Raw genomic sequence first — 144,179 nt, 5'->3', positions numbered from 1 at the left:
TTCCAAAACAATGTGGATGTGGTTGGGCAGCATGCCGCCCCCCCTAAAATCCTGCCGCTCTAGGCCTGGGCCTTGGTGGCTTTTCCACAAATCCGGGCCTGCACATGTTGGCACATCCATATTTTCCTATTTTCTGGGTATGGTAAAGCAGTTAGGAATGTGAAATGAGTAAAGTTTCTGGACCTGTTGCAAGACCTGTGTGTTGCCAGGCACCACTTTTTTTCTGTCCTCACTTTGTACTTTTTCCTGCCTGAAGTTCATAAAAATACATGCCTTGCTGTGGTTGGACAAGAAGATAAGTCCCTGTGACACAGCATCCCAACCTATGCTTTAAAAGTGTAGTGGTGCACACAGGCCTGGATTTGTGGAAAGGCCACCAAGGCCATTGTAGTATTGGGGCATTGTAAATGGTCTCTAAAATGTACTTATAAAGCTTGTGTGTGTCTATTGCCTTAAATATATAGATTCTCACCAAAATCACCATTATTAGTAAATATGCAACTGTGAGAGAAAGGTATTGCACACTACAACACACAAAGAACATTGGAAATTTGGAATGGTTAACAGCACGATACTGCTATTAATATTAAAGATGAAAACCAATAAGCTTGTCCCCAGCCTTACACCCATTTTTGGTAGGGTGTAAATAAAGAGTATTGTTAGCAATTTGAGGGGATCTACTCACCACTTGACCTTCTCTCTACTCCACTGCCATGTACAGCACTACACTGTACAAAATTCTCCCAGACTGCCTCACTGCAGTACCCATGTAGGTCCTCATTATCCTACACCTAAAAGCTTTAGTCCCTAACAAGCCCATCATCACCCAGGCTCTTTCCCCAAAAAAAAGTCCTCGCCAAGGCCACAGACCAGGGGCGATCCTGGCCCCTCCGCCCCCTGAGGCAGCAGCAGTTGCATGGCATTTATTCATTCCTGAATTATTATATGCAAATTTGGAGAATTGCTCATAAATCTACTTAGCTGATGGTTAATAAATACTAAATATTGTTTAAAATAACATTTTAAAGAAAATTGAATCATTTTAAAAAATAGTTGTCCTGGTCAACATAATACTGGCCATCTTTGCAGATCTACATTTGCTTTTATATTTTTATTGAAATCTAAGTTATGAGAATGGGACATTCTTTTCTGAAAATGGGTTATGATATACTGCCACCTGGTGGCATGCCAAAATCTGCTCATCTCTGAGGAGCTAGAGATTTTTCCATAAATATCGATTGAACTGTATTACACCTTGTGCTAAGCACTGATCAGTGGGCCACATACCAATTGCAAAAAAATCCAGTCATTAGGGTCATGGCACAGGGGATGTTTGTTTTCCGTGTGAAAATTGTATTTTTTTCGACAGCCATTCCAGTTATCTTCATCAGTGTCGGACTGGCCCACTGGGATACCAGGAAAAGTCCCGGTGGGCCCAGGTGTCAGTGGACCCTCATGCATTTTGCCTATTTCATGGCCATTCCCTATTTCTATGAGAAAACTAGGCTAAATAGATGGAATAATAGATTATAGTATGTGAAGAAAAGAGACTAGGAGAATAGAGTTTGAGTGAGGAGAAGAATAATAGTACTGAGAGTGGGCCCCTGGTCTAATGTTTTTGGGTGGGCCCCTGGTGTCCCAGTCCGACACTGCTCTTCATTGCATGTGTGTTGTTGCTTCTCAGGTTTAAAGTTGATCTGCATGAATTTATTGAGATATTTATGCATTAAATAATCCTGAATCTAGAATCCTATCTTAGCAAAACAAGCTGTTGTTTCTTTGCAAAAAAGACACAAGTACAAGGGACCTAAACAAGTCTGCATTCTAGTAAAGCTTCAAAATTCTTGTCAGCCCAATATTCCCAAAGTATGTAGGTGCACGTTCTGCTGTGGTCACCATTCACTGCAGAACAACCTTTATCGATAACGAACAGCACCTTTTTGTAATGATCAAAGTCTTTATTATCACATGGCTCAGGCCAAGTTCAGCCAACGAAATGCAGATGCACACCTGATCCCTTTTCAACGTCCACGGTGCATGGGGCATAGGAGGACGGCACCTCCAACAAGTAATACGAAACAAAGTACTCCAGCACATGTAATCTGCTCAAGGGTTACTACCCGTGTTTAATGTCAAGCCAAAAGGTTACAACGTTTTGGGGGCGTACCCCTTCGTCAGGTAAAACCTTTTGGCTTGACATTAAACACGGGTAGTAACCCTTGAGCAGATTATGTGTGCTGGAGTACTTTGTTTCAGGGCAAGTTCAGCTAACTTGGTCTGAGCCATGTGATAATAAAGACTTTTTATCATTACGAAAAAGGTGCTGTTCATTATTGATAAAGTCTGTTCTGCATTCTAATAAAGGCCTGGGCATTGCCACTTTTTCTTGCCATTATGATCAAGCTCACTATGCTTGGAAGATACAGGTCCCAGCAACTAGCCCTGGTATACAGAGCTACCCCCCAGGCTGCTGACATACTTCAAATCTGTATATTATGGCACACCCAAACCTGGTAACATTTTTCCATGATACTGAGACAGCTTAGAAAGGACCATGGAGACAACAAGGGTCATTTATGACTTGCAAGTGCAGCTACAATTGAACACATTTAGGGCAACTTCATAGGTATTAACATCTAAAGACACTTCTTGCTTTTACATATTAGTTGCAAACTACCCTGCCTCCTTTTGCAAATTGTGCACAATGAGGACCTTGGTGGAGGGGAACCCTGGAGTTACTACCATCATTGATATTGGTACCAGCTTCACGGCTCCTACATGCATCACACAGGGTTTCAACAACAAATTTGCAACAAAAGATTCAGGCACAGATGCCATTTTGGATCTCCCCCATGGAATCATGTGTCAGGGTGCTCCTAAAGATTTGCTCTGCCTTGCTGCCCAATATAGCACTTATAGCAGCTCTGGAGGGTCCCAGGACAAGATGTGGGTAGTTATACCACTGGCACTGCCTGTGTTGCAAAAATTAATCAAAAATGACAATAAAAACTTTGAGAGAAATTTAAATTGTCTAAATAGACTGGATTTTAGAGGAATCTGAGGTCATCCCAGCATACTTAGGTGCAACCTGGGGCTAACAAGATCATCGTCCAAATCTTAATTCAACCATTAGTCTCTGTAATACATTTCTTTTATCCCTTTTTGTATTCAATGGTTTCAAATCTCGACTCTAAATATTGGGGTTTTTGGAGGTTCTCTGGTCACAAATAAAGGAAAAATAAAAGTTAGATTCTTGGAATCTGAGGCATCTGCCCATCAAATAGTGATTAAGCATAAATTCAATTATCACAGTGGTCAAATATTTTACATCAGGACCGTCTAGTCTTCGTCCGGGTAAGTTACTGTATGGGACAGTATTTTCCATAGTGATATAGACATGTACTGCTAAACTGCTTACATTTTAATGTTTCATTAGCGTATTTTACCCATATGCGAAAAAACATAGCAAGGAATGAAAGGGACTGTACATCTTTCTGAGATATTTTAACTAACAGGCAAAAGCTGATCCTGATGCATCACACCTTTATAAATAAAGTACTAATTTACCCTAACTGGAGAGTGCCTAGGCGGTCTCCACACTAAAGCTCTCTGTGCATTTATCTTATGTATAATTTAGATTCATTTAATTACACCAACAACAATAAGAGAGGTAATTTATTTGTTGGGTAATAATGTTATTGCATTTATCACTCATTAGCGGTCTAACAAAGTGTCATTTTACTTAGCTTTACTTACTTTGTACATCAAGCTCCTCATCTGTCTCTATATGAAATTGCAATAATGCATCTTCAATTTTTGTCACTGCACCATTACTGGATATGTAAATGTCCTTAAAAGCCAACTTTAATTTGTGAATACTTTATGTTAAAAGTGTAAGTGCATCTAAAAGCCTTTTGTGGTGGTTAGCACGGTGCCTACTTTAACATGCAGATTGAATGTTTATGCAAAGTCCCTGATGCAGAATGGGAAGAGCAATCGGGTAACTCTCTGTAGTCTCAGCGGACAGTGTTACAGTGAAACAAGGGAAATATCAGACAGGGCTGAAAGTATCATAGTGGCTGGAGATACTGGGCACTAGGAAGATGGGGTACATGGTGGGGGGACATGCAAACAAAATATTTCGATATCCATTCTCGCTGTGCATTGGGAGAACTTTTTGACTGAGGTTATGGTTTTGATCTTATTAATTCTAGATGCTAGGCAGCATAGTTTTAGATGCTAGGCAGCATTAAGTGTGGCAGTTTCTCGTGGTGGCTTCTATGGAGGTGGGTAAACAGGAGAGGAAGGGTATGTGTAGGTATTGGTTTGGTTGGCAAGTACAGAATAGTTCATAGGAATAGTAGACTCACCGCACTACCGTTGTTTCAGATACTGCACTGGTTGTGTTGGCTGACCTTTGACCTGGCTTGGTCCCTAGACGTCTTTTAGTATATGGAGCCGCACACACTCAATTTATGCAGTTGGGGAGTTTCACCCCATTTATCGATTAACCACAGTGATCAACGTTTCGGGGTTTACACCCATCCTGACAAAGGGGAGGTGTCACCCACCTGAACGTTGATGACTGTGGCGATGCAATAAATGGGGTGAAACGCCCCAACTGCATAAATTGAGAGTTTGCGGCTCCGTATACTAATAGAAGTACAGAATAGTGACAGTGTCTGGTAGGTACAGCGTACAGTATATAACAGATGAGATCCAAGTAACTGGGATAATGCTTTGAGTAGTGATGGGCGAATAAATTCGCCAGGCACGAATTCTCTGTGAATTCCCGCGCTTTGCCACGGGCGAATAAATTCGTGAATCTCTCTTGAAAATTCGACGGTGAAAATTCGCCTGCGGCAATTTCCAATTTTCACGATTTTTACGGGAAAACTTTCAAAATGCTCAATTTTGCGTGAAAACGTTAGAATTTCACAAATTTTTCATGAAAACGGCCAAATTTCTAAATTTTTCGTGAACTTTCCGTTTCAATGATTTTTCAAGAATTTTTCACTGTTCCGCAAATTTTGCGGGAAATTCGCAAATTTTTCGGCAAATCGAAACGGGAGAGATTTGCCCATCACTAGCTTTGAGTTCTTTATGGGAAACACCCCTCTGTTGTCACTACTGGGACTGATATGGTAGAAAATAGATATAAGAAAACATTTTATGATGTATAGTATACATTCTGTGATACCAGTGAAATGATTCAGAACAGATTTAGAAATTCCATCCATTCGTAATTACGGAAAAAGCTCCAAATTACAGAAAGGCCATCTCCCATAGACTCAATTTTATCCAAATAATCCAAATTTTTAAAAATAATTTCCTTTTTCTGTAAAAATAAAACAGTTCCTTGTACTTGATTGACACTAAGATATAATTAATCCGTATTGGAAGTAAAACCAGCCTATTGGGTTTATTTAATGTTTACATGATTTCTAGTAGACTTACGGTATGAAGATCCAAATTATGGAAAGATCCATTATCCGGAAAACCCCAGGTCCCGAGCATTCTGGATAACAGGTCCCATACCTGTAACTACAGAGGACCCTGCTGTTGCTCAATGAGACCCAAATAATGAGCAATTTCAATATCTATTGGTAGAAGAGGACAAACTCTGTACACACACACCGTATATAGTTTTCCTTTTCTTTCCTTTCCTTTATCCTCATGTTTTCTCCTCTGTTCTCTTCCATTTACTTTCCCTTATGTCTCTCAGCTTTCCCTACCCCCGTTCCCTCTCTTCCTTTATCCGCAAACAATATTCTCTTTATTATTCGGCACCCTTTTTAATATATTACCATGTCTAAAACTCAGCAAAAAATAGAACAGACAGGTGGCAAAAAGGTGATACCTTTATTGGCTAACTAAGATAATCATATCAAGCTTTCAGAACATTTTAGTTCCTTTTTCAAGCTATAATGTTCTGAAAGCTTGCTATGATTATTTTAGTTAGCCAATAAAGGTTTATTTATACCACCTTATTTATACCTTTATACCACCTGTTTGTTATTTTTTTTTTTTTTGCCCTGTGATTGGCTTACACAGTACAACAACTTTACCTGGAATAATACTCAGCAAGTAATCCACTGGTAGAGAAGGTGACTTGGAGGTGAGATGACCCAGGGTTGGAAGGTAACTGCAGGTTTGGAGGGGTATATATTGTTGTAAGGGGATTGATAATATAGGTTCTATTTTGCAACCATTGGTAATATATGTAGATAAAGAGCTACAGGAAGTTAGACCACTACTGAAATACTGCCTAACAGATACAACGGAATTCCTAAACTGTTTAGAGACTATAGCTCCACCTCAAGGTGAATTTTTTATGTGTTCACTTATCGTCAAAGACCTGTATACATCTATTCCACAGGACGAAGGGGTTGAGTGTGTAAGATCTCTTTTAACCCACACCAGTTTTCCTAATCACAAAATTAATTTTTTTGTGTACTTTATTCGAAATATTACTGTCCAAAAATTATTTTAAATTCGAAAATGAGTTTTTCCTACAACTAAAAGGCTGCGCAATGGGGGCAAACATGGCACCTACATACGTCAATGTATTCATGAATTATTATATACATCCAGAATTATTTAAGATATGTGGATGATACATTATTCATCTTAAATAACTCAGAGGAGAAACTCCTAGAATTTTTGGAATACCTTAATGGAATCCATAGCACAATAAAATTCACATTGGAGTATCACCCTAATAATTTACATTTTTTGGATGTTAACATCACACACACAGAGAATAAATTTATTACTACTCTGTACAAAAAACCTACCGACAGAAACAATTTACTTAAAGCAAACAGCTTCCACCCCCCGGCTTTACTAAAAGGGCTACCACGCAGCCAATTAACACGGGTGTGGAGAATTACTTCAAATGAGGAATTGTTTGACATAGAGTCGACACAAATGACACAAAAATTTGTGGACAGAGGTTACAAAAAGGAAACTTTAATAAATACCACCAAAGAAGTACTCAATACAAACAGACAAATCCACTTTACAAAAAAGAGACAGAACCAAGATACAAAATAGAATACAGTTTATCACTATGTATGACACTAATGCTACAAACGTCCGTAATAACCATTTTAAAAAATGTTGAATACTAAAAGCTGATCCAAAACATGGTAGACTTTTCCAACAACCCCCACTCTTTTCAAATAAGAGAGGATTGTGGGTGATTGTATAAAATCTAAACAAAAAGAACAAAAATATTACACTCGGGGATGTAAATGGTACTTTCCCTTGTAGAAATTGTAGCCACTGTAATGGCATTCTACAGGTTGAGGTAGTACAACACCCACTGAAGGGAACAAAACACAAAATAAAAGGTTTTCATACATGTGAGAGCACTAATATCATCTATTGTATAAAATGCCCATGTGGGTTAGCATACGTAGGCCAAACAAGTAGAAGTATGAAAATCAGACTCAATGAGCATAAAACTGGCCATAAACGCAAAGATCTGATCGTAAGAATCGAGGATTTGTACGATTTTTGGACCGTGTGTGGAGAGTCCTGACATTTTTCATCCGTCGGAGATCAGTCGTTGGGTTGATCGGACAGATTAAAAGATTTCTGTCGGCTGCTGATAATATCTCTGCGTGTATTGCTGATCGTACGATTTTCAGAGGGAGAATATCGGCTGATCTGTTCTTTTCTACTTTATTTGATCTGAATGGTTAGTGGCAGGTCGGGAGATGCGGAAGTCCGATCGTACGTTTTGATGTGTACGATCGGATCTTTGCGTTTGTGGCCAGCTTAAGTCAGTGATACACAATTACAAACCATCTAAAGAAGATAACAGTAAAGAAAAAACAGGGAAAGAAAAAAAGAAGAAAGAAACGACACTGGCAAAACACTTTAATGAACAGGGACACGGAATAGCCCAACTAAGATGGCAGATTTTAGATAAAATAGACGGGAAATATGAAAGAGATACAGAAAGAAAATTGCTACAAAAAGAGTGTTTCTGGAATTGGCAATTACAAACGAAGTATCCAAGAGGTCTGAATGAGGAATTTAATATGAATTGCTACCTATGGGAAGTGAGTGTATCAAAGGTTAAACCACTTTGAACCAGGTTGAAAGATTGTTTTAATGCTCTTTTGTTACAATTTATCTAATCCTACACTAACTTCTACCATTTTTTCACTGAACTACCTACTACCCAGGGACAGCTTACTGGTAGGGTAAGATAGATTTATAATTATCTCTACTGGATATGTATATCAATTAGTGTAAGAAGCCGTACAACTATTCTTGTGTATTGTGCACTAATAAGGAATTACCTTTATATGGATGGACTGAAAAAAAGGAAAAAAGACTTGTTCAAGAATTAACCCAGTGATTGAACTCTGCACAAAAAGGAAAATTAACCACTTGAATTTCCTATTTTCTGTTTTTTTCGTTTGGAGAATTTCACTTGATTGAATAATGTAGGATGTATTTGATATTCGTTTTTTCCTTGGGGCATATGGGGTTGTAGAATAATGAAGTATTTATTCCCACATGATCAGGTTTCTCCCGGATGCACTGGCATTAATTATGTAAATTCACGCAAGGTTTAAAACACGCAATTGTTTAAGACTCTGCATGTCTGATGAAGGGGCACCCCCCCGAAACGTTACTTCTTGTGACTAAGTAAACATGCAGGGGTTTCCCCACTACACCGGCTTATGTGTTTGATATCCTATCGATTGATAGGAAGGGCAGCATAAGGGGTCTGATAGCAAATATGATTGGTAGGAACAGTTGTACAGGTTTAGGTGGGCTAAATAGTCATTCCTGATGTATATAATCAGATACTATAATGTGCCTTTTGTAATTATTTCCATATTTTATCCCTGAGTCTGCCATAGAAACAAACTAACTAAACAAAGACACCTGCACTCACAGCATATTTTAAGGCAGATTAATAATTGCTCAGGCTAATTCTAACAACATGGCTTCACTGTGGTGTTACTAATATTCTGAGTTTACTCAATATAAATGACCATCTGGCTAGAGCTGCCCACGTGCCCTCCCTATCAATCTTATGTAGCAGCTTTCAATAAGCAGAAGAACCAGTGGGGTTTGCCTTGTCAGTGTTATTGGCGTAATTGTCTCCAACCTTACTTCTTGCAGTGAAATTCTTTCTGACAGCTTCAGTCTTACAGTCGTTCTTGCTTTTTGCCATAAGCATGTTCCAGTGTACACTATCTATACTGTTTATCAGATTCTAGTAGTTGTGTGTAATTTCTGTGTTATGATAAAAGATTACAATACAATGGGCCTCTGGAAAAATACCTCCTAGAGAAATGTGTCCATACACGGGCAGATAAAGCTGCCGATATAAGTCTTTTAGACCAATTCGGCAGGTTATCTGCCCATGTATGGGGGCTTCCGACTGGTCTTCCCGATCGATATCTGGCTACAGTATCGATCAGGAAGGTTTCATTTTTCCACCAACCGACCTGTCGGAGCCCGTTGCTCCTCGTTGTAATCTCGGCAGATAAAGCTGCCGATATAAGTCTTTTAGACCAATTCGGCAGGTTATCTGCCCATGTATGGGGGCTTCCGACTGGTCTTCCCGATCGATATCTGGCTACAGTATCGATCAGGAAGGTTTCATTTTTCCACCAACCGACCTGTCGGAGCCCGTTGCTCCTCGTTGTAATCTGATTGTTTGGCCCTAGGGTCGAATGTTTGGATTACCCCAATATATCGATGAAAGATCCGCTCGTTTGGCGATGTTGTGATATGAGCGGATCTCTTCATGTATGGTCAGCTTTACTGGACCTCACTAATCCCACAGATGCAAGAGCTGGACACTCACCGCCTCCCCTTATAAATACAACACTGGGAGCAAAAATAGTTGCATCTCATGTGCACCTTGAACCAAATCTGTTGTTTGTACTTTGTACCCTGCCTAGCACTGCTGTCTGTGATTCTCCACATGTGCAATAGAATACCTTAAAGTATCCTGAAATATAACAGCTCTGCCCAGCTGCCTACATAACCTTTCCCCTAACAACGTTTGCAATGTATTATCCATATTTTTCATATAATTGTGGTGATATTTTATCCATCAGCATCAAAATTAAAAACCTTAGCCTGCGCTACTTAAATTTTCCTCAAAGAACCTAATGACATTAACTGACACAATTCATTTTTCTTACAACAAGTTTAACTGTAATAGATGTACAGTCTAATGGATTCCAACTGATATCTACTGCCTATTACAGGTATGGAACCTGTTATCCTGTTAACCTGCTTGGGACCTGGGACTTTCCGGATAACAGATCTTTCCTTCATTTGTATCTTCAACTAGAAAATCAGGTAAACATTAAACAAAGTCAAGAGGCTGGTTTTGCTTCCAATAAGGATTAATTATATCTTAATTGGGTTACAAGTTTAAGTACAAGTTTAAGTACAAGGCACTGTTTTATTACTATAGAGAAAAAGGAAATCATTTTTAAAAAATTTGGATAATTTGGATAAAATGGATTCTATGGGAGACGGCCTTTCCGTAATTCAGAAAGCTTTATGGATAACGGGTTTCCAGGTAATGGATCCTATACCTGTACTATTATAAAAATGCTGGCATGTAATGTCCTGACTGTAATAATGTTGTTTTTGTATACTGGTACCATACCACCCTTACCTAGTAACAGTGGCGAAGGTCAGTGGAGGACCCTGGAATATATTGAGTATTACCTATTTTCTTGAAACACCGCCTTGATAAAAAGGGAATCATAAAAACCAGAAACGTTTGTATTAAAAGGTTTCCTAGCACATATATGTCATTCTATCAGGGCAAAGGATGCCTTAACTTTCTCAATCCTTTGGGCACCTCTTCTTGAGTAGATGCTATACTGATATTTATATTTTTGCTGGACTCTCACTATTTCCCTCAATAATAATAGACATAATAATAGTCAGCAACAGTCAATGAGGACCAGACCTCTCAGGAACAGAGGGCACCTTTTGTAATGAATGCAATGACAGCGTGCCCATACATGGGAGAGCGAGAGGGTTTATCAGCAGAAGTTGGATGAGTAAGAAGTACAGCTCACTTTAATAGCAAAGCTATTTTTCCCTTAATGACTTCAGAGGTAATCTCAGGCTTTACTATTGTTGCGTGGTGTTAGATAACAGGGGCACTTTTCCCCCTAATCATAAGTGAGAGTTCTTTTTAGAATGAAACCTCAATGTGCAGAGCTAAACCTGCAATAGGAAACCCATTTCTGTCCTACAAACTAACTGACAAATGAAACCTACACTGACACGTGCAACCACTGCAGATATGTAGCTTGTCAGGCTGTTTGGCATGTTGCTAAATGAGCAGATCTCTACTAAAGTGATAAGATCTGAACACTTAGTCCCCATGCCAATGACTGGATAACTTAGGGAACCAATGCAGATGGCATAATGCAGTCACTGGATGACGTGCCACTCCAACATCTTAGGGGAACTATCGCAGAAATTAAAATGTAATATTAGCTTCATCATACTGAAATAAGATACTTTCTAAATACAATCGGTTAAAAAATTCTGTACTGTTTCTGAAATAATCAAGTTTATCTTCACTATTCCTCTCTCAGAATCTCTTCAGTTTCTCTTCATTCTTTATTCAGTTAGGTGTCAGATAATCATTGACAGTTAGATCCAATAGATAGTTAGATCCTTTTGCTTAGAAGATGTATTAGAGCTCACTCTAGTAAAATCACAATACATCATGTCTCTCTACATGCAGGATTTGTGCAAAAGGCAGTTATTTTGTTAGATTTTGTTTGTACAGGTATGGGACCTGTTATCCAGAATGCTTGGGACCTGGGGTTTTCCGGATAATGGATCTTTCCGTAATTTGGGTCTTCATGCCTTAAGTCTACTAGAAATTCATTTAAACATTAAATAAACCCAATATGCTGGTTTTGCTTCCAATAAGGATTAATGATATATCTTAGTTGGGATCAAGTACAAGCTATTGTTTTATTATTACAGAGAAAAAGGAAATCATTTTTAAAAATTTGGATTATTTGGTAAAAATGGAGTCTATGGGAGACAGCCATTCTTTAATTCGGAGCTTTCTGGATATCGGGTTTCCGGATAAGGGATCCTATACCTGTACTGGAATCAGTTATTTGAGTGAGCTCTAATACATCTGCTAGGAAAGGAAGCCCCCCTATAAGATATATTGGATCATTCATCTGACACCCAACTGCTGCATAAAGACAGAATGAAGAGAAACAGATGCTGAGAGAGGAATAGTGAATATAAACTTGATCATTTCAGAAACAATGCAGAATTTTTAATTGATTGTATTTAGAAAGTTTCTTACTTCAGTATGAGGAAGCTTATATTAAATTTTCATTTTTGCGATAGTTCCCCTTTAAGATAATGTAAGCCCTTTGCTGGGCTTGTAGATTTTACTCTACTACTTCCCAATGCTAGGTGCTAGGGATGCCAGGAAAGTAAAATGTCAACATGGCGCTTTTTTAGCTTTTCCCCCGTAGGAGTGTTAGCCTGGGGAAATAACTTTTCTTGCTCCTTTAAATCTAAAGCTGGTTTATAACCATGCATAGCCACCTTGATCTAACTTGCTCTAGGATGGAACTATAGCACTGTACCCCATGCTTGTTTCATTAACAACAGCTCACTGGCTACAGCACCACTGTAATGTGAGAGACGCAGACATGTTAATTGCTGAGTATTTAGTACAGAAACATAAGCAATAAATTCTACAGAACTTGTATTCTGCACATGCATCTGTGCTGGCAATAATTTGATTGTAACAATAGACAGATTCGATTTAGAAAGAATCAAAGAAATTAAACATGTTCCGTTCTGTAATATGCATTTCAAATTTAATTATCATACCTATTATTTCACAAATAAAGTGAATATTATAATGTCCAAAGAGTTGGTTAACCAATGTCAATTACTCTACTTAAACAGTAATTGATTGCAGTAATGTGAGAGTCTGAAAGTGTTTGTGTAGCAGTGGACTGTGATAGGCTTTATACTTGTCATGTAGATTTAGCCTGGACCATAATTTTATTATTTTTCATTGCATTATGTACAATAATTTCTCTCCAAAGTATAATACATAATTAGCCATGTACCTGTCTGAAGAATCTTAATTATTTTAGCCTTTTATTAATCTGACACATGTAGTTGACTTTATGGTACTTTAATTACATGCTAGATATATTTAAGAACACAAGTTATATTCATTTAAAAGGGCAATAATCCTTCAAAACAAAGAAGTCTTGTTTTTCGTAAGGTGACCATACATGGGCAGATCTTTAGACTGATTTGGCAGCTTATCTGCCAGTGTATGGGGGCTTCCGACTGGTCTCCCTGATCAAAATCTGGCCAAGATATCGATCGGGGAGGTTTGATTTTTTTTTGGCAATCGAGAACTGCATCAGCTAGTTGATGAGGTCCTCATCCGGTTGGCGCCCATTTTCTTTGTTGTAATCCGATCGTTTGACCCTAGCGATGAACGTTCGGATTAACCCAATATTGCCCTGTTATTCATGGGTATATTGGCCAAACGAGTGGATCTTATCGTGTTTGGCCACTTATCGTCTGCCACTCAAGTTCCCTATAGACGCGACGATTCTTCTTGCTGAACGACCGATTTTAGGGAAGTCCGACCCTAAATTATCGTGCGGTTAGTGGTATTCGAACGATCGTACATCTTACAATTTTTCGGCCGACATCTGTCAGGAAATTGATCGGCAAGGTCAAAAAATCTTTGTCGATCACAGTGCAATCTATCTGTTTGCAGGGCCAAGCAGGCAGCTCCCCTTTGTTTTCCTGGCAAATTGGTCTTTTTAGTTGATGGACAATTCGTACGATCGTTCTGAGAAGATCGCGGATACATCATATCTTGAGTGACGAAAAATGCATTAAAGTTCAAAAAACGCTGGTGACTTTTCCTTTTTTAAAGCGGGATTGTCTGCAAAAGTCCTAATTTAGACTTTTTTTGGGTTACCGGTTTTCTCCCAACATTTTATAACATATGGAACATTAATGTTTCACTGGGCTCATGTGTAGGTCATTATATTACCTCTCTTGTCTTAAGTAAGGTTCCCTGGACATTTGTAATAAAAATTGGTAACTTCAAGCATTTGCCCCAACATTTATAATAAAGACGTCCATACAACTTTAAATTACCTGCCGTATGCAAATTGACCTAAGCGCGAGATCACTAGCGAATTTTCAGAAGGCACAAAAACACTAGAGCATCTTCGTTATGAAATGCTCACACAGCCAAGTAACGCTAGAGAAAAGTCGTCATTATTCGACGCCTGGGACAAAACTTTGCATTTTAGTGAATTAGCGTATTCGTAGCACATTTGCGCCTGGTGCGGTGGTGCAAGGGGTGCAAAGCTGACGCTGGCAAAAATTCGCCCATTAGTGAATCTGCCCCTAAGTGGCACAAGAGGTTGCTCCTTAGTGCCCAAGCACAGAGCACTTCCACCCCCAATATGTCTCAGACTTCAGACCTACCATAGGATAGGTGGTAAGTTCAGGGTACCATTAAATAGGGATGCACCGAATCCAGGATTCGGTTCAGGATTCGGCCTTTTTCAGCAGGATTCTGCTGAATCCTTCTGCCCGGCCGAACCGAATCCTAATTTGCATATGCAAATTAGGGGTGGGGAGGGAAATCGTGTGACTTTTCGTCTCAAAACAAGGAAGTTAAAATGTTTTCCCCTTCCCATCCCTATTTTGCATATGCAAATTCGGGTTCGGATTCGGTTCGGTATTCGGCCGAATCTTTCGCAAAGGATTCGGGGGTTCGGCCGAAACCAAAATAGTGGATTCGATGCATCCCTACCATTAAATGACAGGCATAATTAGGGGAAAGGTGGAGGATGGATGGGGGGGCAATTACATGCGAGCGGGCGCAAATCTATAAAAAGGAATACCTGGAGGCAGAGGCTGGGCACAGTAAGGTTGTGGGTGAGATGGGCACATGGAAAAGTTCAGCCCACACCTGCCTGCTGCCCACTAAAGTTGTTTGGAAGTTGACTCGAACCTGCCCAACCCACGGTTTTAAGGCTGGCTTTCACATCGCACAACGACCACAGGTCTCATGAGTACATTGATAAAGGTAGCGTGATAAAGGGCTGGAAAAGCTCGAAACGTCGCTTAGCTTGAGGCACGAATAAAGTACCAATTTTTTCACCATAATCAGAGTGCTGAAGTATTTTCTTGTATGTGAACCAGACCTGGGCAGACAGGGTCACAGATGGCACCCGACGCTGCAAAGAGCGGTGAGAGTGTGTGTGTAGCACTACTTTGTGTTTTTATGAGTACATTTTCTTATTACTCCGCAATTGTAGCGAGCGGGCTGTACTGTATCTGTATATACTATTATATCTATATATTTTTTGTTAGTATTTAGTATTTTCAGTTATATATTTTGCTAATAAGTCACTGCTTTTTTATTTTGTATGTTTAAAACTGAATTCCTGTGGGGCGCTGGTGGATAATACACTTGATGCCATCAAGACCTATTTACCTACAACCAACCTTCAATGATCGGCAGCAAAGTCTGGTACAGGATCAGTGTAAAGTTGGGGTAATACAGCTAGGGAACAGTAGACTGCATTCCCTGATGTATACTACAATGTAAATATATATTTTCCCAAGAAGCATAAATTATCAAATTTACTACTACTGTGTTTTAAAAGGGCAGTAATCCTTCAAATTTACACTTTCATTAAGACTGGAGTGCAGGTCCTTGTAAAACTTTGTATGACTAATCTTGACCCTGCACCCAAAAAAGACAAAGACTGGATTTGAGTGTGAGCGTTTATCAATATATATATATATATATATATATATATATATATATATATATATATATATATATACAGTCCCAAGCTGGTGCACAACGAGAATACAGGAAAAATTGCCTGGGTGCTGATTGCAAGCACATATGTACAATAAGCAAATAACCACACTCACAGGACTTTCGTAGTGCTAAAAAAGAAAAAAGGTTTATTGAACATTTTGGCCCCTACTTGTGGGCCTTCTTCACAATCAAATATATATATGTGTAAAACCCTCTTGGCGACCCCCCTGGTGCCAAGGTTGTACATTCTTACCAAACACCAGTGCAGATCCTGAGTCCCCTTTGCAAGATGAAAGGGTATTGGAAAATTCTTCTGTGGCAGTGCCTCCACCTAATGGGATCCGGAAATACACCTGCGGGTGACCCCATTAGGAAAAACATTCAACAGGCACTTTGTTTTATAAAAATATCAACTTTATAATAATGAAAGTGCAGATTAAAGGGTTAGTATAACTGTCATAGTACAATTATGTATTCAAATAGCAAGACCCACTACCCTGGGAACCCTGTAACAGTCCAGTCCTGGCACTTCCCTACCAGGCAAAGTCCCGCACTACTCCATTGGCAGATACAGAGTCTCAGTCCCTTATCCCCAATGAGCACAATGGGTAGCACTAGTGCCCAAATACCTCTCCTCACTGGACCAGGTACTTACCCCCATGTGGCAGGCATCAACAAAGCCTGTGTCACAAATTGAAGACATACTGGATCGTCTCTTTTTCTAAATTTCTTATTTTATGTACTATTGTCCATATTTTACTCCTTTTAAAGTTTTACAAAACATGATTATGTCCCGCCCACTTTTGATTATGTAATTTCCGGTCTGCAGCAACATCACTTCCTGTTTGATGGTGGTCGTCGGGTTGTGGGTCAGGTTGCGGATAAGGCAGTTGCTGGTCCAGGTCAGGTAGGACTCTCCTATTTATAGTAAAGTGGTGCAGCAGCGAAACCTAGTGACATCCTCTGGTATCTGCCACCAGCAGAAGGGCTCCTGCCCCTGAAAAAAATCTAGGAAACCCTGTAGCTCAAGTCCCAGCAGGGGATTTCCAGACATGTGGTTTTTGACTGTAGGGAATTAACCCTACGGGTCCCTATATATATATATATATATATGTTATCTTTTATCTGAAAACCGTTATCCAGAAAGCTCTGCATTTAGGAATGGCCGATTCCCATAGACTACATTTTATCCAACTAATCCAAATTTTAAAAATGATTTCCTTTTTCTCTGTTTATTTAATGTTTAAATGATTTTTTAGTAGTCATAAGGTATCCAAATTATGGAAAGATCCTTTATCTGGAAAACCCCAGGGCCCATAACTCACTCTATCTATCTATCTATCTATCTATCTATCATCTATCTATCCATCTAATCTATCTATCTATCATCTATTGTATCTATCTATCTATCTATCTATCTATCATCTATCTATCCATCTAATCTATCTATCTATCATCTATTGTATCTATCTATCGATCTATCGATCTATCATCTATCTATCTATCTATCTATCTATCTATCTATCTATCTATCTATCTATCTATCTATCTATCTATCTATCTATCTATCTATCTACATTCATGTGTTTGGGACCATGACAGTTTGGTAGCTCTTTATTCATAAAGGGTTGGGGAAGAGGAAGAATAATTGTAATACTGGAAATATTAGGATACCTAATAAAGCTTGCACTCTGGTTGGGAGAAACAATAATATAATATATAATATTTTATGAGAAAAACTGTATTATTTTTTTGCCTCTCATGGGGTAAAAACTATTTTGCTATGATAGTATTTTTATCTTTATATTGCTGTGAAATATGTGCTTTAACTACAATACAAATATGTCAGTTCTCAAGAGGAATATACCATTACTCTTACTATTACCTAGGAGATTTTGTTAATATAACTTGTGTGTTGCTTGGATCATTTTGTGTATCAGTCAGATTTTTACGGATGAGTGTTTGAGAGTTTACATTTACATGGTATGTATGGCTTATAAAAACATGAGGCTTTTGATAAATAATAAGATTGTAAGAGAGTAGTTGTCCATTGTTGAGTTTTCTGCCTATCAAGGCTTGGCGTCTGTACATGAGGCCTTTGTATTATATACTATTTCTTGGAACATATTTCCTCTAACACATCAAGCCACTATCACTCAATAATGTCAGAATGATTCCGATTCCAAACTGTCATTTCCTGTTCAGCAGCCTTCCAGTCTCACTGGTTTCATGCCTTGAAGGTTGACAGGCAGAGAGCATTAGAAGAATAATTCATTTCTAGGGTCGGAGCCTTATAAAGATATCCCCCCTCGGCACAGGCCGAATGACATTGTACCTTCCAGCCTTCTATTGGAAATGTGTGATACAATTTCCTTCCCTTATACATCACAATAGCATAATGACACTTCCCTTAGAACAAATGTCAGCGGTGTTACTGGTTCGGGGTAGCATTCTCGGTGACATGACAATAAATGCCTTTTTATAAAATTGCTTAGCGTGCTTTTGTGACAGAATAAGATTGCCTCGACATTCCTTTTTAATTTCCACCGCTTGACACATCATGTAAATGCTGTGTCACACCTGGTTATGTCAAGATCTTGAGCCTGTTACGTTATGCTAATTCCCCTCTAGTTAAACTTCTGTTTATATTACCAATTAGGATTCTGCAACCGCGGGTTACCATGGCTACAGTTAAATTCTGAAGCAGATATTTTTAATTAGAGTTGCATCAGAGTATACGCAATGATCTGACCTGCATTTTTAAACCTAAGGCAAACAGTCGATGAGATCAGTTTAGTATTTATGGACCTTGTGGAGCTAAATATGTGATGGTAAAGTCATTTACAGATAAAGGTCTGTTTTTGTGTTATTTATTCACGTGGGAAGTCTGGTTAATTAACCATAAACTGTCCTATAAAGCCCTGCATAGTGATGGGCAAATTTATTTGCCAGGCGTGAATTTGCGGCGAATTCCTGTGAAAATTCACCGGCGTAAAAAAAAATGGATGCCGGCGTCCATTTTTTTGACGCCGGCAAAAAAAATTAGACGCCGGTGCCGTTTCGTCATTTTGCAAATTTCGTGGGAAATTCGCAAATTTTGTGGCGAATCGAAAAGGCCCAAATTCACCCATCACTAGTCCTGCAGCAGGTCGGGTACCCGCGGGTAACCCTCATAAAATGCAGGCACCCGGCGAAATGAGGGGAAGTCTCATCTAAATTTCTTATTTTATGAACTATTTTTGATGATGTATTCTTGATGATGTCACTTCCGGTTTGCAGCAACATCACTTCCTGTTTGATGGTGGTCGTCGGGCTGCGGGTCAGGTTGCGGATAAGGCAGTTGCGGGTCCATGTAAGGTAGGAGATCAAAGTGGATAAATATGCGGGTTGCGGTCTGCGGGTTCAGGTCGGGTCTGGGTCTTAGAAATTGGTTCTGCGCAGGACTCTACTGTCCTATATTGCATAAATGTACTCTAAAAAGTAAATACAGGGCCAGATTAAAGGCCAGGAGCTGCAAATGATGGGTATATACAGGAGAACCTTCAAAGTTTAGGCAGATTGTGGTAATCAGGGTGTTGTAATATGAGAAGCAATGCGATTGGGCATAAATCTGTGTCCTTACCCAACTTTTCCCAAATGGCCTAGAGTAGTGTCTACACCTCTAAAAGCAGAACCACATATGGGGCCATGTTCAAATCAGTGAGAAAAAGGTTTATCACGTGAAAAGTCATGGACGAGATTCAATTTGAGATGCAATTCAATTCAGAAAAACTTATCTCATGGTTAATAACGTGAACATTCTAGAACTGAATTTGGAAAAAGATATTTCTCGTCAAATTGAATACTGTCCATGAGTTTTCACGTGATAAATCGCGAGATAACTTTCTCTCACTGAATTGAATCTGGTCCATGGTGTGGGATGTGCTCAATTCTGAATCTAGTTTGTCTCAGAAGGGAACATCAACTCCTTTCTGAATTCAAAACATTGTACTGTAGATGTACTAGGCAAAGCCCCCTGACTCCACTGCCTAAAGCATCACAACCTCGGAATTCCATGACCTGTATAAAAACACTTGACCTTTCGGCCTTGTGTTTTTATATAGTCATGGAACTGCTCAGTAACTTATAATATCCTTATAATTTACAGGAGGGGGTACTTTATTCACTATAGCTTTTGCATATGCCCCTTAAAGGAAAAATGAATGACATATTAAAGAATCTTACCAAACTGGAATATATATTTACATAAATATTGCCCTTTTACATCTCTTGCCTTGAACCACCATTTCGTGATGGTCACCTGACCAGAAATACTACAACACTAACTGAACAGGAAGAAGTGAGGAATAAAAGGCAGAACTCTGTCTGTTAATTGGCTCATGTGACCTTACATGTGGTTTGTATGTGTGCACAGTGAATCTTACGATCCCAGGGGGCGGCCCTTATTTTTTAAAATGGCAATTTTCTATTTATGATTACCCAATGGCACATACTACTAGAAAAGTACATTATTATGATAATGGTTCATTTACATGAAGCAGGATTTTACACATGAGCTGTTTTACTCAGTATCTTTTAATAGAGACCTACATTGTTTGGGGGGTATAGTTTTCCTTTAAGCACCTCTTCTTCTGTGTAAACAACCCCAACTTGGTCAACTGATACTTTCCATACGCTTTATTAATATACTATTTATTTATTATTTTTTAGACTTTACATTTCACTAATGTCCCTTGTAAGTATTGCAAACCCAAACTACACTGCACATGCTATAGACTGGGTCTTACCAGTTCTTAGTAAAGGTAATAATGAATCTCTCTTCCCATGAATCGGTACCTCTTCTAAATAATACAGTACAACTACATGATGGCCTTTCTTGCCGCTGACAGGCATTGCTTGTTGATTTTACCAACTTTCATTTTTATTTGCATTTTTCTTAATGTTAAAAATAAAAAAAACTAAGGCAGATTATTGAAGAGAGGGGCAGAAGTATTGGTTGAAGGCTAAGTTCAAGAGACACATGTGCATTTAGAGATAGATGGCAGGACATACAACTGTAGGGATAGGGAAAGACATGCTATTATAGGAGTAGACACTGGAAGGTTAGGACTGCTTGGAAGGATAGTGCTGGGCTTGACTAAGGGAGAGATACCGTAGTGGCTTGGGCCATGGAAGGGGGAAGAGAGTACTGGGTCAGTTGTTGGGCATGAATTGTGAGTGAATATTTTGCTGGGGTCTGGGTCAAGACAATACAGGGACAGCACAGAGGTGAGGAAAAATTTGAATGGAGCTGGGACTGTCTATTGAAAAATTCTGGATAGAACTAGGATGGGTAGGATTTAGGCATAGCTGGACATAATGATATCAGCTCAATGGGAAAGACCAGACAGGGGGTTATTTATCAAAATCCGAAAATGTATCATTATTTTCTGAAAACTATTCCAACCAAATCCGCACTGACTTCCCCCCCCTATTTATCAATACATTTTCATGAAAATTTCTCATGCGGTTAAAAACTTGATAAAATCATGAAGAAATCCAAATCCTGATTTTCCATCTGAAATCTCCAATTTTTTTGGGATTATCGCACGAAAACCACAGAATTTTCGGATTATTATATGAAACCCAGCGCAGATCAGGATATCTTCAAAATGTCAACGGGACATCTGCCATTGACTTCTACATGAACTCTGCAGGTCTGAGTTGGAGTTATCAGACTTTTAACACCACCAGTTAATCTCGAAAAAATAAATTGTATTTTTTTTCTTCTTTAAAAGTCGAACCACAAAAATCTGACTAATAAATAACCCACCTAAGCTCCATAATATGTTCTTCCCTGATTGAGCATCATGCATGGATAATCTGCATCAAAGATGCTCTCAACTTTTTCCTGCAATAGAGATCCTGGGGTTCATTCCATTTATAGAGCAGCACATGTGCCAATATGTGAATTGGGTCACACCGAAAGTTTTTCATAGGCAACAGTCTGGGTGGAATTTCATGTTTGATGACGATTTCGAGCCAATCAAAACACGTGGATATACTATGTAGAGTGTTAAAAGCTACTAAGGGACATTGGTATCCAGTTGCGTGAGTGCTTTCTTGTATGTATGTGTGTGTATATATATATATATATATATATATATATATATATATATATATCAATTCTAATTCTGGTGCACTCAGTAAATACAGCTCCAATGCCTGTGTGCTGGTTCAATTAAAAATATTAGTAAGTAAATAGAAAAAAAAAAGCACCACCCAGGGCTTTATATGGTGAAAAAACAGCAAGTTTATTCTCAACGTTTCAGCTCCAAACCTCGAGCCGTCTCCTGAAGACGGCTCGATGTTTGGAGCCGAGACGTTGAGAATAAACTTGCTGTTTTTTCACCATATAAAGCCCTGGGTGGTGCGTTTTTTTCTATTTACTTACATATATATATATATCTATATATCTATATATATATATATCTATATATCTCTATATATCTCTATATATATATATATATATATATATATATATATATATATATCCAACCAGCGATGGATGGATGTGTATATATATATATATATATATATATATATATATATATATATATATATATATATATATATATATATATATATATATATATATATATATATATATATATATATATATATATATATATATAAAATCGAACAACGTCAGGTCTTAAAAAGTGAAAAGGTTATTTACTGAAAAGAAATGAAGCACCCAGGCACTTTCTTTGTAACGTGACTGCCAGCTAATTTTGATGTGTATATATATATATTTTAATATTAACATCGGTGTGCGTGTAACCACTGGACTTCTGGATTTCACGATCTATACACAGCACCCGAGTCTGGATTCATAACGACGAGTGCGGTCCTTAATGGTGGATATATATATATATATATATATATATACACACACACAAAGTATATACAGTATATAGCTCTGTAGTGCTCCCCACTGAGTTTATGGGTAGTGATGCCGCAGTAAATGTATATATGTGTATATATATATATATATATATATATATATATATATATATATATATATATATATATATATATATGTGATCTGGGTGCTGGGTTTGTGCACTCTCAGTTGTGTACATAGACAATTCTTCCTCCTAATTCTTTTTGTCAACCCACTTATGTATTTAACCATGTGACATACATCACATATTCATTTATTCCATTTTACTTAAAAAAAACAGACAGAAATAATGCACAAAGAATAATTCTAGGAAAGCATAAAACCCTCGGTCAAAATTCATATCCTACAAATTGATTGAAAAGGCACTATGTAAATTGATCTGTTTTAAATACAAGGACAATTAAAATAAGTGTTTCGGAAGATTTGCCCTGGGACCCATTCCCTCTTTTTTTATCATGTATTGTATTAATGACCTTCCAAATATCTGCACCTTCGCAAAAGTCTATCTATATGCAGATGACATTTCTCTAATAAATGTGGACAGATATGTCAAAGTTGTAGAAAATAGCTTAAATGATGACAAATGTTTCCATGTGGTTCTCTAAAAACAGTTTATCTTAAGTGTTGCAAAGCAAACCGATTATTTTGAAATGTCATTATCAAATTTAAATTAGCCGTGTATAGTAGAATGGTGATTTCCAAGCATCCCTATATTACATTGTAGAAAAGAGAATTTGAGAAAAGTAAAACATTTCACACTTGAGAGATGACATTAATTGTTTTAAATGCAACAGTACATTATTTGGTCTGACATTGTGGTATATTGGAAATATTTTTCATGTATATTTAGATTGAAATTTGTATTCTGTTTTTTTTTTTTCTATCCCAGTTGATTTTGTAGGTTTGTGGATGAAGAAATCACCCACAAAAATCTCTGTGCTCCCACATGACTGCAAAAGAGTTTGGACAATAGAAACAAAATCCACAAATCTTGGAAATCAGATTTAACACTATTGGTAACAAAGGTGCCAAACGATGCTCCTTCTGACTAGCACAATAGAACATAAATTACATTAGACTCCTTACACTCTATCACAGCCCTAAAATCAATATTGTTTACCTTTGGAAAACAGCATAATGCAAGGTAGATTAGGAATCATTTATTAAGTGAAGGAAAGTAAAAATAATTGGTGCATTTTTATTCAGCGCAAGATGCAGAAATTCTTTGGAGTTGTGTTTATCATTGGCTGAGCTTTCAAAGTAGCAACTTCCTTTTAATATATAACATGCCTTATGGAAACAGTAGTATTTCAGTAATGACATAAATTAACAGAAAATATGTAATATGCATCATAACAAAATTAGACAGGTGCATAAATGTGGGCACCCCTACAGAGATATTGCATCAATACTTAGTTGAGCTCCTTTTGCAAATTTAACAGCCTCTAGATGCCTCCTATAGCCTTTGATGAGTGTCTGGATTCTCGATGGAGGTATTTTTGACCATTCGTCCATACAAAATCTCTCCAGTTCAGTTAAATTTGGTGGCTGCCGAGTATGAACAGCCTGCTTCAAATCATCCCATAGATTTTCGATGATATTCAAGTCAGGGGACTGTGACGGCCATTCCAAAATATTGTACTTCTCCCTCTGCATAAATGACTTTGTAGATTTCCAAGTGTGTTTAGGGTCATTGTCTTGTTGGAATATCCAACCCCTGAGTAACTTCAACTTTGTGACTGATGCTTGAACATTATCCTGAAGAATTTGTTGATATTGGGTTGAATTCATCCGACCCTAGACTTTAACAAGGGCCCCAGTCCCTGAACTAGCCACACAGCCCCACAGCATGATGGAACCTCCACCAAATTTGACAGTAGGTATCAGGTGTTTTTCTTGAAATGCAGTGTTCTTCTTCCGCCATGCAAATCGCTTTTTGTTATAATCAAATAACTAAATTTTTGTTCCAACAGTCCAAAGCACTTTGTTCCAAAATGACTGTGACTTGTCTAATGGAGATTTTGCATAAAACAAGCGACTCTGTTTGTGGCGTGAGTGCAGAAAGGGCTTCTTTCTCATCACCCTGCCATACAGATGTTCTTTGTGCAAATTGCTCTGAATTGTAGAACGATGTACAGATACACCATCTGCAGCAAGGTCTTTGCAGGTCTTAGGAGGTGATCTTTGGGTTGTCTGTAACCATTCTCACAATCCTCCGCATATGCTGCTCCTGTATTTTTCTTGGCCTGCCAGACCTGGGTTTTACAGCAACTGTACCTATGGCCTTCCATTTCCTGATTACATTCCTTCCATTTCCTGATTACATTCCTCAGTTTAAACCTCTGAGATAGCTTTTTGTAGCCTTCCCCTAAACCATGATATTGAACAATATTTGTTTTCAGATATTTTGAGAGTTGCTTTGAGGATCCCATGCTGTCACTCTTCAGAGGAGAGTCAAACAGAAGCGCAACTTGCAATTGGCCACCTTAAATACCTTTCCTCATGATTGGACACACCTGCCTATGAAGTTCAAGGCTTAATGATCTAATCCAACCAATTTGGTGTTGCCAGTAATCAGTATTGAGCCATTACATGCATTCACATTAGCAGAATTACAAGGGTACCCTCATTTTTGCACAGCCAGTTTTTCACATTTGATTTAATTTCATACTGAATACTGTGTAGGGATGTGAAAATTTAGACACCCTTACACATTACTGACAGACACATCCCTAGTAATATGGATGCCTAAGTGGGTCCTTATAGGGACCTTGTGCTTATGTAACCCCTGTAGTTCTCACAGTGTACACTAGATGGCACTGTGCAGTAGTATAAAGGTCTTGGGAACCATGAGGTCTGGGTCCATTACTTTAGCTCAACCAAGCAGGCTGGAAGGGAATGGGTATATGTCGACCCTAGGCGCATTGGCCCTAGTAATAAGATAGAATACTCTTTTATAGATCACTCTAGGAGTGATAGAGAGGTTATTTAGTTGAGCAGCTCAAGGCTCCGCCGAGGAGAATAGAGGGATTAAGATCCCAGGGTAATACTGACTAAAGTGTTGAGATTAGGGATGATAGGAATTCCTCTAGCTGCCACTGAAAGAGATCCTGAAAACTCGGCAATACCTCTCACAAGCTGCCGCACTCTCTGCTGTATATTCCCTGGCCTGCAGGGATTCAGCCTATACTGGTTCTGTGAGTATATGCTACCTTTATGCTTTCTGATTGTTCTATGCTCCATTGTGGATATCTGATATGTGCTATGTGCTATGTTGAATAAAGATATGTAACACCTATTTGGGCCACTCGGGGTTAATTCACCAGCTAGAACACTAGAGCATGGGTTACACGCGACTTACACCCAGGGCAGGGCCTTCGCTAAGTGGAAGTGTTCCCTCTATGGTGTAGTGCAACTACATTCCCCCCAGGCTACTGTGCACACAAAAACAACTTGGGCGCCAGGAGGTTCTTAACAATCAGGAACGGTTTATTATGCCAAAAAGGGCAAATGAGCACAGGTTTCAGTACTCAGGCAGGAGTTGAGGAAAACAGCATATTGAGAGTTCACACAGAACAAGGCAGGCTCACACAGAGAGTACACAGGCAATTGCAGTACAACCTTTCCCTCCTGGAAGTTGTCAGGCAAGCAGCTTCTACCCTACAGTCCCTCTTCACTGAGGTCCCTGACTGGAGGCAACACACAGAGCCTCTGGGAAGCTCCTCCCTTACTGCAAATCCTTGTTGGAGCTTCAGCTGCTCTTTCTCTCTATCCTCTCTGCCTTTCTCTCCTAGAGAGACTATGACAAGTCTGCCCTAGTGTAACTATTCCTCATTCACGGGGTTTCCTGGTCCCTGACTTGGACACATGACTTCTTCTGGGCCTATTGCACTCAGTCCCCCTGAGCACATCCAGCTGGAATCACATCCAGAGGCGGAAGAGGCCACTCCCTGCACACACTATATAGGAGTGAGTCAGAGCAGTGTCACCAAATCTCTCAGCCTATCACTGTAAAGGTTATTCTGTAACAGGGATTCTACCCAATAACTCAAGGAAATGGTGAAAAGATTAACTCTATAGGGCCTGTATCCCTATAGGGCCCTACAGATAGTTCATTGTTTAATCATTAAAGAACTACTGGCGCCCATCATTGTGCTATTGCACCGGGTTACAGTTGCACTATACCCTGCCTCCACCTCGCTGCGAGGGCTTACCCCTGAGAGAGAGGGCCTCATTTGTGGTATAACCACACATTTATAGTAGCTTAAGCTGACCAAAGTAAAGTCAGTTTATTATAGCGCTACAACTGCTTCACTAAAAATCATTGTTCAGAAAACACCACAGTACTCAGACTCCTGGAAAATGAAAGACATACCAGTTATCTTTTTGTTGAAAGTGGAATAAATTATTATGCAGGCTGAGAGGAGTTCCCAAACTTTTTCATTTGACTGTATGACTATATTTGGGCTCATTTTGATCAACCCTCCTTTTCGTATGCAATCTCCTGTACAGATTTAGGAACTATAGTCTATTATCCAAAATTCACAGGACCATGGGTTTTCAAGATAAGGGATCTTTTTGTAATCTTTCTGGGTCACCATTCATTAAGTCTGCTAAAAATCATTTAGGGTTGTTTTGGCACCAATATGGATTAATATAGCTTAGTAAGGATCATTTAGTACTGTTTATAATTACAAAAAAAAATATTTAAAAAAATTAGAATTGTTTGATTAATATGGACTCAATGGTTATTTGGAAAAGATTTCCAGATAAGGGACTTCTATTACTATGTGAAGACTATAAGTTTTACGTTTTTGTATTTTTTGCATCAATTAGGAAGCAAAGTGCACCGAAAAAGTTAGGGGGTAATTTATAAAAATCTGATTTTTTTAGTAAAAACTAGAATCCACGGTTTGACCTTATTTATCATTGAAAAACTTGATAAAATTGGTTTGGAAAAATACTCAAAATGTTTTTACTGTCAACAGGACAAGCAAGACTCAACTTAGCCGAGTGTTTCAAAATGATACATATGTAACATACCTATCATTTATGGGGTTGCAGAGTATGGATGTCCCAATATTGTGATAAATTATGGAACTGACCTTTTGTCTGAATATATCAATTTTGAGCCGCGGCAGTACACACCTTAAACTGCCATAGCACTTATAGTTTTACTATAAAACGATATCAAGGCAAAAGCAGAAAATGTGCAAGTTGTAAAGTTTATATAGTACAATATAAAAGCAGCCGTACTACTTCAGTGGCATCACATTCTGCTGACTTGAAAGGCCATCGAGCAACTCTGAGTGTCTTCTTGTATAATTTTATTGACCTTTTCAATAATACATACCCAAAGACTGTTTTACTACAAATGGAAAAATACTACAAAAATAAATTCAACTATGCAGTGTATCAATTTTCCCTAAGCTCTGGAACAGAAGAGCATTGTTAGACAATGGCTTATTAAGTTTTGTTATTGGAATTGCAGCTGAACAACGGTGGAGAAAGTCACAAACTGATCCTGATTCATCCACTTCAAATTCATGCTCTCCTGCTACAAATGAGCTCTATCAGTAGCTAAAGAACAATACTTCTCTTCTTTAATCTCCACTCTGTTCTCTAAACTGCAGGGACTGTTTGCCACATTTAACTCACGCCTATGCCCCCTCCACCCCCTCCACCCATTACTATAACTGCCCAAGATCTTATTCATTTCTTTAATGAAAATATCGATCTCATTAGACTAAGCATACTGTCTGACAAAAATCTCAGACTAATGCGGCCATAGACGTAACAATTACGATCTTTCTTGGAAAAGATGTTTCCAAGAAAGATTGTTCATTTCAATACACACGTGTAGAGCTGAACTATCAGAAATACAGATAGAAACAATAGAATTCTACCTGTATCTGACGATTCAGCACCAACAATGGCCGATATTTGGGTCCCTTCAAAGGTATCCGATCAAAATTTTCCGTCCAGCCCGATCTACAAGCCGACCGATATCAAAGTCTTCTGCCGATATCGGTCGGCTCTTTTCCCACCATGCACTCACCGAATATCGTACGAAAATTTTTTTATATGAGAATATCTGTGCGTCTATGGCATTTCACTCACATCCACTTTGCACTCCCCATAGGCTAACATTTGTGGTCGGTAGGTTTTAGGTGGCGAAGTAGGTAGTCTAAGTTTTTTTTAAAGAGACAGTACTTCAACTATCGAAGTCGTAGTCGCAGGTCGAAGTAGCCAATTCGATGGTCGAAGTAGCCAAAAAACTTCGAAATTCAAAGGTTTTTTTCCTTCTAATCCTTCACTCGAGATAAGTAAATGTGCCCCTATGTGTAGTAGTAGAGTGTCTCTATTTGTATTTATGAGGATCGCAGAGGAGTGGTGGATGTGAGAAAGTGATCGTTGTACTGAGACACAACGTGTGCTTAAAGAGACTAACTTTTGGGAAACGGAACAGATCCGACAAAATTTGGTGATATTATTCTTAGGATACGCACACTCATTCTATTACTTACATTGTCTTTTGGGATTTAGAGTCCCGTTTGTGTTTCGCATCCAGTTATAGTCGCACAAGGTGTAAGCTCTGATTTCAAGAGATTTGTTTTCTGAATTAAATTGCATCTCAAATTGAATGCCGTCCATGATTTTTCACATGATAAACCTTTTTCTCTCTGAATTTAATCTGGCCCTATATGAGCAAACTGAAAGAGTGCTTAATGTCACTGGCTAAACAAATGAAAATATATTACATGACAGATATATTTCAGCTTTTGTTTTCGCCAAAATGTATTGGAAACGTCTAAATAATAAAGTTGGGCACCCGATATCATACATAGAATTAGCTCTGTTTTAAAAACAAATCCTTGTCAAACTGTTCTGGTTGTGGCTGAGTAATGATCCCTTCTGTTCATATTTCTGAATGACTTAAAGGAGAAGGAAAGCTACAGAGGCATTTTATTGCCAATAGATTAGCTGCAATAGTGCAAGCTAGAATGCTATATTTATTCTGTAGAATGCTTTACCATACCTGAGTAAAAGGCTCTAGAAACTCTCTGTTTGTTTAGGATAGGAGCTGCAGTATTAACATGGTATGACATCACTTCCTGACTGAGTCTATCCCTGCTCTAGGCTCAGATTACAGTAGAGAAGGGAGGTGGGAGGGAAAGAGGCACAAACTGAGCATGCTCTTGCCCAGGGCAATGAGGTTTAAGCTGAAGGCAGGAAGTCTGATACAGAAGCTCATGTGTACACAATAGAAGGAAAGAAATGCAGTGTTTCTTTTGACGGGGACTCCGAGCAGCATTAATTTGAGGATTTACTGGTATATTGAGGTGGACCTTTCTGATAAGGCTTACTTAGTTTTAACCTTTCCTTCTCCTTTAAAAGCAGGAAGGTAAAAGTACTTTGTTTTGGAGATTATGGGCTAATTTAATACTGCGACATCCTACATACATTTATAAATACAGTGCCAACTAGCAATGAAAGGAACATTTTAAGATAGGCACAACCCTGTGGGAAGCTTTTACATGCAGGAATAAGTAGGCGACTTTAATGTCCTTTGTTCCGAATAAAAGCACAAAAACAGCAGACTGCATTCGTGAGTAATCATAGGAATATTTTGTAAACATAATGTTCTCAAATGTTATACCCATTCACTGTTGTTGTACATGGTCAGAATTTTAGATGACTTTAAACTCTCTGATTTCTCTTGCTGCCTTCCCCACTAACTAGATTTTGTTTTCATAGAATGCTATTATCTATTTGTTCTTGCTAATAATTTAGAAACATATTAAGGAACAAGCTGAATTAGTTCTTAAAGGGCATGTGAAGGCAAAAAAACAAAATCCCATTTTTACTTTCTTTAATGAAAAAGAAACCTATCTCCAATATACTTTAATTAAAAAATGTGTACCATTTTATAAGAAAACTGACTGTATGCAGTGAAATTCTCCCTTCATTTACTGCTGTGGATAGGAATTGTCAGATGGTCCCAGGGAAACAATCATACTTATGAACAGCAGGGGGAGCCCCCGCCTTACTTACCAGCCATGCAGAACTCAAGCAGCTTTGTTTATGATGATCCCTAAGCAGCCCAGACCACACTGAGCATGTGCACAGTCTTAGTCTTGCAAAGATATTTAACAAAGTTACAAGATGGTGACTCCCTGTAGCCAACTTTGAATGCATAAATTATTTGTTTGATTAGGCTTGTGGTGCAGTAAGTTCATGTTTATATTTAGTATAGAAAATACAGCAATTCTAGCCTTATTCGATTTTAGACTTTACATAGCAAGTTAAAACCTAGTATATTAATATTATTTATTTTTCTCTACCCAATATCCCTAAACCCTTCTTTACAACAAGAACCTCTTACCAAGTAATAATATTCAACAGGGTTGTTTGGGGCAATTACCCAGGGCCAAACTGGGCCGACGGGACACCGAGTAAAAACCCGGTGGGCCCTGGCTCAGACCTGCACCCAGATTCCGGTTCTGGTGGCTTCTTTCCTGCCGTGACCTCCCTTTTTCAGGTGGTCATAGCTAAAACATAGGGGCAGATTTATCAAGGGTCATATTTCAAAATTCAAATAGAAAAAAGACCTACCGAAATGTATTAAAAAAAAAATCAAAGGGTTTTTTTTCGGGTGAATAGGCCGTTTTGGTTCGAATTTGAATCATACGAATAGAAGTAACATCGTATTCGATCTAGTTTAAATTGAAGTTTTTTCTAAAAAAAAGTCCACCAATTGACTCCAAATAGGTTCTAGGAGGTCCCCATAGGATGGGAGGTAGGTTTTAGATGGCGAATGGTCAAAGTTGAATTTTTAAAGAGACAGTACATTTCGATATTCGAATTTTCGATGCATGCACACAAGCAGGCGGTGCATCGAAGCATAAGGAGTGGGAATTCAAACACCTCAGAATGTGGCCTCAACAGGGACAGGAGTTTTATGTCCAGATATGACTTAAACTAAAGCTGGCCATAAACACAAAGATAAAGTCGTACGAATCAAGGTTTGTCCCGACATTTTTTGTATCATGGCTGCGCCCTTTTTGTGGCCACACCCCTTAATTACCATGTTCATTTTACAAAATGTGTCAGGTTATGAAAGTTCTAACACATTTCTGTGTTATTTTTCAGTTATTACAGTTTTGCTAATAAAGGTGAATTGCCCTTTAAGGGCATAGACACACGCTTAGATTTGGGGAGATTTAGTTGCCCAGCGATAAATCTCCTCTTCTTCGGGGCGACCCTGAACTGCCTCCCGCCGGCTAGAATGTAAATCAACGGCCGGATGGCACTCGGACCGCTTTGTTTTCTGAAGTCGTCTGAAGTTTCCTCATGAGGCAACTTCGGGCGACTTCAGAAAACGAAGTGCACCGATTTAGCGATTTAAATCTCCCCAAATCTGAGCGTGTGTCCCTGCCATAAGTAGAGTGTAACTTTTCCTAAGGGACCTCCTTATCTATATTGTTACAATTACTTATTTGCTCAATATATATATTATATAATAATATATATCTCAAAATTGTTACAAAGTATCTTAGCTGCACCTGCTGGCTGTTCTGGGCTCTCTGCCAAAAGTCAATTAAGTTAGAAACTTTGTTTCTTTTTCTGGCTGTTCAGTGCAGAGACAGTCGGGACTTTTCAGTACAAATTTGGGACTGCGGGTTGAGCCAAAAGCGGGACTGTCCTGCTGAAAACGGGACAGTTGGGAGATATGTAAATACAATCTAACAAGTGAACAATGGTGCCAAATAAAGATTGACATGCACATCAGCTATGGTTCTTTATATTATTAAATTCCCACTTGAGTTATTATATTGTGGAAAAACAGATCAGCAACTGGTGGCCATGCATTTTTAGATGCGTGCCTACTGATCAAATAGCAAAAAAGTCAAGTGGTTTAGTCTTACAAAAAGAATTATTGCAGTTGGAGGCTTAATGGATACATGAATTAGATTGTGTAACACCCAAAGGTTTGAATAGTCGTCTGAACTTAGGTTGTGTTTTGGGATAAACAGAAGTTACTTTTAAGCATCCTGCCAAAATTTGTAATTAACATCATAAGGTTTATTTATACAGTAGATCATTATATAATGGCAAGCTTTGTATTCATATCTTTTACAGGGTGAATTGTCTTAAATGTGCACAGTATGGAACGTCTATCAAAATTTTTTATGAAGGGGATTTTAGCAGATTCAAAATTGTAGACACTATCAGTGATGTATTTTATCTGTATATAGAAATAATGTGTAAACTCACTTTCATATGAATATCAATGACAACTCTGAAGGCTATGTCTTTTATCATACTATATTTTCACTTTATTAATGTGATAATGGTGTAGCACTTATGTTGACCAAAAAAACCTTTTTTGAATGGATTGACACACAGCAATGTAAATTTTGCATGGTGATTTTATTAACATGAGTGACATCTAGTGGTGGAAGGAGCAATTTGCATTTTATAACCTTTGATACTGTTCAAAATGCTTGCACGGAATTTGAATGAACTTTATTGGGACATTAATTAGTATGCAACTGAGAGGGGCACTCCAGCCCCTCCGCCGCCTGTTTCTGCCGCCCCTCCCCGTGAGCTCACCTTTTTGTTCCGGAGGGGGGTTGAGGGAGGGTCTACGAAGACGGTTTAAGGGTCCAGAATGCTAGAGCAGAGACATAATTGCTCTCTCTGTGCTAGAAGAGCCAAATTTAAGTTTGAAACCCAGAAATGCGGCTTTTAAAGTTACCAGGAGTGGCATTTTTGCTGCCCCTGGTAACTAGTGGGGTTAGGGTTTCTCAACTCATTTCATTGGCGCAGCATCCCTGTTTGTTCACTAGTTAAAAACGAATTCAACCCATAATAAAAAACCCTTCCCCCTACCCTGGGTAGACCCCGCTCCCTCTTCCCCCGAACCTACCTTCCCCCCTTGGAAAATGCCCCTAATTTTTTACTCACCCCTCCGTGCAGATTCTGGCCTCTGAGTTCACGGCAGCCATCTCCTTCTTCTTCTCCGGTGATCTTTGTGTCTTGACGGCATTTTCGGCGCATGTGCAGTTGGAGTAAATTTCCGGTCCCTAACCACTGTGCATGCGATGAAAGTCGGAAATTTTCGTGACTTTCAGCACATTCAGGACCGGAAATTTACTGCAACTGTGCATGCGCCGAAACTTCCGAAAAAGACAGAAGAAAGAAGATGGCTGCCGTGAACTCCGAGGCCAGAATCTGCACGGAGGGGTGAGTAAAAAATTAGGGGCATTTGCCCGGGGGCAGGTAGGCTGGGGGGTCTACCCAGGGTAGGGGGGAAAGGTTTTTTTATTATGGGTTCAATTTTCCTTTAAAGTGTATGGTCACACATTAATCACTGTTATGCTTTATAAAGGTCCTAATGCAGACCAAAACAAATGGTGAAAAATGTTTTTTTTACTCATCTGATTGTTCTATATGCTCTTGAATTGGCACTCACAGAGGTTGGGTGCTGACCATCAAAATTACATTCTGGTAGCAGAAAGCGCTCACGGCACAACTTTTCATAAAAAAAGAAAAGGTCTTTATTCTTCAAACCGCATATCTACACATTTCGATCCACAAGAGATCCTGATGACGATCCCTTGTGGGTTGAACCATGTAAATGTGCAGTTTGAGCCAAATTCGCCCATCACTAGTGCAGGCTTTATTACGCTGCATACATTCAGAAGGCAGGACCACATCTGAAGTCTGAAAAAAAAATTTTACAAAAAAAATGGGGATTTTAGTAGTTAAAGGAGAAACAAACTCCTTATTAAAAAAAAATCCCTACCCCACATAGACCCCCCACGCCTAGCCGCTACCCAGGGCAAATGCCCCTTACATTTTACTTACCCCTCGGTGCAGATTCAGGGATTGGAGTTCACGGCAGCCATCTTCTGGGTCTTTGGTAATCTGAGAATGAGACTGGCATGGCGGCGCAGTTGGAGCAATTTCCCGTTTCGCGACAACTGCGCAAGCGGCAAAATTGACGGAAATTGCAGAAGAGCTGGAAGAAGACACTAAGACTTGAAAGATGGCTACCGTAAACTCCGATCCCTGAATCTGCAACGAGGGGTAAGTAAAGAGTTAGGGGCACTTGCCCGGGGTACCAGGCTGGTGGGGAGGAGGGAGTAGGGTCTATGTGTGGTAGGGGGGGTAGGGTTTTTTTTTAATAAGGGGTTTGTTTCTCCTTTAAGTGGATTGGGGGTACTAGGGATGTTTTTTGTGTCACTTATATTAAAACAAAAAAAAGTAAATATGACACTGTTACCAATCTCTGTACACTGTGCATTTGTTTAAGAAACACATCTGTAGTTTACTATGTATGTTGGCTGCTGTGTAACCATGGTGGCAGTCATTCAAGGTAAAATAGGCCTATAGATCACATGTTTATTTTTGGGATACCAGATAAACTGTGTAGAATATAATGGTTAAACCAGGGAGATAAACAGGGATCATACGCCATACATAGATTTCTACAGAATTAGTAAATGAAAATATTTAAGATTATTTTAAGTGTGTAATACGATGGCCTGCTCATTTCTGTTGGTCTGCATTTTATATAGTCAATTTAGTTGCCACCTTGTTTGGCCTCAAATTGGAGTCACTAACTGCAACAGCCAAAGACTCTGTGAGGCGACAGTTTCATTTACGTTTTATTGCATATCTTTCGATTTAGGCCTCTTCTATTTATCTTCCAGTCTCTTGTTCAAATAACTGCTATGGTAAATAGGACCCTAGCAACCAGAAAGCTGCTGAAATTGCAAACTAGAGAGCTGCTGAACAAAAAGCCAGTGTACAGACTACATCATACTAAATATTAAGTTAGGTGATCCTTCCTTTCTATCCTATCCACCCAGGCTGTACCACAGGTACCTTGTATCATGTGATGTGCACAATACCCGTAAATTGTATATGTTGCTACAGAGGATATAAAAGGATTATACAGGTATGGGATTTGTTATCCAGAAACCCATTATCCAGAAAGTTCAGAATTACGGAAAGGCCGTCTCCCATAGACTCAAATTTTATCCAAATAATCCAAATTCTTAAAAATGATTTCCTTTTTCTCTGTAATAATAAAACAGTTCCTTGTACAGATATGGGGCTTGTTATCCAGAATGCTCGGGACCATACAACAGATCTTTCCATAATTTGGATCTCCATACCTTAAAGGAGCACTAAACCCTTAATGAAAAAAAAACCCCAGCCTGGCTGCTACCCTGTGTAAATGCCCCTACCTCTTTACTTACCCCTCGATGCAGCTTCAGGGCATCTGAGTTCACGGGCGCCATCTCCCGGCACTTCTGTAATGTTCGGGTCTTCTTCCTTCACTTCGCCAATTTCCACAACTTACGGCGCATGCACGGTTGTCGCGAGACAGAAGATGGCTCCAAGTGCGCTTGTGCCGATACGCCGATCTCATTCCGAAGAATACAGAAGAGAAGAAGATGGCTGCAGTGTACTCCGATGCCCTGAATCTGCACCGAGGGTTAAGTAAAGAGTTAGGGGCATTTACCAGAGGTAGCAGCTAGGCTGGGGGGGGGAGCAGGGAGGGGGGTTTATGTAGGGTTGGGGTCTTTTTTTAATTAAAGGGCATATGAAGTCTAAAATAGAATAAGGCTAGACTTGCTGTATTTTGTATACTAAATATAAACATGAATTTACTGCACCACAAGCCTAATCAAACAAATAATTTATGCTTTCAAAGTTGGCTACAGGGGGTCACCATCTTGTAACTTTGTTAAACATCTTTGCAAGACTAAGACTGTGCACATGCTCAGTGTGGTCTGGGCTGCTTAGGGATCGTCATAAACAAAGCTGCTTGAGTTCTGCATGGCTGGGAAGTAAGGCGGGGGCTCCCCCTGCTGTTCATAAGTATGATTGTTTCCCTGCTCAGCAGTTAGGGACCATCTGACAATTCCTATCTACAGCAGTAAATGAAGGGAGAATTTCACTGCATACAGTCAGGTTTCTTATAAAAACGGTACACATGTTTTAATTAAAGTATACTGGAGATAGGTTTCTTTTTCATTAAAGAAAGTAAAAATGGGATTTTATTTTTTTGCCTTTACATGCCCTTTAAGTGCTGAATTCTCCTTTAAATCTACTAAAAAATCATGTAAACCTTAAATAAACCCAATAGGCTGGTTTTGCTTCCAATAAGGATTAATTATATCTTAATTTAGATCAAGTACTAGGTACTGTTTTATTATTACAGAAAAAAACAATTTATTTTCTTAAAAACTTGGATTGTTTCTATTAAATGGAGCCTATGGGAGACAGTCATTCCGTAATTCGGAACTTTCTGTATAACGAGTTTCTGGATGAAATGATGGATCCCATACCTGTACTTGATCCAAACTAAGATGTAATTAATCCTTATTCAAGCCCAAACCAGCCTATTGGGTTTATTTTTTGTTTACAAGATTTTCTAGCAGACTTTAAAACATGATCCAAATTATGGAAAGTTCCATTATCCGGAAAGCCCCAGGTCACGAGAATACTGGATAATAGGTCCCATACCAGTATTTTACTTTTACCTCTGTTGAAATTAAAGGAGTAGCATTATATTTTGCACTACCTGGAAGGGGTCTATAAAAACACCAGTCACATCTTGTTCAACAAGGCTGCATTCTGCTAACATTCTTGGGGCACAGTCTGTTTTTGTTGATAACACTGTGCCTGGGGATGGGGGTTTAGGAAACATATCCATTTTTCCAAGCATCAAATCCAGCCAGGGAGTCCATTCACTCGCCTGGGTTATTGTCGTAACCTTGACAAAAGTGGACAAACAAAAAGAGCTTCTTTTCCCTTATTACGTGAAAACTGCAGAGTTAGTTTTGAGGATTGCTGTTTTCCAAAAGCAATTACAAAGGCTTAAAAGATCAATAGAAATGATGGCGGTGTCCAAAGGAAAATACAAAATATTGAGACCTGTGTTCTTGTAGCTCGCACCTGTCAATCCACCGGCAAACAAGCAAATCAATAGGGAAGAGAGAATGCATTAGGAGATGCGGCTTCAGCGGCAATTTCATATCATCAGCACAATTTCTTGTTTTAATAGCGGCAGAAAAGGGGATCTAATAAAAGCAGTGCCATTCCCTGAGGAAACCTGACTCTCTGATGGAGAGAACTGAAAAGATTCTCTGAGCATTTATCCTAAAGCCTCAATACTGCCTCCTTTAATCGAAAAGAATTGACCTGGAGTTAAAGGCCCAGGATGAATTAGGCCATGGATAATCCAATCAATGAATTGCATTATATAGGTTAAACAGTGGTTGTCTATAAAGGATTTCATAGTGGTACCCTGCAGTCTATTTATCATGATTATTTTACACCCTAATTCATGATTACTTTACATCTTAATTGTTCTCTCTCATACCTTCATCTGACCGCAAACCTGTCTAACCTCTGTAAGTAACAGGTTAAGTAAACATGTATGTAGGGTACAATTTGTAGGTCATGTAGTTTGCATAATTAAACTAAGCATCTGGCAAGTATATAATTGCCCACAATTCTAGGGTCATTGTAGGTTCCTGCTATATGGCATATGTTGGAGCTTGTGCCCAATGTGCATTCAACTTAAAGGAGAAGGAAAACTACCACGCAGTTTATTGCCAATAGATAAGCCATAGCAGTGCAAGCTAGAACAACATTTTTATTCTTTACAATTCTTTTCCATACCGGAGTAAACAATTCTAGATGCTGTCTCTGTTTGTTTAGTATAGCAGTTGCCATATTAGCTTGCTGTGACATCACTTCTTGCCTGAGTCCCTCCATAGCTCTGGGCTCAGATTACAGCAGGGAGGGGAGGAGGGAGGGGGAGAGGAGCAAACTGAGCATGCTCAAGCCCTAGCCCTGGAGGTTTAAGCTGAAAACAGGAAGTCTGATACAGAAGCCCATGAGTACACAATAGAAGGAAAGAAATGCTGTGTTTCTTTTGACAGACGACTTAGAGCAGCATTACTTTGAGGGTTTACTGGTGTATTTAGATAGACCTTTCTTATAAAGCTTACTTAATTTTAACCTTTCCTTCTCCTTTAACACCTACTTTTGTGAATATCACATGTGCGCATGTGTATCCACACATGCAGACCAGCGTGTGTCCGCACAAATGTCAGCGCGTATTGCATATTCGCCAGCGTGTGTTCGCGCATTCGGCAGTACGTGTTCGCTCGTGCATGTGTTTGCGCATTCACACGCACCCAGTCAGCACCGCTACCAGCCAGGCTCTGCCAATGGTATGTGACTCATACACCTGAAACAGCAGTGCTTATATATTAGCATTGGGAGAATTTGCCCTGTTTGGTAACCCATAGCAGCCAATCAGAGGTTTGCTTTCATTATACAAACAATTTGCTATTGGTTATGGACCCTTGGTCAAATCTGTGTATGTAGATGATCCCCAAGGAGTTTTAATATTCTTTTATAATACACAAAAGCCATGAATATCCTGTAAATTATATCCTTATAAACGGTGAGTTCTGATGTCATCAGTTATAAACGGTGAGTTCTGATGTCATTTCTGTCACATGGTTCATTGAAATTTGTGTATTATAATAAATAAAGTACCCCCAGTTGTAAAATATGAGGATACTAGAAGTTACCTCGGAGTTCCATGACCCGTATAAAAACACTCGGCCTTCGGCCTCGTGTTTTTATATGGTCATGAAACTCCTCGGTAACTTATAATATTCCTATATTTTACAAGAGGGGGTACTTTATTCACTATATCTGTTACCCATATATATATATATATATATATATATATATATATATATATATATATATATATATATATATATATATATATATATATATATATATGGGTTTGAGAAATGTAAATACTAATTATTAATACAATTTTAAAATTCAATGTTTTTAACAAGGTATTTTTTTATTTGCCAAGACAGGACATATGTCATGGACATACACAGAGGATAATTGTCCTTACAATAAACTTACACACATTAGCCGTACTCTTTAGTAATCCATAGTAGTGATTCCCTGGGGGCTCCGTCCCTGGCCTCCTACTTGTATTAACAGTGTATATATACGAATTTGAGAATCACACACTGAAGGCAGAATAACTGCAATTACATTTTTATTGTGTGTCCACTCGACATGTTTCGGGCACCAAGGCCCTTTTTCAAGTGTGTAAAATCAGTGTGTAACAAACAACTTGATAGCTTCTCACTGAAAACTCCACCCACCAAGTTCCGAGTGAAGCCATTTAACTCTTTAGTCCTCCTTAATCGCTTAAAATTCTTGTAAGATTTGGCTCATCTGTGATGAGTGATGTGCATAGTCCAATTGTGAATGTGAAATGCAAATTTATGACCAACGTGAGTGTTATCACTAGCTGAAAACAGTATACAAAATGTACAGACATTACAAAAGTTAAAAGCAAAATTGTTTCTCCATTTTAATTACAAACAGGAACTGCTCTATTGAAAGCCTACCTGCAGAAAACTCTGGTGCTCTGGTATAAATTGAATGCCCTTGGTTTGGTTCAGTTAAGCTGGTTTTAATTATATTTTGCTCTTACCATTATTAGCTGGTTTCTACAGTGCAGGTTGCATAGCAACATGCTATTCTAGAATGGGCAATCTTCAATATCTGTGAAAAAAACAGAAGCAATTCACAATCATAAAAAGGGAATAAGGCTCCAATGGTCATTCATTCCTCTCGGGGACATTGTATCCATCCAATAAGCTTCCCTTTGTGAAAGGATTTGCTGAATGTCCCATTCCCTTTTGGGCATATTTACTTTTTCCAATATCATCCACCTCAGTTGTCTTAGATTATGTCCCTCCAGGCCCGGACTGGCAATCTGTGGGTTCTTGCAAATGCCAGAGGTGCTGCTATAAGGTCCCATAGAAAGTCAGTATTTAGTGGGCTGGTGGGAGATGTTTGGGCCTCTGTGTGGGCTGATTGGGCCTCTGTGTACCGGAAATGCCAGGGCCTATTTTAATTCTCAGTCCGGACCTGTGTCCCTCCATATAAAAATGTCTGGAGACCGAGGTGTCCATTGCAGTACCTGTTTTGAAGTTCCTGATGTTACCTCTATGTTCCTTAAAGGGATACTGTCATGGGAAAAAAAGTTTTTTTCAAAATGAATCAGTTAATAGTGCTGCACCAGCAGAATTCTGCACTGAAATCCATTTCTCAAAAGAGCAAACAGATTTTTTTATATTCAATTTTGAAATCTGACATGGGGCTAGACATATTGTCAATTTCCCAGCTGCCCCAAGTCTTGTGACTTGTGCTCTGATAAACTTCAATCACTCTTTACTGCTGTACTGCAAGCTGGAGTGATATCACCCCCTCCCTCTTCCCCCCCAGCAGCCAAACAAAAGAACAATGGGAAGGTAACCAGATAGCAGCTCCCTAACACAAGATAACAGCTGCCTGGTAGATCTAAGATCAACACTCAATAGTAAAAATCCATGTCCCACTGAGACACATTCAGTTACATTGAGAAGGAAAAACAGCAGCCTGCCAGAAAGCATTTCTCTCCTAAAGTGCAGGCACAAGTCACATGACCAGGGGCAGCTGGGAAATTGACAAAATTTCTAGCCCCATGTCAGATTCAAAATTGAATATAAAAAAACCTGTTTCCTCTTTTGAGAAATGGATTTCAGTGCAGAATTCTGCTGGAGTAGCACTATTAACTGATGCATTTTGAAAAAAACATGTTTTCCCATGACAGTATCCCTTTAATAGTCTTTTGCTGCTCTAATTGTTTGTCCAATATATGCCAAGCCACACAGGCATTTTAACAGATATATCACATATTTAGTTTCACAAGTGGCATAATCTCTCAGTTTAATTTGTGTCCCTTTTGTAGGATGGCAGACCGTGTTTCCTTTTATTATGGATGAACAACAAATGCAGTTTAAGCACGCAAAGGTACCCTTCTTGGGCTGGCCCAGGAACATTTTATCTTCTTTCATTATCTGACTATTATTATCAGAGGGGCACAGGATATCCCTAAGTGTACGACCTCTAGTGTAGCAAAATAGAGGAGGGGGGGGGTGTTGAACAAGTGTCCATATTTTGTATCTTATAAAATTGGCCACTATTGTTTTATGATCCCTCCAATGGATTTACTTTATTTCCCGAACTTTGTTGCAAATGAAATCCTCTCCTCTTTTGTTTATTTTCCTTTCTGGTTCTGGTAGTTCATTCTGTTGAGCTACATTGGGAACTGCTGGTCTATAGTAACTGGAGAGTAACAGGATGAAGATGCATGGAGTATTGCAGTATTCATCCAGGGTAAATATTAGCAGAGACTGATAGATCAAAACATCTTTTTTACATGATTAGATTTACAGGATTTTAGTTTAAGCCTGGAACTAAATGACCACCACTGCTTGCATTGTGCTGCTCTTACAATGAACGTTTTATTTGCATAAAAATGTTTTATATTTTATTTTAGCATTTCTTTATTTTTGTATTTCCGCCCATAGTGCCAGTAATAATTTTCCTGGCTATAAAAATATAGGAGAGTCTTGTTGAGACTGCACTAGTAATAATTCCCTCCATTAATCCTGACATCAGGGAGTAGCGCTATCAAAGTGCCCTGAAGTAGCAGATTTCTGAATCTCAGGAGGTTTCCCCGTCCTACGCAGAGCAAATCAGATCTGGTTTTAGTGCTAAGTGTGCAGTTTGCTCAGAGATGTTCATAATGGACTTAGATGGAAGAGGCAGATAGATTGTCAAGAGTCGTAGTTCATCCCTGGAAGCATTTCAGGCCACTTTCGTCTACAATTAAGGATAAGGCTGTTATGTCCAGGAAAGCTGGAACTACCCAATTTGGGCTGTTGTAGAAACATTTTACAAAGGGGATAGAAAGAAGGGCGCAGTTATGACTGTAATTGCTTTAAGGTACATTGTGAACTAGAAGTACCTGCTGTTTGTGGTGCTGGTAATGATATTTGTTTATAATTAGCATGGTGTATTCTGGATGTCTATCAGCACTGCTATAGCTCAGCTGCATCTGCACTGGCTAACCTGGCTCTACTTGTTTTATTCAGTGCTACAACATTACATAAACATGCATATTGCTAGTTTTGCCATTTTAATGCCAAATCTGGTGGTACCTGCATATTGTGTAAACTATTATCAGATGTCAACAATCCTAAACAATCAATTACTTGGCCTGACACGTAACCTAGTACATGGCTAGACACTGTTCCCCTTATGCTACTACAGGTATGGGACCTGTTATCCAAAATGCTCAGGACCTGGGGTTTTCCAGATAACTGATCTTTCCATAATTTGGATCTTTATATTTTACATCTACTAGAAAATCATGTAAACATGAAATAAACGCATTAGGCGTTTTTTTCTTCCAATAAGGATTAATCACAGTATATCTTAGATTGGATCAAGTACAAGGTACTGTTTTATTATTACTCAGATTCAAAAGCAACAGTTATGACCCATGTGCACCCCTCAAGTCACTGATTGGTTACTGCTTGGTAACCAATCAGTGGAAACCAAGAGAGCTGCAAAGAAGGAAGTAGTGTTCTGGCTGTTAGACATTCAGTCACTCCAGCCTTTATACATTACATTTTTGGCTAACTAACTATATTAGAAACATTTGCTATTTTGCACAGCCTTTCTATTTACCCAGTTTTTATTTTAATACTGAACAATTCCTTTAAGCTGCCCATACACTGAAAGATCCACGAAACATCAAATCTTTCCCAGATATGCCAACTTGGAAGATATTAGCTTTTAAGACAGACTGCATCAATCAGCCAATGTGATCTTCATCCTAACTGGATTTTTAATCCTGCCCCATCAATATTTGGCAGATTTTCAGGCAGGCCTGACCCCCCCCCCATACACAGGCCAATGGGACAGAGTCGGCAGCTTTTATCAGCCTGTGTACGGTCAGCTTTAGTTACGGAACAGACCTTTAAATTAACCTGTTAGCAAGAACAAAATCAGAAGGCAAAGTAACAATTTCATATAATTTTACTGATATTTGAGTAATGGTACAAAAGCCTGGATACGCATGAAAGTCACTGCCGTTAGCTACTAATTCCTTGTGTAGCTGTCAGACTCCTTCAATTACTCCCAACAGTCACAGTTGCCAGCAGGAACCATTATCCATACGTGTCAGTCCTACTGTTTCCACGTAACAAAAGAGATACAACATATACAGGCAACATAAATTTTAAATCCTAAAAACAAACTGTAAAAAAAAAAAAACTTCTGTAAAGTTTTTGTTAAAACGGAGTGTTTTTTTTTTCAAAAAAACACCGATTAGAGGCTCACACACGAGAACAGACACGTCACCACAAGCATGGATACACGCAGTGTGGCATTATAATACAAAGCAGTGTTTGTTTCCATGTCACAGGAGGGTTCTGCTGCCATTCTAACAAAAATAGAGCTTCTGTACACTTCTCTGCATGTACATTGTATGAACGGATTTCGTCTGATAGAAAAAACATAGAAAATGTTGGCACATTATGTCGATAATTGCTGGTATTTCTTGCTATAACCAAGCCCCTCTCACCTGTTGTGTATTTTGCCATTACTACAGTGTTATTCTTTCCGATGGTTATTCTCCGTCACAGAAATATATTACCGACCCCACTGGTAGCGTACAAAGAACGTACAAACAATCACAGCTTGGTTAAGGACACAGGGTTTAAACCAAAGATTTCAAAAGCACTTTTCTCTAGTAGTGTGTATATATACAGTGTGTTGCTGTATATATATATATATATATAGATATAGATATATACACACATACAGTGCCACTATAGTACTGTACATTTGCATTAATATCTTGCTTTTACAGTTGTGACCATGTGAAGGCATAGAAAAATATGTCTTGTGCTTTGGGAGTGTGGCTGAGTTAAGTTTAGGATATTAAGTTAGTACTGGTTTATGCTATAGGAATTTTACAATCAAAACAAAGGCATTTACAGTTATGACTCGCAAAGAAATGAAGGAGACAAATATTTGAGACTAAGGGGCTCTGCAGAAGCAAATGTTAATCTGCTTGATAGAGTCTGAAGTTGGGCATACATTATAAGATCTACTCGGAGAGCTCACCAAAGATGTGGATCCTTCCCCCAATTTGCCCGTGGGTCAAATATTTAGATGGGAGACTGTTGGAAGAGGACTACATCAATGCACCGAGGAGGTCCTCATCTAAAGGGATTTAGCAATATCCTTGGCTCCGTACATCACCCAATAAACTGCCGTGCCGTGTAAACAGCAGTGTTTATTGACCCATGTACAACCACCATTAGTGACCATATCCCAATGTGATTAGCGCTACAATACATCTGACAAATAGAGTTAAACATGGCTTTTGCGCATGAGTGGGGTTTCATAACCCAAGTGTTACCAGACACGTTGGTGTTTCCCCGCACTGCTTTTATCTGGAAGTTATGGGAAACACCAAAGTGCAATAATCTGGACAGACAAGGTTCTCATTAGGATGCTGCTTAGAATCGGCAACACTGTGACCCTTTGTATGTGCTGCTAAAGGCCCTTGTGCTCCCTTACTGTACTATGTTTCACTTCAGTTGGGCAAATAAATGTGGATTGGGTTTCGCTGATACAGTTAGGGGCATATTTATCAAAGGTCAAGTTTTTTTTTTTTTACCTCGAATGACCTCGAACTGGAATGGTATCTTATATAAGGAAAAAATTCAAACATCTAAAAGTCGAACTAATATCACTGACCCGAAAACTCGAATCGAATTCGACGGAACTCAAATCGTGTTTTGAAGGCTATTAACATCTTCAAATGGGTCACTGGAATCGAATTCGACGGAACTCAAATCGTGAATTTTCTCCGATAAAAACCTCAAATATGAGGAAGGCTATTTACATCTTCAAATGGGTCACTGGAGTCGAATTAGACCGAACTCAAATAGAGTTTTTTCTCTGAAAAAAACTTAAATATCAGGAAGGCTATTAACATGTTCAAATGAGTCACTGGACCTCTGCCATTGACTTCTACATGAATTCGGCAGGTTTTACATGGCGACTATCGGATTCGAGTTGTTCCCAGGGTCGAGGTATGATAAATCTCGAATTCGAGTTTGGATTATTCCTAACACGAATGTGTGAGTTTTGACCAAAAATCCAAATAGAAAATTTGAATTTACCATTCGAACCTTAATAAATCTGCCCCTAAGAGTATGTACTTGCGTACACAAACCATCATACCCTTATCCTATGCTGCTCAATGGAACACAGTGGACTTGAAAAACATTGCTGAAAGCAAACTACAGTGTTTGTGTCCTCAGAATCACCCAGAATCACCCTCTCTGAGCCTGGGTGGAACAGTCAGTGGCTAAGTCAGATTTGACATAATTATAATGGAACTTACTAGGGAGAGGTTTAAAACATGCACTGCTGGATGGGATTACGAGGACCCAAAACAATTCCGAGGATAAGGCTCTAGTCTGCAATAACAACAGAAAAAGTTTATAAACCCACTTTAGCTAGTAAAATGTTTAGCCCTTAACACAATATGTGCAATGAGAGGGGGTGTATCGGCTTATCCATGGCTTCTCCTATTTAGGTGTCTGGGTGCCCTTTTCTTTGTATTCTCTGGTTAGGGGTAAAGTTTAGCTACACTTGGCTTCTAGGATTATGAGTGTGTTTCTAATTGGTTTAGCAGCAGAAAACAATCTAACCAGAGACAAAGCTATAAATATTAGCAGCACAAATAGCTTCCAATAAGAAGGATTCCCGCTCCGTATTTCTCCACAGTTTTCAGGATATGTACATAGCATCCCTTAATGCTGTCGTCATTGTGTAGTTCTGTACAATAGCTTCAAATAAAATAGAGATCTGTGTACAGTGGGCGCTGCATGCACAGAAGCAGACCCGTGTATAATGCAGAATTAGAAAATCTAAAGTGCAACAAGTTACTAGAAAACAGAGTGGTCTACTCTCTATACTCCAAACCAGGCATGGGCAAAGCTTGGCACTCCATTGTGCTGGGCAAGGTTGGCCAAAGGTCGCCCGCCCTCACATTTCCATGAATGATACATAATTATTAGTAGTCTATAGCCCCATGTGATAAATGCATTTACACTGCATTCAATATATGTCTTTGACTTTTTGATACTTAGTATGAGAACATGTTCATTTTAAATTTAACATTTAAAAAAAATCTGGCCTTCCGGAAGTTATGTTGATACACGGTCCCCTCGTATTGCCATGCCAATGTACAGGATTTCCCATTAATGCAGTCACTGTCGTTGGTACATATGGTACTAAATAAAGCGAGGGTTGAGCCGGCGTACTTCCCCTTTACCTCTATCACTTTCATTAGGGAATAATTCACAGTGCAGATTGGTCGAGGAGGTCACTGTTGGGTTCTCTGCTCTTTGCTTCAGTCCGACGAACACCTGAGACTCTTACACTTTAACTCGTCCAAAGATTTCCAGTATTTGTGATTCTCTGTCAGATGTAGGATCAGGTTGGGCAAATGGGCAAAGGCTAAAACAAAAAAAGAAAGTATTCACATTGTGGAAATCCCAAAATTTAAAGTGTTTTAAAGTAATTACACTTTAATGTATTGTTTCCCTGCACTGGTAAAACGGGGGTGTTTTGTTCATAAACACAACTATAGTTAAAGGAATTGTTCAGTGTAAAAGTAAAAACTAGGTAAATAGATAGGCTGTGCAAAATAAAAAATGTTTCTAATATATTTAGTTAGCCACAAATGTAATGTATAAAGGCTGGAGTGACTGGATGTGTAACATAATAGCCAGAACACTACTTCCTGCTTTGCAGCTCTCTTGGTTTCCACTGATTGGTTACCAGGCAGTAACCAATCAGTGACTTGAGGGGGAGGCATACGAGTCATAACTGTTGCTTTTGAATCTGAGCTGAATGCTGAGGATCAATTGCAAACTCACTTAACAGTCATGTCCCATATGACCACCCCTTAAAGTCGCTGACTAAAGAGCTGAAAAGCAGGAAGTAGTGTTCTGGCTATTATGTTAGACATTCGCTTTATAGATTACATTTTTGGCTAACTAACTATATTATAAACATGTTTTATTTTTACACAGCCTATCTATTTACCCAGTTTTTATATTTACACTGAACTGTTCCTTTAATATAAACAAGCTGCTGTATATCTCATTCCCCGGTCCCCGATCATGCCGATTTTCCACCACCTCCCAAAGATACATAAATCTCTGACCTCATCTGAGGGGAGACCCATTGTGGTCAGCATCGTTTCATCCAATGCAGGCTTATCTGATTGGTTAGACTCATGCTTAAAACCTTTGGTTTCCCACACTTAAGGTGGCCATAGACACACAGATCCAATCGTACGAATCGAGAATACGTACGATTTTCAGATCGTGTGTGGCGTGTGCCGACATCTTTCGTCCGGCGGAGATCGGTCGTTTGGTCGATCGGTCAGGTTTGATTTTGACCCGACCGATCCCACCGGAGCTCATGGCACATCGTAATCTGATCGTTTGGCCATACGGCCGAACAATCAGATTACCCCCGATATAGCCATGCCTGTTAATGGCATATCGGGGAAAGATCTGCTTGTTTGGCAACATCGCCAAACGAGCGAATCTTTGCATCTATGGCCACCTTTACACTCCTACTTAAGGGATTCTAGTCACTTGTTAGAGAAACTAACTGACATCACATGGTTAGACACTTACTGTTGGATTTCGACTAATGCAAAGTCCCTGTATTCTTCCATACCACATAGTATGGGCCTACAGGCTATCACTGAGACACTCACAAACACTGGACAGTACACACAAGATTTTATTAACTACACTTTATTGCTTTTGGAGTTCTTACTTACACATATTTTTTTTCATTTTACTGAAGGTTTTTACCTCCAGAGAGGTAACTCAAAGCTTTATTCCATCATATTAAAAGATACACATCCTGACGCATTTCGTATCAAACGATACGTATCTTTTAATACGAAACGCGTTAGGATGTGTATCTTTTAATATGATGGAATAAAGCTTCGAGTTTTTACCTTAACCACCTTGGCTGCAGGAGTGCGTGTACTACTATTTGTGATTTCCCTTAAGGATATTAAGTTTGTATCAAGAAAAGCCCCCACTTTAGGGAATATTTTAGAGCCCAGTATGGTTTCCTCCTCCATGTCCAATTGGCTCTCCTAAAGGGAACTTTTAAATGAGGAGCAACCACGTGTAAAACCTGATGACAGCAGCCATCTTCCGGGTCTTCGTGTCTTCTTCCGGCGATACGGCAATTTCTGCGCATGCGCAGTTGTCGTGAACCGGGAAATTGCTCCAAATGCACATGCGCCGCCACGATTGTCTTGTTGTCAGATTACCAAAGAACAGGAAGATGGCTGCCGTGAACTCCGATCCCTGAATCTGCACCGTGGGGTAAGTAAAATGTTAGGGGTATTTGCCCAGGATAACAGCTAGGCTGGGGGAGGAGGGTTTATGTGGGGTAGGGTTTTTTTAATAAGGGGTTTGTTTCTCCTTTAACACTAGACACAACCTGACATATTTATATTAATATTATTTTCTGTATGCCTATGATTAAGGGAGTGTTTCTCGAAACGTGTAAGGCGAGGATGTTAACCCTATTGCTGTAATAAAGTTCTCTTGACTTTTATCCGGAGTGCCGCCTGAATCTATCACCTATTGGATCTATATTAGAAACATGTTTTATTTTGCACAGCCTATTTACCCAGTCTTTATTTTTACACTGAACTGTTCCTTTAATATAAAGAAGCTGCTGTGTAGCAATGGGGGCAGTCATTCAAGTAGTCATTCAAGTAGAATTGCCTTTTCTACTTTTTCACCTTTGAATGGCTGCCCCCATGGCAACATCTCAGCTTGTTTATATAAACTATAGTCATGGTTCTGAAGCAAACACACCCGTTGTACTACTGCAGCACAATCAGTACATTATGTTTTCATTAGTTTAATACGCTTAAAATTTTTGTTGTTACTATTCCTTTAACCATTTGCAAAGCAGTTAGATAAGAACATGTACACACTATCTAATATTACAAAAACAGGCCTATGTATGGACAACCAACTGCAGAACAAGCAGAAAACATCCAAGACATGATATTATGACATGTTGCATTTGTATAAAGAAAGCATAAGCAGTTTGAAAGCAAAAACAGGATTTTTGATACCATTAAATCTGTTTATCTATAGGGAACATATAGGGTTAAGCTCCAACCTCCAGGAGGCAGGATAAATTAAGGGGCGTGCCAGGTACACTCTGGCTTAACTCCACAATGTACCCAATCCATTCAGTTTGTACCAAAGATACTGCTATAAAAGGAAAATAACTCAAATGTGCAGAACTGGTAAACCAGGGAAACCTTTCCCATCATGACCAACAAGGACAACAGCTGGATGCGTTGTAGGGGCGGGATGCCCTGTGTCCCCCTATCGACTACAGTGAAACAGATTTAACGGCAGGTATCAAAATCCTGTTTCCTCAGAGGGACACCGGGAAAGAATGGGGACTTAACAAAGCATCCCCAGAATAGCAGGGTGGGAAACGAGATAAGGTTGACATGTTATTGAATCACCTTTCGGCCAAATGAGGCTTCAGCTGAAGAAACCGTTTCTAGACTGTAAAATTTGGTGAATGTGAGCACATAAGACCAGGTAGCAGTCTGATCCAATGAAGCAGAATTGCTAAACGTCCAAGAGGCTCTCAATCCCTTGGATAGATAGGCATGGCAAATGGTCTCTCTGATCCACCGTGCGACTAAAGTATTGGAGGCCGTATTGCCTCGGCGAGGTCCAGATGGTACTATAAATAGAGATTGAGAACAATGGAAGGATTTGGATGGTTACAGATACCAGTGAAGCGCTTTGACTACATCCAGACTGTGAAGTTGTCTCTCATTGTCATTCTTAGGATCAGGACACAGGGATGGTACCACAATCTCTTGATTCATGTGAAAGGAAGAAACACCTTTGGCAGGAAGGATGTGATTGTGAGTAATACTCACACTAATGGAGTGTCCGGTAGAGTCTCAGTACTAGATTAAGATCCAATACTGGTATTGGTGGACAAAATGGAGGAACCACATGTGCTACTACTGCCTGCAGGAATGTACGCAGAGAGTTGTTAAATGCCAGCTGTGACTGGAAGAGGACTGAAAATTCTGATACCTGTACCTTCAGGAAACTCAGTTTCAGGTCTAACTAAAGACCTTGCTGAAGGAATGAGAGGGCTCTTGGAATGTTGCATTAGAGAAAGGGCAGATCTGATTCCTTGCAACAGTTTCAATAGCTGTGGCCAAATCGACACATGGAGGTAAGCATCCTTGAAGTCTATTTTGAATCGGGCAGATCAGATAAATATGGTTAGATATTTCAAATCCATTACTGGTCTGAAGGAGCCGTCCTTCTTCAGGACTATAAAAAGGTTGGAGTAAAATCCAGAGACTCTCTCTGGCAGAGTAACTGGTATGATCACTCCAGTTTGCTCCACTTTGTTGATGCAGTCCAAAAAGACCTGGGCCTTGGTGGGATTGGAGGGAATTCTGGACATGAGAAATTTTCTGGGGTGATGGGATGAAAAATGAAGGTGATAAGAGTTCGGAAATTATTTTATCGTAGTAACTTGCCCCCTATAGGTTTCCACGACTCCAGAGGGGGGTGTCCCATCAGACTGACGTGGACTTTTCAGCTGAGGGGCTTGCTATAGGTCCTGTTGGTCTTCTATGTCGTATGACCCGTGTCGATTGGCTTCGGCCGAAAGTGCAAACGGCAAGGAGAACTGTTTTGTCTTGTGAAGTGTCCGCTTTGGCCACTAAACATTCTTCCACGCCTGGAAGATGTAGAGGATCTGGTCTTGGTCTGGGAAGAAATGTGCTAACCCCCCCCCCCCCGTAGCCTGGGAGATATTTTTTTAAAGATCTTTCTGAAATAGTCAGCATCCTTTGACGGGGAGTTAAGTTAATAACGTCTTTTCCTTCGAAGGGGAGTGAAGTTAGTGACTTCTTTGAGCTATGAACTGCTGCCCAGTTCTTGAGCCACACAGTTCTGCAAGCTGCTACAGATAAAGCTGATATACGAGTGTTAATCTGAGAACCATCCAATGTGGCCCCACACAGGTAGGCAGAAGCTCCGCAACTGATTCTGCTGATGACATGAGGTCAGATCTGGGTACACCTTCTTGAATGTCTTTGAGCAGAGATTCAGACCAGGACAGTATGGCTCTGGCTATCCAGGCAGAGGCCAGGACTGGGCGTAGGGTTCATCCAGAAGATGAGTAAACTGGTAGGGCTGTGGACTTGGATAGCCTTGACATTGGGGCATCAACTGTCAGAGGGTTTGAACACTTGTCCACTAGGTCCTAAGGAAAGGTGTAGAATTGCAGGTTACTTTGGAGTAGCCTGAAATTTTTGCTCAGGGGAATTCCACTGAGGAGCTGCTCATGTGAAAGAATGCATACTGAAGACTTGTGTTCTCTTGAATAGGCCCAAAGTTTGTGCTTATTGGTCCAATGCTTGCATAATCTGTAGTACCTAAGGTACTGTCGACATCATTTTGAAGGTTTCAGCCTATGCCGTCATCCTCATTGTCTTCCTCTTCCCCTGAAGAGGCATTGGATGTGGAGAGCTCGCCCACTGGGTGGGAAGAGCCTGCTTTTGGCGTGGGTGCTAATGTCACCCATAGAGCTTTCTGGTCATTTACGTTTCCCACTGGGTCTGTGACTCAGCTTACCCAAATTATCAGGAATGGTACAAAGCCCCTGCAGGGAAGCCAAGGACTGCAAAAGTTTGATTGCCCAGAAGGGGCTGGTAGGTCTATCGAGGTGCCAGCCACCTTTTTATGGAAAGTGCCCTCTTGAGAGGGGTTCCCAGACATGTGTTATAGTGGACAGTCAGGTCACAAATGAAAAAAGTTGGACAACACTGCTTGTGATATAATCAATTCCATTACCTGTCCCTTATTTCCCTACAAAGTACAAAAAGAGGTAGCCATAGTGTCATGGCACATTGGGTGGTTCCATAGCCAGTGTTTCTAGGCCAAAATATGCCTGTACCCATGGTGTAATGTAATTTTCGTTAAAGTCAAGGACACGTGGCACTGCTGGGCATTTTTGCTCTGGTGGAAAAAATACCTTGTGCCTCGTGACCATAAACCTAAATTGTTTGCATCACTTCACAACATTAACAGGTGCAACATATTTAAATCACAAAGATAGAGCAAGCCAACTTACCATCCCATGCATCAAACATGTCTGTAATAAAATAGTCTATAAATGATATCTGAGATTTGGGTATACTGCAGGTGTTTCGGTCAAACACTGGCATTACAACTGGCAATCCTTGTATCTTCTCTTCATCTGTCTGCAAAACAAAGGAGTTCATGACATGCCTTGCGCAAGTAGGGCAGAATAAAACACTGGAGCAGATGTAAATACTAAGGTACTGGTCAATTTTCACTTCCGATAGGAAAACCATCTTTCTAGCCCAAAGGAGAAAGGAAGAGTAACATACCTGTGCAAAATATTCCTCAGAGATCCTTCCAGCCCACTCTATACACAAGTCCAAGGGGCGGCATGGGTTGGCTACATCTGCGCATTTGATCATCATGCGTTTGATGAGGATTCGGTTTTCTGGAGAATTCCTTATGTTGGTGGAACACTCAAAATCACTCCCCTCACCCTGTAACAGAGGCAGGTAGGTCAGCAATGCCAGCCACACTGATCATCATTACATGAGAAATACTGTAATAAAGGACTTAGATTTCCCACTGGTACTTCCAGTAAAATCCTTAAACCTATAGAACACAGATAATTTTTATCTGCAATCCATCTTGGAACTAAGATTTCTATCCATACAACTGATATTCATGCCCCTGACCCGCCCAAACCCAGCTCCTGATCTGCCCAAACTCCATCCCTTCGCATTCAACCTTGCCCCTTCGTAGACTTTTCAAAATCCCAGTTTCCTCATGGCCCCTGGCACTGTCTTACTAAATCATATAATATTCCAGGTTTTAGAACTGAACCTGATCTTTTTTATAAAGGAGATACATTATTGTGCTACTATTGTACAACAGGGCCCTATAGAAGTATATAAAGAAGGTTCTGTCTATAATATTTTAGAGATCTATCAAATCCATTAATTGGTTCTGCTAAATCCCAGCACATTTTGAAGTCATTTCTGAACAAAAATTGTCATTTTTAAAATAAATCTTATTGTGAGAATTGGGCTTCAGATTCAGCATTTTTTGTCAGATTCAGTATTTCTGGATCCAAAAATGATTGCTAATAAGGAAATATGACCCAAGTGTCAACTGCCAGCGAACCATAAGTGTCTCATACTGAAGGTCCAAATACCCAAGACCCATATCTTACGTTGGAATTGCTGTCTTCAGCTGCAATGGGTTTGTTGATGCTGTTGACAAACTTGTTGACATGCTCAAAATGCTTGGTCATTTCTGTTGCCAAAACCATGTCAATGATTGCCTGCCGGAGAGTCCGATACTGTGTCCTGTCGGGGAGGGAACATGGTCATTATCTACAGGGTGTATGCATTCACATCACATTATAAACCATTAAATATGATTTAGCTTTCATTCATTCATAGTTATAGTACAGCTATGGGAACTATTATCTAGAATGCTCATGACCGGGGTTTTCCGTATAAGAAGACTTTCTGTAATTTGAATCTCCATACCTAAAAAATAACTGAAACATTAATCAGACCCAATAGGATTGTCTACACACCAATAATCTTTGCTGATGTCAAATACAAGGTACTTTTTTATTGTCACAGAGAAAAAGGAAATAATTTTTAAAAATATGAATTATTTTATTAAAATGGAGTCTATGGGAGACAACCTTTCCATAATTTAGAGCATTCTGGATTACTGGTTTTTGAATAGCGGATCCTATATTTGTATAAACAATTTGTATAGGTCATTCTAATGTACAGTTACTGTAAGCAGCCAACACCAGTTGCACATATGTCTCATAAGCCTAGTGAAGAAAGGACAGTGCCCAGCCCTAGGCCTTCAGTTGTGCATGCTGAAACATATAGAACTATCAGCTAAACCGATCTACTAGCTAAACAAAGGTACCCTACAAAGGTCCAGCCTGCCTGTGTATAATTAGAGCTGTTCCACATGAATAAATGTATGCACTGTTTCATAGTATGAGACAAATAGCAGGTAGTACCTACCGGTCCATGTTCTTGAAGATGTTGCACTTATTGTCCTTTGCTGTGAGCTGAAATGCGAGTGCCGCATGATGACTCTCCAACACTGCTGTATCATTGTACAATACGGCTAACTCACTGCTGGCATTACAGAGGAAGGAATTAGTCCGGCCGGGGTGATCCACATCATGTACCGTGGCAGCAATTAGCGCCGCCACCTTGTCTAACTGGTCGAGGTTTCCCTAAAACGAGAACTGTCATGAAAAACTTGTCTAGAAGGCTGTGTGGAGAAATGGCCATTTAGACTCATATGTTTCCTTGAGTACACAAATGCTGTTGTTATGCAATACTGATCATGTGCTGAGGCCAGTTTTAGGGTAAACCAGCCCCTGATTTAAGGGGAGCCCCTTACCCACAAATATATATATATATTCGGCTCTGATACTAGAGCCTTCCTCAGGTGGTGTGCACAGTGAAAATAACAATCTATTTAAACATAAAATGGCGCCAAACAACATCTTGTGACGTCATCAGAACATGAGTGCGTCACTACGTGATAGTGTATAAGTAAATTTCACTCAGCAGGTGACATTATATCTGTGATTGCAGCTTGTTTTTAGAATGAGCTTGTTGTACCTTAACATTCTCCTGCTGCAGGAAGAAAGCGGTGGCATGTAGGACATCAGCAGCATGCGTAGAGTTGTGGTAGGCATTCGATGTATGATAGTTGGCTTCAATTAACTGTAACCAGGAGCGAAGTGTGGCCTCTGTGCAATTCAAATACTCACAGACTCCAAAACAAGCAAATAACTTTAAACCAAGGTATACCAACGGTCTGCAAACACACACAGATCAAAAATTATGCACTATTTTTAGAAGAAGCACATGCATGTCAATGTAGTAGACCACATAAAATGTCTTAACTGAGCCTACTGCACATTACAGAAGAGGCAAAGGGGTAGTCCTTGTGGTGTTTATACAAATGGCCTGTAGATGTCACTGTGCCCAGACTTATACTGTGCATACTTCCTGGTAGCTTAAAAGTGAAAGTTGTGTAATGGCTACATGTGAGCCTTCTAATAAAGCACTGTTATACTCTCCTCATCCTCGGCTACCCAAAACATAACAGTCCTGTCACAAGATGGCAGTGAATCATTGAAGATGCCCCTGGCGTCAATAAACCAAAAACTTCATAGCAGACATTGATGGAGCATAAAAAAACACAGTGAAAATGTTTACATTTGCCCTGCTGGAAATCCTTTATGCTGAATATCAAAGAACTGAGCTGGAAAACTTTTGCACAAAGTGGACATGAAATGCCTGAAAGTCAGGCCACTGGGTCTAATAGTTATTGATGCCAAGAGATTAGAAGAGCAACATACCTTTTACTAGTAACTGTTTCTAATTCAAATATGTTAAAGTCCCAAGAACCTTCATCTTCTAGTAATTCTGCGATACGAGGTGGGACATCATTGATGGTTATTGGCACTGAAAGGTGGCTATGGCTGTGGTGCATGTCTGAAACTCAAAATGAATGGTTACCTCTCATATCTCTATGTACATATAACAAGCCAATGCACTGGTGTCCTGCAGAGCACAGTTCTCTTTATAACTGCTCCTAACAGAATGTGCTATTTAAGGGGAACATAAGGAACATTGTATAAGTTGGTAACATCTTTGGAACACGCAGCCAGGCATGGTTATTTTCTGGTAGCATTTTAGAACATCAGGAGTATTAAATTAAAAAGAGACCAAGCAATATTTTCATGTCCCCAGTCTAACGTGGTTATTAAATACTATATTAAATAGAGGGGATGTCAGGCAAGGAGTGTGGTCAGAGATGAGATCTATATACATCTATATACATCAAGTAGAAAGAAAATAAAATATATCTGACTTACTTTTTGAGAAAACATACTCATTTCCTGAAAGCCTTCTTAAGCCATCCTACAAAATCCAAAATTCACAATGAGAAAAGAAAAGAATAGTAAGAATCCCTGGCACATATTCTCTGACGGCTTAATTACTCGTGGCATTGGTTTTACACTAAATCATGGGCAGTTGTTCAGCAGTGCAGCAGTACCTATACAGTCTGCAATGATCTGCATTCTAATTATCACAAGATACTATGAAACTTTCCAGGAGGTCCCATAACTAATCGTTTTGTGTGGGAATAAAGCAATAAAAGGGACATAGAGAAATGAGCAGGCATTCATGAAGTCCCATGTAGTCAGGATTAGTATTTATTAACACATAGGTAAGATATATAGCCTTACATGTTTCAGACTTCTGTTGCACTTAATCATAGCCTTAAACATATGTTTCTGAAACTCATAGATCTGTATGCCTTACCTATGAATTGATAAATATTTAATATTTATGCTACACCTGACTGTGCTATTTCGTGAGTGTGTGCTCATTTATGGTTATCATCCATTGCCGACAGTCTGGGTCATGTGAACTTGGACATCACATTTACTTTGCTCAACTACTGACTTATGATCAGCTCAATTCTTTGTACTGCCTATCACAATAACTAAAGCCTATTATGCACAACTTGATATTTAGAGCCACAATGTCCACTTTCAGTTGTTTCCTGTCCACCAATTAGCAGTAAAAAATGATGTGGCATACCGTGGCTGAATAACAACCCTTTCACTATATTGACATTCCATGTTTTACAAGATCATCAACCATTATGTTTCCTTTGGGAATGTGAGCTACTTTTTTCAGTGGTGCGTTCTCCCCCTTGATCATATTCAGCAGCACAGAACAACAGAAATCACATATATAGGTATGGGACCTGTTATGCAGAATGCTTGGGACCTGGGGTTTTCAGATACCGAATCTAATGAATCTACTAGGAAATCATGTAAACATTAAATAAACCCAAGGCTGGGTTTGCTTTCAATAATGATTAATTATATCTTAGTTGGGATCAAGTACAGGGTACTGTTTTATTATTACAGTGAAAAAGAAAATAACTTTAAAAAATGTGGATTATTTTGATAAAATGAGTCTACGGGAGACACCCTTCCTGTAATTCAGAGCTTTCTGGATAATGGTTTTCTGGATAATGGATTCTACATCGGTATAATGATTTTCATTGCTTTGGGAAAGCAATTGTCTTTCCATTGGCGTGACTTCATCTGCACAGTTTTTATGACTTTATACTGTAGGTTCCTGCAATAATCTTTCAAGTGTAAAACAAGCATTTAAATTGTATTTTATTTCGACTTACAGTCATCAAACCTCCTACAAGATCACTGGTGTGAGGGTCTTCTTCTTTGGTTCCCAGCTGAGGCGAATAAAGTTCAGTTGTTCTAAGAATTTCTAAAACTCTGTCTAGCGATTCGGCTACGGTCACAGGGCTGTTCTCTTGAGCTGCGTTAATGATGTTTATGACCTTAGGAGGACAAGGAACATTCCTGTGGTAAAATGCGACGTCAGATCAAATTCTATCATTTTACCAACAGAACACTCACAAAAAGGGAAGAATACTTCATTCATTTCCCAACCTACAAAATTGCTCTACCCCATTCTTCTGCTAAAACATTCTGGTTAGTCTTGTTTATGCCACTTATACAAAGGTTTTTATCTATTTACTACAAGTTATAGTAGTTTTAGAACAAGACTTGAGCTAAGGCACACAGGGCATATTGATTACCACTACTACTTGCAGCACACTGCTTCCCAAAATTTACCATGTTGCCATTCTTTGTTTTCTCCTTGGCGTGCCTTGAGATTATCTGGACAGTCATCAACAAATAATTAATTATATAAACATATCAAGGTAATCTCTTCAAATGAGCTTGGGGCCAGGTAAGAATTACCTTTGTTATTGGAGCCTCAATAGTCATGGTGTGAATTCGAGCCATCGAAGAGTATCTGTGGTTCTGCAAACTTGGTGCTGTTCAGACAGTAAAACAATCATTAAGCACTACACCTGCTTTATTAGAACATGGAAAATGTGGGGATTTCTGCCACTGCATGACAATAAGAGGTTCTATGGGCACACAAAAGTCCTGCTTCACAGCAAGGTAAGGTAGTAACCTCTCATGATGGCAACAGCACGCTGTCTGCTTTACTTTACAACCCTGTTGGGTGTCCTTTGGCTCCCTACTATATAGACTTTATATAACATTTGCAGACTCTATTACATTAGAAAATCCACATATACACATACAGTAGCACACCACATGAACAAATTGTATTGGTAAGCTGTTTATGTCTGAGGGGGAAGGGTTAGGACTGGAATAAGATTGTACTGCTGATTTTTGCTGAAAATGTATAATATAAAAGCACAAGTATGGGAACTATTATCCCGAATGCACTGTTTTATTATTTCAGAGAAAATGGAAATAGCTTTTAAAAAATTGGATTATTTGGATACAATGGGATAGGTATTTCTGTAATTGTGAGCTTTTTGAATAACGGATCCCATGCCTGTACTGCAATGATTACTAGGCTGCTTATAAATTATGACTGTAGACTAGTTACTGAAGCAGGTATACATCATTGTGTACCTGAGAAGGTAATTGTGCTTCAATGTGAAAGTACTCTCTTACTGTTCATCCAGCTTGTCCAACACTTACCATCACTACTGCGAGAGGTGATAGATCTTACATCAACTGATTCTTTCCTTCTGTTTTTAAGCCTAAATGAGTGAGACTCTGAAAGATAGTACACATCCAGTGTATTACTAAAAACACTTCTAAGGCAATTCCCATTACATTCATCTGATTTAACTCTGAGTTACACTAGCTTTCAATTAAAATGTTATCCAGAATGTTCCTTCTACCAGTATACTCATTGATAACATTGATAAATTGGTCTCTTCTCAAATTTCTTACAAAATACACATTTGCAAAGAAAGAATGCACATAATATACTGTCTCTCCATACATGAATGGGAACAGCAATAATGCTTACATATAAGATTTTTTTCTTTAAGAGAATGGAAGGTTTCTAGGGTGTACTTCCATATACAAAATATTTCTTAGAAAATGTTATGCTCATGAGATGCTATGGGGTATATTTATCAAAGAGTGAAGTTAATAGTGAAGTTCCGCCACTAGAGTGAAATTCCGCCACTCTCCATTAATTTCTATGGGATTTTTATTGGCGTATTTATCAAAGGGTGAACTTTCACTATCACCCATTGATAAATACGCCTTTCAAAATCCCATAGAAATGAATTGAGAGCTGCGGAATTTCACTCTAGTGTCGGAACATCACTCTTTGATAAATTTACCCCTATATGTTTTAGTTGTATTCCACACTGTTATTTAGGTTTAAGGAACCTTCTTAATTGATCAATGGCTCCTTTATGGGTTGTCTACAAGTGCTGGTAGGGTTTGGCAGAGCAGTTAACATATGGTGCATTGCAGTATGTTTCTAGGTATCATCCATAATGCTTTGCAAGTGAGTTCCTGCTTGTCTCTGAATGCCATTATTTCTATACTCTAGATATCGGAGAGGAGACCATAAGGTAGAGTCCTGCATTGGGTCGGGTACCCGTGGGTTACCCGCAGAAACCTGCGGTACCCTGCGGGTTGTGGGTAGAAGTTCTGGGTGGGTATATATGCGGGTCGGCAGTTCTGCAGGTTCGCGCCTCACGCCGCGGGTCTTCTCAATATCAATTTTTATACCTTTTTTCTGATCACGTCTACTTCTGATGATGTCACTCCCGGTTTACAATGACAGCACTTGCTGATTCTTGATGGTCAGAGGGTCGCGGGTACGGGTTGCGGATAAGGTACTTGCGGGTCGGATAATAGGTCAAAGCAGGTAACAATGTGGGTTGCGGGTCCGGATGCTGGTTGCGGGTACAGTTCGGGTGTGGTTTCAAAACAATGGACCCGCACAGGACTCTACCATAAGGGTCCCAGCTGGCCTGCAGCATCATAGAGTGCAGGCCAGCTGAGATCCTGTTGCATTATCCCTCACTCAATTGCAGCCAAAGGGTGACCTACCTGCCTCCACCCTTCATGAATGCAGTGCAGACTAACACAGTGAGCACTATATATGTCACTGGCCTCTGTGCTTTAAAACAGAGTGTAGAAGTCTGTGGCAGTTCTTCAGTGTGCCTTGTGCTCTTTTGTGCACACTGAATCAGGGGTTGTACATAAACACTCTTCTGCTTGACCAGGGGAATCAGTGCATATATGCCAATAGCATCAGGTGCTAACATAAGTTTCATTAGCCAAGCACAGCAAGATCAGAAAGCATTATGATAAGCCATCTAGGCAAAACGAGATACAATGAAAATGAACTGAAAGTGGTGTAAGATATGTGTGTAAAAAGGGCACAATCTTGTGTATATTTCACTAATGTTAGACTGGTGAATATAAAACTCCAGGGAAAATGTGTATTGTTGCAGCAAGCATTGCTGAATTTGCTTAGGAAAAACTGTATATTGTGTCCCTGGAGTGAATGGAAGAGAGCAGGGTGGGCCTTCCATTCCATGCAGCTGCCTAAGTAGAGGTAGTTAGCTAATTAAGCTATAGTTAAAAGGAGGTGTGATACTACACGTCAGGGCTTCCGCCTAGAGACCTCCTTGAGTGGAGGAGGGTAAGTGGCCTGTGGACACCTCCTTGAGTGGAGGAAGGAGATTTGTGTGTAGCTGGGAAAGAGAGTGTGATTCCCCCTGAGTTAACGAGTTGGAGAAAGCTCCAAAAGGACTGGAAAGAGGAAGAAAGAAACCCCTCACAGGAGACAAGAGTGTCTAGAGTGAGCCCCAGAGAGGATTCTGTGTACCTCCACACCTGTGAGTGCTGGAAATGTGAGTTTGTGTGTGAACACCAATGAGGGTGTTAGAGCGGGACTGCTATTTCTTATGTTAAAGCAAGTGTGCTGAAGCATTGTTTCATGTATAATAAAAGCCAGCCAAGCTGCATTTGAACGTTAAAGGTGGTGTCAGACTCTGAGCTGAAGACTGTGCTGTGGCTATGGTCTTCACTACCTGAAGGTCACAGTGGGTACAAATAACCCTCAAAGTCCACTGGCTTATGGAAACCTTGTTAAATAGTCACAATAACATGTCATGAATGTATTAGATGTTCCCATTTTCAAAATAACCTTTGTTCTGTTTAAACAAAAATATAGAGGGAAAGGCCAACCTGTAAGTGCATTTTCTTCTCGATTTATCTTGTAGATCTGGAGGGGAAATAAGGAAGAATAAGGCAGGTAAGGCGGGATATTAGTTATCGTCTAACATTTAGGTTTTTAAAACAAATTTGTTTCATTTCCTCACTGTCATATAAGCTCTGTAAGAAAGGTTAATTTTTTTTCAAATTTGATCAACTTTGCTCCATGAGATTCCCATAGAGGTTTTTGGTAGAGACGCTGAGAGATAGGCAAAAAAAAAAAATGTGATGGCATTATGAGTCGTGTTAAAATTGTTGTAACTTATCTATGAATGATATTTCTCTCTCTGTTTTTGGAACAGATTTTAAAACCATTTCTTACATGCAAGCCACCACAAAGCAAAAGTACCTGGGGACCACGTTACCTGTTTATTGTTGTCATTGCTATTGTACAGCTTCTTCATAGACACAAAATGTCTAATTTTCCTAGTAACAATAAAAAGTCATTAGCCATTCCATTCTTCCTATTTATATAGAAAGAAAAATAGAACTTAGGAGCATGATTCAGAAAAGAGAGACAACAAAAGAAAACTCATGGTCATTACCTGTGTGGTTGAGTAAGGCTGCATGGTAGTAATGTGTGTCCAAAAAATTTACTTGTCTACTAATGTATGGGAACATACTTTTGCTCAAAACAGTATTACTTTCTGCAGCTGGAGTGTGGGCTCTGTTATCCTGCACCTCAGATGGGCGAAACCCTAAAAGGTGCCCTTTAAACTTCTTAAAGGGCATGTAAAGTCTAAAATAGAATAAGGCTAGAAATGCTGTATTTTGAATACTAAATATAAACATGAACTTACTGTACCACAAGCCTTATCAAACAAATAATTTATGCTTTTAAAGTTGGCTACAGGGGGTCACCATCTTGTAACTTTGTTAAACAAGACTAAGACTGTGCACATGCTCAGTGTGGTCTGGATTGCTTAGGGATCATCATAAACAAAGCTGCTTGAGTTCTGCATGGCTGGGAAGTAAGGCGGGGGCTCCCCCTGCTGTTCATAAGTATGATTGTTTCCCTGCTCAGCAGTTAGGGACCATCTGACAATTCCTATCCACAGCAGTAAATGAAGGGAGAATTTCACTGCATACAGTCAATTTTCTTATAAAAACGGTACATATTTTTTAATCAAAGTATATTGGAGATAGGTTTCTTTTTCATTAAAGAAAGTAAAAATGGGATTTTATTTTTTTGCCTTTACATGCCCTTTAAATCCTTGCTAGATCCACAAGCAATTTCAGGCCAGCAGACAAATCATGCTGGCCTGCAGCATTAACACATACAGACATTCAAGAGAAATATTTATTTGACTCACCCCCCTTGCCCAATAACTGGGGTCACTTTTACATGTTGTTGAATGCTGTCTCCTGATTTCCTTCTTGCAAAATAGATTCCTTGCCATTCCTGAGGTAAGTTTGAACAAAAGTGTTTTTAGTGTTGTGCAAACATATACACACAAACACTAACACATAACTAACACATAACTGTTAAGTTGATGTCAGATCTTTTCCTTCTCTTTATGAATGTGTAGGTCCTGTGATAAGCAATTACTGACTCATTTTAATATTTAGACCAGGACTGTCTAGTCAGCTCGCAGTAATTAATATACCTTCCTATTTAACCTAGTATTTTGCAACCAATCCTTTGACAAAAGGGTTTATCCCTTTGAATATTTGTTTCATTGACATTTTCAGTGATCTTACCTTTCCCTTTTTGATGCATGTGTTGATGGTGTCCAACAGATCTGCACGGTTCTTGTCACTCTTTGGCAGTTCAGTAAGTTCCTTCCCAATAAGTTCTTCCTTATGATATCCCATCATCCGTTCAAAGGCTGGGTTAACATACTGACAAGTTACAAGTACTTAGAACCTTCGCACTGAATAAACTTTAATCACAGCTTTAGTGCTATCAGTATTCCAAGTTAAAATATGCCGCAGGGTCTGCTCCCAGTCCCTAGCTGCACTCTTACTTATAAGGAACATAAATGGGCAGGTGAAGGGAGGGCCGGGTAAGGGCTACTGTGTGCACCAGGCCCCTCCAAAGATTTTTTGCAAGGGGGGGGGTGTTCTTGTTATGCCACTGCATTATGGGGTGCTTTGATTAACACCTCTGAATGCACAAGACCTTAACACTGTAAATAGATAGGGGAGTCCACAATAAATACTGCCCAAAAGCAAAGCTTCTGAAATTGCCTATGTAGTAGCTCCTTTTAGGTTGTCTGAAAAATTACCAAGCTTCTAGTTAAATGTAACATTTATCCTGCATTTGAGAATCTGCTTCATCTGCTTCAGGACAAAATCAGAATCTCAGATCCATGAAACTGCAGTGCTGTTGTAAGCATAGATACCTGTATGACATGATCTTCACTTGTTATTTCTATGGCTTCTTGACAGTTGTCTAAGGCTGTAAATATTGAGTTGCAGGACCTGAAAGCAAAGATAATTATTAATTATTAATTAATCCATAAGCCTATGATCTCATTTAGGGGCAGATATATTATGAAAGCCACATTCTATGCATTCCTATGGGATTTTTTAGAAGTATATTTATCAATGGGTGAAAATTAGAATTCACCATTTCAGAAATACGCTTCCAAAATCCCATAGGAATGAATGGAATGAGTTTTTATTCATTAAAATCTGAACTCACATTTTGATAAATCTGCCCCTTAGTGTTGCAATCTCATTTAGTATTTGTTGTAAAAAACAAATATACACTGGGGCAATAAAACCCCCTAAATTTAAGAAAAGCAAAATTCAGCTCCTTAAGGCCTGCCCTTCAGAACATAGATTGGGGCATTATGTTTTTGGCTAAAAACACAGAACAGAAATTATTGTAAGTTAAAATGATATTAAATCATTCCTGTTCTCAATTTATTCCCTTCAGAAGTAAATGTAGAAGCACTAAGAATCACCCTATGTGGCTTAATATAGAAGTAAAGTAGTTAATAGAAGAGAAGGGCATTTAAAAACTACAAGTCTGTAGGGACAGAAGCTGCATTTAATGAGTATCATAAATGTTGTAAAACAGTAATCCAGAAGGCAAAGACAGGAAATGGGGAGAACATTGCTGCAGAGACTAAGACTAACCCCAAAATGTTTTTTAAGGGGTTCCAGTTTAGTTGTGTTCAGCATAAACAAATACTTTTTTCAATTGCTTTCCATGTTTTATTTTTTTACCGTTTTCCCAAAATTTAAGTTTATTGTTCCTCTCTCTAGTGTTTCAGCCTGGCAGCATAGTGATCCAGGAAAATCTGAACCATTATAATTTGCTACATTTAGTTGATACAATTTCTCAGCAGTATCTGTGGAATATTAGCAACTATTGTATCAATTCTAACAGCTGCCTTTAATGAAACTCAGGGATTTCGCTCAGTAGGGCTAAAGATAACTAATGTATCAACTAAATGTATTTAGAACAGTTAAAGAGTCGGCATCCCCCCCCCCGCCCCCCCTCCAGAGATGCTTTAGAAGGTGAGAAAACTTTACACTTCAATATTAGAAAAACGGTCACAACTGGAAAATAGAAAGTAATAACGCCTGATACATTAGATTGATATAAGCTTCAAGAATGGGTTGGATGTTTTTTTTAGCAAGGGAGGGAATACAGAGTTATGGAAGACATCTCATAGAACAAGTTGATCCAGGGAGTGGTCCAATTGCCATCCTTCAGGAAGGAAATGTTTTCCTCTCTGAGGCAAATTGGAGAGGCTTAAAATCTGTTTTGCCTTCCTCTGGATAAACTAGCATTTAGGCAGGTTATATATTGACCTAAAAGATTGAACTTGATGGATGTGTGTCTTTTTTCAACTCAATTTAAAATGTTACTATGTTAAGCCGGGTGAGCAAAAAACTACACCTGATCATAAAGTTCAACCCTTAAATGTATCAAGACTTAATTATGAACATGTAAATAGGCTCTACCGGTCAGGGACCTCTTGCATCACTTAAAGAACAAGAAAGCCCAATTTACTGGAAAGTACAAGTAAGTAAGCCTCCATTGAATATGGAACATACTGGCACCCACCTGTGATCATGCTTTCCTTGTACTTTAACTTGTCGAACTTAAAGGAGAACTAAAGCTTAAATAATGAAGTAGGCTAGAAATGTTGTACATTTTGTTGTGGGATTCTGTACCAGCCCAAGGCAACCACAGCCCTTTAACAGGGAGGATCTGTGACCGCAGTAGCTCCCCATCTTCTTTTCTGCTGATTCACTGTACATGCTCTGTGCTGTTGTCACTTACTGAGCTTAGAGACCCACTCACCATATACAGTACACATAGAATAGAAATGTCACAATATAAGGCTGATTAGTAATTAATACAAATAATTACTACATGGCAGCACAGAACCCAGTGTAATTAGCATCAGCATTTAATAATCTACCCTATAGCATCAGTTTATATTATAGGCCAACCTCTTTTTCTGCTTGATACTTTGCAACAACCCCTAATCTTAACTTCTCAACAGCTGCTCAGAGCCCACTGAGCATGTGAATGTCGCAGAGACTTTCCAAGATGGTGTCCCCCAGTGACAAGTTTGAAGGCCTGGATCATTGCTGCTATTGAGAAGCTGAAACTTTAAACTGGTGCAATACGTTCAGTACATAATCTGTAACATTTTTGTCCATATTTATATTTAGAATGTAGTTCTCCTTTAATGTTGCTATTACTGCACTGTAAAAAATGTACAGTGCTGCGCACAAAGGCACAGGTACATAATCCATACCTTAAAAGATTTTTTTTGTCCCATCAGTCACCATTTCTCTGGCATTAATAGGCCATTTTCTCACGTCAGCCACATGCCACATGCATAGGCTGCTACTGAGAAGTGGTGCCTATCAGGTATGCACCCGTCCCAGTGATTAATCTGTACATTCCGCTGCATGTGCTTGTGCTCACTAATTCATAAATAAATTTAATATATGGCATGTTTGTTCCTCTCCCCTGCAGAATTTTCCAGCTTGGCTAGTTGACCTGTTCCTTAAGATTGAGTCCTGTTGGCATTGACCACTTTGGGAAAAACATTTTATTTCTACATACCGCAGTTTGAACTGAGATCGCACTTCCCCATGTTCTATCTGGATCAGCTCATTGTAACATGCAATCATACTGCTGTTCTCCACAAATCTCTAAGGGGTAACAAGAGAATAATTGATATTTACTCATTATGGCACTGTCTGCAACTGAATGTCACTGGATACTTGAAACACCAATGTCAAATATAACCCAGTACTTAGCAATAAACAAGTAACATATTAATTGACTAGCTACTTCCATTTCTTTTCCCTTGTGAGAAAGGGAAGCCAGTGTTTAGTGGACTGATAGCAGCATGGCAGTAATGCAACCTGTACCTTTCAAAAACATCAACCAAAAGCCAAAGGCTTCACTCAATGGATTGCAGATGAAATGGTTGTCTATTAAATTAAAAGGCCACGTGCCTAAATAATATGTAGACATCTACACACTCTCTAGTCGCCAAAACTAGAACTGTCGTTGAAAGCTTCTACACAGAAGCTTTTGTAATTTTTGAAAATTAATTTTGCTCTGGGCCTACATATTAAATATAACCATAAATATATAAAACATATTAAACATCTACATGGAGGGTCACCAGCACCACAAAGGTACAAAGGATGTAAAGGGCAATAAGAACCATTTTCAGTCGTGCAATTATTAGTAGGCATCACCAGACACACAACCTGGTAGATTGAAATGTGTTAAAGAGATTTACCCATGTGTAGCCTAAACTATTTGCTGTTACCTACCCTATTAAATCCCACATTCAGAAGGGGAAGGACAGACATCTCCTCTTTATCAGAAGCTCTGAAACAGAAAGTTACAAACTGAAGCATATTGTTAGCGTACTGAGTTGTGATCATAACACAAAAGTCCTTTACAGTACCAGAGAACTATATAGAAGTTCTGCCCCCGACCCAGTATGCCTTTATTTGCAGACAGACTAAATTCAACCTGGAATAAGGTTATTGAGTAGGGTGAAATGTCAAGTAGGTTTCAGGCTAAATGTAATTGTGCATTAGGCCAGTAGGGGGAACTGTGCCCATCTACAAGACCAAATGGTAATCTAATCATGAGAAAGTGATTCTTGTGTAACAGAGAGTATGAATTTCAGGTGTGGTCTTTATAAGGGCCTAGTCCAAGAGGATAAATAAGTGTCTGTTTCTGCCCCACAGGCATTAGATTTAAACTAGTGTAGTATTAGATATTGACAAGAAAATGTCTGCTCCAGAAAAAGTTATACAACTTCCTGCAGCAAGATCAATGCAAATAAGAACCTCAGCATTTCCACCTGTAGCTGGAGGTTAGCAGCATATAGGATTTAAGGATCTGCACAGGCTTCTAATATGAGTAAACTTTTTGCCCAATGACCAAACAATCAGAGGAGTCAATTTGGCCCACCCCCTGGGTGACCCTCTGTTTAATGAGTGCCTGAATGAATTGTATTAATCCCCCAACTTACAACTAATCAGAACAATTATAACATTTCCTTATAGCTAACTGTAAACTGTGGTGTCCAATAAGCAAAGGGACACTTAGGGGAAGATTTATCAAGGGTCGAATTGAAAAATCAAATTTCTAAATTAAAATTTCGAGCAAATTTTAGTTTACTTCCACTAGGGAATAGTCCAAATTCGATTTGAATATCGAAATGTATCATGTACTGTCTCTTTGTTCGATCGAAAACCTACTAAATTGCTGTTCCTATTTGTAGTCATTTGATGGACTTTGCAAAATCGTCCTAGTTTTTTTTAAATACTTTGAAACGAATTTGATCGAATATGATACAAATTCTATTCTAATGATTGAATGTAGCCTATTCACACAAAGTTAAAAAATTTGCTTTTTTTTAATGAATTTTGGTTTGTCTTTTTTTAATCGAATTTCAAGTTGATGGAAGTTTAAAAAAACTCACCTCAAAATTCGACCCTTGATAAATCTGCCCCTTAATGCATCAATTTTTTTAATTTTTAAGATTTTTAGAAACTCTCAAACATTATTATGTGCTCTACTACAACTGCATCTTCTGGGCTTTTGAATTCTGCTGATTTCATTCACAACAAAAGGCAGTATTACCAACTTACACACGTGGAACAATGGCAAGAATCGTTGTGTGCTCTGAGGGCTTTGTTGCTCGTATGGATCTGTGGAACAAAACAAAAGTTATAAAGCACCAGTTTTCATGTACTCTAAGCTACTGGCCCCTTTCCCCTCAAGACCTTCAACATTCGGCTAGGCCCCATAACATGTAAGAAGGTAACAGAGAAATTAAATGTTGCATTAATCATCTAGTTGAAGATAGATCATTTAAGGTAGAGAATATGCTTTCACCCTAACCGAACTCTCACTGGCACTCAGGCCAGTAGAACAATTAAGCATTTAAATAGTATGTATCCCTAAAAGGCCTTCAGGCTGCTGCTCCTGGAGTTAAGTTTGGGGACAAATAAGAAAATAGCAAATTAAATTTTGCCAATATTAATTGTATCAAAATATCAATGTGTACACAAAATACTATAAGTTAATTGTAAGATGAACATCCAATTTAATAAAAATATAAAGAACAAGAATGGAATGGGCAACAAAAAACAGAGATTAATTCCTGATACATTCCTGATAAGATGCTGACATTCTGTATGTGTGTGAATTATGTTTCAGGTTCCATGCATTATATGTGTGGAAACAGAATCTATACTAGGATGTGTGGGGAGACTACATCAAGTCTAGACATGTGCTAGCTAAGAACAATGGAGGTTATGTATAGGGTACATACTGTGACTTCAGGAAAATCTTTTTGCAGACAAGGGTACCTTTATTTTTCCCTTTACTCTAGAAAATGACCTGAGCCAGTGTTGGGTTCCAGATAGCAGCGTAGAATGGCTGCTTAGGGTTGTGAGCACAGGCCCCAAGCTATAGGTATAGCGGTCACATCTTTTAATGCAGTTCTTAATATTTCTGGATGCCTATAATGATATGCAGTAATAGTGTGGGCCCTTTCTAATTTAGCTAACCAAAGCGTTTAGCTTTTATCAATTATCAATTCTGTATTATTGAAGCAAGCTACAACATCACTGGAATGGAGGACTAATGGATTTCCCAATGAAGGAAATGTAATATTTGCTGAAGGTATTTGTCTTATATATAAGGTGGCTATATAAGGAGTATTGGTGGAGATTTAAGGACAATCGGGGGAATGTAATAAAAGTCGCTAACGAGAAAACTATTTGCAATGCGAAAAGTTATGCTTTGCACAAATTTGCACAAATTTAATATAGCTTTTGCGAACCTGGAAACTGTTTAGCGACCACTTCCGAAAGTGAAAGACCCTTTGCAAATTATATAGTTTGCGCCAATGCGAAGTAAGTGTAATAAAACTTCTTACTGAAAAAGTCATTATGTTTGCCCCAAAAAATTTGCAATGCAATAATATTGTTTAAGGAACAATATTACATTGTGAGATGTGGATTTTTATTCTTATTGATGCGAATTGTTTTTCTCTTTGTGACTTTAATTACATTTCCCCCAATGTCTTTTGTAATATTATTCTGCATTTCTATTCTGGTGGCACAGATACAGTCTTTTTCTTTTAGTGTGGTTACCTGCACACGGCTTCTGCATCAAGGTATCTTGAATGCCTGTGATCTATGACAATGATTTCATGGTGCTTATCCAAGAAGCACTCAAGTGCAGACTCTGGTGTCCGAGCAATATTACATCTGTATCCCGCTCGATCACAGGCCCACCAGAAGCCATCACTCTGGCTATCTTCTTTTGCAAATACTAGCAACACCTAAAAGTACAAGTGGTTATAACACTTTATTTTTATTTTGCCTTTCAAAGCCAACAATTGTACTAAATCATTATATGAAAAACTCAAGATTGGTTTATTTATTTTACTGTAATCTCAGCAAAGACAGGTATACATACAGCAAGAAAGGGCATCATTCACAAAGTTATTATTCTAAGAACGAACTGACTTGCATTTATCAGTTTAGTGAAACAGTAGAGTATAGGCTCTATTTTCCTTTGTGGATTAGCAAGTCGGTATAATGGAGTACAGAGTCACACACAACCTCATATAAAATTTTATATCAAATTAAAAAGGATCTAATAGGTAGCAGCAGTTTACAGCATGTCATGATGGTTATGTAATCTGTTTTAACAGATTGTACAAAGGCTGAAAGATTGAGAGAAAGACAGATAGAAAGTGCATATTTGGTGGAAGTGACAAAATTATTCTATTGACTGTATATGAGATTAAAATGAGCAATAAAAAATAATCTCAAAGCACTAGGATCTTGAAAAGGTGGGAGATAATTGAGTGATTAACAGTAAGGGCAATGGCACATGGAGCTATTTGTCTCCCATGTTTTGTCATGGCTATCAGAAAATACCCTGCCATAAAAAATTCAGATAACTGTCTCTGCTAAAACACTCAAATCACGTAATTACTCAAAAATGCTGTTGTATTTTTTTTTTTTGGAGCTATTATGTTGTTTGAGTATTGTCTGTGGCAGGGTATTTTCTGTGGTTTTGTAGCCACAACTAAACGCAGGTGACAGGTAGCACTGTTTGTCATTGGCATAATAGGTATTTCTGGGATGAGGGGAAAAAAAGACAATGACAAATTTAATTTACACTGGGACACAGAAGTAGAAATGGCTGACAAACAAGAAGAGACACAAAGGCACCTAACATAGTAAAATTGCTTCTCCCTCCAGAGCAAACAATATTCCCTGGAGCCCTCCAGTTGGTTCTCCAAAGTTTTTCTTACTGTATGTTATATAACCCTAACAAACCTGCTATGTGACAGTCATTCCTTTTGGGAAGAAGCTCAATTATTAACGTACCTGATCCAAGATGGGAGGTTCCTGCACAAAGTGTGTTCAGAAAGGTGCAGTGAAGCACCAATTATCCTATATTCTGTTTTAAGCCGGTCAACTATGAAGCAGTGCTGGAGAGATATACACCGGCTGAATGAATCATAGAGTATTTAAGAACTAGCACCTAGTTTCAAGTGTTCTGACATCTGGCATTGTCTGGACTTTGGCTTCTCTGACTTATGGTCTTATTTGTTTGTCGTATTCCCTTAATTTACTGCACAGCCCTGCAGAAGCAATTTATGACTATAAATATAATGTAATGTTCATTGGATGCCACCTTGTAACATTCATGGCAACCCCTAAGAATGTGAATACATACGCCACTAAATTCTAAACCAGTGATCCCCAACCAGTGGCTCATAATCAACATGTTGCTCACCAACCCCTTGGATGTTGCTCCCAGTGGCCTCAAGGTGCTTCTTTCTGAATTCCTGGCTTGAAGCAAGTTTTAGTTGCATAAAAACCAGATGTACTGCCAAACAGAAGCTCCTGTGGGCTGACAGTACACATAGGGGATACCAAATAGCCAATTACATCCCTTATTTTGCATCCACCAGAACTTTTTTCATACTTGTGTTGCTCTGAAACTATTTTTACATTTGAATGTGGCACACAGGTAAAAAAAAAGTTTAGGGACCCCTGCTCTAAACTAGGCCAGATAAAAGCTTTTAAATAGAAGGGAATACCTTGAATTCGTGGTATTGCTCTGTATAATTTGCAGACAAATCTAGCATACTGCTGGTTTGTCAGGAGCATTCCACTGCTGTTTTTGGTTGAAGGATATCAGGCCGTTCCACTACATGTAACCAAGAATTAGCATGGATAAGTGACACAGGATAAGAAGGTTTAGTCTGAGATAGAACAACTGAAGGGTTGATTTATTAAACCATTTTGATGGATATAGGTTTGTTTGTGGCAAACGGAACACTCAAAATAAAGATTAAGAGGAAGATTTATCATGATCCAACAAAGATCATCTAAATAGACCCTAGGTGATTCCTTAGTTTGTTATGTGATATATCTGTTACCTTTTAATTCTACTGGCTGACCTTTAAACCAGTGCAGGCTGAATTTGATAACTGCATTTGTTCCCCAGCCCTGGTTTAAACACATGACTTGCATATGTAAGACTTATCTGAATTCCACCAACATTTTCTCATCAATCCTGAATTTTATTGCTGACAAATTAAAAAAAAACAAACACATCTGGACACATCTGTTTCTTGGCTTTTCCAACTTTCTCTAATTCACCTGGGGCAAGGATCTGACCTTAGCTGCTTATTCCCAGGAGTATTTAATCTTCCCTTGCAGAAAAAAAAACAAATGTTTTTTTTCCAGAAAAGAACACTATACTTGGAAAAGAACATTCATTAATTAAGGCAAAATGGAAAAATACACAGTACCTTACTTGCCCCATATGCTGGCATAGAGAAATATATTTGTATGTATCTTACTAAGCACAAAGTCCACCTGCATTTTCTTGACATAATAACATCTCACATTAATTAAAGAGCAATTATGCAAAAAAATTTGCAATTTTCAGTGCAGGTACAACAGTTGCACTATATGCAGGTATTGGACCTATTATCCAGAATGCTGGGACCTGGGGTTTTCCGGATAACAGATCTTTCAATAATTTGGATCTTCATACCTTAATTATACTAGAAAATCATTTAAATACTAAATAAACCAAATAGGCTGGATTTCCTTCCAATAAAGATTAATTATATTTTAGTTGGGATCAAGTACAAGGTACTGTTTTATTATTACAGAGAAAAAGGAAACCATTTTAAAACATTTGGATTATTTGATTATAATGGAGTCTATGGGAGATGGACTTTACGTAATTCTGAGTGTTCTGGAAAATGGGTTTCCGGATAACAGATCCCATACATGTACTGAATCAGGCCCATGGTGTTTGTTGCTAAGCCTAACTGTTAGGAACTGCTTAAAATGCTACTGATAGAAAAAGTATAAACAAATGAATAAAATCCTTAAGGTGATCTAGCGGAACTAAGAATTTAGATTACAATATGTTCTAGGGGCACTTACCTTTTATTTTAATTCTGTTATACCTTTTAAATCCACTATACTATGTAACTAGTTAAAACAGAGTCATGTTACAATGGACAGAAGCCTTTTTAGGACAGGTGGACAGCTGTAATACCATTACATGGATCATATCTTTCAGTAAACACAAGTAAAAAGAGGCTCTTACAGCAACTAAACACAAGGGAGCAACCCTGTTATCCAGACCAAACTGTCAGAATCCGTCTGTTCAGTGCACATCTAGGTACGTTGGAAAAGCTGGTCAACGCACGCACATCAATCGATGCACGCTCCAGCGTCCTCATGGACACATTTCAATGCAGGCCCACAATCAAGCATGTGCATTGACGTGCACATTTTTCAGCTTAAATAGATGCCGAGGCCTATGCTGCAGTGTAAGGTGATCATCTTCGGCTGACACTGAGCGTTTATTCCTGTGATATTAATAACTTTTTGATTGCTGACTTTTGGCTTCTTTCTGACCACTTTACATATTATCCATTCGACTTAGTTTTGACTCCTTGGCTTCTTAATCCTCTGGCCTCTGACTCTTGCTCAACTACCACTCTCTGATTGCAGCTAAATGCATTGCTTTCCAAGATATCCTGCTATTTCTCAGCTGGGCTCATCCTGTTCTCATCTCCACTAGATAGGTCCCAGTAGGAAGCATAGGGGAAGCTATCACCTTCTGAGTTCTGACTCACCGTGGTACCTGGCACAAAGGGGCAGATTTACTAAACGGCGAAGTGGCCGTCACTAGAGACAATTCACCAGAAATCCCATCCACAGGGACATCGACAATTTACAGGCGTAGAGCACAATTCGCGAATGGTCGTTACTCCGCAAATTCACTAAAGTACAAATGTTATAGAACGTTACCTCTTTCGCAGGAGTTAAAACGAAGCTACATCCGCCTTAATCTTATGTCAGTGACATCATATCCTGTATGCCGGAAATTCATAAAAGTTCTAAAAAACGCTGGTGACTTCCTTTTTCAAAGTGGGATTGCCTTCAAAAGTCCTAACTATTACAAAAGTCCTAACTATTACAGATTTTTGTGTTAACATACTTTTTCCAGACATTTGAGGGGCATGCCACATTTGTTTTAGGGTGGGCTCATGTCTAAGGCATTAAAGGATCTCTTTTGTCTTTATTATGGTTCCTTGGACATTTTTAATAAAAAGTGGCCACTTCAAGTATTTGCACCAACAACTCTAATAAAGACGTCCATACGACTTTTATGTACCTGTCCTATTCAAAGTAACCTAAGCGTAAGAGGACTAACAAAGTTTCGCTAGGCAGAAACGAACGCTAGCGAAACTTCACTATGAAATGCTCGCACTGCCGAAGTAACACTAGCGGAAAGTTGCCAGCGTTCAGCAGCCTAGGCACAACTTTACATTTTAGTGAATTAGAGAAGTGGTAATGAATTTGCACCTGGCGAAGTGGAGCAAAGCGACAATACACACTTTAGTGAACTGTTGGACACTGTCTGATGTTAAACAGTCCTAATCAGCTATTGCAATGGGAAGTGGTTGTGCCACAATTCATTTTCTGTATTCCACATGCATGCAATCAGAGAATTTACTGCATGACAAAGTCACTTTAATCCAATGGGATTGCAGGACAGACTATTGCAGCTGCCTCCTGAGGGGCCCACAGATGCCAGTAGATGGCCAGTAAACCATGTATAGCCACAATAAATCATTCTAGTAGAATGATCCATGTTTTTTCCAGTAAAGATAATGCACCTCCAAGAACACCTTGCTTGCCCCAGCTGTACTCGTTGTCTATATGGCCTAAAAGTGAGCTGCATATTTTAGGTTAAGTTGTACCAAGCCACCGGCAAGTCCCCCGGTTATCTCCAGCAAATGTTATCAGCTCTGCTTATGGATAGTAGCTTCACCTACTGTGTTACCTGAATAGGATCCTGGGTCAGTCTCATAGGTCCAAGCCACAGTTCTGTTGATGATACCTGTTGAAAGGAAAAAACAATTAGGATTTACTGTGTCCATTCAATTAACACTGCCATGCTACCTGTCATGAGCAACCTTTATGTTCAGTAAACACTCTTGCCAAAAAATAATTAACTTTAAAGGAGAAGGAAAGTCATCTTGCACTTGGGGTACCAAATGTTAGGGCTGGTGCTCCTATCAGCAGAAAACTGCATCGGCCCGGGGTTATTCCAGCGAGCACCACGGATCAATCCTCTTCCGACTTCTTCTTTCTTCAAATTTCTTGGGGCAGACGCAATTGCAGTTGAAAGAAATAGCCGACTTTTTAGTTAAAGTTCGGCTTTTCACTGTAATGCGCAGCACCGGCCGGGTTTCAGGTAAATCAATAGAATCACTTGGGGGTGCCTAACATTTGGCACGAAGACTTTCCTTCTCTTTTAAACACTTTCAGTATATTACAGATGTTCTGATTGTATGCTACCTTTATGGTTTCAATTATTAGCCTGAACAAATAATTCCACCAGCACACAGGTCTTAGTTGCAAACAGGGACAACCCTTGCTGTATTTTTATTTGCGTGATGCTCAATTATTAGCCTCCCTGTAATGCCTGTTTCTAGCCTTAGGGGTTTTTCCATGTGCACCGCACAAGGAGGCATGAGTCCGTTTTTACCTACGGTGCTTGATTCTGTACTGACGGGATCGCAGTGGAGCATCTTATGCGTGTTCAGTGCTTCACCACGGTCCTTTCAGTACGAACCCCTTAGGAAAGAATTGGCTCTTTAAACCCTAAAACTGAAAATGTTTTTATTTGATAGGGGTCATTAACCTTGGCAAACAAAAAGAAAAAAGATCACTTGTAAGGAATCAAACATATTAACTTTATTTTTATTTTTTTATTGCTTATACTTCTTTTCAGGCCTCAAATATTTATCTCCCATTCTGGCCTCCAAACTGTTGCCTGGTTGCTAGGGTAATTAAGGTTTAACTAGCACACAGCAGTTAAAATAAACTTACAAACAATAAAAAATGAAGACAACCCTCAGATTGTCTTAGAAAACTGCTTTACTTATTTATTATTTGTGCAATTTCCCATTCAGCAGAAAATTCCTATATCACACAAAACAATGATCTTATACCCAATATGAATGCTAATTGTTGTACTCAAAAGTCCTTTTAGACTTGATCCAGCCTCTATGGTTTTTAAATGTAAAAGTGGAAGGAGAAAAGGTATTTAATAAGATTTTCCTTGCTAGTTAAACCCCACTGGATATTAAATGATGTCTTCTCTTATATAATGACACCTAAACAGCAATAAAGGGAAAGAGAGAAGTTCCCTAAAGGAACAAAATTAAAGGTATACTGTAGCTCACCCTTTTTCAATTATTGATGGATTTTCCTGCAAGGGATATCCTGTCTCCATACCCCAAAATGTCTCAAAAGATATAGTTGTAAGAAGCAGGACCAATCCAGAGCAGTAACTATGACTGCAAGTGCTTTTATTGAGGAAATTTGCAACACAACATGTTTCGGGCTAGGCCCTTTGTCAAGTCACTTGATAAAGGGCCTAGCCCGAAACATGTTGTGTTGCAAATTTCCTCAATAAAAGCACTTGCAGTCATAGTTACTGCTCTGGATTGGTCCTGCTTCTTACAACTATATCTTTTGAGACATTTTGGGGTATGGACACAGGATGTTCCCTAAAGGAAAACTATACCCCCAAAAAGAATACTTGGGAAACAGATAGTTTATATCAAATTAAGTGGCATATTAAAGAATCTTATCAAACTGGAATATATTTTTAAGTAAATATTGCCCTTTTACATCTCTTGCCTTGAACCACCATTTTGTGATGAACTCTGTGCTGCCTCAGAGATCACCTGACCAGAAATACTACAACTCTAAGGGGCACATTTACTTAGCTCGAGTGAAGGATTAGAAGGAAAAGAACTTCGAATTTCGAAGGTTTTTTTGACTACTTTGACCATCGAATTGGCTACTTCGACCTTCGACTACAACTTCGAATCGAACGATTCGAACTAAAAATCGTTCGACTATTCGACCATTCGATAGTCAAAGTACTGTCTCTTTAAAAAAAACTTCCACCACCTACTTCGCCACCTAAAACCTACCGAGCACCAATGTTAGCCGATGGGGAAAGTCCCCATATGCTTTCTAAGTATTTTTTTATCAAAGTAAAATCGTTCGATCGATGAATTAAAATCGTTCGATCCAAAGGATTTAATCGTTCGATCGAACGATTTTTCCTTCGATCATTCAATCAAACGAAATGCGATAAATCCTTCGACTTCGATATTCGAAGTTGAAGGATTTTACTTAGACGGTCGAATATCGAGGGTTAATAAACCCTCGATATTCGACCAATAGTAAATGTGCCCCCATGTGGCAGATTTATCAAGGGTCAAATTTCAAGTTAGTGTGAGTTTTTAAAAACTCCCATAAACTCCCATGAACTCGAAATTGGACCAATCGAAATTTATTTAAAAAATCTAATTTTACAAACGCAGGTGAATATGATCAACTGGAAAACTCGAATCAAATTTAATTCGAAATCGAGTTTTAAAACTTGATTCGAGTTTTAAAAATGACTAGCTACAGAATAAAGAGAAACAGTGGGAAGCTTTAACCTGGAAGCAGCCACTGAACCCATTTCAACTTTAAACAAATGCCTGTTTAATAGTATAAATGTCACGACCGGCACCCAATACCAGAACAAGTGCCAAGGACCCTGGTCTCGGCTCAGCTTCACCAGTAGTGTGACCACCGTTGGGCTTCGGGAGGAGCCCTCAGCTTACTTGGGTGCCACCTGGACTTAACGAGAGGTGCAAGGCGAGATGTTCTGGCTGGCGAAGGGGCATGGCTGTTAGCAGAGTCTTTTGGGCTGATGGTCATGGTACAAATGGAGCAGGCAAGAGAATCGTCAGACAGGCTGGGTCGAGGCAGGCAGATATGAAGAATCGTCAGGCAGGCAAGGGTCAAACCGGGTTGTCAATAAAGGGGTTAAGCAGGAAGAGTTGTCGTAGGCAGGCAAGGGTCAGGATACAAAATGCAGAATAGTCAGGAACAGGCTGGGTCAAACACGGGTAATCAAACAGACAAGATACGGAACAGATCGGATGCACAAGGCTCAGGAAACCACTAGAAACAAGTTCTATCACGGGCACTGGCTGGGGGTCAGAATGGGCCTTAAACACACTATATTTTCGCGCCAAAACATGCGCCAATGTACCTTTAAGAGGCGCATAGGCGCGCCGCACGCACCCTAGAAATCAAGATGGCGCTGGATCCGGCGTCAAGGAACGACGCGGCGGGCGTCCCCGCCTCACAGGTAATATTATTACAATAAACTTTGTATGTTAAACAAGACGTGGCATGGGGGCATGTATGTAGCATGTATATACAGCATCTGCTATTTACAACACATTTCCCCATAAATTATGAAAACATTTTACAGGTGTGGGATCTATTGTGGCCTAGAGATTTCCAGTTAAATAGTCTTTTCCCTACCCAAAATGTAAACATTACAAACACCCAATGTATCTTTTCTGCCCAAAAATAGATTTCAATTACCCGCACATGAGCTGATATTTCCCACAGACTCATAAAATTGTATACAGATCCAAAATGAGGACACCCCCCCCCCCAGTTGATTTATGGCTGGGTCATAACAAGATATTCATCATGCTGGCTGACAAATATTATCAGGTTTTAGATAACTGTGACTGCAGGGTACTGTTTTTATTAAAGGAGAGGAGAGTACATCTCTAATGTTGCACATGGAAACACAAAGTAAGTAAGTTATTATTTGCCTTTTTCTTCTGACCCCCACTAAAAACAAATGCTCTGTAAAGCTACAAATGTACTATTATTGCTACTTTGTATTACTTTCTATTCAGGTCCTCTCCTATTCTTATTCCAGTCTCTTATTCTAATCAGTGTTTGGTTGCTTAGGTAATTTGGACCCTAGGAACCAGATTGCTTAACTAGCAATTGGGAGAGCTGTTGCATAATAAGCGAAATAACTCAAATCCCCCAAATAATAAAAAAAACAAATTTTTCATTTATTGGGTGAAAAACCAAAAATGTAGATTTTAGAAACCAGTGAAATTTAAATATATTATCAAATCTGTGCAGTGTTAGGAAAGCTATTTGGTGTTGCCATACTGGTTGTCTTGATCATGCAACATAGTAATAAGAAACTTCAGTGATGGACAAATCTCTGGATGGACAAATTGTTAGAAAGACAGTAGCAGCTTTTTCTTAAGCGTGTGCTGAGTGCGTAAAACGCATATATTGCGAGTTTTTTTTCCATTATAAACGCAACCCCATGTTCTATTGATAGCTGAACACGCATGAAGTGCAAGGGAGAAAAATGCAACTCAGAACACTCATGAGTACAAACAGGGTGAATATAATGGAATGAATTAGTGAATGTGTTTATTTGCTTACAAAGCTGCATTTAAACGCACATTAAACACTGTGTGTAAGGGCTTTAGCACACGGGCAGATTCGGGGAGATTTAGTCGCCTGGCGGCTAATTGCCACTTCTTCGGAGCGACAATCTCCCCAAAAAAAACCAACTGCAAATTGTCTCAGAATATGATTCTCTACATCATACTAAAAGTTAAAACAACAGTGAACAACCCCTTTAATTGTTTAACCAGCTTGAATAAGTGCAGTTATATAACAGAAGAAATTCCATATTTTTGGTGCCAGTCAGCTACTGACACAAACAGTGGCCTTCTACAGAAATAAAGCCTTGGGCTTCCAACTAAAAATACATTTCAAGTACAGTAAGGTACATTTATGTATATAACAAAGAATTAGTATATGCAATTAGTGATGGGCGAATCTGACCCAGTTTGCTGAAAATTCACGAAAAGCAAAAATTTGTCTATGGGCGACAAATTTTTTTTTTTGACGCATAACAATTTTTTTCACCAATTGGAGTCTATGGATGTCTTTTTCACATCGAAAAATTTTTCTCATCGAAACCTGGTGAAAAATGTATTACTATGTATAAATAAATAAATATAATGTTCCCATAAATTCACAATACAATAGTTTAACTAAAGATAGAATAGATTTTTTTTAAATAAATCCCAAAACACTCGGCTGCATAACACTTGCCACTAGTGATGGGCGAATTTATTCGCCAGGCGTGAATTTGCTGCGAATTCCCGTGATTCACCGCCGGTGAATAAATTTGTGAAACCACAGTGAAAATTCGCAGGCGTCAAAAAAAAATTGGACGTCAGCGTCTGTCATTTTGATGCCGCAACATATTCGCCAGTGAACATGCGCCGGCGCCCAAAAACGGGACGTCTGTGCCGCTTTCGCGGATTTTTCACTGTTTCGCGAATTTTACAGGAAATTCGTGAATTTTTCAGCAAAGTGAAAGGGCCCAAATTCGCCCATCACTACTTGCCACTATCAGGCATGCTAAATTTGTTCTGTTAGTGACAAACCATCAAGGCAAATTATCAAAAGACCAATTGGCTGCCTACAGCTTACCAAGCAGCCAATCATATTCAACTTGCCTACCACAGCATGTTTTTGTTAAAAGTTCTTGGTACATAGCCATATAAGTGGCAAGTCTCACCAGTTTATAGGTGGGGTCTGGGTGTACATGCCCCAGATCTACAGCTGAAGGTGGAGGTATTAAACCAGGGAAAAGGAACAGCAGGCACTCACTGATCCCACTGAACTTCAGTACTGCTTTGTCTAGCCACTATGCATTGAAAAAGAGACTGGAATATGAACGCATGCATTCGAAAATGAAACTGGAATATGAATAGGTCTGAACAGAAACATGAGTAATAAAAGTTAGCAGTTAAAATGTAGCCTTGCAGAGCATTTGTTTTTTAGATGGTGTCAGTGACCCCCATTTGGAAGCTGGAAAGAGTCAGAAGAAGGTAAATAATTCAAATACTATAAAAAGGAAAAAATGAAGGCCAACTCAAAAGTTGCTTTGAATCAGCCACTCTATAATATACCTAGAGTTAACTGAAAGGTGAAGCACCCTTTTAAAATTCTAAGTACATTGATATGGGCAAGTGCAGGGGAATTTATTGAAAAGTTGCTTAAAAACAAATTTTTCATTTATTGGGTGAAAAACCATAAATGTAGATTTTAGAAACCAGTGAAATTTAAATATATTATCAAATCTGTGCAGTGTTAGGAAAGCTATTTGGTGTTGCCATACTGGTTGTCTTGATCATGCAACATAGTAATAAGAAACTTCAGTGATGGACACATCTCTGGATGGACAAATTGTTAGAAAGACAGTAGCAGTTTTAGGGCATATATTACGAGTTTTTTTTCCATTGCCCTTTCTTGGTTTTAGATGCAATAAAAGAAGTACAATTGCATGCAACAAAATAAGTATAAAATCTGGATTTCCTTTGGTTTTCCACACAGCTACAAAGAGATGAATAGGGATACTGTACATTCTGCAATGACGTCCCAGACACTTGCATAGACAACTTTAATTGGTTGCTCACCTTCAAATTAACTTTACATAAAATGTAGCTAGTGCTATCCTGAAACATCTGAGGGAGGGTTTTATTTAAAAAAAGAATTGCTTAATTAACAGGGCATGACCTGAACATACTTTTCGCCTATTGTGTTAATTAAAAAATATTTATATACTTTGTTATTTCTTGCAATAAATGAGAATATAAAGTCAGTTGCACTAGAATTTCCTTCATTCGAATTTTCTTGAACCCAAAGAACTTTAAAGAAGCTGATAAAACGAATTAAGTGTCCACCGAGAAGGCCCTTGGCTGAAGGGTTGTTTCAATGGATAATCCTGCAATTCTATCAGTTCGCAGAAAACATAGGTAAAAAAAGATGCCCATATACCTGTATGGCCATATGTATGTTATTCATCTTTAGACCCACTGGCCAATTAGCCGGATACCAAGAGAATACAGCCCAGTATACTGCCCGCTTTCATGTCTTGCTCAGGGGAAATACACACAAACTGTGTTACCGAAAAAGTTTTGATTTATTATTTGATTCTTTTGAATTGTTATATCAGCGGTTCATTTTAGGTACATTTGATACTGCCTATGTACCATCCTACAGCTGCATCCCGCCGCATGGGTATTATCCCCTTAATGCAGTAGAAATATACAGCAGCATGGCATGCCTAGCATACTAATCACTTCTTTTCTTTCCCCATGTGAAAGGAATTTATTCACTAAAAAATTAAATGAAATTAATGTGTGGTTCAGCCTGAATAGTTACATATATTCCTAGTGCTATATTTGTGCTGTGGGTTTATGATTTTATATGGGTTGGGGAAATGTGTTTGGCAGGGGGAGAGAGGTGACACCAGGTAAATGGAAAACATTATGTTAAAATATTATATTAAAATTATGCCGACACCCACCAGGTTCATATGATTAGATCTATCGCACTCCTGCAATCCTGATGAAGGGAGGATGCACCCCCTGAAACATTGGTAACATAATAAAAGGGGTAAGCTCCCCAACTGCAGATGATCGTATGTGCAGATCCATTAAAAATTTTGCTGACACCCACCAGGAACACGTTTGCCAGTGTATTCATATATCTATTAGCTATCCCCACTACAGCAACAAGGCTTCTTCTGCCACAGCGACATCTCGAGTTACTGCGGGGAGGAAGAAGGCCTACAATAAACCTCGTTATCAAAGGGTGTGCCTATGTCAAATGTCATTTTTTACCAAAAATATTCAATAAATACTTTGGAATAGCTTTTTATACGGCATGCACTTGATCAGCCATGATTGCTCTGATGAGGTCATCTCATAATACAGTTCTCATGAAACTATATAATAGGCTTGCTGTTTTTAACAAAACATTAAACCTGAAACTATCCAGTAATGTAACTAATCTCTCAAGGGACTTGAACTGCCCCATCCAAACACAATCACACTGCAACAATGAAGCTGCACTGAGGACCTCCTTGCAGATCCCACATTAGATGGGCCCTGGAGCAGTCATAGGATAACTCTACCTGGTAAGGGCTCAGATCCTTTAGTTGAAGATAACATTTCCATTCCTTATAAAGTCCAAGCAATTTGTATAATTGCTTATTTCTGCAACGCATCTGTGTGTGCCGTCACTGCATCCATATACATGAGCCATACATAAATGCATGGAGGCTAAATCCTTTATGTTCTGCGTTGCTCCATAGCAACAGGGGTCTTTTACACAGAGACCCCCACAGACAGCAATGAAAAGAATCTCAGACACAGAGCAGAATATGCCATACAAGAGTTTCTCATTCAGACCCCAACAAAAATATAGCTGAGGCTTCAGTTTCCACTCCAGAGCCAAGTGTCCTCGGTTGCTCAGCTCATACGTCTGCAGTGACACCAAAATACGCACACAGTGCTTTCCTGTGCGTTCAAAACATCATTAAAATTCAGGATCTTCTTCTGCAGAGCCACAAGATGGACCCTCTGGGGTTAATATGACAAATACCATTCAAGTAGACAAACAGATCCTCATATGCAGCGCTCTGTGGTTTCCATACTAAATGACGGACCAAATTTTAATGCAATTTAAACTCTCAAAGACACAGATGCTGATGAAGTGATGACGATGCAGTCTAAATGAGATGCTCCGTTACGTTTAGATTTAGGCAATTCTGCACCTATACATTTTTATATTGTGTTGCTATTTGAGTGTTACCTAGACATGGCCTATACCAGGGGCCGCCAAGTTGTTCTTCATAATTATACCCAATCTAAAAATGTTAAGACTAGAACCCTTCGTCTGATTTGAAGTAAAATATGGCATACATTTCATTAGGAATATATATATTTTAAGTAAAAAGCACCACACCCACAGAGGCTCAAAAAAGAAAATTGGTTTATTTACAGAAGTTCCAACATTTGGAACACAAACTGTGTTCTTTCTAAAAACCAAAACATACATACATTTTTTTATATATGTATGTGTATATATATATATATGTATGCAAATTAGGAGTTAGGGAGTTTTTTACTTGTTTTGTGACAAAAAGTCATGTGATTTCCCTCCCCAATCCTAATTTGCGTACGCAAATTAGGATTCGGATTCAGTTCTGCGGTGTAGAAGGATTCGGCCGAATCCCAAACCTAATCCTGGATTCGGTGCATCCCCTGCAGACTTTCAGCTTTAATTCAGTGGGTTGAACAAAAAGATTGCACAAAAATGTGAGGAAATCAAGCCTTTTTTTTTAAAACAATCACTTCCTTTCAGGGGCTCAAAAGCAATTGGACAAATTAAAAAACTGAAAATAAAATGTTCATTTCTAATACTTGGTTGAAAACCCTTTGCTGGCAATGACAGCCTGAAGTCTTGAACTCATGGACATCACCAGATTCTGGGTTTCCTCCTTTTTAATGTTCTGACAGGCCTTTACTGCAGCGGCTTTCAGTTGCTGTTTGTTTGTGGGCCTTTCTGTCCGAAGTTTAGTCAGCTCAATTGGGTTCAAATTAGGTGACTGGCCATTCACCAATCACTGTATATAAGGAATAAAACTTAGTGAACGATGTATATATAGTGAAATGTAAAATGGGGGTTATAATGTGTGTGTGTATATATATATATATATATATATATATATATATATATATATATATATATATATATATATATCTATAATTTTTTTTTTTATTAGAATATTTCTATGTTTGATTGATTCACCATGCGGTGTCTTTAAAATCTCGGTTCTCCCAACATAGATCAACGATTAAATTGGGGAATATGGGGTTGCCACTCTCCAAACATTTTAAAGAAAAGGGACATACAGATGAACAGTTACAATTTATGGTGTTAGAAATGGTACCCCCATTAGAGAGAGGAGGGGATCGTGAATTGAGATTAAAACAAAGGGAGGTATGGTGGATTAATAGATTGAACTCCCTACATCCCCATGGTTTAAAGATTATAATTTATATCTGTTTCTATAAATTATAAAGTTGTTATTTTTGTAGATATATACTCTGCCATTCATTATATGCAATAGACATGGCTTGAACCCTGCAGAATGTGTAAATGAATGATTAATATGTCACTTCCTAGGATGGACTATAAAAAATCTGATTCATTTGTATTTGATCTTAACCACTGGCTTGAGAAAGAGCCTATCTGGGCTCGAAACGTTGCTGTTACAATGTGCACATTATGGTAATGTAACTTTTAGGGGCACATTTACTTAGCTCGAGTGAAGGATTAGAATGAAAAAAAAACATCGAATTGGCTACTTCGACTTCGAATCGAACGATTCGAACTAAAAATCGTTCCACTGTTGGACCATTCGATAGTCAAAGTACTGTCTCTTTAAAAAAAAACTTAGACTACCTACTTCGCCACCTAAAACCTACCGAGCACCAATGTTAGCCTATGGGGACCTTCCCCATAAGCGTTCCTAGCAATTTCTGATCGAAGGAAAATCGTTTGATCGAACTAAATGCAGTAAATCCTTTGACTTCGATATTCGAAGTCGAAGGATTTTACTTCAATCGTCGAATATCGAGGGTTAATTAACCCTCGATATTCGACCCATAGTAAATGTGCCCCTTAATCTTCAATACAATTTTTGATACAATAAAGATCGCTGTCCGGGACTCTGTGTGTGTGTGTGTGTGTGTGTGTGTGTATAAAATGCCCACAAATAACACCACTTAATGCTTTCAGCAATTTTATCCACTACAATAGGTGAAACCAGTATTCAGTGTACCTTTGCTGTATAAGACAATAACTTTACAGCATTCAGTGTATAGATGAATCATCAGGGAATGCATAGGTCAGTGAGTAGGACTGGAATCGACTATGTAAAGTATTGTATTTGCTTGGTCAGAAGCTTATGATGTTATTTTAAAGGGGAAGGATACCAGCTTTGTAACATGAGTTCAATGAATACAGCTTGTGTTGAACAAACTTTCGATATAGTGTTTTAGTCACAAACAAAATTATATTTTTGTTATTTCTTGAGCTAAACATGGCATATAAGGGCATTGCAGCTATTCCATGTTAAGTAAAAATTATGGCCTGCTTAATTAAACAACTCTCCTGTCAGGACAAGTGTAAAAATGTAAAATAGATTGACCTGCAGGAAATTCTTATGGATTGGGTACCTTTCATGTGGTAGTACGCTGACCCTTTATGATGCTGAGCCTAAGACACAAACAACTACAGGCACAAATCAACAGTTGAGGACACAAAAATACTGCTGTACATAGCCAGCAGTAGTAGTATTGCTGTGAATAACTAAATTTTACTTTATTTTAATACATTTTTTTTTATCACTTGCACATTGTACTTGAACAAACACAACTAGCCTTTAAAGAGCTACGACATTTTTATTTTGACAACAGATACATAAGGGATGTTAAAGTTTTAATGATAAATGATCATATATTAAGGAGGTTATTTGCTAAAGTCAGAAACTTTCTTATTATTTTAGCAAAACAACTTTGACCAATAAAATAATTCGAAAAATTCGGTGCGGGAAAAGACTATATAAACGCTCAATAAAATTGAGCAAAAAAATTTGAAGTGTACAAAATTTCCTTATTTGATGCACGAAAGGAACATCTGTCACTGACTTTTACCTGACCTCTCCAGGTTTGAGATGGAGTATTTTTTTATTGGGACTTTTAGCAGCCTTGGGGTATAATAAATATTGAAAAGTATTTTTTTCCCATGAAAAAATGATATTTGCCCCTTTAAAAATCTGACTTTCGTAAATAACTCCTTAAATGTTAATCAAATCAAGTATATTCAGCAGAGGAAACAATTATAATATTCCATTAAACGAACTGGCCAAAAGCATTGCCTGCTCTCCATGGTACTGAATGAAAAACTGCCTTTGCTCTTATTTTACAATTCCAACAATAGTCACTGTATCTATTGTTCACCTGAGGAAGGAGGTTGTCTCCCCAGAAACATTTTCTGGGCCTGCTAATAAATAGCTTTACATCAAGCAAAGCCTGTGCACATGATACCTTAGGGGCCCCTAACAATAATTTATTTTCAAACGCTAACAAACTCCCAGAACAATTACCAGGCTTATGTTCCACAGGCAGAGCAGGGCACACACAGGCAGGGCTCACAAAGGCAGAGTATGGCACACACAGGCAGAGCAGGGCACATACAGGCAGAGTATGTCACACACAGGCAGAGCAGGGCACACACAGGCAGAGTATATCACACACAGGCAGAGAAGGGCACACACAGGCAGAGTATGTCACACACAGGCAGAGAAGGGCACACACAGGGAGCATATGGAGGGCAGAACAGAGCAGGAGACAGGGAAACCCATCAGGGCCACTCTAAAATGTACTACATACAGTGACACAGTGCTGGTGCCCCATTAGCATTTTGTATAAAGTGTGAACAGATGAACAATGTGGGCAGTTTCAGTCTGGGTCTCAGGTGTTAACAGTGCAGTACTTTAGGGTGTGAACAATAGAGGTGTCACAAGTGTGAACAATACAGGGGATTAGTTTGAATTTTAGGTTTAAACAATGCAGGGGCCAGTTAATCTCTGTAGTGATACCTTTAAAGTTTAGAAAAGAAATTACCCTAGCACACCCTGGCCTTCCCAATCAAATCGAATCCCAGGTGCTCAGTGAAGGAGGCGTTTGGCTACCTTAAGATCCACATGAAAAGTAAGAAAACACTGGCACAGCATGGGTTGCTTCTAGCAGGGAAATCCCTTGCTCATTTATTGCGGATGCAACGTTTCGGGGCCCCGAACACTGTGCCAGTGTTTTCTTACTTTTTACCTTTAAAGTTTACACATGGTAGCAGACACAGCAGGTAGGTGGGGGACCACCAGTTGGACAGCCCTGCTGTAATATATTACTGATAATCATATGCCTATTCAACCCAAGCAAGGTGCATACATGAATCAATAGCTAATTTATAGCCCACATTAATGGAGGTGTCCACACTTACTTTAAATATATATATTATATATATATATATATATATATATATACAGTATTACTGATAATGTCACAGTACCAGAACACTTCCCATCTACAAGTGATACTCTGTACTTGATGTAGTACTACAGTTGAGAATTCATATCTGCAGTGGAGACTGATTCAGAATGGAAGACGTTGAACATATGTGAAACTGCTTCTTTTGGTTCTATCTCCTTAATCCCCAGAAACAGGCAATTAGCATTTCTCATCTCTGCCTAACAAGGACATAGAGAACTATAGTTATACAATACCTTGTGCCTGACAGTCCCTATTACTGTAACAGACAGCACTAATCTACTAAAATTTATAACAGAATGAACCCGACCGAACTCTGACAAATGTCTTTCGTCATAGGGAAAACAATACTACCATTCAATGGCGACTAATACTTGAATAGCGGTAATTACATGGTTATGCACAATGCACTTTCATCTTCCCAAACAATCAGCTCTAATCTTGCAGTAGGTGCTGTAAACCAAGTGTGTGATTCATACCTCATTATTCGCTAATGGGCAAAAGCTTTTATATCATTTTCTATGAATTACACAGGATTTGACACAATTCGTACTGTACAACAGATCTGTACTGAACTCTGCAGCAGAGAAGAATCACATAGATATGAGGTTGCATAATTACATTTGAAGCATTTCTATCTTTTAGATAAGGTTACATTTTCTGCTTTATAAATAGGTAAAATTAAAAATGTCAGTCATGGTTCCGCCATTAGGGAAGGGGTAGTAAAAGATCCCCAACACCCATTGGGCAGATTTACTAAAGGGGGAAGTGGCCATCGCTAGTGAAAATGACCTCGAAATCCCATCTGCAGAGACATCGCTAACTTACTAACAGGTGTAGAGGACAATTTGCTAGCGAAAGAGACCATCACTACCACAGTTTTGCACCATATCCCAGGCAAATTATCGGTATTCCGCAAATTCACTAAAGTGTGAATTTTATAGAACATTACCTCTTTTGCCAGAGTTTACTTTGCCAGCTTAGGCATGGCGAACTGATAAGATGAAGCTACATCCTCCTCAATCTTATGTCATTGACATCATATCCTGTATGCCAAAAGTTATTAAAGTGATAAAAAAAACACTGCCGTTTTTTCATATTTTAAGGTGGGATTGTCTTTAAAGGATAAGTAAACCTTTCAAATATGTTAATGTAAAATTGATGAGGGTACTATTCTTAGATATTTTTGCAATGTACATTCATTATTTATTTTGCTTTTATTCCAAGATATTAAGGGATACATATACTGTTAATATGAATGAATTTTGTTAAAACAGCACCACCTGCTGGTCATTTTCTGACCAGTCTGACCACCAAGTAGTCAAGGAAGTTGTCAGGAGAAAGAAAGAGGCTGCTCTGATATTCTTCTCTGATGTAGTCTGAATAGAAAGATAATATAAAGTAACAATAACAAACACAGAGCGTATTTACACTACAGTCAGATTTTTAAAAATCGTGCCGTGAACCGTGTGTGTGTGTCCATAGCCTTAAATTTCGCTTTACGAACCAGCATGAGGCAATGTGAAAACCCATTAATACATAAATGTTGATATTGTATAAGTTGGATTAAAAATAAAAAAGAATAGCATAAACAGTATAAAGAGTATTTTAATAAAAATTGAACAGCAGCTGTAGCGACAGCGACCATGTCATGTGCTTTTCTGCTGCTTCTAAACCAAAAGGGTTACAAGTACTTAGTCTCTGACGTCCGTCTTATTAGAAAATGAGGGCACTCAGAGCAGGAGATGATGCTTTCTGTATCCATGGCAACTGCTTACAAAATGCTTCATTAAAATATGCAATCACTTGCATTCAGTTCCCTGGAAATCACACTACCCTCCCCTCCTCCAGTGCTAAACAAGTTTATTTACTGTACATGGCCACTTTATCACACAAAGACTTATTCCTGGAACTACACGGCAGCCGGCTGAAGGACTAAAATGTAATCAACTGGATTTTGCCTAGAATCCCTATGGCAATTTCTACAGTGATCAAATGGCAGCAGATTTGGCTCTCAGGAGGGCCAAAACCTCCACTTGCCACAAAGATCCAGTCAACCAGATCAGTCAATCACTATAAATCTGCCCAAACAAACTCTTCCATCGAACCCCCATGCGTCCATCCTGGAAAATATCACGACAACTGGCCCGCTGGTGGAACAGACAGATCCCACATATGGCCACCTTTCTATTGCTCCATGTGGCTTGGGCCAACAACCTTCTACCATGGTACATCAGCTGTTTTAATTTTAAAACTTGCCCAATCAACAAACCAAAAGATATACAAGGTACCTAAATATTGTCTGGGCTCAATTGGCAGACATACAGGAAACTGATCATATATTATGTATATGGCCAGCTCTAGAAACAATATAGTATCTAAAGGCTCTATTACATGTATTTGTGCAAGACTGTGCTTCCTTGTTTGACTTTAAGGTAAAATAACCTTTGCTTCTTCAGGTGTTATTGACTTATGACTCCTAGCCCAACAGGATTACAATGTAATTTCTCCTACCGCACACCTGTAGTTCACCAATCCTGCAAGTGGTGGTGCGTTTCTTCCGTTGACCCGGCCGGGTCCCTTAGCAACGAATGTGTATAAAAAAACGGATCCGCACACACACTGGTTAAAGGGGAAGGAAACCTAGTTGGCGCAAAAACCCTCCCCCCCCTCCCGTGTGTTGCCCGCCCTCCCTCCTCCCCCCTGGCCTACCCGTCCCGCTGGGCAAATGCCCTTAACTTGTTACTTACCCTTCTGCGCAGGTCCAGTCCAGGGAGTTCACAGACGACATCTTCTTCCACGTGATCTTCTTCCTGCTTTGACCGGCGCATGCGCAGTAGGAGCATTTCGCCGGTACGATCTACTGCGCATGCGCCAAAAGTACTTCCTGACTTTTGGCGCATGCGCAGTAGATCCGTACTGGCGAAATGCTCCTACTGCGCATGCGCCAAAACGCCGTTCAAAGCAGGAAGAAGATTGCGTGGAAGAAGATGTTGTCTGTGAATTCCCTGGACTGGACCTGCGCAGAAGGGTAATGATGGTATTTTTAGTAGTACCATTTTGACCTCGTGTAAGACAAAACTCAGTAAAGGAAAACCTTTAGAAATAGTCAGGCAATTTATTCTTACATAATACAACATAACAGTTTTGTCTGGGTAAGCTGTTGGAGTAACACACAGAATGTCAGCCAAGGACTTACCAAAGACACACCTCTTGGTCCAGGCGTTATATAGCTTTCAGAAGGCATTTACAGTTATTGTAACAAAGGGTTCACGGAAATACCATACATGGTCTGACTCCTCCTTGTATAATTAATGTCTAAATGATTTACTTAGTCTTACATGTTATCAAAGGAATGTTGTAACATACTGTGCCTAGCTCCAACGGTCCACAACCTTGCAATCAGCTATTGGCTAACAAAGGCCATTGTGGTATTTCCAGTAATTTGAGCAGCACTTCAGCAAGAAGGGGCCCCCATCAGACAGACTGGCGTTATGCTGACACTCTGGAATTTAAGTAACAGAGTGATGATCTTTTGTTTGTATGGCCTAGTATAAGCTATATGAGTGACCATTGTCCACAGTAGACCATTAGCCCTTATAGTCCATCCTGCCTTGGGCCCTATAGCGTTATGGCGTCATAGAGGGCGGGGGTGACAACTATCAACCCTCTGACACTAGCCATTCGTCCGTCTTAGGATTTAGACCGTTCCAGATATATATTATATAAACAGTAAGTAACAAGTTAGGGGCATTTGCCCAGCGGGACGGGTAGGCCAGGGGGGAGGAGGGAGGGTGGGGCAACACACGGGAGGGGGGGAGGGTTTTTGCGCCAACTAGGTTTCCTTCCCCTTTAATGCAGTCGGGGAGTATCCCCTTTTATTCAGCCACATTCAACGTTTCGGGGGGGGAACACCCACCCTTCATCAGGATGCCCCCCGACGGGCTTCCCCGATCGAGATCTGGCTGAAAGTCGGCCAGATCTCAATCGGATGGGACAAAAAATCCCGTTGGATCGCGACCGCATCTGTTCATTGATGCGGTCCGCGATCCGACCGGCCGTTACCAATCGTTAGGATCCGATCGTTGGGCCCTAGGGCCCACGATCGGATCAGCCTGATATTGCCCACCTCAAGGTAGGCATATCGGAGAGATATCCGCTCGTTTGGCGACATCGCCAAACGAGCGTATCTCTCTATGTATGGCCACCTTTAGGCTGCAAAATTGCTTGGATTTATCTATAGCTCAAAACAATTCCTGGATACAGTGCAATCCTACTTCTCATAGCACTGAACTATCTAAAATCTGTACCCTCTCAGCAATAGTCATGGAAACCTGTGCCTTCTGTGGCAACTTATGGTACTTTTTCCCAAATTCCCCTTATTCCCCTAATAATCCATTAACCCAAAAGTAGACTGAGAAGTAAAAGGACTAGTGGCACATATAGCATTTTCTTTGCTGGCATAGATAGAAAAAAAACAATTTGTTGCCATCCACCATTTCCATGTGTGTAGATGGAAACACCAACTATGCATTTCTTTGCCAAAATTACCCTGTTGAATGCTGATGGGCCAATGCGTGACAGTATGTCATGTATATACACCAGTCGAGAAAATGTTATGTGTGTCCCAATAGCCTAACCAACATAGTGGGGCATTTAAAGGACAGCAGATAAAGACAGAGCCCTACTGTGGCCAGCATTCATTGCTCAGCACTGCTTCTTCATACCCTTCATACCCCAACAGGTATATGTATACAGTACATATATAGTAGATATATATAAAATAAAGTTACAAGCTAGACTGCACAACCCACAACAATGAATTATCAACCCTGTAAGGTGTACAGGGATGTAACTTTTTTATAACTTTAATTTTATTGAAATTGCATATATTAATTTTTCTTAAAAGATACATATAGGATAAATTAAAAAGCCCTTAATTTGTAGGCAATAATTAATAATATATGGTGCTGGTTTTACTTTTAGATGTAAATGAATATTGTCTTGTGAGCTGAGCGCCGCCCGCTCCCCTGCACAGCCAGACAATTCAGGGAACAGAAAGTGGAAGAGAAGTGAGGGGTTTTTGCAGAAATATTCAATAAATCAGCCTGAACACAAAATTTTTAAAAGAGTATAATGCACTAGTACGTTCTATTTTTTTTACACAAAATGTCTCCTTTAAAATAAGCATATGCACTGACAAAATGAATGCAGAAATAATTCTTAGACACATGCACACCCCAGTTATTTGTTAGAAATAAAATGCAAGTGTTCAGCAGAAGGAAAACACTGCTTGATGGGCTCTTTGTAGACTTTCCAATAATACAGCCATTGAGCCTGCTGCGTGAGTTAGTGATTAATGCTTAGTACAAAGTAATGGGTTTGAACCCTGTTCCAGCTAATGACAGTAGCATAAATGTTATCATATGACTTGTTTTTCAGGAGGAGAAACAAACTATTCTGTTAAGCTTTGGCTTTGGCTAAACAAGCAATAGATTAGAAAATATCTGGGCTTTCAGTATCTGATTGTATTGCTTTACATGGGAGCCTAGTCTAATTATATCTTCCTTGGTCAATTTCCTTAAAGTGGACCCGTCACCCAGACATAAAAATCTGTATAATAAAAGTCCTTCTTAAATTAAATATGAAATCCAATTTCTTTTTTTTATTAAAGCATTCATAGCTGTTGTAAACTCATTTAAAAATATCCGCTGTCAATCAAGTATTGTCTGCCCCTCCTCTATGCCTAGGCATAGAGGCGGGGCAAGCAATTACTTTCACTTTCCATTCAGAACTTCCTAGATGTCACCGCTCTTCCTACGTTCCCCCAGCTCTCTTAACGATTTAATTGTGTAACCAGTGCATGGGGATGGACATTGGGTCCCTGTCCCTTGGCGCACAAACAAGATTCTGAGATGATACAATGCTTGCCTTAATAACAGTATCCACAAAATGGCTCCTTCCTGGTTGCTATAATTATGAGTTCCCAGACTGATGGAAACAATATTCAAATAATTTATACAGTGTAATTAAAGTTCATTTTGCTTGAATAACATGATAAAATAGGATTTGGATAATTTTGTTTGGGTGACGGGTCCCCTTTAACATCAGGTCTATGTATAATGTACATGTATCTGATAAGAAGGTTTAAGAGTAAATTGCTTAGTGGCCCGTATATGGGGCCAAAAAGCAGATTTTACAATGTATGGCAGAAATGAATTCTGGATTGTATTTAAACTGAAATAAACTCAGCAAATCAAGTCAGTCCTACATATGTGCACTGCTGGTGTAAAACATTACATCTACATTAGTGCTTATACCAGTGAATCGCTACTCCCATAATTGCAAGCTGGATGCCAAGAATTCCAAAATATAATGTCTGAATTAGTGCATTTGCATAAAATGCTTCACAGTTATCTACCTCCCAACGTAAGGAATCATTTGATGGATCACATGGCCAGCATGACAAACAAGCGAGCAAATGCACCGCTTTCAATATGAATAGCTCATTATATTGATAGATGATGGTGTCATATTTCATTATACCAGAAGTCGTTACCATTAACTGCAAGCAATTCTAAAGCGGGTTTACTACAGATACATGTAGCGCAAGGTATAACATGCACCTCTTAAAGGGGAACTATCATAAAAAATAAAATTTAATATATGTTTCAGCATACTGATATAAGAAACTTTCTAAATACAATCAATTAAAGATTCTGCATACTTTCTGAAATAATCAATGCTGCCCTCTCACAGCATCTGTTTGTCTGTCATTCTGCAGCAGTTGGGTGTCAGATATTCATTGACAGTTAGATTCAATATATCTTATCAGGGGGCTCCTTGTGCCTAGACGATGTATTAGAGCTCACTCTATTAAAATAACCAGACATCATGTATCTCTACATGCAGGATTTGTGCAAAAGGCAGTTATTTTGTTTGTACTGGAACCAGTTATTTGAATGAGCTCTAATTCATCTGCTAGAAAAGGAAGCTCTCCCCTATAAGATATATTGCATCTAACTGTCAATGATTATCTGACACCCAACTGCTGCAAGAAGAGAGAATGAAGAGAAGCAGATGCTGAGGGTTAGTGAAAATAAACTTGATTATTTCAGAAAGGATGCAGAACTTTTAATTGATTGTATTTAGAAAGTTTCTGATTTCAGTTTGATGAAGCTTATATTACATTTTTTATTTTCACGAAAGTTCCCCTTTAAGTGCAAATGCCATGTCTTTTTGCACAAGGCAGTTTTCCCACCAGAATTCCAGCATAATTAAAACTGTCCACTGAGTTGCATCTGGCACAATTGCACCCAATATGGACCCGAAGTAGCATCAGTTTGATAAATTGTGAGCCAATTGTGAGCCAATGGACGCAATTTCCACATGCATTGAGTTAGAATGGTGTCACTTCCTGAGTATGGGCAAAAGTGCGTGATACGCTTGGTGCAAGTCCATGGCTAGAGTAGGAGCTAGAGTAGGCTGGTCAGGTGCTGTGGTGTTCCCTGCAACAAGCATTTATGGATACACAGAGGGAAATGGGTAAGATAGGGGAAACCTATGTGCCTCTCCCATACTGCACCGTCAGACAGAAGAAACAGATGCCTAGGGTTCCATTTTGTGAAGGGGGCACTAGCACCCTAGAAAAATACCACTTCTGCCATCTGACACCAGCTGGGATGAAAGGAGGGATAGTTTGTTGCATGAGCTCATGTCGTGGTGGTGCCAAAGGGCAGGGCTGGATGATAGTGGTGGGCTTGCCTTGGGCTCACTTACATTTGTGCCCCACACTATGAATACTGCACTACTGAATGATGATAGACCTATATACTTGAGGGAAGAACAGTGTGCAAATACCTGTGCCCATGGTGCAAAGGATGGGTGTAAATCTGCAAAGAATTACGTTGGCAAGGCCCAAAGTGTGTAAGAGTATTAGCAACTGATCCTGCTTTAGGGTTGAAAATCCTTAAGGGTGGCGGCACGCATAGCTATTCGGGGAGATTAGTCCCCCAGCAAAAAATATCCTCTTCTTCGGTCAACTAATCTCCCTGAAATGCCTTCCCGCCAGCTAGAATGTGAATTGCCGGCGGGGTGGCATTCGGATCGCTTAGTTTTTCCAAAGTTGCCTTGCAAGGAATTCGATTAGTCGCCCGAAGAAGAGGAGATTTGTCGATGGGCGACTCATCTCCCCCAAATAGCTACGTGTGCCCCCACCCTAAAACAGAAAACCTATCTCTGAATGTAGCAGCCCTTGGGGCAGTCGTGTGACGGTAAAACCACCGTACTGGTAGTATAAGTTAGAGGAGAAGCTTTAACTGGTAATGAACCTTTTATGATTAATCACTGGGTTTTTTTCGTGGTATCATATTTTGTCAAGTAATCTTTCTACCATCGTGAGTCTGTCTATAAAAATAACATACTGCTCACAAGATAAATCAGAACCACAAATTATTTTCCAAGTGCTTGTAGTCATTACCGCAAGTAATACATTTCTAGGAATTTTGCTTCGAGGCACAAACACAAAGCCCACTTGATAAGTCGTGATGCTGCAACTGCTGAGCATTACAATTTCACTGGTTGCTAAGTGATTCCTTCTTGATCTTATGCAACTATTTGTCTAGAAAGAAATGCCTAATTACTGGGTTTCATATGATGAAGGATATGAAATTGTAAGTAAAATTCTATTGACTTGGAAGTGCATTGAGCTAAAGTTATGCATTCAAAATAATTGCAAAGTCACAGAAAACAATTAAAAACACAATACATTTGCTGCTTGGTGGATAAACCAATGGCTCCTAGGAAAGATTTCCTTGTGGCCATCAATACAGTCACAACCTAGTTGTGATGGCTGCATGTGCTCAGTGGACTACAGACAATTTCATTTTCAGCCTTTATTTTAACACAAACTAGTCCATCACAAGGCAAGATATTAAAGGTAATTTATAACCTCCTTAGCAGTGTGCAAAATGCAAAAAATTAGCTCAATGCACATTTTTTGTGCACAATGCATTTTGCACCCTGCCTTCACGTCTAAAGGTGGCCATACACGGATAGATCCGCTCGTTTGGCGATGTCGCCAAACGAGCGGATCTCCCTCCGATATGCCCACCTTGAGGTGGGCAATATCGGGCTGATCCGATCGTGGGCCCTAGGGCCCAACGATCGGATCCTTCACGTTCGCAAACGGGCGGTCGGATCGCGGGACCGCATCAACGAACAGATGCGGCCGCGATCCGACGGGATTTTTAACCCCATCCGATCGAGATCTGGCCGACTTTCGGCCAGATCTCGATCGGGGAAGCCCGTCGGGGGCCCCCATACACGGGCCAATAAGCTGCCGACTCGGTCTGTCGGCAGCTTTTATCGGCCCGTGTATGGCCACCTTTACAGATTTGCTGCAGGTCGCTGTGCTCTGTTTCAAAGTGAAAAGACTGGGGATAAATATTATGCTGACTGCATTAAACAGCACTTTCCATTATGGGCAGGAGGCACATAGTCATCCCCCCTCCAGCCCCCTACTCATCCCCTAATTTACAAGTCATTCAAATGCCTCCTGCAGTCTGCTCCTCCCAGCAGAGAGAAGCATGCCTCTGAGTGTAGCAGTCTTTCAGGCGCAAGTGCTTGTTTAAAGAAAATGTACTTTTAGGCTTTTGAACACCAGAATATAGTCCTCTTTCAGTTGTTTCTGTACCATTTCTCATTAATTGCTTGTTCCATTCTCTCATTTTCCCTCATATCTCTTTTATTACCCTCATTGTCATACTGTGCCCTTCTCCTACCACTCCCTGTACATCCACCCAAGAGCAATTATTGACCCCTGTGGCATTCTGTCCCCCCCATCGCCATGTTTCATCTCCACCCAGTGTGTACCACTGCAATTATTTCATGATGAACTGCACGATTTGGGGCTGTCACAGAACTGCAGTGTTCCTGTGATGAGTTTTTGCACTCACTGCCAATGACATAGGTGGACAGATTTTTCAAAATCAATGGGCATCCGTCGCCTTGGTAACTCTGATGCCTGCCATTCCATTGGGAGAGAGCTGTATCTTGAAGTTCAAATTATCAGATAAGCTTACTTGCATGCAAAGACTTTGACCAGACCTCCCAGCATGTGCCATGTCTAAATCCAAGGTGCCATGTCTAAATGGCAAGGTCACCAAATGAGCTTACTGTTTGGTCACCCAAGTGATAGGCCAGATCAGAACATCTAGCAGGATATCTGGTCCATTTGTAGCAAGATATCAGTTGGAGAGTTCCTATGGAGTTGGAAGATTTTATCGGCCCATGTATGGTCAGCTTTAGACAGGGGTAGTGGTTGCCTTCCTATTACTGTTATTAGTCTTTCAAATTGATACATTGGCATTTAGTGACAGAGTAAAATATATATATATATGCCAAAATTGGTACTGCGATCCACCTTGCATCATACACCTAAAGTTTAATCAAAACAATTTTCATAAAAAATATTGATTTTCCAACAGAATCTTGGAGGCAACTAGCTAGCTATTAAGGGTAATGTATAGCAGTGTGCAGAGCAGGTAAGGATTGAAACTGGTTTAGAAATAAGCAAGGGCGGGAGACAGGAGCGTAAAGTCAGTTTCATGTAATTCCCTGCAGTGAGCCTTCATATCCAAACAGCCCCACACACCCCCTGCTAGAGTCCTGCAGCGGGCGCGGGTTAACCGCAAAAACCTGCGGTTCCCTGCGGGTAGAAGTTCCGGGTGCAGGTATAGACGCGGGTTGGCGGTTCTGCGGGTTTGCGGGTTGGACCGCGGGTCTTCTCAATAGCGTTTTTTACTCCTTTTTTCTGATCACACCTACTTTTGATGATGTCACTTCCAGTTTACAATGACAGCACTTGCTGATTCTGGATGGTCAGCGGGCCGCAGGTCAGAGTTGCGGATAAGGTATTTGCGGGTCAGGTAGCAGGTCCAAGCAGGTAAGAATGCGGATCCGGGTTGCGGATTGCAGGTTGCGGGTCGGGTACAGGTTCCAAAAAATGGACCCACGCAGGACTTTACCCCCTGCACCTGAGACCGCTTCTGATAATGTAAGATGCTTAGGTGTCATGACAAGACAAGTTCCCCAGTCTGTGTGAGAACTGCAGCTTCTGTCTAATAAAGGAGCAAATTCCTAACTTAACCTGCTCTCTACAACCAAAAGGCCAACATGTATTTTGAAAGATGGTGGCTCACTAATGATTCTCATATTCTCTACAATATGAACATGGACCAAGCAAAAAGAAAGAAGGGTGGGGTCCTTTTAAAAACTAAAATGTTTTGGTGTTACTGTTCCTTTAACTGCCTTCCATCACCCCTTCAACTCTCCCTCCCTGCACTGTGTATTAGACAGAAATGTGCCCCTATTTAAAAACCTGAGCCTAAAATGCAGAGCAGTGCAATTCCCCCGACGACATCTCCTGCCCATTCAGCATGCTGCCCAACCACACCCACATTGGTTCAAAAACACTGGTGATGTGCTGGAGATACAATCATTTTTTAAATTTCCATGTGCCAATCCCCATTGCTCCAGTCCAGATGATGAAAATTTGCATGAATAAAGGGGAGGGTACAGGGGCAACCAACAGCAACGGGCCTAGGGGTGCCCACTACCTAAATCCGGCCCTGTGCCCATTCGCATTCTTTTGGGTCTCCTCATCGACATTAAGCTTGTGGGAGCATGAACAGTTGAAGCAAATACCTGACTAGGCCCAACTGCACATGCTCACACAGGCTTAGTGTGGGCAGACAATGGCACCAGGGCACTCTACTGCGCTACTCTGCATTTTAGGCTCAGGCTTTCAAATAGGGGCACATTTCCGTATAATAACAATGTGGGTAGGGAGAGGTGAGGGGGTGATGGAAAGCAGTTAAGCGGGCTGTTACTAGGGGGGTTTAGTTCTCCTTTAATATCAGCAGTTTTTATACAGAATCCTTTATAGAAACAGTTATTGTACATTACCCTCCATATCAGCTATTCCATTTAAAAATATTGTGGCTATGTTTTCTTGTTTGTTTTATTTTAACACATCCTTAAAGAGATTCTGTCATAATTTTTATGGTGTAGTTTTTATTTCTAAATGACACTGTTTACACTGTAAATAATTCACTCTACCATGTAAAATGTAATTCCTGAACCAACAAGTGTATTTTTTTAGTTGTAATATTGATGTGTAGGCAGCCATCTCAGGTCATTTTGCCTGGTCATGTGCTTTCAGAAAGAGCCAGCACTTTAGGATGAAACTGCTATCTGGCAGGCAGTTGTTTCTCTCACTCAATGTAACAGAATGTGTATCAATGGGATTTTTACTTTCGAGTGCTGTTCTTAGATCTACCAGGCAGCTGTTATCTTGTGTTAGGGAGCTGCTATCTGGTTACCTTCCCATTGTTCTGTTGTTAGGCTGCTGGGGGGGGAAGGGGTGATATCACTCCAACTTGCAGTAACGCAGTAAAGAGTGTCTGAAGTTTATCAGAGCACAAGTCACATGACTGGGGCAGCTGGGAAACTGACAATATGTCTAGCCCCATGTCAGATTTCAAAATTAAATATAAAAAAAAACTCTTTTGAGAAACGGATTCCAGTGCAGAATTCTGCTGGAGCAGCAATATTAACTCATGTGTTTTGAAAAAAACACGTTTTCCCATAACAGTATCCCTTTAATAAGTAATATTGAATTTGGACTCATTCTGTGAAAAAACTGTTGAAAGCAAGTTTGGGATAAAGTGTCATTTTTCATCCTTAACTATGTCCAAAAAGCAACATGATCCATGAATGGAGAATGGACTATTTTTTATTAGTCATTAGTCATGATCATTAAGATTATTTTAACTGAGAGTATCTGTTAAACAGCTCCAAGCAAAAAACATATTTGCTTTATGGAGGGTTACTTACAAAATAAAATCTGTACATGCCTGCAAACACGGCTCCTGTCAGAATGATAGATATACAAGGCTGGGTAACATCCTTGACTATTTCTCAATGGAGAATGTCTCCAGTTCCACCGCATTTCTTGGTTTCTCTAATGCAAACTGCATCCTTAAAGGGCATGTAAAGGCAAAAAATATAAAATCCCATTTTTACTTTCTTTAATGAAAAAGAAACCCATCTCCAATATACTTTAATTAAAACATGTGTACCGTTTTTATAAGAAACCTGATTGTATGCAGTGAAATTCTCCCTTCATTTATTGCTGAGGATAGAAATTGTAAGATGGTCCCTAACTGCTGAGCAGGGAAACAATCATACTTATGAACAGCAGGGGGAGCCCCCGCCTTACTTCCCAGCCATGCAGAATTCAAGCAGCTTTGTTTATGACGATCCCTAAGCAGCCCAGACCACACTGAGCATGTGTACAGTCTTAGTCTTGCAAAGATGTTTAAGAAAGTTACAAGATGGTGACCCCCTGTAGCCAACTTTGAAAGCATAAATTATTTGTTTGATTAGGCTTGTGGTGCAGTAAGTTCATGTTTATATTTAGTATACAAAATACAGCATTTCTAGCCTTTTTCCATTTTAGACTTTACATGCCCTTTAATTTAGAATCCAGCTGGTCAATTTAAAAAATTAACTTTCCAATGGAATATCTAGTAAAATTAGTTTGTGTGCTGATTTAACCATTGTAAGGTATGGTGGTTAGGTTAGGCTTCCTAACATGTTATAATATTTTCAATTAGTGCCTCATGAAGTTATTGCTGTACATATTCAGGTTCTGTTGGTCTTGGTGATTGATGCTAATTCTCACTGCTGGCCTAAAGCTTCTGGGTCCAGTACCACTGGACAAGCTGGAATATGGACAGTTATGTTGCCATTGATTGTACTAATCAACAGCAAGCTCAGGGATTCAGGAGCAGCTGAACTGTTACAATTTGCTACATTTAGTTGATACATTTCTCAGCAGAATCTGTGGAATATCAGCATCTATTGTATCAATTCTAACATCTTCATTTAAAGGGGACCAGTCACCCCAAAAAATATTCAAAATCCTATTTCATCACATTAGTCAAGCAAAATGAACTTTAATTACACTATATAAATGATTTGAATCTTCCTTCCTTCCTTTAGTCTGGGATTTCAAAATTATAGCAAGCAGGCAGCAGCCATTTTGTGGACACTGTTATTAAGACAAGCCTTGTATCATCTCAGAATCTTGTTTGTGTACCAGAATAGGGGACCTGATGTCCATCCCCATGCCCTGGCTACACATTTAAATGGTAAAGAGAAGGGGGAATGTGGGGAAAGCAGTGACATCTAGTAAGTGCTAAATGGAAAGTGACAGGGCATAGAGGAGGGGCAGACAATATTTGATTGACAGCTGAGATTTTTAAATCAGCTTACAACAGCTATGAATGCTTTAATAAAAAATAGAAATTTAATTTCATGTTTAATTTGAAAAAGACTTTTATGATACAGATTTTTGTGTCTGGGTGACAGGTCCACTTTAAGGAAACTCAGGGATTCTGCTCAGCAGAGACAAAGATAACAAATGTGTCAACTAAATGTATCAATTTAAAACAGTTAAAGAGTTGGCGACCCCCTCCCAGAGCTGCTTTAGAAGGTGAGAAATTAAACTTTACGATTCAATATTAGAAAAATGGTCGCAAATAGAAAATAAAAAGTAATTGGAAAAATACTTTATTTCTGGTGAACTATCTTTTTTTTTTTTTTTTATGCTGAACTATTTGAAACCAACTGAAGTAAAAAAAAAAAAAACGTGTTTGAAGGTGAACAGAGCAGCTTTAGTAATTCAGATGTAGAATTCCTAAGTGTTTCAGTAGTGGAGAGACTTTGAACAAAGCAATCCTTAATAAATGATCCATGAGAACTTTCCACTGATCTCGCTTATTTGCATAATGCACCTCCAAATTATCAGCTAGGTTCGCATAGAAGTAGATGTTCGCTGGAATTATTCTTTCATTGATGAAAATAGCCTTTCCCCAAGTGTGCGTCATTGTGTTTCTAATCCCATTAATCATAAATTAGAGTATCTCATTGATAACCTCTGCTGAAATTTTAAATACTGTACAATTCTAAGTTAATGATCACAGGCCAATGGAGAAAAGACTTACAAATATGAATATGTCAAACCCATCATTTGTAGATTTGGGTGAATATGGAAAACTCTACAAATCTGTATTCAAATGCTAAATTTACATACTCATATCTGAGCACCATCAACAAAAGTCCCCCCAATGTTTAACAAGCTAATTGTAAGAAACTTACCCTGGTGGTCTAGTGGGCAGCGGGGTCCACGACGTGTCCTTGGCGTGGACGCCCGCTGCGCAGCTACTATCCTGCCCTTGCCGGCGCCATCTTTGATTACTAGGGTAATCAAAGATGGCGCCACCTCCCGTGATTGCGCCAGCGCGAAATTGCGCACGTTTTGGCGCCAATTGGATCGCTATTTAAGGCCCATTCAGACCTGTAGCCAGTGCCCGTTATAGGATCTTATCCTGTGGTTTCCTGTGCTTTTGCTACCTGTTTCTGTATTTGCTATCCTGACTGATTATCCGTGTTTGACCCAGCCTGTTCCTGACTACTCTGCATTCTGTACCCTGACCCTTGCCTGCCTACGACAACTCTTCCTGCTTAACCCCTTGCTTGATCACCTGGTTTGACCACTTGCCTATTTGACGATTCTGATATCCGCCTGCCTCGACCCAGCCTGTCTGACCATCCTGCTGCCTTATCCAGTCTGTCTGATTATCTGGTTTTGACCCCTTGCCTGCCTGACGATTCTGTTATCTGCCTGTCCTGATCCGGTCTGTTCCGTTTCCACCTGACGCCTTGTCCTTGACCTTCTGCCCGAAGACTCTTGCTATCCGGTCGTGCCCCTTTGCCAGCCAGAACTCCTCGCCTTGTACCCTTCGTTAAGTCCAGGTGGCACCCAATTAAGCTGAGGGCTCCTCCCGAAGCCCAAAGGTGGTCACACTACTGGTGAAGCCGAGCCGAGACTAGGGTCCTTGGCATTTGTTCTGGTATTGGGTGCACTAATTTAATGTTCATTTAAATTGTAAAACTTAGAAAAATGGCATCATTGTGTGGCTGGAATATGCTTCCTAGCATAACCTGAATGTATTGCTGAAAGTTGCCATCCTGCTTGTATCAGCTTAGATAAATATGTAAATTTGTAATTGTCTGAATTTTGACAAGACAGACAGTAGTACAGACATCTAAGAATGCTAACAAACACATACAGCACAGTTTATAAAGAAATGAAACGTTTGCAGCAGAGTAATGCTGCCAGCTTTGCTAAGTACTCCAAGTATGATACTCTAAACCAGTTATCCCCAACCAGGAGTTCCTGAGCAACATGTTGCTCTCCGACCCCTTGGATGTTGCTCCCAGTGGCCTCAAAGCAGGTTCTTACTTTTGAATTCCAGGCTTGGAGGCAAGTTTTGGTTGCATAAAAAACAGATGTACTGTCAAACAGCCTCGATGTAGGTTGACAATCCACATAGGGGCTACCAAATGGCCAATTACAGCACTTATTTGGCAGCCCAAGAACATTTTTCATGCATGTGTTGCTCCCCAACTCCTTTAACTTCTGAATGTTGCTCATGGGTTCAAAAGGTTGGGGATCCCTAAATGGCACATGGGGTGCTTTCAGTTTCTCTGAGCATTGGGTATTTAAGTGGCTTAAAAATTTGAACCAAGGTTCACAAATCCACCTCCCATAGACTTAAACTGAAATAGAACATTTGGGTCTCTGATACTAACTAAAGAAAGCTGTTGAGCTGCATGCCTGCTATTAAATTAAAGTCTGAAACTGCTCAGAAATTTCGGCACCTGGACCAAGATGCTGGTGACATACACACTGCTCATAAGTGCCGCAGGCTGGGAAGTGCCCACTCCAGGGTAGCATGTTCGCTAAATGTGCCCAACAAGTTGGCACTAGTTTGGAAATAAAAGCACACCCTTTATCAATGTTGCTTTTCCATCTTGTGGTACAACTCCCTGACCTGTGGCATATATTGTAGAAGAAGGGGGTCCCAGCACACGCCAATATTAACTGCTGTCATAGCTTTATTGTGGCACATTTAAAAAAAAAAAAAAGATACGTTTGGGGGGTACACAACTCCTTTCGCCAGGCACCCCACTGTGATTTTATAATTCAATCTCCATTAAAAGAGAAGGAATGCTTGAGAATACAGTGAACTGATATTTTTGTATCCACTGTCATATTTCTTAGGTACTAACATTTGGTGAAAGGTTTTACAAATACATAACACTTTGAAAATCATATTTCACAGGCAAGCATTGTTTGCATATATCTGGTCCTTTTGAATACATACTTACAGGCATTTGCAACATATGCTACTGTACTTGGTGTTCTACTGCTTTCCACAGAAATCAATCACAAGGGAAAGCATTGAGTAATTGGTCCCATTCATCTGCAAGGCTTAGTAACCAAGGGAATGGAGACAAATGCTGAACAAAGAAAACTAGATCAAGGTCTATTTTTTTTCCTGAGTTCAAGATTAATTTCCATTAGCATGGTTATAAAGCAATATAGTTAAATAGGGACCTATAACTCCATATGATGCAGTTGAACTCAGTTCATCCATGGAATCCATAGTGGTTTATGTATTGCACCACACTGAATATGTCCCTGTATACTCTTAAAGCAGAAAAAAGTATAAAAAATCATGGCTGGAAATGCCCTACAATATATACTGAACTAACTGTATGAACCTATAACTATAGATGCCCTATAACAGTAATGGTCCTTGCCTTTAAACCTGACCACAGCAGCATTCCATCTTGGATCATGCTGGGTAATCTTTTAAAGGGCATGTAAAGTCTAAAATAGAATAAGGCTAGAAATGCTGTGTTTTGTATACTAAATATAAACATGAACTTACTGCACCACAAGTATGATTGTTTCCCTGCTCAGCAGTTAGGGACCGTCTGACAATTCCTATCCACAGCAGTAAATGAAGGGAGAATTTCACTGCATACAGTCAGGTTATAAAAACCGTACACATTTTTTAATTAAAATATATTGGAGATAGGTTTCTTTTTCATTAAAGAAAGTAAGAATGGGATTTTATTTTTTTTGCTTTTACGTGCCCTTTAAGCGTCAGTAATACTGCACAGGCTCAGTGTAGTTCTTGGCTGCTCCTGAGTAACTAAAAAGTTTAGGGAAGGTGTCATCAAAAATCATGAAAACTGCAAAAGCAAAAAGTGAGGTTGAATGTCAAAGAAGAAGATGCTACAGGGCAGAAACACTGGTTTCTATGCTGCCATGTAATGTGAATCTACAATTATTACTTATTAGACTTGTACTGTGAATTTTGTATGGTACATATGCAGGGCCGCCATCAGTGGGGTACAGGGGGGAGTGTTGTCCCGGGCCCAGAGGGTTTTAGATCTTAAGGGGGGCTTTCAGTGAACTGCCTACTTCAGAAGGGTGGGCGGGAGCACAGGTGACTACATCATACGTCCTGTAACATAATTTTCTTCCCTTATTGGTCACAGATGATTAAGTCCCAGCTGAGCTGCTCAGGGATTGGATAGCTGAGATTTGAGCTTCCCCTCCAGCTCATTCAATTCCCATGCGGCTTTACAGGGACTTAAACGTCTGTGACCAATAAGGGAAGAGAATACACCTGTGCTCCCACTCTCCCTTCCAAGTTGGCAGCTCATTGTCAGCAGGGGGGGACCCTGTTAATCAAGTAAGTGCACATGGCAGAGGCTCCCTAAAGTGAACCCCTTTGTGGTCCCTGTTATTGTATTGTACCAATTCTTAAAAAACTTCTGGGGGGGGGGGCTGTCCACAATTTTTTTTTTTATACGTGAACATGTGAGGGTGGCCCTGACGACCAATATTTTTTTTGTTACATGTGGGGGGCCCTGGCCGCTGCCAAATTTTTTTAAAAAACTTCTGGTGGAGGGGGGGGGGGCTGGCCACAATTTCTTTTACATGAACATGTGAGGGGGCTGTTATTCAGTTCCTAAGCTTTAGTAAGCAGCCTGCAGAATTTCCAGTTTATGCAGTAGAAAAAAAGATTGACATTTGGGGACGCTTTTTGCACTAAGGCACTATGCGAGGAGAAAGCAGGGAGGGGGGACTACGGAGGGGTAGTGGATGAAGCTTCTCTCATTGGGGGGTTTAGTTCTCCTTAAAGGAGGTACTGACACCATAAATCAAACCTTTTTCTTTCCATCTATCATAAAATTGCATTTGCATGCTTTTTATTATTATGCCAAAATATATTCCTGATGCTTTCACGTTACCTATCTGATCGCCCATGTTCCTCTAGACCCTAGGGACATCAAGTAACAATTACTTACAAAAACAGCCGTATCAGTAAAAAAAATATCAAAATGACTACTACATAACATTTAATGTACAATAATATTTTTAAAAGTAGTTTTTTTAGTGTCAGCATCACTTTAAAGTAACAGTAACATCAAAAAAATGAAAGTGTTTAAAAGTAATAAAATATAATGCAGTGTTGCCCTGCACTGGTAAAACTGCTGTGTTTGCTTCAGAAACACTACTATTGTTTATATAAATAATCTGCTGTGTTGCAATGGGGGCAGCCATTCAAAGGAGAAAATGCTCAGGTTACACAGCAGATAAGCTCTGTAGAACATAATGGTGTTATCTGTTATCCACTATTATCCTGTGCCATATAGACTTTATTCAATTTCCGCCATTGCTACACAGCAGCTTATTTATATCAACTATAGTAGTGTTTCTGAAGCAAACATATCAGTTTTACCAGTGCAGGGCAACATTATATTACATTGTCATTACTTAAAATACTTTAATTTTTTGTGTTACTGATACTTTAAGGGCTGTGGTGGCCTTGATCTGGAAAAAAAGGCTAAACTTACCTTGAAGCAGTGTGCAAAGTACAGAATTTTATTGTGATCATGGGTGCAATGATTCCCTTGGCGCAACTGAGCTGCACCTACCACAATTGAGTTCAATTTGCCAAAACAGATGCCAGCCGCGTTTGATGTGTGAGTGATATCTGCATCTGATTGATCTGAAATTTGTATCGGGCCTCATCCATAGCACGAGGGTTCCCTGAGTGTAAATAGGCACACCAGATTTGGAATGGACTGAGCAGCGGTGAATGCAACTATACAAAAGTGTGTTCAGTGCATTTGGACACAAGTACCTTTAAAGATAGTGATTTTTAGATGCAACTCACTGCAGGGAAAAATTCAAGTTGCCCATTGCGTTTCAGGACGTAAAGATGCCCTATGGTTTAGAATTTCTAACCTAATTCTTTGTTGGGCTTTAGGTCTTCTTTAGCTGTGTTTGGAAAGTTAGATTAAAAATTCTGAATCTACAGAAAAAAAAAAACAAAGAAAAAAAAAACTTGGAAAACTGTATGAGAATCGGTGCATAAAACTAACAAAAGACACATGTTCCATCTTATTCGGGTCAAATGAGCCCCCTGAGAATAAGCCTGTGGAACTGCATGTCACTGCCTTTTGCCCCAATGTGCAGAACAACAGCCGGAAAATAAGCTTAATTATTTCCTTATAAAAAAGATAATCACTGTGAAGAAAACAAATATTGCTGTCAAGGGATTTTATGAAGCACGGCCTGTAGGACAGATCACAGACTCATACTCTCGATGTTACTCTATTCATACTAAGCTTTGATCCATGGTGCAGTTAATAAACCCTGCTGTTTTTAAAGGGAAACTATACTCTTAAAGGAGGCCTGTTACCCTAAGAAATTATTCCAAATTATTTTCTATTATGTTAATTAGCAAAATAAACTTTACTCACACTATATTTATTATTTAAATTTTGTTTCCTTCGGTCTTGGAATTTGTAAGCAGGCAGGTGCCATTTTGTGGACAAGGCAAATTGTGTATCGCCCCAAAATCTTGTGTATGTGCCAGAATGGGTGACTTTATGCCCATGCATGGTACTCTACACAATTAAATAGTGTGAGGAGGGAAGGGGAATGGAAGGAGTGCAGTGACATCTAGGAAGTACTGAATGGAAAGTGAAAGTGAGTGACTGCCCCACCTGAGGCATAGAGGAGGGGCAGGCAAAATATGATTGACAGCTGAGACTTTTAAATGAGTTTATAAAAGGTATGTTTTAAAGAAAAAAATAATTTTGGTTTCATGTTTTATTTGCAAAGGACATTCATTATACAGATTTTTATGTCTGGGTGACAGGTCCACTTTAATTCTTTTAAAAGATATGTGCATCTAGATAATTTTACCCAGAGGGCCTGAAATGAAAGATCGGCAAATAGGGTTAGTGTCACATGTGGAGTATTCTCTGGCAACAGAGATAATGCTATCTGATGCCACCTGTCCGGTTTTGACCCGGACAGCCCGGTATTCTGAAAGGCTGCCCCGGTCAAAACTTCCTGCCTGGTTTTCCAAATAAGGAAAACCAGGCAGGGTTCCCCATGATTGACAAGGCGAGTGGGCAATCGCCATGCCATAGCCCCGCCCCTCGACATCACGGCCACGCACATCTGGTCATGGGCATGCCCCTATATGGCATGGCCCCGCCCCTGCCGTGTCACAACTCCACACCTGCCCAGTCTCACTGTGGGAAAAGGTGGCAACCCTACTCCCGCCCAATTGTTAAAATACGCAGGGCAGATCTTGTCACCAAAATGCTGATGGCCATGTGTGCACTGGCGGGTGGATGCCATGCCTGGCTGCCAGATATAATGACATGGCTGATAGTGAAGGAGGTAATGGGATTCTAGTCCAAAAGGGATACAATAAAACCGAACCTTTACATTGGATCTACCTTCTAATGCCATTAATTTTATGTTAATGGTCAATATAAAGGTGAACTTCCCTTTTAATGTATGCTGTCTTTCCATAAAGGAGATGAAAAAAAATCTAGGAATTAGCCGTGCATTGACACCTCCATCGAGGTCATGTCACACCCCACAATTCCAAGGTCACACACCCTCTTGTAATTAGTTTACCAACACAACAGACACAATTATTTTGCACAGTTCCTGCTGCAAACAAATCATGCTGTAAAAGCCAGACCAATAATAATAATGAGCAGGGGTGCTTCGCCAATGAGGCAAGTTGAGGCTGTCGCCTCAGGCAGCAGTGCTCCACTAGGTACCAGGGGCAGCAAAAATGCTGCTACTGGTACTTTAAGAGCAGATTTCTGGGGGAGGGGGGGCAGCAGCAACTGCTGCTGCCTCAGGTGGCGGAGGGGCCAGGATCGCCCCTGATAATGAGTGGGGGTAAAACAATAGAAACATTTTCTACATAGCGTTCATGTGCAGGGTCAGACTGGTCTGGAGGGACACCGGAAAAAAACCTGATGGGCCCAGTTAGTGGCTAAACAAAGATGCCTGGTGCTCACAAGTAGAGGTCTGGCCACCTCCCAATGGTATTACAATTGAAAGAATCCAATGGCACACAGGACTAATGCAACACCTTAAAGGGGAAGGAAACCTCCTCGGCGCTAACCCCCCACCCCCCCTCCCGTGTATTGCCCCCCCTCCGTCCTCCCCCCTGGCCTACCCCTCCCGCTGGGCAAATGCCCCTAACTTGTTACTTACCCTTCTGCGCAGGTCCAGTCCAGGGAGTTCACAGGCGACATCTTCTTCCACGCGATCTTCTTCCTCCTTTGACCGGCGTTTTGGCGCATGCGCAGTAGGAGCATTTCGCCGGTACGGATCTACTGCGCATACGCCAAAAGACACGCGCATGCGCAGTAGATCGTACCGGCGAAACGATCCTACTGCGCATGCGCCGGTCAAAGGAGGAAGAAGATCGCGTGGAAGAAGATGTCGCCTGTGAACTCCCTGGACTGGACCTGCGCAGAAGGGTAAGTAACAAGTTAGGGGCATTTGCCCAGCGGGAGGGGTAGGCCAGGGGGGAGGAGGGAGGGGGGGCAATACACGGGAGGGGGGAGGGGGGTTAGCGCCGACGAGGTTTCCTTCCCCTTTAAGGGGTAAATTTACTAAAGGGTGAAGTGACTAACGCATGGCGGAAAATTCGCTCTCTAACGCCAGGCTAATTTTCGATCTGGCGAATGGACGTAACTACGCAAATTCACTGAGGTGTGGATTTTAATGAACGTTACCTCTTGCGTCAGACTTACCTTCGCCACCTCAGACCAGGTGAAGTGCAATAGAGTAGATAGGACTTCCTCAAAAAAAATTTGAAAAAGTCCCAAAAAAGGCTGGCGACTTTTCAGTTGTTCAGGGTGATAGGCTGCAAAAGATTGTGAATTTTTTTAGGGTACCCCTCTTCCCCCCTACATTTCCTTACATATGGTACATAAACTATACAGTGGGCTCATGTGTAGGGCAATATAACAACTTTATTATATTTATTAAGGTTCCCTGGGCTTGTGTAGTGTAATGTATTTGCTGCAACATATACGTCCATTGAAATTTAACTTCCTGCCATATGCAAATTAGCCAACGGTAGCGCAACTTCGCTTTGCTTGCCGAATTTACACTAGGGAAACTTCGCCATTGTTTGGCACCCTGGACGCAACTTCACATTTTAGTGAATAGAGTTGTCCTGGCGAATATTCGTCTGGTGATATGTGGCGATGTGAGCAAAGCCGTCGCTGGCGAATTTCCGGAGGTTAGGGAATTTTCCCCTAAGTGTTAATTGCAGAGTTCGGTGCTACTCAGCAATAAACACACAGGGGCAAATTTTTCACCAACGTTAGTCATTTCGCCCTTTAGTAAATTTGCCCCTTAAGGTGTTGCATTAGTCCTGTGTGCCATTGGATTCTTTCGTTTGCAAACCACCAACATATCCAGAGGTTGTCCTGTTTTACCAACAGATGTTGAAATTATTCATTATTTGGACCACATGAGGCCCCCTATACTTCCTGGCCCCCCCCCCTGCAGCCGCAGGGTCTGCTTCCTCTGTAGTTATGCTTCTGGGCCTCCATGTTAGCCCAGACCCAGACCTGCTCTCCTCCTGAAATCTTGTGCGCTGACCCCTGACCTCCAGCCCTGCCCAGAGTAAATGATGAAATAAGGTAGGCTGGAGGGGCAGAGGAGGTTGGGTTGGGCTGAAGTAGCAGCCCCGGTGGGACCCAGACCCCCAGTCCGACGCTGTTCATGTGCTGTGGCTCAGTACAGCCCACTGATGGTGAAATGGAAATATTAGGGGATATTTTGTTGATGCCAGTGAGTTGTTAGCACCCACAGAAATAAAGGATACAAGCAAGGGCCAGGCGTCCAAGTAACCATTTAAAGCAACAGTAACAACAAAAAATTAAAGTGTTTTTAAAATAATTAAAATAAGATGTGCTGTTGCCCTGCACTGGTAAAACTGGTGTGTTTGCTTCAGAAATGATACTATAGCTCAGGGATCCCCAACCTTTTTTACCCACTAGCCACATTCAAATGTAAAAAGAGTTGGGGAGCAACACAAGCATAAAAACGTCCCTTGGGGTGCCAAATAAGGGCTGTGATTGGCTATTTGGTAGCTCCTATGTGGACTGGCAGCCTACAGGAGGCTCTACTTGGCAATATACTTAGTTTTTATGCAATTAAAACTTACTTCCAAGCCTGGAATTCAAAAATAATTGCCTACTTTGAGGACACTGGGAGCAACATCCAAGGGGTTGGAGAGCAACATGTTGCTCACGAGCTACTGGTTGGGGATCACTGCTATAGCTTATAAAATGTAGCTGCTGTGTAGCCTTGGGGGCAGCCATCTAGTTCAAAAAAAGGAGAAAAGGCACAGGTTAAATAATAGCTAATTGCAAAGTTCCCATTGTATTCTAACGGTTAGTCCACACGGGCAGATTCGGGAAGATTTAGTAGCCTGGTGCCTCTTCTTCTGGGCGACAATCTCCCCGAACTGCCTTTGCGTGTCTTCCCCTCCGCCATAATGAAAAGTCGCCTGTGCTAAAGCACATGCGGCACTTCGTTTTCCAATGACGCCCCGAAGTTTCCTTGTGAGGCAACTTCGGAAAACCAGCCTGTGAATGAAATGCCATATACAGAGGAAGGGCGCAGAAATCAGAATGAATGGAGCTCACATAGTGGGGCTCATTTGCACAAATTTGCTAGTGGGAACTCACCCCATTACAAACAATCAGTACTTGCCTTTTCTTCAGGCAGCTGCAGGTAGGACAATGAATGCAACAATGTGATTGGCTGCCAGGGAGTGTATGAGAGAGAGAGCCTGCGGTACTTCAGCTGTTTATCAGCATCCCCTGACAGCACAGAACAGAGTTGCAATGCAAGGCCAGGGGGAGTTGGTATTTATGCAGAGAATGTTTAACCTCCTGTTGCTTAACTAATCCCCCCTCCCCGTTGCTTTGGTGGACTCTTCCAGTTGTCGCCTGTGGTAACATTACTGAGAGTGAGGAAGCACAGGTTGCACTGACCCACCTCCCGACCCGTATCCTTTACCTTGACACTGGTGTGGCTCGTCTGAGTCTCGGCCTCAATGCAGCTCTGCGGTCCCTGCTCTCTGCGCCCCTTGCGGGAGCCACTCCGGGCGGCAGGCGGGTAGCGGCCCTGGTAGGTAAGCACCGAAGGGATGGAGTCCGCCGCGTCTGTCTTTATGAAGAGTCCGTGCAGGGTGGCGGCGGTGCCCTGGGAGATGGTGGTTGTCTGATGCGGAGAGTTGGACTCGTCCGAGTCCCGGCAGTAAATCACTCCGCTCTGAGATACGTGGATGCTGGGAGCGCAGCCCATCCCTATGCCAGGAGCCGGGGGGAGCTGACAACGGGGCTCCCTGCAGGGATACCCTGCTCCACCGCCAGTCAGCCGGCCCAACGCTCTGGATCACTGCAAATGGAATGCTAAGTTGAAGGCAGTCGGGCTATATTGTGGCAGTCCAGGTGGCTAGTGGCAGAAGCATAAGAGCAGCAGCCAAGGGCGACCCAAAATTCCTCTAATCCCCGCGCCAGTGTATAGGGCTGAGTTACACAATAACAATGAGGAGATGCCAAGGTAAATGGTTGAGGGCCAGTTGTCTGTGTGTTTATGTGCCATGGAAGATATGACACGTGATCTACACGCTCAACTCCCCCGCGGGGCCTTAGTACCGCCCAGGCGCAATATATATATATATATGTGTGGCACCAGTATCAGTGGAATAGGATAGAGTGCGAGACACAGGTGCTCCTCATACTCACGATCCCTGACCCCTAACCATGTTTGTGCGGCTCAGCTCTTCATCCTCAGTCAGCGACAGAAATAGCCGCACACCTGTCTGCAGCAGCCTGCAATCCCGCCCTGTGGATCTCCCGACACTGTCAGCTCCTTCTTCTTCTTCCCCAAACTGCACCTCACGAGCCTCTCCTGATAAATCTCCTGCTCTCCTCACTGCACAGCGATCATGGATGCGCCGTCTCCTAAGCCCTCCCAGCCTGTCACAGTCTCACTGCTGCTTCTGCTGCTCCCCCTCCTCCTCCTCCTGCTGCTGCTGCTCCTGCCGGTGAGAACTAGGCGTTTCCCATCCCATAATATCCCTATAATCCCCCCTTATATTACAAGGTGTTTTTGTTGCCCTCTTACTCCGTCTCCCGCAGTCAGGTTGCCATGGTGGTTCTAGGGGGCAGGGGCGGAGAGCTCGTTGCCCAAGTAATGAGTGTGACCTCCCCTCCCCTGGTGCTGCTACTGCTATTGGCATGTTCAGCCTCTTCATGGTCACTAGTCAAAAGCAATTCTCAGGTCAGGCTTCAACCTGCTGCTATACAGCTTTGCACAGTGTCCGACTGGGACACCAGGGACCCACCCAAAAAACAGACCACGGGCCAACTCTCAGTACTATTATTCTTCAGCTCCTCACTCAAACTCTATTTTCCTAGTTTCTTTTCTTTACATACTGTAATCAATTATTCCATCCAGGGCCGCTTCTGCCATGAGGCAAACCCTTGCCTCAGGCGGCAGCGAGCGGCCGGTTACAAGGGGCGGCAAAAAGCCGCCTCTTGTAACTTTAAGAGCCGAACTTCCGGGTTTTAACCCGGAAATTCGGCTCCGCTAGTGCAAAGAGCGCTATTGCGCTCAATGCACTAGCGATACTGCCCCCTGAAACCCGCTCCGACGCTAATTTTTAAGCGTGGATCGGGAGAGGAGGGGGGCGGCATCTGGGCTGCTGCCTCAGGGGCAGCAGCCCCAGAATCGGCGCTGATTCCATCTATTTAGCCCCTTTGTTCTCATAGAATAGGGAATGGCCATGAAATAGGCCAACATTTTAGCAGCATGAGGTAGAGTCCTGCAGCGACAGGATCAGACTGAGAATTAAAATAGGCCCTGGCATTATAGGTACACAGAGGCCCAATCAGCCCAAACAGCCCCCACCAGCCCACTAAAAAGTGACTTTCTATGGTACCTTATAGCAGCCCCTCTGGCATTTGCCAGAACCCACAGATTGCCAGTCCGGGCCTGTGCAGCAGGTCGGGTACCCTGCAGGTTGCGGGTAGAAGATTCCGGGTGTGGGTATAGATGCGGGTCGGCGTTTTTTTGCGGGTCGAGCTGCAGGTCTTCTCAATATTAATTTTTACTCCTTTTTTCTGATCATTTCTACTTCCGATGATGTCACTTCCGGTTTACAATGACAGCACTTCCTGATTTTTGATAGTCAGGTAGTGGGTCCAAGCAGGTAAGACCACGGTTTGCGGGACCGGGTTGCGGATTGCGGGTATGGGTTCCAAAAAAAGGACCTGCGCCGGCCTCTAGCATGAGGGCCCACTGACACCTGGGCCCACGGGAGTTTCCTGGTATCCCGGTGGGCCAGTCCAACACTGGCTTTGCAGCGGAGGCACCCACCGTGAGCAGAGGCCCCTGTGCAATATAAGGGCACCCCAGCCTACTAGTACTCTCCCAGGATACCTTCTGCAGCCAGCCTGATACACCGGGGCCTTCATCAATGGTCAAGTCAAGATTCAGGTCCAGCACCCCCATCCCCAGGGCTGGATTTACATAGCGGGCGCCCCTCGGCCAGGGTTGCCAGGTTTACATTTCAAAACCAGCCAAAGACTAAAAACTAGCCAAAAGCCATTTCATACAATAGCCCATTGTGTACACTGAAAAACAGGCCCGGACTGGCAATCTGTGGGTTCTGGCAAATGCCAAAGGGGCCCCATAAGGTGCCATAGAAAGTCAGTATTTAGTGGGCTGGTGGGGGCTATTTGGGCCTCTGTGTGGGCTGATTTGGTCTCTGTGTACCTCAAATGACAGAGCCTATTTTAATTCTCAGTCCGGACCTGCTGAAAAAGCTTAACAAAATAAAGTAAAACAATAAGGATATGAAATCGATGACGTTTTCCAATAACTTTTCTACATTAAGTTCAAACCCGAGGCAAATCAAAAACAAGCCCAAATCCGTGCATTGGCAGGTTTGGACTTTCAAAACACGCGACTACATTTTAAAAGTAGTGGCAACTCTGCCCTAGGCCCACTGCCGTTCGTCGTCCATGTCCCCTCCCCTTTATTCGTGCCAATTTTCATCATCAGGACAGGAGAAATGGGGATTGGTGCATGGGAAATTTAAGAAAATGATTGTATCTTCTGCACATCCCCAGTGTTTTTTAACAATGTGGGAGTGGTTAGGCAGCATGCCGCCCCCTAAAATCCTGCCGCCCTAAAATATTTAATCTGTCATTATGTGGCAGTAACTTTGGCCTTGGTTAAATGGGAAATATCGGAGTACTATAAGTTGTGCAACTACATACGTGCAAAAGATGAGATAGCTGTATGTACAAACATTACGGCATGTTCAGCAAATCGTATACAGTATAAACTTTTTGTTGTATTTTTTAGTATTTGGTAGGACCAACCTGCAGCGTGTCCATAGCCTACTATTCTGAAGGGCCAGGTGAGCGCCTCCTTAACCCACTCAATGCAATGGTCCACCAAGTGCTGCCAAACAATCTCAAAGGGAACATAAAATGAGTGGTGGGGTACTGTAATGAGGGAAAGGACTGTGGAGTATAGCAATAATTAATCCAGCACACGAAGTTTGCTCAAGGGTTATTACCCGTGTTTAATGTCAAGCCAAACAGGTTACAACGTTTCGGGGGCGTACCCCTTCGTCAGGTGATCTGTGCCTCCCACTTCCACCATTAAATAGGTAAAAAAAATTTTTAAACAACACCCCCATATTAAGAAAAAATTTACATATCAATCGAGAACAATCAACAGGAATCCTTGGATTATAATAAAAGTCCAGAGTCCATCCAATATTCACAATAAAGTCCAAACCCCTGAAAAGTTTGAAAACATTTGTTCACACATTATTTTGTTATAAGTAGATCGTATCAAAAAAGAAAAAAATACTCAAAAGGATTCTTTAAACAATATAGGAAAGAATTAATCATACCTTTCCTTTTCTAACGAAAAAATTATCAACTTAGGAGAATCTGTAGAAAAATAGAAACAAATTAGCAACATAATCTCAAACCAAATGGTACATTGTTACAAGTAAGATCTCAGGCTGAATTCCTCATTTAACCCCCTCGGTGTCTGAGTTTGCAGCAGCCATATCCAGTAAGCCTCACGTTGTGCTAATCTTATCTTTAGATTTTGGTTCGATGAATATATTTTTTCTAGCACCTGCCATCGTAGTTGTGATGTCCTATGGCCTGCTTCAAAAAAATGTTGGTATAAAAAAGTTTCCTGCTTTTTCTTTTTATCACCAACTCCCTTAATGTCATCCTTTTGTGGTTTAAAATTTCTTATAGCAGCCTTATGTTCGTTTAACCTTATTTTAACCTGTCTACTCGTTTGGCCAATATATGCCAAACCACATGGGCATTTTAAACAGTAAATTACACCCTGAGAGTTACAGGTATGGAAACCTTTCGTGTTATGTTTTGTACCTTTTTGGGGATGTACCACATAATCTCCCTTAATAATACCAGTACAATGGCCGCAACAAAGACAGGGAAAAGTGCCTATCCTATCAGTGTGTACTTTATGGGGATTCTGCTCCTTCTTTTTAATAATGTCACCAACATTCCTGCCACGTTTATACGAAAACACAGGGGGCAATGTGAACAATTTACCAAATGAAACATCACCTTTTAAGACCTTCCAATGTTTCAAAATTGTTTTCCTTATATATTTCGCATTAATATCATATGTGGAAATAAAAGGTATGCGTTTATCCTTATTAGTAGTTCTAATCTGTTTTTGTAAGAGTTTAGTTCGAGGTATCTTACTAACCTCTTCACGAATTTTTAATAGGTTATTTTTGTCATAACCCCTTGTGTGAAATTTTTCAATCATCTTATCAGATTCACAAGCATACAATTCATCATCCGATGTAATTCTCCTAACCCTCATTAATTGGCTTTTAGGTAAGCCATTAAAAAGGCTAGGGGCATGGAAACTGGCAGGACTTAATAAATTATTACGATCAGTGGGTTTTGTAAAAACTGTAGTTTTAAAACCATTGTTAGATCTACAAATATCAACATCTAAAAAGTGAATGTTGGTAGGATGGTACTCTAGAGTAAATTTTAAAGTGCTATGTGCAGTGTTTAGATATCCAAGGAATTCCAACAATTTATCTTTGCCACCTTTCCAAAGAAAAAAAGTATCGTCCACATAGCGCCAATATGACAAAATATGCGGAGAAAATTCAGAGCTGGCAAAGATAAAAGTGTTTTCAAAATAATCCATGCTATGATCCATGCACCGTGAACGTTGAAAGAGGGACCAGGTGTGCATCTGCATTTCGTTTGGCTGTGGAGTATAGCTGCATGAACTGCTAAATGCTGGCTGCAAAGATTGAATTGGAGGCATAATTAGGTGACCAGGGGGGTTAAAGATAAAATATACTCTCCCTTTTTTGACATGAGTTCATTTAGTTTAGGCTTATGTAGAAAAGGAACTTACATACTAACAGAAATAAATTAAAATTTAATTCCACAGATTGAAAGGACAAACCATTCCCCAACATCCCTTAGGCTCACAGAGTAATGCAACCCCTTTTATTGTGAAGTGATGAATTGTGATGATTGAAGAACCTTGCTTTACATAGTGGTTGGAAAGCAGAGAACTTCAAGTCCCAGAATGCATCACTTCACAATTGAATGTAATGGAAGGGTTGGATCACTCTGTCAGCCTAAGAGCGGTAGGTAGTTGGTCCCTGCAGCACAGTCTATAATGGCTTCCTTTTAATTCCTTTTATTTTCAGATAATGTTTCTGCACCTTTTATACATAAGCCCAACTGAATGAGCTCATGTCAAAGACAGGGTATAGTTATGTTGGCAGATTTAGACTTACAAACAGACATGATAAATGTACAAGCTTCATTGTTCATAAATTTTAAATATTGTCCCTGGTCTAAAGCTGGCCATAGACGCAAAGATCCGATCGTACGAATCAACGTACGATCGGACTTTCCCATCTCCCGACCCTCCACTAACCATTCAGATCAAAGTCTTTACCATTCCGATCAAATAAGAACAGATCACCCAATGTTCTGCCCCTGACAGCAATCGTACGATACTTATGTCTGACAACACTAGTGACAGTCTCCCACTGAAAATCGTACGATCGGCAATACACGCAGAGATATTATCGGCAGGCGACAGAAGTTTTCTAACCGATCGACCAAACGACCGATCTCCGACGGACGAAAAATGTCGGGACTCTCCACACATGGTCTGAAAATCGTACGAATCCACGATTCGTACGATCGGATCTTTGCGTCTATGGCCAGCTTTAGCCAGCAGTTTACAGGCTTAGCATGGTGGCAAACCTTGGTCTGTGCCAGGGTTGGTAAGAAAGGACCTTTTCTTTAGGCTCCTGTCACCACATAGGTATCTTGGTGGGGGAACAAATGGCAGATAAAAGTAAAAAGAACATCTATTTTGTAGAAATTAACCCACTAGAAAGCCAGTGGGTGTTTGACACTGTATCACTCTGGACCGGCTACATCTTATAAATGTAAACCTTAGATTGGAGTGGGACTGGGGAGATCTGCCTTTCGGTATTGACTAGGAGCTCCCTCTTAATCAAACCCTATGGCAGCTTCTGATTGTTCCTGTGCCACATAGAAGGTGAACTGGAGTCTGGACTAATCTGTAATGTAGATCTAGTAAAATATCTCTCTTTGAGAATCTCCTGAAGGGGTAGAATATCCCTTATGAATGACTGCTGTTCAGTTACCCCTGTGATATTACTCTGCACAAGGTGCTGTTTAGCCTAAGGGTACTGGCACACAATGAGATTAGTCGCCCTCGATAAATCTTCGCTACCGAGGGAAACTAATCTTCTTGTGTTCCAGTACCCTAAGGGCAGGTCTGGTTGCTGCAAGATGTTTATGTTCTGCTACATGTTATTAAGTACAAATTTCTTCTAATTAGTTAAAGATTAACATCTGTAGCTAATGGGACCAAAATGTGCCTTTGGGACTTCATCAACCTGCTATTTAAAGTTAAAGGCCTCTTAGGTGAGAAAATGAATTACTATATTATATAGGACAAATGCAGGTAAAGGACTTTAGAATGGCATTAATTTTTAAGAAATGTAGCAACAAAACAATAAGTGACACCTCATCACCCAAGAACAACAATCACCCTTGTAAGAGAAATATCTCGCAGATATAGCAGTGGTTTTTCCCATGGCAATGAGGCAGAAGTAATTCAAGCTTAAAGCTGGCCATAGACGCAAAGATCCGATCGTACGAATCCTCGTTCGAGGATTGGTACGATCGGATCTTTGCGTCTATGGCCAGCTTTAAGCTTGAACTACCCCATCTCCAGACCTTCCACTAACCATTCAGATCAAATAAAGTACCAGATCAAATCTGCCCCTGACAGCAATCGTACGAAAGTTATGTCCAACAAAAGCTGGTGACAGTCTCCCACTGAAAATCGGATGATCTGCATTACATGCAGAGAAATTATCGGCAGCCGACATATATTTTTTAACCTGTCCGATCGACTGATCTCCGCCGGACGAAAAATGTCGGGACTCTCCACACACGGTCCGAAAACCGTACGAATCCTCGATTCGTACAATCGGATCTTTGCGTCTATAGCCAGCTTAAAGGAGAAGGAAAGCTACGGAGGCATTTTATTGGCAATAGATTAGCTGCAATAGTGCAAGCTAGATGCTTTATTTATTCTGTAGAATGTTTCACCATACCTGAATAAAAAGCTCTAGAAACTCTCTGTTTGTTTAGGACAGCAGCTGCATTATTAGCTTGGTGTGACATCACTTCCTGCCTGAGTCAATCCCTGCTCTGGGCAGAGCAGGGAGAGGGGGGGGGAAGAGGAGCAAACTGAGCATACGCTTACCCAGGGCAATGAGGTTTAAGCTGAAGGCAGGAAGTCTGATACAGAAGCCCATGTGTACACAATAGAAGGAAAGAAATGTTGTGTTTCTTTTGACAGAGGACTCAGAGCAGCATTACTTTGAGGGTTTACTGGTATATTTAGGTGGACCTTTCTGATAAGGCTTACTTAGTTTTAACCTTTCCTTCTCCTTTAAGAGGTTTTTCCCATGGCAATGAGGCACAAGTAATTCAAGCTTAACAAGCAGCCTTCACAGGACAAGGCTAGTTATATCAGTTGTATAAATAGGGAAAATGACAGTTTGGTGCAGGATATAAACTTAAAGGAACAGTTACACCAAAAAATTTAAGTGTTATAAAGTAATGAAAATATTATGTACTGTTGGCCTGCAATGGTAAATCTGATCTGTTTGCTTCAGAAACACTACGAGAGTTCATATAAACAAGCTGCTGTGGAGCAATGGCGGAAATTGGAAAAGGCTATATGGCACAGGTTAACTAATGGATAAAAGATAACACCATTAGACAGATAGAGCTTATCTACTATCTGCTGTGTAACCTGAGCCTTTTCTCCTTTGAATGGCTGCCCCCATTGCTATACAGCAGCTTATTTATATAAAACAATAGTAGAGTTTCTAAAGCAAACACACCAGTTTTACCAGTGCAGGGCAACACTGCATTATATTTTCATTACTTTAAAACACTTTTATTTTTTGACGTTACTGTTCCTTTAAAAGCACATCATTACTAATCCCACCCAAAACACACTTCTCTTGTACGTTTTCCACTTTGGCAGTTCTGTGCTCTGTTTGCTCTGGTTAGATTATTGTTCGCCTGCACAACTTTAAATATTTTATCCTATATGTATATAGTCTCGACAAATGCCGACGAAACATGAGCTGATAAAAAGTCCCTTCCTGATTGGCAGCTTATTGGTCTGTGTACATGGGCCCTTGAGAGGGCTTGTCTCACCTATACCTGGCAAAAACTCAGGCAGATACCTATCAGGTAGATTTGAAAAACCTATAGGGACAGGATCACATTCACATATTAATGTCGTCCTCCTCTTACAAGTCCCCCTAGGCCTGCAATATTATCCAATGTTGGATAATCCAGAAAAATGCAATTGTGTATTTGGTGTATCCCAAATTAACCCACATACAAATGTAAGGGCAAAAAGCAAACTATACACCGGCATGACCCCCTCCCCCACACACACAGACTCTATCCAGGCCAGATCCACAAATAAAATCAATACTGAACTTACTCTGATGAACCATTCCCAGCAATCCTTAGGGGCAAATTTACTTAATGTCAAATATCGAGGGTTAATTAACCCTCGACATTCGACTGTCGAAGTTAAATCCTTCGACTTCGAATATCGAAGTCGAAGGATTTAGCGCTATTCGTACGATCGAACGAAAAATCGTTCGATCGAAAGATTAAATCCTTCGATTCGAAGGATTTTAATCCGTTGATCGAACGATTTTTGTTAGACCAAAAAAAGATTGCTAAGCCTATGGGGACCTTCCCCATAGGCTAACATTGACTTCAGTAGCTTTTAGGTGCCGAACTAGGGGGTAGAATTTTTTTCTTAAAGATACAGTACTTCGACTATCGAATAGTCGAACGATTTTTAGTTTGAATCGTTTGATTCAAAGTCGTAGTCGAAGTAGCCCATTCGAAGGTCGAAGTATCCAAAAAAAACATTCGAAATTCAAAGTTTTTTTCCCTCTATTCCTTCACTCGAGCTAAGTAAATGGGCCCCTTAGACTCACAGTGTAATGCAACCCCTCCCTAATCTTCTTTAATTGTGAAGTAATGAATTCTGGGGCTTGAATTCTCTCTTTGCTTTACAAATTGGTTGGTTCACAAATTCTCTGACAAGCATAGGGATTTTAAGTCCCATAATCCATCGCTTCACAGTGGAAGAAGGTGATGGATGAAGAAGAGCTGGATCACTCTGTCAGTCTAAGAGCAATGGGAGTTGAGTAGATGTCACCTACAACAAATATCATCTTTATCCTCCAAATGCTTTCCCACCTATGATAAAATGAAACGCTGGTGGTAAAACATATGTGTGGCTTCAGATTTCTGAAGCTGCTTTTCAGAGGAAAGTTTGGCATATGTCTATGTAAACACATTTATATTTATTTCAGACCGTGTTTCTGCATCATACATAAAAGATACAGCTACAGCAGCCTGTATCCAGAGTGCTTGACCTGCTGTTTTTTGGATGAGTTTCTGTAATTTAGATCAATATACCTTAAAGAGATACTGACATCAGAAAATAAAATTTTCGGAATTTTCAGAATTGTCTCCGGCGTAAAAAAAAAAATTCTGTCATTTCGCAGGAAATTTGCAAATTTTTCGATGAAACTGGAGAAATTCACCCATCACTAGTGACAATTACTTACAAAAGCAGAACAATCAGTGAAAAACGATCAACATGACCTATAGGTCAGTATCATTTTAAGTCTGCTAAAAACTATTTAAGCAAGTAGTCAACCCAATAGGACTGTTCAATATTTTTCTTCAATATCATGAAGCACCACAAACTGTATTTTTTTTTTATAGAGAAAAAGGCAATTTGCAAACATTTTAATTATTTGTTTAAAAAAGTCTCTAAGGCATATCCCCTTATTCTGAGCTTTCTGTATATAAATTTCTGGATAAGGGATCCCATACCTGTATTACATACCTTGTGTAGGCAATTTAACAGCTAATTCCGTTCTATGTTCTAGAACAGGGGTCCCCAAACTTTTTGATCTATGAGCAACATTCAAAAAACAAATATGAGTTGGAGAGCAACACAAGCATGCAATAAGTTCCTGAAGTGCCAAATAAGGGCTATGATTGGCTATTTGATAACCCCTATGTGGACTGGCAGTCTACAGGAGGCTCTGTTTGGCAGTGCACCTGGTTTTTATGCAACTAAAGCTTGCCTCCAAGCCATGAATTCAAAAATAAATACATGTATGGGACCTGTTATACAGAATGCTCGGGACCTGGGGTTTTCTGGATAACGGATCTTTCTGTAATTTGCATATTCATACCTTAAGTCTACTAGAATATCATTTAAACATTGAATAAAACTAATAGGCTAGTTTTGCTTTCAATAAGGATAAATTATATCTTCATTTGGATCAAGTGCAAGGTACTGTTTTATTATTACAGAGAAAAAGGGAAATCATTTTTAAATATTCACATTATCTGGTTAACATGGAGTCTGTGGGAGATGGCCTTTCCGTAATTTGGAGCTTTCAGGATAACAGGTTTCCAGATAATGGATCCTATACCTGTATCTGTTTTGAGGCCACTGAGAGCAACATCCAAGGGGTTGGTGAGCAACATGTTGCCCAAGACCCACTGGTTGGGGACCACTGTTCTAGAATGTTACCTCACCCTAATGTGTCTCACCTATCCTGTAGACTTTCTTGACAGTAAGTTCTCCGGAGCACTAACAGGAACTGTGTGCCTGTAGCATGCTTTTATAAATAAACGTTAATAATAATAACTTGGGGGTAATACGCTGGCTTGGCTGTAATCCTTATTGCTTTAAATGAGAACTCTGAAGAGAGCCCACTGTACTATTTTCTTCCAGGTTAATATAGCAGTCCGAATGTTATAAATTCAGAATTGCCAGAGCCTGTCACGGACAATCCGCAAACAGATGGGAACCATATTTGAAGTGGAAAATTAAAATAAGACACTTATGTACACAGCTTATTCGAATTCACAGGGGACGACTGACAGCTACGTGTTCGCTGTTCGCTGCTCTTCCCTTTCGCTCACACAAGAGTCAATGTTTTCTTTTGGAAAGCGATTTCTGCAGATGGTTTACGGGTTTCCCATATGTGGGAACAGCCGTGTTTAAAAACAGCCTGTGCTATACTTCTGGTTTTGGAAAGTTACCAAACATGTTCAACGCTGTCAGGGACATGGGAAACAGGAAATGTAATCACATGTATTATCTTATCCTTTACTTTTCTTGTGATGTGGATAAGAATAAGAAATAATGTGTTCTATTAGCTGAGTGGATGGGTCAGTGTATAGGCACGGCACGTTGGGACATGTCCAAGCACTACATCTGTACAGCCCCACTCCGTGCCTTGGAAATTCCACATGCTATTGATTACTAAAGGTCAAGTCTAGGGACACAACTGTATAAAGCGGCATTACTAAAACATTCATATTTTAGCAAACACCAAAACTTTTTCCCAAGATGTTGCTGCTTTTGTGGGACTCCAAGAAAGAAACCTTGCGCTAGAGAAAGGCAATAAAAGAGCCTGATTTCATAGGTAAGTATGGCTCTTAAAGTCAAACTAAACACTGGGGGAATGCCAATATGTTGGAAACCCCCAATTCAGGTAAATCTGAGAAGGTGCAAGTTTTCTTGCTCCACATGGAAGCTAAGGTAATGCCTCTGTGTTCTACAGTCTGATGACCAACACATTTTTTTTTTGGCTTGTGCTCTTCTCCAAAAGAGATACTGTCAGAAAAGATACTGTCCATGATGTGGTTTCATCTTGAATGCGAACTTCCCTTTCTCTATTAGAACAGTAAATTGTAGCAGTTTTAGACACAAAATTAAAGCTTCCCGCTAGAGTACCAAGCCACACAAGTATACATTGCTGGAAAATACAAAATTAGATTGAATTGTTTAAAAAATACCGAGTTTTAGGGTAGAATACAAGTGCTTACACCAGGTGCAAGTATGGGACTTGCTATCCACAATGCTTGGGACCGGAGGTTTCCGGATAACGGATCTTTCCCTAATTTGGATCTTCAAACATTAAGTCCACTAGAAAATCATGTAAACATTAAATAAACCCAATAACCTGGTTTTGCTTACAATAAGGATTAATTAAATCTTAGTTTGGAAAAGGGAAATCATTTTTAAAAAAATTGGATTATTTGATTATAATGGAGTCTATGGGAGACAACCTTTCCGTAATGGGTTTCCGGATAACGGATCCCATACCTGTAGCATGTGAATGACAAGGCTGGAGGGATGTCCTGCTGCCTATAAACCAGCCAACAGGCTGTGTCCAATGGACTAGGTAGTTAACGAGTACTATATAAGAGGACTGGAGTGCTAAAGGGTCCTGCTGGAAGTCCTAGATGCATTCAGGGTGTATGATTGGCATAAAAAGTGCTAGGACTTGGTGCTAAGCTAAACAAGGAGTGTCCAGTCAACAAGGAACTGCCCCAGGCTTGGAGATGAGAAGAGGCCTGGAGGTTTCATGCCAAGGAATAAGACTGTTGAGACAGATTCGAACCTTGTGAAATAGGTGAAGTTGTCCTTGGCTGCTGTTAGAAATATATTGTTCAGGATTGTCCACCCAGCTCAGATGCAGGTAATTCATTATGCCAGACTCTACCACACTGGCATGCATTACGGAAAGATCCGTTAACCTAAACATTCTGGATAACAGGTGTTTCTAAGAACTATTTCTGTAAAGCTGGCCACAAAAAAATACATATTTATTAATCATATAGTGCATGATTTACTGGGCTTCACTAAAACAAATGAAGTGGGTGATAGTTTATGTGGAATTCAAGAATGACTTCATCATAACAAGATTTATCACTTTTTTCTACTGAAATACTCAAGTGTATACAGTAAATCCCCAGTGAATGGCTTTTTAAACTAGTGTGTATATTTGCACTTGAGCAAGGCAAACACAGGAGGGCTGACAATTCAACAGTGGAAATGATTTCATTGGACCATTTCAGAGTCACAGCAATAAATAAGAGACTTTCTAAATATAATCAATTACAATTTCTGTATATAATCAAGTTTATGTTCACTTTCCCTCTCTCAGCATCTGTTTTTCTTCATTCTGCCTTCTTGTAGGAGTTGGGTGTTGCATAATCATTGACAGTTAGATCCAATATATCTTATAGGGGGGCTCCTTTTGCCTAGAAGATGTATTAGAGCTCATTCTATTAAACTCGCCAGACATCATGTCTCTCTACATGCAGAATTTGCGCAAAAGGAAGTTATTTTGTTATATTTTGTTTGTTTGTATTTGATTGAGCTATAATTCATCTGCTAGGAAAGGATATATTAGATCTAACTATCAATGAATATTTGACACTAGGGACAGGCGAATTTGACATGTTTCGATTTGCCAAAAATTCACCGCCAGCGAAAATTCGCCAAAACGCATTAAAGTATATGGGTCAAAATAATTTTTACACACATCATTTTTTTTCTCCCATTGAAGTCTATGGGTGTCATTTCTGCGACGAAAGAAAATTCGCTCATCCCTGTCTGGCACCCAACTGCTGAAGGTAATGAAGATATCTGAGACAATTTGCAGTTGATCTTCATTTTTTATTAGCTAGAAATGTTTTATTAGTTAACAAACTATTGATCTCTCCTATAGAGAATATTAATATAAATGATGCTTTGAAACCCAATAGAAGTTTGATTTCTAGATACATATAACATTGCTCCCTGTAATGAATTTTAAACTGCAGAGCACTCTCTCATTAGTTACTAAATTTAAAAAACGAAATTGATAATGACGATAATCATAAAAAAACGGTGGATCAGCTCGTGGATTCTAAACCTGTTGAGTACAGTAGTTCAAATAAAAATGAATATACTAGAAAGCAGTTCTAGTGCTCCAAGTTAAGGAAAGTAAATAATGATAGACAGTGGAGAACCCTGTAATGCTAAATGTCCTCAGATTACCCCCAGATTACTAGAGTAATGTAACTAGTGGCCTGCAAAAATTTCCCTCTGCCTCCACTTCCGTACAAGGCCCTTCTGCCAAGGGATAACATTTTTATGCATTTTTTAGAATTGTCTGGGGCAACCCTAGTATTTTGGGATTATATCTGAGCAGTACTTTTTGTTCTCCAATAGCCCGATAATTTACAGTCTTTTTATGACAGTTGGGACACTGGCACACAAAGTACTTTGTAAACCATGCAAAAAGTTACATGCTATTATATTATTTAAAAATCTCAGTGGCGTAACTACTGGGGGAGCAGGGGGTGCGATTGGGCCAGGGCCCGCACCCCCTCGGGCCCCCCGGCAGCTAGCACGCAACCATTTCCAGGCAATTCCGGGCGTACGGAGGGGGGCCCGGCTGTGCGTCCCGCGCCAGGGTCCGCCCCCCTCTAGTAACGTTACTGAAAAATCTACAAGGTGCATGTTCCCCCACCACCGTATTCACTATTCTGTACATTTTCCAAGGGAGAGAAAAACAACCACACACTAGTCATGTGCAGGATAGTAAAAACCAACGCCTGACCCTAACGCACAAAACCTTAAAGTGGACCCGTCACCGAAAAAAATTATTCAAAACCTTATTTTATCACATTAGTCAAGCAAAATGAACTTTAATTACACTATATAAATTATTTGAACCCTGTTTCCTTCAGTCTGGGAATTCATAATTATAACAAGCAGGCAGGAGCCATTTTGTGGACACTGTTATTAAGACGAGCCTTGTATCATCTCAGAATCTTGTTTGTGCACCAGAATGTGAGACCTGATGTCCATCCCCATGCCCTGACTACACAATTAAATGGGGGAATGTGGGGAGAGCAGTGACATCTAGGAAGTGCTGAATGGAAAGTGAAAGTAATTTTCTGCCCCGCCTCTATGCCTAGGCATAGAGGCGGGGCAGACAATATTTGATTGACAGCTAAGATTTTTAAATGAGTTTACAACTGCTATGAATGCTTTAATAAAAAATAGAAATTGGATTTCATGTTTAATTTGAAAAGGACTTTTATTATACAGATTTTTGTGCCTGGGTGACGGGTCCACTTTAACCCACACCACATTCTAACCCATCAGATGTTGCTATTGTAGGGCCTGCGCCCAACCTGTACCCTAATTTTCTCGCTCTGCAAACTAGTTATGTTCGCACCTCTGGTTGCTAATCAGGGAATTTTTGAGAGCAGTAGAGCAGTTCCCTAGACTGACCCACATTAACTTGCGATGTTTGGCCAAATTTCAACCCGAACCATCCAACAGGTGGTCAACCCATGGGTCACAGTGACTTTTGGGTCAACCTGCATATCACTACCACATGTTATTATAATAAATGCTATATGATATTAGAACACCACTTGCTCCAGCTGTTGGTGCAAGTCTGGACATCCCTGGTTTATGTCATTCCCCACACTTGGAGGCCTTATCCTTTAGCATTAACGGTGGCCTCCCTCTTCTGTAATTCTGGCTCTGTAGCTCTTCAGTCATTTTTGTCTTCATCATCCCAGTACACGGTCTAACTTCTGAACAACTAGCGAGACACCGATCCAAACATTGAGTTTTTGCGAGTAGACCAGTCAGATCAGCCTATATGATCAGCTATTGACATCAGGTACATCTTTTACACTATGTCTGTTACCTTCTCAGGACCTACAATGCATATTAACTGTTACAAGAAGTAGGAAATCGGTGGTGCATAATAAACACATTGCTCGCAGTAGCTGGCACCCCTATCCACCAACATATCACTGTTATATTCAACACAACTTTCTCCAATTGAATTAAGCAGCTGTGTCATCTAAATATATGTGTGCACATAATCTGCACTTATAATAATACACTCAAGCAGAATTAGGCTTTGACAAAATGAAGAAATAATGAGGGGGGATCAGCGTCAAGAGATGAGGTGGCAGAGGGTTCATATAAAACATTGATTCACAGATCCAAATTTGAGTGGTGATTAAAATTTGGTAATAAGGAACAGTCTTCCCATGCACTCATCCATGCTCACTGGCATTCCACTAGCTCTAATAATAAATTCATCAAATCATAGCAAAAATATAACAAGGGGACCCCCACCCAAAAAAGCACAGGAACAGAATAATTTGCATGCAGAATAAATAACTAGGAATAAATCCCTCAAGTTAACTTTTAATATGTTATAGAATACCATATTTCTACCAACTTTTTTATTCTCTTCAGCATCTTTCCAACTTTCAGCTGAGGGTCACTGACCCCAGCAGCCAAAATCTATTGCTCTGTGAGGCTAGAATGTATTGTTATTATTAATTTATGTTACTTATATTTCTATGTAGGCCCTTGTCTATTCATATTCCATTCTCTGTCACTGCCTGGTTGATGGGGCAATTAAGACTGCTAAAATGCCAAACTGGAGAGCTGCTGAACAAAAAGCTAAATAACTGAAAATCCATAAATAAAAAATGAAGACCAAATTGTCTACTACTAAAACTTATACTAAGGGGCAGGTTTTCAAAGGTCGAGGTGAATTTCGAATGAAAAAAAAATCGAGTTTCCAGCTATTTTTTGTGTACTAGGGAATAGTCCAAATTCGATTTGAATTTGAAAAAAATTCGAATATCGAAATTGATCATGTACTGCCTCTTTAAAAATTCAACTTTGACCATTGGCCATCTAAAACCTGCCAAATTGCTGTTTTAGCCAAGAACTTGTTTGGAGTCAATTGGTGGACTTTGAAAAATCAAAGTTTTTTTTTGTAAAACCTTAGAATTGAATTCGATCGAATGCGCTATTCCTTCGATTCAAACTATTCGAATTTGCCCGAATACGGACCTATTCCACCCAAAAAAACTTTGACTTCATTTCGGTTGGTCTTTTTGAATTCGACTTTCGATGTTTTTTCAATTCAAAATTCCACCCTTGATAAATATGCCCCTAAAAGTCATACTAAAAGTTAATTTAAGGCGACCTACCCTTTTAAAATGTAGATGCAGAAAGTGCTCAATTGAGCAGTTCTTCATATGAACCAATAGGAGGGGCTGCGGTGTAGTAGTGGGATTCTGAAACTTGTAGTTCAGTAACAGATACAGAGTCCAGACTAGGCTGGGAGATACAGAACTAACAGAGCACAAATGTAGCCATCACATATAAAGCACCAATACTTCCTAGAGCTGATCTCCACTATAAAATCAATAGTGCATGCTGGTTATTGTAGTCCACTGTAGTGTAATCTAAACTAGTAGTTGGGGTAGAAAACTGAAGGATCAGTAGCTTGACAAACAAGAAGGGAAAATAGTGCTGCAGGGGAATGTGAGGAGCATGCCTAGAGCAAAGGCTTAGGACTTACCTTCTGCTGTTCTCTACTGCTGCTACTGCTGCTTCCCACGCTCATGGCTATTCAATGACACCTGTGAGCTCCTACAGCATCGTGACAATGGGTCAGTGAAGCGCTAGTGCAGTGCCGTATAGAAGACTGGCCACTACTTGCTCTGGTTCGGCCACCTCTTGTCTGTCCCCAGCAGGGGGCGGGGATCACACCCCTGTAGGGGAGATTTGTGTGGTGCTTGTTTCTTGTTGAGTTTATTTAGAGCGTTTGTGCACAGCAACGTTGTTTGGCTCAGTGTGGGAGGAGAAAAACTCCAGCCCTCCTCTTATTCCTTGGAAACTGACAGGTCTGGGATCACATAAAGATTCTGCTTGTGCCTCACAGATTGGTTTCACTGGAAGGGTCTGACAGTGTGGGAGAGGGTAAAATGGCATCTGCAACGTTTTCTGTCATAACCTGTGATACCTGTGGCAATTCTGCATGCAGGGGAAAGCTGCAAAGTGCTAATAAATATTGTTTTTGAAATACAGAGACGCACAAACACCCCCTTCCTCTATCCATAAAGCCACTAAATACTGCCCCTACTCTTAGGGGCAGATTTATCAAGGGTCGAATTTCGAAGTAGAAAAACCTTCGAAATTCAACCATCGCATAGAATCATCCGACATTCAGGGGCCCATTTACATAGCTCGAGTGAAGGAATAGAAGAAAAAATACTTCGACCATCGAATAGGCTACTTCGACCTTCAACTACGACTTCGAATCGAACGATTCGAACTAAAAATCATTCGACTATTCGACTATTCGATAGTCGAAGTACTGTCTCTTTAAAAAATACTTCGACCCCCTAGTTCACCACCTAAAACCTACCGAGGCCAATGTTAGCCTATGGGGAAGGTCCCCATAGGCTTCCTAACAATTTTCTGATCGAAGGAATATCCTTGGATCTATGGATTAAAATCCTTCGAATTGTTTGATTCGAAGGATTTAATCGTTCGATCGAACGATTATTCCTTTGATCGTTCCATCGTAGGAATAGCGCTAAATCCTTTGACTTCGATATTCGAAGGATTTACATTCGGCAGTTGAATATCGAGGGTTTATTAACCCTCGATATTCGACCCTATGTAAATCTGCCCCTCGAAGTCGGAGGATTTTATACATCGTACAATCGTACGATGTATAAAATCGTACGATCGTACTTCAAAACGAAGATTTTATCGTACGGTTTTCCCAAAAAATCCTTCAAAAAAACTTAGCAAAACACACAGGAGGTCCCCCATAAGCTAAACAGCAATTCGGCAGGTTTAAGTTGGCGAAGTATTGAAGTCGTCGTTTTTTAAAGTGACAGTACTTCGATTATCGAATAGCCGAACGATTTTTACTTCGAAATGAAGTCGAAGTAAATTCAAAGTCGTAGTATCCTATTCGATGGTGGAAATATCCAAAAAATTACTTAAAATTCTGAATTTTTTAACTTCGAAAATTCCCTCGAATTCACTTCGACCCTTGATAAATCTTCCCCTTAATGGCGCCTTACAGCATCCCCTCAGAACCCACACACTGCCAGTCTGGGCCTGGATTATAGCCAGTAAATGTTTTGTCAAAGTAAACTTTATTGTCATCTCAGCAGTATACAAATACACAGTGAGACGAGGCGACGTGGCTCCAGCTAGTACAGAAATCAGAGTGTCAGAGTCCAGATGTGTAAAGACAAGTTCAGTTAACAGTTTATGCAGTGTCCAGCTGTTGCAGTGACACACAGGGCTGTTCCCAGGGTTGGAAATAAGACCCGGCACTCATGGGTAGGGTTGCCACCTGGCCGGTATTTTACTGGCCTGGCCGGTAAAAACGATGGTAGATCCCAATGTTATTAATAGGAAAAAAAGATAAATATATAGGAAGGCCGGTATTTTTTTTCTAGAAAAGGTGGCAACCCTACTCATGGGTCAGACGGGCATCTCTCAGAAATGTGGGAAGGAATGATGATTCCTAGCATTTGCTAATATGTACATGCATGGATTTTCACAAAACAAATTTATTTCACAAAATATGGACTTAATATTTATTTGTGGACTTTGTGATGGACAGATAATGTGGACTTTTTTTCAGTTTGTTTGCTGGAATATAGTTACATTAACGTTTCTAATAGCTTTACACCCCTTTGGGTGTGACTGGGGGGCACTGGACATCTTATTATCATTCATTTTTTGTTTTCACAAGAGGAAGGCTCATCCCAAAACTTTCTGCAATAAATGTGTCTGTAAGCCTTGCACCTTCCTAACTTGTGTTGCCCCAAGTTCCTATTTTCTTTGTTTGGATTCCTAACGTTTTGCCTCTTGGAAACCATGCCCCCCACAAAACATCTTTGCACCATCGGGTTGAGAAATTGGCCTTAAGGTAGTTGGCCACAGCCCACAGGTTACAAAGGTGGCAAAAAGCTGCTCCTCGTAACTTCAAGAACAACTTTTTTTGATTTTTAAATTGGAATTTCAGCTCATATAGTGCAAAGAGTGTTACTGTGTTCTCTGCACTAGTGATGTGCACCCCCCTTGACTATCTCAGACACAGAAAAACTATTTGGGGGGCAGCATCAACTTGGCCACTTCCTTCAATGAGACTTGAAACACCCCTGGCAGTCTGTCCTTAGTTCCTCCTGTTTGACTTCCTATTTACTGGTTTAAGAAGGGCCATCCAAGTTTGCAGAAGGGACTAGGAAGTATGGATGCACCGAATCCACTTTTTTTGATTCGGCCGAACCCCCGAATCCTTTGCGAAAGATTCGGCCGAATACCGAACCGAAAAATTAGGGGTGGGAAGGGGAAAACATTTTTTACTTCCTTGTTTTGTGACAAAAAGTCACGTGATTTCCCTCCCCGCCCCTAATTTACATATGCAGATTCGGTTTGGCCAGGCAGATGGATTCGGCCGAATCCCTATCCTGCTTAAAAAGGCCGAATCCTGGCCGAATCCCGAACCGAATCCTGGATTCAGTGCATCCCTACTAGAAAGGGAGACTACCATAAAGCAAATCCCATACTATTAAAGCTGACGGCCCCCTTATAATTAGCTTTTTATGTAATGCAAATAAGGACATTGCAAGGTAGCTGGTAAATTATCTACAGTTGGTTTTGTGTGTGTCTAAATTTCAATTTAATGTTCAGTTAGGAGTATCTGGTTGCTAGGCTTACTCACCTTAGAAACCAGGCAGAGATTTAAATGTTAGACTAAAGGCTGAGAAATATAAGCACTTAGAAATAATGATGACACAGATATGAACCACTTTTATTCTCAATATTATTAACATTATTGTTATAGTATTTTTAGAGCTCCAGTATACAATAAGTTCATTTTAAGGTTAATTACCCTGTTACCAGTTGTTTCTAACAATTCATTCTGTTTAGCATGCTGTAGTCGGGATACAGTATATAAAGGCTTGTGGCAATGTAGTTATAAATATATATGAGCCTTACAATCTAGTGGAGATGGAGACTGGTAAAGTACCCTGTACAGTGCAGGTCTGGACTGAGATTCAAAATAGGAGCTGACATCCTAAGTACACAGAGGTTCAAACAGCCCCCATCAGCCCAATAAACAATGACTGTCTATGGCAATTTACAGTAGTCTCTCTGGCATTTGCCAGAACCCACAGATTGCAAGTCTGGGCCTGCTACAGTCCCCCAGCATTTCCACCAGGTCAGACATGCCATAAGTCAATTGAAATTCCAAGTTATTGACACAATAGCGATACCAAGAAGGGGTGGCAATAGGCTATTACAATTAAAATATCGTGAAATGTATTGGATACATACATTGGACACGATATGGCCACGTGGGTTAAATAGAGATTACACACCAGCAATGTTCATTTTTAAGTAAGTGGGGATAGATATACATTCAATGATTTTAATTTTTGATTACTATTATAATGTCTAAGTCACTTACAAAATGTTTATCTATTTTTTCAAGGTTACTAACTAATCCACAATGAATACTGAGTGCTGGTTGCGTAATGCGCACAAAGGTATGAGTCTCAGGAGTGGACTGGATACCCAATGCAATATAAATCGTGACAGTGTCTCAGGTAATAGAAAATCAGTTTTCATTGTTGTATTCATTTTTCTTTAATCACTTTTTGGAGTTACTCATCAAGAGGTTTGATGTGGACTAATTTTGGGACTGAATATTTACTAGGGGTTAATGAATGAACATTTTTTGTTAACCAATGAAATCACTGTAAGGAGGAGGAATGTGTGACCACAACCCTATAACACTATATATTTCTCTAGGGAGGGTAATCACATTAGGCTTGAAAAAAGGGTCCAGTGGGGCCAAAAACGTTGCCCTTTGTTTGTTTGTATATGGGCTAAAAAATCACTGAAGATTTTTGCATCATTACCAGAGTGCTACTACTGGATTTCTTTCACTGGATGTAGCGGTTGACACAAAAAGCAGGCAAGGGTCTTCCGGTTTAGCACCTGGAACCTACACAGGTAGATACAAGAGGGTAGAGCACTCCTGATTATTACTATGGGCCTGCTACAGTGGGTAATGTTTTTCCCAGGATAGGATTCCTTATTACTTAAAATAGAATATTCCTTTTTATAAATAGGGTATATATTCCACTCAAGTAAGGTCAGTATCTGGCAATTTAATTTAATGGAGTTGAAGACAACCACCTATAGACCTGTACAGCTCAAACCACTATGGGGGGGGGTAATGTAAAGATGGATTTCACAATAAAATAACAAAATTAAAACAATGAAATAAAGCTGGCAGGCACATTGCTCATATACATTAGCGCACCTTACTGTCAAGTGCTCATAAATTTGCCAGTTGCCCCAGTTATTGCCTCTAGCTGGGCCATTACTGATACAGTGCTACTGATCCAAAATGGGAGCCTTTATTACTACACAGGTAAATATAAGTGAACCCTTTAAGAATGCTGTTGAGATTCCACTTGAAACCACTTAAAACCATTTTGTAATGTCATCATATTTTCAGATAGGGAACACGGACAAAAACAATTCTCTACTGATATGTTCCATTGCCACATATAGGAGGACATTTGCCAAAAGTAAGAGAAAGTGTTAGTCCACACCCTTAAACGATCAATGAACATGGCAATCACTTGGACTGCAAGCTGACCTGACATATACGCTTTATCGTAAACCTAACCGGTGTAGGCTACACAAGCACACTGTCTTTAAAAGGGTGGCACTAGCAATGTAGGCAGCAAACAGCTGCTAGGTAGTCACAGTGTACATTATCTGAAGTCTGAAAAAGTAGTCTTGTATACAGGTCCCCATAGGTGCAAAGATTTTCCTTTGGTGAACGACAAGGTTAGTGCAATCCAACCAATCCGTCCAATCCTTCAAATTATCGTAAAGTTAATGGGAATCGAACATCTTACAATTTTTCGTCCAACATCTGTAACTCTTAAACTGATTGAACTGCTCAGACAGCTCCTGTTCTGACAACTGCCAGTTAAATGGTCCCATCCGGAGAAGAAGGAGATAATTTCATGTCTCTAGTGCTTGTCATTGAGTTCCTACAGAGCTCTACAGGAGCAGGCGGAGGGGACAGTTTCATGAATTTATATGCAGTGTTTTAAGACTCTGGGTAAATCACGTAAGAATCATAAAGTGTCCTTAATTATTTTAGCTAAAAAACACGGATACAGATTCCCAACACAGTTTCTGCTAGATTTTTAAACAGGGTGGTTCACCTTTAGAATGGGCAATTGTAAGCAACGTTTCAATTGGCCTTCATTTTTTTTTTTAAAGTTTTTAAATGACTTTCCATCTTTTTTCTGGCTATTTCTGGCTATTCCCATCTTTCAATGGGGCCAGTCATCTAAATAACAAATTATATGTAAGGCTACAAATGTATTGTAATTGCTACTTTTTTTTTACTCGTCTTTGTATTTAGGCCCTCTCCTATTCATATCACAGTCCTTTATTCAATCAATACATGGTTGCTAGGGTTTTTGGATCCTAGAGACCAGATTGTTGCAGAAGATTGCTGAAGAGCTGCTGAATAAAAAGCTAAAATACTCAAAACCACAAATAATTAAAAATGAAAACCAAAGCGTCTCAGAATATCAGTCTCTACATCAGTGATCCCCAACTAGTGGGTCACAAGCAACATGTTGCTCACCAACCCCTTTGATGTTGCTCCCAGTGGCCTCAAAGAAGGTTCTTCTTTTTGAATTCCTGACTTGGAGGCAAGTTTGGTTGCATAAAAACCAGGTGTACTGCCAAACAGAGTCTCCTGTAGGCTGCCAGTCCACATAGGGGCTACCAAATAGCCAATAACAGCCCTTATTTGGAACCACCGTGGAGTTTCATGCTTGTGTTGCTCCCTGACTCTTTTCATATTTGAATGTGATTCACGGGTAAAAAAGATTGGGACCCCTGATCTATATCATACTAAAAGCTAATTTAAAAAGTGAACAACCACTTTGCTATTTAGCTCTGACCCAGGAATGCACCTTTATTCTGACTAAGTTCATCATATCTGAGCCCACTTCCTAAAGCCCAAATAAGGCCGTGCTATATTCTTCGGTTTTATTTATAGTGGGTGTTTATAGGTTGGAATGTGAGTCCTCTTCAGTGAGGGCAATGCAATGCAGCACGTGGGAGGCATGGATTACACAGAATTAGGGCACTCCTTTCAAGTAATAGTGACCTAAGGAAAAAGCCACGCTTTGCTACCCCACATGTCAGTGAGCTCAGTGCCTCTTTAGATGCCACGTTTGCAAAAAATGTGTTACATTGAATGACTGATCATATAAAGGCAAGAAGATTATATTTATTAGAAGTATGGAAGGCATTAAATCTTATAAATTATGAACTTATTATAAATACAATCTTCATAATAAAAGCTTCATACTTGTTATATAGTTACATAGTTAAAATGGGTTGAAAAAGACCAAAAGTCCATCAAGTTCAACCCCTCCAAACGAAACCCAGCTTCCATATATACACACACTCACACTGACCTCTCCATACATAAACATAAATACATAAACTATATACAGTATACTCATACACTATACTGTAGATTTTAGTATCACAATAGCCTTTGAAATTTTGCCATCCAAGCCACTCTTAAAAACATTTATAGAATCAGCCATCACAACATCCCCTGGCAGTGCATTCCCCAACCTCACTGTCCTGACTGTGAAGAACCCCCTACGTTGCTTCAAATGAAAGTTCTTTTCTTCTAGTCTAAAGGGGTGGCCTCTGGTACGGTGATCCACTTTATGGGTAAAAAGGTCCCCTGCTATTTGTCTATAATGTCCTCTAATGTACTTGTAAAGTGTAATCATGTCCCCTCGCAAGCACCTTTTTTCCAGAGAAAACAACCCCAACCTGACAGTCTCCCCTCATAATTTAAGTCTTCCGTCCCTCTAACCAATTTAGTTGCACTTAGTCTCTGCACTCTCTCCAGCTCATTTATATCCCTCTTAAGGACTGGAGTTCAAAACTGCACTGCATACTCCAGATGAGGCCTTACCAGGGACCTATAAAGATTATGTATTATATTATATTACATTATATTATGTATTATATTATATTATGTATATATTATATAATGATTATATAATTATGTTTTTATCTCTTAAGTTTATGTCCTTTTTTATGCAAGACAGAACTTTATTTGCTTTAATAGCCATAGAATGACACTGCCTGGAATTAGACAACTTCTTACAAAAACCCCTAGATCCTTCTAAGTTAAGGTGATGGACCCAGAGGTGAATTCTTATATACTTTTAAAGCAGACTATGAAGTAAAATGAAAAAATAGCTCTAATCCCATTACCTATTTCAACCAGACAGTTTGCATTGATTTTAATATTAGCACTAGGTATGCCCCAAATCTGGCCATATATTGAATCATCTAAAAAAAAGATACCAATACATTTTCCCTATCCACATTGCATGATCACATTCAAGAGAAATTAATAAATGTAATCAACTGTGAAGAAAAATGTGTCATGCCTCACTTCTCCTCTCACCACTTTTGCCCATTCTTGTCTACAAGACTTCTCTCAGGCTTCTGCTTTTCTCTGGAACTATTTTTGAAGATCCTCCTATCTATTCTATTGCACTTTGCCTGGTCTGAGGTGGCGAAGTCAAGTCTGGCGCAAGAGGTAACGTTCAGTAAAATCCACAAGTTAGTGAATTAGCGTAGTCACGTCCCTTCGCCAGAGCGCAAGAGTATGTCTACTTTGCTAGTGAGTTTCAAGCCAGCACCCATTAGTAAATTCGGTGCCAAAATGACGTCACGCTGGCAAATTTTCACTAGCGTTAGCCACTTCACCCTTTAGTAAATTTCCCTACTAGGCTTTGGCAGGGTTGCCATCAGGGGGAGTCTTGTCAGGGGACCCATGAGGTGAGCTTTTCTTCTTTTTCTTATAACTGGGACACTATTCTATTTAACTGCCAGGGGCTGGGTTGGCAATGCACTAATAACTTGGAAACCTGGGGGTAAGAACCTGTAATCTATGTTGTAGCGCAATTATTTTTAATACACTAGACTGCCAGCTCATTATTCACAGTTACATGTTGCAGGATACAGGAATGAGTCTGGATTTCTTTATACACCAGTGACATATTTTTAACACTGTATAGCTATCAGGGCCGGATTTACATAGTGGGCGCCCCTAGGCCCACTGCAGTTCATCGCCCCTGTCCCCTCCAGGGGGACAGGAGCAATGGGGATTGGTGCACGTGAAATTTAAAAAATGATTATATCACCAGCGCATCCCCAATGTTTTTGAACCAATGTGGGTGTGGTTGGGCAGCATGCTGCCCCCCTAAAATCCTGCCACCCTAGGCCCGGCCTATATCGATATAGAGGTGACATCAGAAATGTAGCATTATAACAATATTCCAGATATTATGGCTCTATGAGCTTTCCTTTTGCATTATAAATGCATTATGACACGGGAGTTTAGTTTCCTGTGGCTCAGCATTATATGTAAACAGGAAGCAATTACGCTATATTTAGTGCAATTATTTTCACACGATCTTGTATTTTGAAGATGGTTTCGTGCAAATGAATAGTAAAATAGTTGGAACATAATAAGTAGAATATGGTAAGAATTTAAAAATTTGTCAGTAGTAAGGTCCATAAATGGAAACAAGGTCACTTGGGAAAACTGGGAAAAAAAGTCCCTCAAACAATAAAAAGATATTCTTTTTCCCATATTGGAATACAGATTATACTGAAAGTCAGTGTTATATTCCCTGTAGCAATGAATACTGTTGTAAAGCCTTCACTCCCATAAAAAAAATCGGTAATGGCTTCTACAGAATAGCCAGTCCCCCCAAGGTTTTGTTATCCTATCTCTACCTTGTTGTGAAGCAACAGTGTTGGCAATAGTACATCATTACAACAATATGCAACAGAGACAGCTGGGGGTGAGATGTAGGGTAGAAAAATGTATCAAATACATAGTTTTGGGGTGGTATCACATCCAGGTGGAAGCAATGTATAGGAGGGGCCTATAACCATTCAGTATGGAAGTATTGTGTTGGAGATATACACCTATGATATGGAAAGGTATATGGACAGTATTATTACATGGTAGGTATGCGTTTAGGTGCAGCTGAGAGTGTTTCTGAATGAGATGACCTTTTCTTCAAGCTCTTTTGCCAAAAGAAGCCTCAGCTGAGCAACAGATATTGAGATCCCTTTCACCAGATCATCTGTCCAGCAGAGAACCTGGAGTGAAAACTCCAAATAAATATGCATTTTTGTTCCAGGAAATCAACATTTCAGCTTGTAGTTCAAATTATTCACAGTTCTGCTAAAGTTATCTGAAAAAGGTCCCTATTTAATTCTAGGAATTAGGCTCCCTCTCCTGTGAGTGAGGGAAACATCAAATGTAATAGGAGCAATCAGAGCATGTGAAGAGACACAATGAACAATTATTCCAAAAATATTCAGACACAACAGTCATGGGAATACCAAAGAGGTCTGGTATTGTCTTTGATAATTAATTAAGCAGAATATCATGTATTAAGCAGATCATAAAATTGTTTTAGGAAATGATTTAAAGGGCTAGTAACTAGGGATGTGCGGGTCGGGTAAAACCTGACCCGGACCCGGACCCGGCCTCCCTCCACCCACACCCGCCCGAGCCCAACTTCCAGGTTCCTTTTATAGACCCGCGCTGCCCCGCCCCCTCCTATGATGTCACAAAAGGAGCGGGGCAAGCAGGCTCGTGGCTATAAAACTGGAACCTAGAAGTCGGCAGTGTAAGGTGAGCAGGAGGAAGAGCTCAACACGACCGACCCTCGGGTCCCTCCGGTATAGGGCCAGCCCGCACATCACTACTAGTAACATCAAAACATGGAAATATTGTTAATCCTAATTTTCCAGAAGGATAGCTATAAAGAATATTGCTTTAATTAAACTTAATTTAGGTTTTATTATTGTCTAACTTTATTTGCTTTCACTGAATCACTTTCCCTCTATTGAGGAGGACACAATACATACCTTTATACTACAGTATATACAGTAAACATAGCTTTCATTTAATAGGATATTTGGAGCCATGTGATGAACTTATATTATTAATAGCTTTGAGTTAGAACATAATCAATTTACCAACTATCTTGAAGTACTTAGTGCTGTTGTTATGGAGAGGATACATAAGAAAATACACAACTCAAATCCCTAATACAGTATAAAATCAAATTTGTTCTTTAGTATATTTTTAACTAAAAAACTTTAAATGATTTTTAAATCTAAACTGAGATTCATGCCCAAGTTTCATTTTCCTGGCTGGACTAAAGGCAACACATTGTTTCTGCGGACAATGAAGATTTTTGTATTTTGCTCACAAACGTGGATAGGCTTGGAATTCAGACAAGTCAATTTGCAGAGTATTCAATAAATGGCCAAATCCAATAATTATGGATTACTGTATTCATATTCAAGAGAAAGCCATGAACTTAAAATGAATGTTAACCCTCAATAAAACACCCCCTAGCTCTCCAATGTAGATAGCATTAATGTAACTACACACTCAATCGGAAAATAAGAATATAAAAAAATAAATGCTGAAGAAATAAAGCCTTTATATTTTCATATTGTATGACTTAAAAATAGACCTGAAAGTTTTTAAACCCAAAATGGTCACATAAACACTTCCCCCTCAGTTGAAGTTCTTACAAAAGCACCACAACATCCCATCAATAGAATACAATACACTTTCCATATTCACAACTACTATCCTTTTCCACCTTCCCACTCTGCCCAAACTGTATGCAATTAGAAGAGGAAAAAAATATTAATACGTTAGTTGTGCCATTCTTAATGGCACACAAAGTGACTCCATCCAGATTTGTGATCCATGAAAATGTTTACTGTGTGTATTGTTGCCTGGAACAGAACTAAGATGAATCGATCTTACCACATTGACTCACTGGAATTCCTGGAAATATCACTGCATTCTGGATAAAAATACTGTTTTTTTTTTAACTTTGCAATCTGGTCTGTGAATTGTGCCTTTGAGTGCACTCCAGAATGTACTTAATGCCCATGGCAGGTGATAAATATGCTCACAGTGCTGGGAGTTTGTGCCCTATAGTGCTCTAGCACTAGCATTTATAAATGAGCCTTTACATTTCATCAAGCCATGTGGAAATTACCTTTTGTACAGGCACCCTATACACTGTACACTGTATTAATAGGGAAAGCAACCAGTATTGGGTGATTCGTGTGCACAGTATTTGCACTTGCATCATAAATGAGCCCTGTTGTGTTCAGTAAATATAATCTTTTTTTCCAACTTGAACAACTGCAGAATCCCATGGCAGAGTTTTCTTTTCTTATATC

The 144,179-nt window shown here is 39.9% G+C and overlaps 1 protein-coding gene across 2 annotated transcripts; it reads right to left on the bottom strand.

The window, feature by feature from the left end:
* Positions 1-46,689: 46,689 nt before the first annotated feature.
* Positions 46,690-115,487, bottom strand: LOC108707272 (high affinity cAMP-specific and IBMX-insensitive 3',5'-cyclic phosphodiesterase 8B). 2 transcript variants are annotated; one of them, XM_041580518.1, is made up of 22 exons: positions 114,435-115,487; positions 76,027-76,083; positions 70,776-70,966; positions 69,264-69,323; positions 67,929-67,986; positions 67,204-67,292; positions 64,508-64,586; positions 63,864-64,004; positions 63,476-63,564; positions 62,528-62,588; positions 62,136-62,172; positions 59,610-59,687; positions 58,848-58,924; positions 58,256-58,420; positions 56,916-56,961; positions 56,397-56,538; positions 55,651-55,849; positions 55,039-55,256; positions 54,213-54,348; positions 53,350-53,517; positions 53,070-53,199; positions 46,690-47,342 (listed from the first exon to the last, which is right to left on the bottom strand). In XM_041580518.1, the coding sequence occupies exons 1-22, from the start codon at positions 114,720-114,722 to the stop codon at positions 47,236-47,238; spliced, it is 2,616 nt and encodes an 871-aa protein (XP_041436452.1). In that variant the 5' UTR covers positions 114,723-115,487; the 3' UTR covers positions 46,690-47,235. The 2 variants fall into 2 exon arrangements, with proteins under 2 accessions (XP_041436452.1, XP_041436453.1); XM_041580519.1 differs by having other exon boundaries at positions 56,397-56,532.
* Between the last annotated feature and the right edge of the window lie 28,692 nt (positions 115,488-144,179).

The sequence above is a fragment of the Xenopus laevis genome, chromosome 1S (assembly GCF_017654675.1).
Source record: "Xenopus laevis strain J_2021 chromosome 1S, Xenopus_laevis_v10.1, whole genome shotgun sequence".
Lineage (NCBI taxonomy): Eukaryota > Metazoa > Chordata > Amphibia > Anura > Pipidae > Xenopus > Xenopus laevis.
The sequence above is the reverse complement of the archived record's forward strand: the minus strand, read 5'-3'. Positions and strand labels throughout refer to the sequence as shown.

Bases quoted from the DNA above. Each gene is read 5' to 3' on its own strand.
- LOC108707272 (XM_041580518.1), bottom strand. From the start codon at position 114,722: ATGGGCTGCGCTCCCAGCATCCACGTATCTCAGAGCGGAGTGATTTAC. The intron at 58,421-58,847 runs GTAATTCTTACC...TGTCCTCCTAAG, and splicing joins TTGAGGCTCCAATAACAAAG to GTCATAAACATCATTAACGC. The intron at 54,349-55,038 runs GTAGGTACTACC...CCTCCCCGACAG, and splicing joins ATCTTCAAGAACATGGACCG to GACACAGTATCGGACTCTCC.